Below are 144179 nucleotides of genomic sequence, written 5' to 3' on the forward strand. Positions count from 1 at the left end.
TGTATAAAATTCTAGCCTTTACATAGTTTTGTCATTGTAGGAAATACCTTTGGCCTTGACAGCTGAAAGTGGACAGACTTGCTATAATCATCTGTAACAGTTTTTGCAGAGATGCAGAGATAGTTATAATAGCTAGCACTTGTTCTTTGTGAGTAGTAGGCATCAGGAAACCAACATCTTTAATAAGAAACAGCAATTTGAACTTCTGACTGGGACTTCAGTTTGAAGTCTCTCTAATACTCTTAAAATGCATTTCAGTTTAGTAACCTCATTGAGCATCAGTTTTTGTTTGGATCTGAGAGAACCTTTTATTATCTGCTGTTTCTTATTTACAAAAATAGTACTTAAACATCAAAGGAACCTTTAAAAAATAAGCTTCTTGGAACACTTCAGTAAATGGCTACTAATTGCCCACCACTTACTTCATAAAACCCGTTTCTCTTTTATGGCTCTTCCTTGCAAAGCCCCAGTGAGACTGAGATAACTCCATATCTAGCATCCCTATATTTAAAGTATAAGATTGTGACCCTCAATGCATTTTTTCCCTTCTTTTCCCCATGTATTTCTAAGTCTCAGGTCTGCTTGTGAAACTTCAGAGCCAGGCCATTGCATTGTTCATCTGGAGAATTCCCACTGGTTTCCACAGTCAACCATGTCTATGGTTATAGTCTTATACTCCTGTCTGACAGGAACATCCACATGCTATCCACCTTTGCATGTCAACAGAGCCCCAAGCTGTGTTTCCACCTAACAGGAACACCAGTCCTTAACGGGAATCAAAAGTCAGGATGACCAAAAAAGCCCTGACCAGTCATGATCCATGTGTAGTGGGTTTTCTCTTTCCTTAGTGTAGACTGGAATATTGATTTCAAAGCCATACTGAGGTCAGGTCCCACTGTGTGCAAGAGAGCCAAGAGTCCAGGGTTCAATATTGGGACATTTCTTTGAATGTCTTGAAACACTGAATGCCTCCTCATTTTTTTTTCTGCCTTGACCCAGGCCACAAAATGGATGTTCTATACCAATTATTTGGGACATAACATTGCTGGGCAGCTGAGAAATGATGTAGCAGTAGATGACCCTCACCTCCTTCCTAAAGACAAATGACATTTTTACCCATATATTTTTGCAACTATACTGCCAGAATCTGGGAATACATTACACAAGCTCAAAACTTTAAAATTTTCATAAAAATCAGTATTGTCCAATTGCCTACCAAAAAAAGGCTTTATTATTCCTTATGAGAAATCTCTCTATTTGATCAGAAATATCTAATATTAATAAAACACTTGATTTTCCATTTCTTGATCATTCAGATCACCTGGAAAACTCATCAAGAAGTTTTGGTGCATTAAACACATATTCTAGCTGGGTAGTTAAACCACCACTGAGACATTTTTTAGGTTGGATGACTTTATTTGGTTTTGTAATCTTAACTCTTAAAAAAATCCTTATATGATGCTTTTCTTGCTTCTTTGGTTTTAAAACTTTCTCAGGCAGAGGTGGCTAAAACCTTCTACAATATATATCCAGTTTTGGGGGAGCCATTTCAATGCCAAGCTGCAAGTAAGGAGTGAATATTTATTTTTGGAGCAGATACATCACTGGAATTGCTCTCATCATTACAGCTAACAATCATCTAAGAAAAGAGAATTGTTGAAGCCAGGCGGGGTTACATGGCTTGGCAAATCGGACTTTAGAGTACTTAACTGTAGATCAGAAAAATTATCAGAACAAGTAGCAAAATTCCAGGTGTTGTGCAAATCCATGCTACCTAACAAAGTGTATTGACATTGTTTTAAAGCAGTAACTGTCTTCTGGACAGCTTTGTAATGGATTTGATGTGGAAGCTTTTTGCCTGCAATCGACAGAAAGTATAAAACTGCTTTAACACTATAACTCACACTCTTCTTAGCTCAGACAGTACAGAAATTCAGTGGTGCATGTGTATTTGTTCCAGATTAAATCTGTATTGTTAGTTGACCCAGTAATGCATCTAGCTGGCATTAATGGAAAGGAGCCTCAGCTGTTGAAGGGTTGATCCTTGCTAACTGTGTAACCATGTGGCATCTCATCATGCCACAGGAAATGCATTTGTTACTTTTTCCTTCACTGGTACCCAGTGCCTCTTCGCTCTAGGCTTTGGTATATGCATTTTATTTTCCATTAATAAATTAGATGGCTTGGAGTTTTTTTTTGCTTCAGTATTTTATGAAATTGCAAATTGTACCTGCTCTATACCAGAAGAAGATGAGTGAAAGGTCCTACTCTTTTTTTTTTTAGTGAGAACATTTTAGCTAAAAAAAAATAAACCAAAAACAAAACTAAAAGCAACAAAACAAAAACCAAAACCAAAACAAAAAAAAACCCCCAAAGCCAGAAGCCCCCCCAAAACCACACAAACAAACAAAAAACCAAAACCAACCAACAAACCAACAAACCAAAAAAACAAACCAGAAAAAGCTTAGCTGAGAAAGATTTTTAATCCTCCTTTGTTTATAACCAAGATCCTTCCTCATGTCTAAATCATTACTACAATTTCTACATAGACAGGTTTGGCTAGTACTGCAAGAAAATCAAGGGCTGGCCAGCCAGCATTTAGCAGTGTGTGTTTAGTTGTACACCTTAAAAACAGCATTTTGGTTCCTGGATGCAGTAGACTTCTAACATTAAATCTGGATGACTTTGAGAGGTTGACTTTATAATAACAGATACCATTAAGCATTATGTGATTAGTGTAATGCTATGGGTCTATTTGTTTACTGTTTTAAGAAAGCCTGTTAATCTCCTTTCATAGTTAAAATTCAGCCTCTTTGTATAGCAGCCTGTATTCTGACCATTTAAAAATGTTTAACTGAATTGCTGATGCAACACATGTACACAGTGACTTTCAATAAAGCAAACATTTATTGCATCTACTTATATACAAGGCCATGAACAAATAGTGCATTAATGTTCAGAGAGAGAGGACAGTGTTTGAAGCAGCGCTGGATGGACTTTCCTATTTTTTAAAAAAAACAACCAACCAAACAAAATAACCCAAGCAAAAACTTGTTATTGTGCTTGGTTAGATTCGTGTTTGAAAAAAAACCCAACCCATGTCAGACCTTTAGCATTTTTTGCAGTTATGCAGAAGGTGACCAAAATGATGCCCCTAACTATTATGATGAAATCTTCAAATTTTTAATCTCCATACACTGAAAATTCATCTAATGTTTCTGCTGTATTTAGGAAAGTCCTACTAAGGTTAATTTTAATAACCATTAATCCTGACATGCAAATGATGATTATTTCCCCTAATTCTTTAATTTGGCATTTAAACCATTTCACTTAAAAATCTTTGAAATAGTCTCAAACATGCCTAGACTGATGGGATGAATAAGTTTATGTCTAAGGAGGAAAAGAGATGCTACATATGTATATTAACACATGCCAAGGTGAACAGATAAGTAACCCCAAAGAATCTGTTATTAAAAATATTTTAATTTTACTCTGCAGTGAAATTCCACAAAGCCTCTTTCTTGTTCCTTTTGACCCATTTTCTGTGCCATTTACTGAAAAGTACCTAGGAGAATTGCCAACAACTCCTAACATCTCTGGACAGAATGGCCAGGGTATCACCACAGCCTTTGATGGTGGAATTTGAAAAGGTTTCTTCTGTGACAGGCTTTCAACTTTATGCAGAACAATTTTTTAGCTAAGGTATTTGTCAAAGTGTACTCTGCACGACTCAGCAGCAGATCTTCTCCTTCTCAGATTTTGGTTATATTAATATGAGGTTTATTTTTTATACAAACTTATACATATTTATGACTTAAGTTCCCTTGCATGCTGCTGGGCTTTCTCTAGTTCCTGTCTCTCCGGCTACACCAGCAAAGCTACATGGCATGTGCTACACAGGGATTCAGTACTGAGGTGGGCGGAAAAGGAATCAGTGACAGGAACAATAATTTTTGTTGATAATAGAGATAATTCTGTTATTCTGTCCTTAACTGGAGTTTCTTAGGGAGAGCTGTGCAAATTTTACAACGTTCAGATTCTGTAATACTAGAATGAAGTCATGGCTTGGAGCTCTTGGATTTGGTATAATGCTAGCCATGCAACCTTTATTAGTACACACGCTCATTACTCATGCAAGTAATTGCACTCACTTGAAAGAGGCTCTCTGTAGCACAGGAACCGGCCCCAAGTCACCAGCTCTTTGTTAGAGACAGCACCACAGAGTTAGCCAGGTTCTAAAGCAGCTGAGCAAACACACTCTAATACATGCAGGAGGAAGTACTGGTGCTCCAGCCAACCTTCTCAGTACCATGAGTGAAGGATTATTTTTGTTATTTTGTTATTTTTCCCAATAGTGAGAAGGGAATGGTACAGGAACCATTGGTGATTAGTTCAAGCATAGACTAAAACTACCCTGTGGGTTTTGCCTAGGTCCTTTAGGGAAGCAGAAGTGTCTTTTCCCTCTGCTCCCCACTGCACACCTTTTGAACTCATGGAGCAGTAAACCTCTAAGCAGAAACAGGTGTAGGTATCTCAAAGGCGGTTACATTTCTTGGGCTTCTAACAAAACTGATGACTGGGTAGAGGTGAAAGATTCATGTTTGTGCTACTGGAAAGATAAGCAACTTAAGCTCCCGTGGAGTTCTGAAGTGACTACAGCACATCCTGTGTGGTGGGGATCTTGAGTGGTCTTGGAGAGACAGAAGACGAAGATTCTGTAAAGTTGTGGGAGATGTTTTTAATGGGACAATAGACTTAATGTCTTACACTGCTCATTAATAATTTGGTTATCACCACCTAACTGGTTCCCAATAAATTTACTAATTTACTAAATATTATTAGTAATATTTGACTCTTCTATGAAGTTTTTCATCACAAAAGTCCAATGTCTTTTCACCATCGAGAGATATCAGTATTTCCTTTTTTAGTAACTGGAGAGTGTTACACAGCAGACAATTTTGGGCTGAGTATGAAATTATACAGAATTACCATGTCTAAGATTAGTGCCCAAGTAACTGATTATTCTGAATTTGCTAACAATGATTTAAAACCAGCCAAAATATTTTTCCAGGTTAAACATATTTATTTCTGCTACTAAAGCAGAGAGGGAAATAAAAAGTCAGTAACAAAACACTGAGAGTTCAGTATAAACTGTCAAACTCTTTGAAGGCAAGATATATGCTATAATTTTAATACTTAGTTATATTCTATTTTAAAATATATTCTGTGTAAATAGTAAGATCAGTAACAAACACAGATCTTCATAATTTGAGAAGTCTGAAAAGCCTTTTAGCTGTTCTTGATATCTTAGTTCTCCTGTGGGTGCTGTGTATGTACCCTATTTATGCCAGTGGCAGGCAGGAAGGGACTGGCAGCTGCCAGCTTTAGCACTGTCTGGCAAGGTCTGTGTAGCCCCCATTACCCAGCAGCTGTCCATATGTGCTGCTAAATACCCCGGCCTTCAGCTGGAAATATATTTTTGCCCAAATCTGCACTTCAAAAATCTTCCAAATTTTGACCTTTCATAGAGTCATTGAGGTTTTTAAATGACCTTCAAGATCATTAAGTCCAACCTTTGACCAAATATCAGCATGTAAACTAAACCATATCCTTTTAACAAACTGTGTTCAACTGAGTTTCACAGAGCTCAGTTTGAAAGGACAGAGCTTGAGGAAAAGATATGGGTAAATTTGAAAGTTGCTTACTGAGAGTATATGGAACAGCACACAATGACAATCAAAAGTGTACATTTAAAGAGCTACAGAAAAGAAAACCAACCAGAGGCTGATACCTTTCATAAATAGGATATTTTAAAACAACATCTTGAAAAAATGGGATACTTTTCTAGTGCAGCACATCGTGAACCAAAGGAACTTGTGACCAACTGATTTTGAGGTCAGGAATTTTACATGACTGAAAATAGTCATCTGTATAAACACTGAAAACATGTAGGACAATAAATAGCCCAGAAACTTGTAGGCTGCAAGCGTAAGCAAGTATATGTACTGTGCATGTACCAAATGTGTTCCTTGCCATTTTCTACCAAATGACAGTTTCCTTGTAGCCCTCAGTTGGGGTAGAAGATTGTGTGAACACCAATTCTTGTGAGCCATGGTCCAGACATAATTGCTTTTTATTTGACTATTTGCATAGACATTAAAACCAAAGAATAACTCCCCAAACTCCCAACAAAACCCTGAGTTATCTATTGGAAAATCTGAGAAATGCTGGTGCACACCTGAGCCACCCTGAAAACTGCTTGTACAGTCAAAAGACTGATTTCAGTTCTGTACAGAAATAAAAAAATGCTGGCTTTGACAGATATGCAAGAGGCCGTTGTAGTTCAGACTCTCAGCCTTCAGCTTGTGTTTAAAGGATAAGGTACCTGTTCTCAGCTGGTTTTGGAAGAATCTTTGCTGTGATTGTGTTCTGACACTTTCTACCAACAATCGACTCTTTAGAAAGGCAGCTTCTAACCCTCCAGTCACCAAACCCTTAACAGAGTTGATGAGCTTGCATAAAATGAAAGTTTACAGCTCCCAAGCCTGAGGACACAGCCTATTTACCAACAGCTGAATATTCTGTTGAATTTTAGGAGAGCACATGATATGAATTCATAGACATTACCATACACACAATACTTAAAACCAAGGACTTCCACTAGAAGCTGGACTTCTATTTTTTTTATTAAGTTGGACTTAATTTTTTTCTCCTGGATCTCTTTCCCAAAGGTGAGTTTTTATGTGCATTCTCTGGTACATAAAAGCAACCACACTGCAATCTTTCCTTACAGACAGGATTCAGTAGGGTCTCTCCTCTCCCTGGCTACCTATTTAAATTTGTAGGAACTTAGTATCTTTGAGCCTCATCTGACTCTGCTGTATTTGAAATTGGCCCACAGATTAACAAGTTACTGAGGGAATGATGCTTGGACAAGGAGACAGATGCATGTGTTCTAACATCCACACAAGGAAAGGATCATGTATTTCCTTTCAAGTCTTGGTAAGAAAAGCCTCCTCTGATACAAGGCTTTTAACTAGTGTCCTCAAATTCTCATCTTCCTCTGAGCACTGAGGAATTGGTAATCTAGGAGAGTAAAAAACATTCTACAAAGATGGTTTGGTCAAGTTACTTGGGTCTGGCAAATTAAGCACTCTGGCAGTTTGTTGTGTGGGCTGTCACTCTTGTTGAAATACCTATAAAACTTGCAGTCATTTCTGTTTAGATTCAGAGTAAGTATCTATGGTTTGCCTAAATATTTAAAGATCTGTAGAGCTGTACAAAACCAATCTTGTTCCCATTATTAATCCCAAATACAAAATTCAGAAAAAAACCACCTAACTGCCAAATTTCAAAGCCATCTTGTACTATGGACACATGAAAATGATGTGATAGGTGTGGCCAAAGTCACCACTCATCAGCTGAAGCCATTACCAAGTGTGTGTGTGTGCTCTTAATGTGCTTCAGTTGTGGATCCAATGACATTAACATGAAACACGCTGGAATCAAATTGAGCAAACTGAGTCCAGTCGCATAATGCTGCCATGCTTCCAGCCTCCAGCTGCAGCAGCCAAATTCTTCTGGTCATGTGCTCACAACTCATGCAATGTCTGAGGATTTTAGAGTACTTAGAAATGTCAGCTTCTGGGTAGAAAAATGTTTTTGATCTTTACAGTACAACTGGTGTTCTGCTGTGATATTTGTTCTGGTCGGCACAATTAGTCGTTAAATAAGTTTATTATTTACTCGTGACCCTTTGTCTGGCATCCAACATGTGAAAGTTACAGCTTTTGGATAGAACAGGGAACTGTAACTTGTTGAATTACATATTCTAGAGGGTACAGGTATTCCAGCAACTCTCCTGCCACATCTGATGTGGGGTTTTGCCTCAGCACCTGTGGATACTGATTCTTTCTCAGTTAAGCTTGTCAGGAAAATTAATCCACAAACACCAGCAGTTTATGTCTAAAAAGGAGACAGATGAGTGCTGTAACTTTATCCAAATAAAGGGAGACGTCATGGGGTATTCCCCATGGGGTTCTCTCAAAATTTTTAGGGGATGAAGCTCCTCCTTTTTATCCTAATTTCCCGGCTGCATTTTCCCTCTCCCTTTCCCCACTGGCTGAGGTACTTGAGAGGTACAGACTCCCTGAAACGCCTAAAGACCCCCTTCTAATGGGTTGTGCCTTTTTTTTTTAGGTTTTTTTTTTAGGGGAGGTGTGTTTGTGTGAGTAAAATGTTCTTTCCTGATATTTAAAAAACATCTAATGGGTCATGCCACTAGGTCGTCTTTTCAGCTGAGGGCATATAGCAAGGAGTGTTCATCAGAATTAAAATTCCGGTTAATCATCCAAAGAAGTTTGGTTCAACATCCCTCACTGAACGCGAATATCTCAGTACTTTCCGTGCCACACTAGTAACAAAGTAACACTGCACTGCATTTGCGCTTCGCCTTCTTCAGTGAGCCCTCAGCATCACGCTCAGCCTGCGGTCCTTTTGCTTCTCTCTGCCGATGCCGGAATGGTGCCAGCAGCAAGGGGAGCCAGGGGCAGCCCCCGAGGGGAGAACGGCCGATGGCCGGGGCAAGACACCGCCGCCCTCTCCCTGCTTTCAGCAGCCAGGACACCTCTTGGGCGGCGGAGACCCCGGGCACAGCGCAGGGACAGGCAGAACTGCGGCGCTGGGCCCGATGCGGCGGGAAGGAGCCGGGCCGGGGCCCCGTGGAGCGATCGGTATTCGGAGCCCATCTCGCCCGGGCGGCAGCCCCCGGCCCGCTCCGCACCTCTATCCCCTTCTACCTCCCCCGCTCCTCGAAGCCGGGCGGTGGCCACAGCCCCTTCCCCGCGGGACCCGCCCCTCCCCGGGGCGGAGCGCGGCCGCTGCCCCGCCTGCCCGTCCGCGGCGGCTGTCACGGGGCGAGCGGGCCGCACCGGGCTCCTGCGGGGCGGGGGCGGCGCTGCGCGGGGCCCCGCGGCTTCCCTTCGGCCTGGCCGCGGCCTCCCGGCGGCATCCGCGCTCTACCACCATGTTCAGGCGGATTCTGCAGCGGGTAAGGCAGCGAGACCCGCCCCAGCGGCGAGGGCGGCGTGTCGTGCCGGTGCCGCGCCGGTGCCGCTTCCTGGTGCCGGCCGGGCTCGGAGCTGCGCTCCCCGCGCCGGAGCCGGAGCCACCGACCCTGTCCGGCCCGTCCTGCGGTACAGTGTGCGGGTTAGGGCCGTCGCGGCCCCGGAGGCCGTGAGTTTGTCCGCCCCCGCCCTCTCGCCGTGGGACGGCCCGAGCCCCGACGGGACGGGACGGGCCGAGCCGGGCCCGCCGTCCCGGCTGGGGGCGGTGTCGTCGCCCGGGCTGGGCGGAGGTGCTGGCGGCGGGCGGTTCCTGCGGCCGGGCCTGTCGGAGGGGCGAGGGGCGGCCCTGCCCGGCGCGGCTCCTTTCCCTAGCGCGTCTCCGCCCGTCGCCGCGGCTGCGGCCGCCCGCGCATAGGGCAGGATAAAGGGAAGCCCGGCCTGGAGAGAGCCGCTGCCGGGACCTGCGGTGATTTCCTCAGGGCTGGCAGGCAGGCTCTTAACGCCGAGAGCCAGCCCGGCAGCCACCGTCCGGTTAGCTCCGATGTTGGGAATAGAAACCGGCTTTTCCGGCAGCTCCGCCGGGCTTGGAAAGCCAAGTTGTGACACTCGTTTATGAAGCCCTTCTCGCTTGGCCAGATCCCCGCGCCGGTGCTGGTCGCCTCGCAGTTGGCCTGCGGCTCGGCTGGGAGCTGCCAGGAGGCGCTGGCGCAGGGCGGGTGCCGGCGCGGTCCCGGCTCCGTGCGGCCGCACGGCGGGCGCTCGGCGCGGGGATGCACCGAAAAGGGTTGAGTCACGCCGGCGGTGGCAGGCAGCGCTCCAGATCCCGGACCGCGAGAGAGCGGTGTCGGTGTCACGCAGGAGGCACCCACGGATAGAGAGAAAACCCTCTGCTCTCCCCCTTTTATCTGCTGTTGCTTCTAAAGCGTGCTGTCTGTGACACCTCTGGGAACGGGTGTTTTATTGGAAATGCTGGCTTGCTCCCCATATCTGCCATGCAAAAAAGCGTTGCTACAAGAATTAGAGTTAGGGGAAATAAAGTAAGCATGCCACCAACTTTTTCAGTGTAAAACATACCTCGTTATTTTTTGGTCGTAGACCCTGAGCAGGTGAAGATCTCGGTCTGTTTGGAGCTTCGTGTTTACAAGGAACAATTTCCTTCCTGAAGCTTAATGGGAAGTCCTGCTAACAAGCAAGGAAACTTAGTACGGACCTAATTAAATATTGGCAGCAGTTTACTGGGTGTTTATTGATTCTGAGAAATACCAGGCCATCAAGGAAGGCTTCTATGAGAGAGGAAGAAGCTTCATACAGTGCCAAAGGATATTTGCCCTAAGTATGAATTCAGCTAAACATATCTTATGAAAATGTAAAGTCAGTCCAAAAGTTTTTGTGTGACAAACAGACACCTTTTCCTAAAAGATTGAACAAATAGTTATTTTCCAGTTGCTCCTGAAAATTACAGGATTACAGGAGAGCTTATTGTCAAGAAAGGTGAAACAGACTTCTTCCTGCCTTAAAATTAAATAGAGAAATGCCAAGATTTTTGAAGGTGTTAACCTTTTAATTGCTGAAAATAACTATGCTTTTAAAAATTCACCTCATGCTTAAAGGGGCTTTAGGCATTTTGTAAAAATTATTGCATGCAGTACCTAGTACATACATACCATTTGGACTTGCACTCTGGTTGGCAAACTGAAAAATGCTTCTGCTGTACTTGGTATTTAAAAGAACCTTAGCTTTATGTCAGATATTTTAATAAAGAAAATAGTTATTAATATTTTTTGTGTGTCTTGTGCAGTAATTTGAAGGATAAGGAACCTCCTCTTGACCCTCTTATTGTCCATCGTTTGTATAGCTGGCAAAAACTCCCTGCCTTTCTGTCACTGAAACATAGCTTCTTGCATATGTTTGTTATATGATTGTAGGTGATGCCACCCTTTCTAGATAGAGAGCTAGTCATTAATGGTGATACAACTTGAGTTATAAAATTATGTTTTTGAAAAAGGAGTTCTTTATTACATTCCTTTTTATTGTAACTCAGCTGGCTGACAAGCTGCAAAGGAGGAACACAACAACTACAAAGATATGATTTATAGTTTCTGATTCCTGAAGTTTCAAAACATCAGATGTTTTGTTTTTATACTGCTTTTTTACCTTGATCACCTTTTTATTTCTTCCACAGTTGTAATTTCTGTTTTTAGGAGCATCTTCTCTGTGACTTTGAATGACATATTTTCAAAGTAGAAGCTATTATATACTGAACATTACTTACTTAGTTTTTGAGGTTAGTATCTCCATGCTGTCATCAACTAGCTCCTCATTTTACATCCTTTCCCTACAAGCTTCTAAATTTTTTTATGAGTTTCTAAATTTTATGTGTGTTTTCAACATGACATCTCAGGGATCCACCAGTGTTGTATGTTTGTACCGTAAACCTTCCTTTTGTACGTTGTTGCCACTTCCTGGCTTCATGCACTGTTCATCATGCTGATCTAGAAAAAGGTAGTTTTTCCCAAAAGGCATCTGCATGGAATGTCCAAGACACAACTTTCCTGCTCAAATAGTTTCATTTTTGTCAGTGGATTCCTTGGAGAGCAGTCTTTTCTTTATTGTGTTCAACTTTGATGCCCTTTGTGGGCATTGTGTCGTCTCTCTGTTGTTAATCTACTTGTGGGACAGTGGCAGTTGCCTCTGGCCTGTTAAAGCAGAGCTCATTTCTTGTATTTGCAAGGAGGAGGCTTTTATTTTCAACTGGTAGAAAACTGATTACTTTGACCTCCTTCTGAGCCTTCTTCCCATTGCTCATGATTGTTTAGTGGACGACTCATCTATTGGACCAGTGTGACTGCTATTTATGTTAGTACATAACATTTGTAATATGTTAATAAATAAGTTAGTTATAGAAAATAATGTCTCCATTATTTATCTTTAACTGAATGTCTACAACTGTTAGCTACTGTGCTGTGTTTGGGTGCTCTCTGTACTCTTCTATTGCTTTCTGTTTCTAACTAATGCTTGAGTTTTTGGTCTTGAGATCTTGGTGTCTGGGGGAGAACAGGGCTTTGCAGGCATTTCTATAGCTCAGGTACTACAGTCACCTTTTCTCTTACTCCAGACTCATGCACAGAGATATTTACTTGTCTGAAATCATTGCATCTCATGCCTGACTTATAATTTTCTTTTCATGTATACATGTTCACATGTATAAGTGCAGGGCTCGCTTGATAGCATATTTACTTGGAAGGATGCTGAACTGCAGCTGTGCCCTCTCCTCAGGAGTCAAAGGGGGCATGTGTGCCTCCTCCTGGGCACAAAAGTGTGCTTGTGTGAAACTGATGGCATGATGGGAAAGAAAAGTTTTATGCCCTCTGAAGTCAGGAGTCATTTCATTTTACACAGTCATAAAGCAGTGTCACTCTGCTTTAAAGGTAAATGGTGTTACTGTTCTGTATGGCAAAATACACTGTTCCTGGCACTGAGACTTCTTTGGCAACAAGGGCTTTGGCCCTCTTACCTTCTCATTTTTGTGTCTTGTTTGTTGCTTCAGGAACTTTTCATGGTTACGTAGTACCCTGAGTAGCAGTATTTAAATCTGTGCTGAAAAAACTGTTAAATCTGTATTTTTTCATATTTTCTAAAGGCTTTACAAATTTTTTCAGTGGTTTTAATTTATTCTGAATTTAAAAGTGCAGAAAAGAGTGTTCTGACTGAAAGCAACGTAGCTATAGACAGATAAAAAGACTATGCAAAAATGGCTGTTAGTGGTCCGTATTTATACTCCCTTATCTTAGAGCATTAACTCAACTCATTCATTATATAATTTTCTATTCCTTTTCAGAAAACAAGCTGCAATCATTGTCATCCTTTTTGTTGTTAATGATGTTTCTTTATATTAGCTTGCAGTTTTGAGAAAACACAGAGAATGGCATTATGAAGTTTAGCATTTTACTTCTACAACTCTAGGGCTAGCAATAGAAACATATGCTTCTCTGCAAAGTAAACAAATGTAATTGACAGCTAGGAGAGAAGTATGCTGGATCAAAGACTAATTTTGCATTAGTCTTTCAACTCTGGCTATGCCTTCAGATGTTGAATGTTAATTTTGTAATTGTACATACACAGAAGCCTGTGTGGAAATTTTCTTTTTCTCTGGGATTAGTAAGTAATTTATTTGCTCCCCTGTATAGGCCATCTGAAAACAAAGAACATTCTGAGTCCTTTTGTAGATCACAAAGTCCAAATTGTTCAATATGTTGTGATTCCTTTTTTTTTTTTTAGTGGAATGTGATAGCACAGTGATACATGAGCATAGCATAACTGTGTGTGTGAACCGATTTGATAAGGCAGTGATAAATTAAAAAAAGACATTCCCTGTGCTCCATTCTTTATTTGGATGGTGAAGGATATTTAAATTACATTACAGACTTGAAAGATGAGTTAGTTTCATTTTTGATCTTGGCTTCCTTAACATTCTTCCAATTTTTTTATTTAATTTTTCTTGCTACTCTGTATATTTTGAAATTTATACTACGGACTATAACTAGAAAGTTACTTAATGTCCTCTTTCTTTCCTGCTTTTCTTTTCCTTGCGTGGCACTCACCAGAAAATGTTTCTAAATCTAGCTTGGAATTACGCTTTCTCTTTTCAAGAGCACACATTGATTTTTGAAAGGTTAAAAGGATTTTACCAGGTACTGTGTAATAATTTCTGTCATACAATGCATGCCGTAAGACATGCCATCCAGGGCATATTACTGTGATTATGGCATGTCTGGAGTGTTTCATAAAGTGAGTACTTTAAGCAAGCATGGAGTAATAACAGTGTACAGTGGAGCAATAACAGAAGAGCTTGCATCCTGGAGGTTGTAATAATCTCAAATTTGTAGTGCCAGAATTAGCAGAACTTAATGTGCAAATCTCATTGGAAAATGGAGTTGGCTCTGGGATGGGCAATTAACAGTGTACAGTAGTGTTGTATGAGGAGTTATGAGGTGAAGAAAATATTGTAGTTTGGGATGAAATGATTCATTAGGTATACTGAAAGTGTATGTTCAGATATTGCAAAAGTAGGGGTAGATGCTGACTGTCTAAAGAAACAGTTGGACCATCCCTTAGTGCCACTGAAATGTTATATGCAGTATTCTAACTTAGCTCTTTTCCTGGGAAACCTGGCTACAAGTTACCATTTGTTTTAGATACTATTGTTCTGATTGTCAATGGAGCACAATCCACATGTTCATTAATGGAGTTACTTTACTTGTATTTCAAAGCTTTCCTGTGGGATGTGTATTTCTGTGGGCAGCACTTCTTAGGCTACAGAACAATTGGGACAGGAAGGGAGCTCAGGATCTCCATAGTCTGAACAGTGAGCAGGGTCAACCTGGAGATCAAGAGCAAGTTGCTCAGGCCTATCTCATAGTGGAAAAGCTGTTCTTTACGTCTAGTAGGAATCTCTCATTTCAGTTTTTGTTTCTGGTCTTCCCACTGTGCACTGCTTAGACCAGCTTGACTTCCTCAGTTTGATGGCCTCTTTATGAGTGATGCTGTGGCTGAATTTTAGTACTCCCAAAGTTGTCTCTACTTCCAGGCTGAGCCAGCCATTCCCTCAGCTTCTCCCACAGGTTAGATGCTTCATCCCCACATGTGTTGGTGACCTTTTGCTAAAGTCACACTGGTTTCTCAGTGTTCTCCCTGGTCTGGGAGAGCAGTATCTTGACGTGGTCCAGTGGGGACTGTGGGCCAGTGGGGGGTGATCACATCCCTTGATCAGTTGGCTGGGCTCCTTGTTAGCAGAGTCCAGGCTTCTGGCAGCTGTCTCTGAAGACAGGGTACACTGCGGGCTCCTGCTCGGCTTGCTGGCTGACATGAGGCCTTGGTCCTTTACAGCAGAGAGACCTCTGTTACTGGCAGGAATTTTCCTTCCCTGGCACAGGACTCTGCATTTGTCCCTGTTGAATTGCATAGGGTTCCCCTTGGCCTGTTTCTCTTGGCATTTCTAGGTCTCTCTGCGGCAGCCCTGCCCTTGAATGTATCAGCTGGTCCTCCCAGTTTGATGTCGTGGAAACTTGAAGGGTGTACACCTGTGGTCCATGCTGGGATGTACCTTGTTTAGTGTCTGCATCAGTAACCCTGGGAAGAAGTACCAATGCCTTCACTTTGACATGTTTTGCACATGTATAGCATCTCTGCTTACCCCCTTTTTTGCCTCTCCTATTATTGATTTGCAGAGCTTGCGTTGCCTTGCCTGTTGCTTTTGTGTGCTGTACTAGAAGGAAATGGTGTTCATATTATCTTTTGATACAGCTTACGTGAAAAAGTCATGGAGTAGGAAAGCCAGAGTATGTTGATCACTTAACTGATGACCTCAAAGAAGGCTGGAGTGAGGAGAGATGGTTGTTTTCTCTTACTGTCACCAGCTCCCATAGCTTAGTGCTTCATTCCTCCTCACTTCCCTTTGGCCAGTCTTCAGAGCCTTTCCAAAACTGAAATGTATTTCAGTGGGAATTAAGTCCTCAATCAGTGAACCTGACCTGTTAGCAACATATTTTTTAGATTTGATAAATAGTAAAAGGCTGTTAGCTTTGTTGTCTGTTATCTTTTTTATCTATGAAAGTTGAAAATACAACTTTCTTTTTAAAACAAAGCAGGACATTATACTTAATATTCAAAGAACAGGAATAATGTCTGCTGTAGATATTTTATGAAGTTATAAAACTGATTTGTCTTAAAAAAAAAAGGATCTATTTGAGAAAGAAAATTCTCTAAATAAGATTTTTGAGGCACCAAGAACAAGAAACTAAAACTGCCCCTCTCTCTGTAGATTTCAATCTATATATTTAAATTCTTTATCCTCTTATGTTAAATCATAAAATCCTTTCTAGTGTTATAAATATTTTCAGATGGGCTAAAATACAGCAGTAACATTATCCCATTTGAGATTGTCATACTGGAACTAGATAATGAACTGCTTGTTTTTTGTTGAAACTAGGATTGCATGTACATATTGATAACTTTACCACAGCCTTGATTATTTTTTTTATTTTTTTCCAAGTCAAGGCAGCTTACCTGCTTGTGTGCCTGTTGAATTGACAGGGTTCTCAAACTTTCGTCTTTCATATGTTTAAGAGCTTGTCCAGAACATAGACAAGCTATCAAGAAAGTAGGATGATACTAGTTTACTACTAATGCAACTTTTTAGATTGTAATTTCTGCTGTTTTCCTGTAGGATATAGTGATCTAATTTAATATCACTGAGAGTGATATAAGGGCAGAGTTTAACCAAAGTTTTTGTTTTGTGGTGAGCATTCATGAGAGGAAGTGGTTTAAAATCCTGGCCTTTGCTTCTGGTATCTGCTTGGTCTTTCATGGATGGAGAGTGTTGGATAGAAGCTTTTGTTGAAGTGTTGTGCTGAAAATGATATAGTTGCTTGTCAGCCTGTTCACTTCTTATGGAGGAAAAATACCTTTGTATTCCAACAAGTAGAAGAGAGGCCTTTGCATAGAATATGTACTGTGCTTTATTAAATATTTATTAAGTATTTAAATGTGGACTCTCATTTTTGTCTTCCCCATCTATTTCAGACTCCAGGTAGAGGTGGGTCTCAGAGTTCAGATTCGGATTCATCTGCCACACCTGGAAATGCCGTAGACGTGAACAACGAAGGCTCTTCAGAGGTACTGTGCACCATACACAGGACCGGTGTCTTAAATCTTGGATGCTGTTTCTTTGATCTGTGGAGCCGTTGCAGTAACTTTTGATGCCCTTCCTAAATATCAACTGTACTAAACAAATACTTGCAAATGTCATATTCTAAAAATTGTTTGATATTTAAATAAAAAAAGGAAGACTAGGCCATGTTTATATGTAACTATTAATTAGGCTTATCTATCTAAGTGGTCACTAGCAATGCTTCCTGTAGTTCTAGAGATGAATTATTAAAATTGAGAGCAATGAGATGTAAGCTTAAGGCTCCTTGTTAATAAATGTTTCATGAGAGCTGCAAAAAACAAGGATTGACATTTTATCATGCTCATCCTCCAGTTTCACCTTGCTTCTGCTAAGATATAATGTGTACTGGAAGCCTCTTCCTTCTTGTGAAATACCAGATATATTTGGTTATATTTGATGTTGGAGTATAAATCCTATCAGTGTTTCATACTGAATACTGTTCCATACTTAATCAGCAGAATTAGTTCCTGGTGCAATCCTATATTGCAATGTCTTTGTTTTTCTACAGTGTTGCCTGACATTAAGTCTCAAAAGTGCAAACAGACTTCACTGGCTGTTGAAGCTCGTTTGTGCTAATGTAGCCTGATTACCTATCTTGAAAATATTTTGAGCTTAACATAAAAATACAGTGCAAGGTTAATTACCCCTATTACAACATTAAAGGGAGCAAAGTGCCCTTTCTTACACTGAATAAAATGTGTGATGATTCAAATACTCCTGTGTGTGATATGATAAAAGATAAGGTAAACTTTCACTGTGCTGTTTAAAATCCTGTCTGTGCCTCTGCTTGTTTCTTCTTTCTTGAAGCCTTATTGCCATCAATTTAATCAAACATTGCTGCATGTTATACGTCACACATTTTTGAGTCCAAATCTGTTTTGTGTGCATAATTAACAATCCCTGAAGCAAATAAGTATTCTTAAATTGTAGACTAAAATCTTATTACTTTTGCAGTTGATTAAGGCATAAAAACATGCAATGAGATGATTACTTCTTTCTAAAGTTTGGCTAAAGTGATACAGTTCTGTTAACAACATTGGTGCAACATTGCTGACTGTACAGCTTGTGGCTGCCATAAGGTATCTCAATACTAATGGAGCAGTGTTTTCTTGATGTGGGAGCTTTCAGTGTGGTGGTGTTAATACCTGCACTATTGCCCCACTGGCTGTTCTTTCTACCGAGTCAAAACTGGGTCAGACCAAAGGCTGCCTTGTCACTCTTGATATGCAAGTGTTACATTAAAAAGTGTCTTTTAGTTGTCCATAATGTCTATAATTTCTTGCACTGAGTATTGTCTTTAACATAGAATTTCAAAGTCTGTTTGAAACTGAGCTCTGAACTTGATGATGGGTTTTTAGATTCACATGTAATGCTACTCGAATCTGTTAGCCTTACTTTTCCCTCACAGTTTGCCTGAGGGCTTGTCTCTCCAGGAGCTTCTCTTCAGGAGCACCATAGTTGGTCTCTGCAGAATGTTTGCTGCTTGTTTTATGATGATATTCCTACCTGGTTCTCCATTGTTATGCAGTCAGAAGTCCATTAACTTGTTTTCACTCCAGTTTCTTGGCTAGATTTTTTAATTTGTATTGTTGTAAGATTCAAATGGAGAATAGTTATTAAATCTGTGCAGATTTTTATGTTTCCTTTCTCCTCAAGCCTGGTTGAAATAAATCCTGATTTTTAAGAATTGTAGTATGAAACAGAAGGAGTGAAATAGTCTGAATTCAGACTACTCAAACTGCTCAAGAAAAGGTAAAAATTTGCTCATGTCTTGTCTGTGACCATGTTGGCACTTCAGGTCACAGGTAGACCCATAATGAAATCTTATTCGCTGTGCAATCTGTCCATGGGGGAAACATTTGAGTCTCTCATACCTTTTCAGCTTAGGTCCCAGTGCAACTCTGTCTGCAGTACAGGGTTGCTAAATATTCCATTCTTGCAGTGAGTCTACCAGTGATGAGATGCTCTCCTTAGTGTAATGTAACTGCATTGACAGGTTTGCCTCAGCCTCTCCTGCTGCTGTTGCAAACTTGCTTATTAATTTATAGAGGCATTTCTGCAATCTCACTGCACCACTCCTCCCTCTTTCTCTGAAACATCCGAACACCCTTATGGGAAACCTTGCGATGGATGTGACATAATGCCTTGTAATGCTCCATTCACAATTTGTTATGCAGTTTGTTCCTCTGTCACATGAAGGGGGCACCAAGAGTGTAAGGAAAACACATAGTTGTATGCAGCACGGTCCTAGTTTTTAAGGCATGTTTTAGATTTATTTATTTTCATGTCCTCAATAGTTCTTCCTTCTTGCTTTCTTTATGGTATCGGTATGGTTTGTGAAAGTTCTTTCTCCAAAAGGAAAACAGACTTTACTTTTGGTGACTGTAGAGAGCTTTCAGTATAAGAATTCAAACTTTTGATTCCAGATCTGCATTTTTTTTTTCTATATTAGTTTCTTAAAATCAAATATACATTTCACAGGGCTTCATCTGTCCATTGTGTATGAAAGTGTGTGTAACTTCTACTGATCTGTCTGAACATTACCAGAGTGAGCACCCTGGGATAGAAGGAAGACAGGAGCTTCGTGACCTCCCAGCTATTAGTGTGGGTCTTGTTTATTTTGTTTAAATAGCTTTGGTGATGGGCTGCTTCAAATAACTACATATTTTTATGGTGTTAGCCTTTTATATTGTTTCTTTTTATTTCTTGCTTACACACAATGTGATTTCATATGCATGATTCCAAAGTATACACTCATCAGAAGAATTAATTCAGGTCTAGTTTTCTGTTTTGCAGTTGTCTGTCACATGAGACATTTTAAGTATTGGAAGACTTGCAGTCACTGATATATACTTTTTTTTTTTTAAACAGCTTTTGCTTGATTTTCTTATAAATAAGACTTTCCTTATTTGATTTTCTTCACATCAGACTTAGTATCGTGATAAGTATGGTGTTGGATCAGGTATATCCTTTGTGAAAAGAAATGTTTTGAGCTCTTAATAGCTAACTTTTTAAAAAAAGTGGATTTCTAGTGCAAGATAGATACCTTGGGTAAAAGAGAGCAGAGGGTGGTAATATAAAAACTCAGAAATATCTCTTTTAGAACATGTTTAAGACCTTATGTATTGCAGCAACTTTATAAAAATAATTAGAAAAACAAATTTTTAATAGATAATCTTACTGGATGTTTTTATCCCCCCAAGAAAATGCAAAGGCTGTTTCAGCTAATAGATGTAAATTGTAGTGCATTTCTAAATTTTTTCCAGTTGTGCAGTGTAAAACTGCATGTTTAAACCAAAATGTGTGGTTTTATGCTGCAGAACTAGAAGAATTTAGATTCTGGAAGTTAACAGCCTCCAGCTGCACAAGGCTGTCTGATTCTTTTTGCTACAAACTGTGACAGAGTAGATTTGACTTCTGGGGGTAGGCAGCTTGCTGTGCACTAAATGGGTTTGTATAGAGGTGAAGTTTTGCATTATTTCTGCCCATGTTACTTTTGTTGAGTTTTGAAGTCTTAAGTGTTTATTCTAGGATCTATGTGTGATGTGATTTTATTTGGTTTGTTGTTACATTTGCTAGGTAGTGCTTTTTTCCTTCCTTATACTTGGTGTGTATTTGCACTGTATTTTTGAAGGGAAAACTTTAAGTTATTGGATGTTATTCTCAAAAATGATGGAAGGAATCAATACCTTGATTTTTCTAGAGAAAACTTGAACTGTCATTTCCAGTGTGAAGTGTCACCTGCTAAAGTGAGTAGGATCTGTGGTAAGACTGAGATGTGCCGCCCTCTAGCAGTGGTGTGGGACCGACCTCCTCAGAGCCAGGGCAGCTTGAGTACGGCTTTTGATGGACTCCTCACTGCCTCTTGTTGAAGCAGAGGCTGTCAGTAGCGCTCTGTTGTGGTCAAGTCAAATTCTTATTTTCTTTATTATCTGATCACAATGCAAGTGCTGTACTTGAATAAGCTGTGGCATTCCTGATGTGCTGGTGTCAGTGGATCGTGGGATGTGAGCCATCAGAGGTGGTTTGATCACCTGAAGAAGTTATTGTTTTGTTTAAGCTGCTTGTGCTTAGCATATTTTATGGAGTTGACAGAAGGGTTCTTGCCCACTTTGACTTTTTGTTTTTCCACTGATTTTTTGTCAGTTCCTTGGTCAGTACTTTTCACTTGTCAAGAGCTGATTACAGCTTTTAACTTGATAAACCTATGTATTGACTGTAGTGCTTGAAATACAGATTCACTTGTTTCTAGCTGTTGTTGTTTCCTGCTGCTAAAGGAAGCTGTGTTTCTTTGTACTGTGGTTCAGTAAATATCTGTAAGACGTGAGAAACAAGGAAAGCAAATGTATGTGTGGGTTTTTTTTCAAGTTGATCTTTTATTATATGAGAATGCCTAGAAGCATTGAAAAAGTGGGGAATTCTGTTAATAACTATAGTCAATACTAATATAAAAAGTTTAAAATGTTTGACTACTGAGAAGTCAACAAGCAAGCTGATTGTTTGCTGATGGGAAAGAATAGTTTGCATTTGTAGTGAGCACATTGAAACAGAAACACTGTCACACCTCAACCTCTGCCGTTTCTGGGACAGCATTATAACACTGATCAAATGTTGTCATCTTACATAGCAGACATATGAAACATTGTTCATTTTGCCTTATTTAAATTGTTTATGTTTAGTGGTATTGCTTTTGGATAGTACTGTGGGTAATATATAGTCCTGGGAAGAGTTCAAATACCTTTTGTTGGAAACTGCTGAAGAAGCTTGTGAATTCAGGATTTTTGCTAGTGAATTCTCCTTAAAGAAGGAGAGAGGATGTGTGGCAAGGCCAGTATTTGGTTACACTTTTTGAGACCTGAAAAATTGTTACTTAGTTAACAAAAGCCTTAGTACCTTGCATTACATGTTAGATTTTATGTGTAGTTTCTTTGTTAACCCTTCTTCCACTGATACACCTATTAGCTGATTAAAATTTTAGCAAGTGCCCCTCTGTTCTCCTTGGTCTTCCTTCCTCTCTGTCCTCCTTGCAGTGAGAGTTGGTCTTAGTTTTTCAGTCACAAGCATTCACACCTGCAGTGTCCTATTGTGGGAAAGGTTTCTTGCCACTTGCCTACAGCCTGATTTATGGCCATCTTCTTGAACAGCTCTCTGCAGCCCTCTTTTTCAAACTGGGGGTTGAAACATATGATGACGGAGAAAGGTCATCATATGACCATATGACCAGTGAAAAGGTCAGTGTAATACTTCCCTTGCCCCTCAAGCTGTGATGAAGCCTTGCTTTAAAATACAATGGCCTATTCAGCTGCAGGAATAACCACCAAAATGTTGGCAAATATCTGTCCTTGTATAGCCAACTTAACCAAACAAATGCTGTATGGAAGTCACACACATCACCCAAACATTGTTTCCCAACTTCCATGTATACAGTGGTGTCACTAACAAAAGCTGTGTGGTGGTTTCTGTTTTGTTTCCTTATTTATTTATTTTTTTTTTTTTTTAAGGAATGATAGCTTTCTAAACTGTGTAACTGTGTCCTGCATTTCCTGATGTTCTCTGTTGGATGTTCAGAACACCTAAACAATGAGTCAGTATAGAGGCATAGTTTGAGACTTCCTGTCCTGTTTTTATCTGAGGCATCCAAAGCAACCACTGAATAGTACCCCTGCAGCATTTAGAATATAGCAGCTGTTAATATCTGTTGTTGTATCTACCACTGGGCTAAATCTAAGACAATTTTCAGACGGTTCTTTTGGGTAGTCTTCATAAATTTCCAGTTGTTTAGTAAGAATGTGTTTCTTGGCTGATACAAGGAAGATATGACCTTGATGTTTTCTGAATAGGTTTTTCGTAACAGATTTACAGAGACTGTAAACTGGCATAGTAGTTGTGCAAAAATGTGTGGTTATTAAATCAGTCTTTGAAAAGACCACATTCTTCATGTTTTTTTTCCTGACTTGTCTCCTATTGTAGAATCTTCTTGATTGAAGATTGAATTGATTGAATCTTCTGTTTTTATGCATGCCCTTGGAATGTTGCAGACTGATACTGCACAGAACATCGTGTCAGTGCTTTAAAGCTGATATTTTATTCTCTTTTTGTTGCTTCTCCAATTAGGTTGTGATGCCTGTTTTCACCTCAACAGTACTTGCCTGCTTTACACATGAACAAAAATTATTGATTGAGTTACATTATCATATTAACTTCCTTCAACATCTGAACAATATTAAGAGGATGAAGAATTAGAGATTCTGATTTGATTTGACTTGGCCATGGAATATGACTTTTCCTTAAGAAATAGAGATCCCACCAGATTAGAATTTCTAATTCATGACACTATTGTATTCTTGTAGGTTGTGACACAATTTTAGTCTTACTCATCAATAGCAGTAAAAAACAAAAGAGAACTGAAGTAGAAAGTTATGTTGGTTCTATTCTTCTTAGGAAGAGCCTAGCTTATTTTCTAGGAAGAAATCAATTCTAAATTCTGGTAGAAAATACTATATAAATACACCTTTGCTCTCTTTGTCCAGAAATTTAAATACTTGTAAAATTGAAATGGACTGCAGGTCTTAATTATATTCAACATGACCTTTTTACCTACTTTTCTAATGATTAAATAGAGATGTTATCTGAGAAACCCACTGTCATCTTACTGTTTACATAGACAGAGGAAAGGGCTTTAACTGGTGAAAGACATGAAAAATGTCAGCTGTATTTTCTTTTTAACAGTATATAAAAGGAGTGACCTAATTTATTTATTCTTTAACTTAAAGTATTTAATGATTTTTTAAATCAATATGTAAGCCTTCTGAAATAAATTGTGAAATGCCCTTGCTGTCTAGGCAGACCATTTAATCTGCTTCTGAGACCTTCCTGAGGATTCACTTAATTGCTTTGATATATATTTGGAAAATACAATCTAGAAGCTACTTGATACATCTTTTCAGCTCTGAAATATCACTTATGTTTGTCTCCACTGGCCCTAACATATAGTTTCTGATCTTCCGTCATGTAAAATGTTTCAGACTTTAAATCACTGTGTAACTGGAGAATATATGTATTTTAGCTTGGACTTACTGTTTGAGTGCTGGTGAAGATGTGTATCTTGTATTGAGGAAAATTGTGGAGGTTCACCTGCAGTGGAGAAGCATGAATGGTGAGCTTCCTAAACATGCTGGACTTTATTCACAGCATACAGCTTATTGTACCAATACAGCTGCGTGAGAGTTGCTAATGTAAGTCTGGATTCTGAGAGATGGGCAAACATAGGTCATGCCCAGAAGGTGTTACAGCCCTGGGCTTCAGACACTGCTATTGGCTTTTTGTTCATTCAGCTCACTGGAAACAGGCTATAGCTGGGGGTGCTGGCCTGGTATTTCTGGAAGGTCAGTGGTATAAATTAGATACTCAAATCTATTTAAACTTAAAGCCTAGCCATGTGAATGCCAAGCATGTGTCATGAAAGTTTTCCATATGGTTAAAGTGTCAGTTATCCTGAAATGATTCTATGGGGCAGAGTTTTTTTAGTGGGTTTTTTTTGTTGTTGTTTTTGTTTACCACAGTTCTTAAATATTTTCCGAGAATGGAGAACAGTAAAGCAGTGAATTTACATGGTTCTCTAAGCTTGACTCGCAATGTAAGTGCTGGAATAAAAATACAAGATGTTGCAGAAGCTTTGTATTAGTAAATGAAGTTCTGTGCTATATGAAGCTGTTAGTGCTATATGGCTCTCTACCACACACAGCTGTAGATCAGCAGCAATCATAGCATCCTAATGGGACCACTTATTCAATTCTATGCAGTATTAAAATGGGATTGAATACACTACCATCAGATACTGTGAGAAGGTGCTAAGGAAGCTGAGTTGCTACGGCTGTGACTTTAAAACTTATATAAGGTACCTTATTGGAGTCTAAGGACATGAGCACATCTGAATTCCATCCTGTAAAAACTGTTTGGTCCATGGGACTGTCCTTCATGAGGTGTCATCTGTCTGCCAGGTAACTCCTGTTTTAATTTGTGAAAAAGGAAGTTTGAGTAAAGTAAGCTGTGCCTCTCCCTTATTAACTAATTAAGGAAAGATTTAATATTAACGCTAAAAGACCATTTCATTAAAGCTCAGGGTAAAAGGAGGGCAGAGAAGAAGAGATATTAAATGCATCTATATGTAGGGTGTCTCAGGCTCCAGTTACTGGTGATGGAGTCCTGGGAGTTGTTATGCTGGCCCTACCTAAGGTTATACACATTTTTTCAGTCAGATGACTAGTTTCTTGCTCCATTAACTGTGTTGAATAGCTCTGCATTGGTAGTGATTGGGGAGTACATCTACATGTAAATGTTGGGTTTTTTTTAAACCTCAGTTGGGAGCCTTCAGCTGATGGAAAAAAATCATTAAAAGTAAGACAATATTCTGAAAAGGCTGAAATTTTCAAAATACTTCACAGCCAACCCTATCGCCCCTAGTCCTACAGAGTAATATAAGGAGAAGAGAGAAACCCAGAGACCATTCAGTCCTACACATTCATTTTCTGGTTACATAAACTATTTCTGCATTCAGTTTAAAATTGTGTGAGGTTTAGTAGGACTCTATGGTATCCTGCAGCTGGTCTGGTTGTGTCTGCCTGTGGGGCTGGGCCCTGCTTTTGCTGAGCAGTCTGTTTTAATGTTGTAGGCCAAAGTTCTTCCAATAGTTAATAGCTCTCTAAATTATTTTAGTACAAAAAAAACCCCAAACCCCACGCTAGTTTTTCTAGCAAGACTTTCCTTCTGGTGTTGCTTTTAGTATCCTGGCATAGTTCCCAAAGAATGCTGTCTTAATGATTCATACAAATATTAATGTTATCAGAAGGAAATTATTTACCTTGAATGGCTTTAAGGAGATAGAGCACTGAGAAGCTTAACTTTATCAAGCCTGAAAGTAAATCTCAACTATTAGAGGGGAAAAGTAGTTTTTTGTTCTTTGGGCTTATTTGTAAGTCTGTCTCAAGAAAGGTAAGTAAAAAAGCTTCTGGTGCTTTCATGGAGTCTGAAATCTTTGGTGAAATTTGGCATTTTAACTCAAGCTGAGTCAAGATGCTTTCTTACAACACTTTTTTTGTAGCAGTTTCTGTTCTGCTGTGAGTGAAAGCCATGTGTTTTAGAGTCTTGGCACTGAGGAAGGCCTGTCTCACTGCAAACAGCATGGTCCTCTGCTGATGCTTGATGCTTGGCATGGCTCATGGGCCTCCTGAAAGAGGAACATTTCCCTTGGGATCAGAAAACTGGGATTTGAAGTTCAGCGTCTCACTCATTTTCATTGGAATGCCTGGACTATTGGGTCAGGGACTATTTTGAGCTTTGTGTGCTGTCTCCTAGTTGGTTGTTTGTGCACGTATATTGGGGCTTGGTTTGAATGCCTTTTTGTTTTTTTACTGTTCTTTCTGTGTATTGCTTCAGAAATTTTGTGGTGATCTCAAGAACTCTTTCATGATGAAAACTAGTGCATATAGTTGTTGTGCTTTATTTTTTATTCTTTGCGAAACTGACAGGCATCTGCAAAAATCTTTGAATTCAATAAATTGTCATTTCTTGGTGAGAAGATATAAAAACAAACCCAAGTAATCATCATTTAACTTTTTCTAGGTTCTTTCCTTCCTGTGTAAAGTGAGATAAAGCCCAACTAGAAACATCAGCTAGGGAATCTTGAATTATGGTGCAGTACTGAAGGGGATATAAGTGATGTCTTCGCTTTAATAAGTGAAGAATGTGAAATACCTTTTGCTTCTCTGTGGCTGTGCTTTATGCAAAGTAATTCCTAAGTACTATGTTAAAAGGAAACCGACCAAAATTCAAGATACACTCATACTTCTCTAAAGGAGTTTCTTCTCTAAAGGAGTCTGTTAATTAAGGTATCCAGGTGCAGGCTTACCGGGAAGGATGCCTCAGCTCCTCCCCCAGGCTGTGATGACCAGTGTTACATCTCTTGGTTGTAGCTACACAATCTCTTTATCCAAGACAGGTGTGGTCCTGATGTAGGAATATGTTGGACCTGATACTGATTCCTGCAAACTGACAGAAATATTCACTAAATTTAAGCATCTCAGACCATCAGGTTTCTTCCCCTATTTTTGCATGTTTGTCTTTACAATAGTAAAATACACTTTAGAACATGTTTACAAAGTTCATCTCAAGATGATTTTTTTTATTTGATAAAATATTTGAGATTTTTTATTTGGCTGTATTTAATTTTAATTTTTTTTTTTAAGTGGTAAAATTAGTGACCCACCAACCCATTTTTCCAAACAAGATTGTCATTGGGGCTGATAGTTACAGATCTAAGAAACGTATACACTTCTGCCTGTTACTGTCTGCTGCCAGTAGGATCCTGATGATTCTGATTTTCCCGCTCTAAAGAGAACTGAATTAGTGCTGCTGACATCACAGTCGACACTGGATATTTTCGGTCTGGGAGGTGCAGCTGGTTCCTGGGTTCGTGCTGTTTGAGGCTCTGATGGATGAGTGGTAGTTGCCTGCATCTCTAGGAGCTGGTATTCCTGCCCACCTCTGTACAGGAAAGATGACATTTCCCATGGCAAGGGCGCCTTGTTGCTGGAGGGTGACGGCTCGCTCTGTTAGAGCCTGGATGTCAGACCTCTAGCAAAAGCTGCCTTAGATTAAGGGTGCGTGTGAGAGCTTATTCCAACAATGCCAGGTCCTCCAAAACTGAGGCCGGGCTTGATCATGACAGTGCTGGTGGAGAGCCTGGGACTGGTGGATGATGCACTCTTTATCTCTGCTTGTGTGAGATGAAAGCAGTTTCTAACAAGGAGAGAGGAGGTTTTGTCCATGTTTTCCCTCTCTGCCAGTGGCAGTATGCCTGCCTCCCCAGAGCTTCCATCCACCCTGCAGGCACATTCCCTTTGCTCAGCAGCTCTGTTCTGCCTCTGGCCCCTTGTCCTTGTGGACCTTGCCATCAAATCTGCCTGCCTGGGAAATCTTGGCTGGCTTTGCCCAATAATTGAGATGAATGATTGCTGTCCCCCTGGGCTAATTGCGCATGTAATCTATTCTTTCCTCTTCTCTAGGGCTCCTATTTGCACAGAATAAACCCCAAGCACAATAAAACCACAAAAAAACCCCAAGCAAAGAAACAGATTTTGCCGTTTAAATGAAAAGAGATGAAGGGCAAAAGGAAGGAGAGGCTAGAGCAATTTTTTACACTCATTCTTTCTAGATGCAGTTACTGGAACTATGAGGAACATATGCTTTTCTCTATGAACAGCAGACCTTCCCATCACTGGGAAACTAAACACAACACTGAGAACTGCTTAGTAGAGTTTCATCCCAAAAGGATCCTGTCATTGTCATTGTATGGAACTGACTGCTTTCTGTGTAAAGCTTACTAGGAAAAAAACCCAACCCTGTAGTTTATGACCCCCTATGGTTCATTGCCTTTTGCTGTGTGCCAGGAAATTCTGTCTGGTTCTTGCACTCAGACTCTCACTGGCATCCTATGCAAATTGTATCAGATAAATATTACTGGGAATCTAGTAGCTCAACAAATTTTCTGTATGCATACTTATATATTAATTAACTTGGTTTAATCTGAAGTGATACTGTGCTGATCAACTGTGCAAATAAATGGTTGTTAAGCTTAAATGCCTGTTTGCTGCTCAGAAAGAAGAGTACACTGTTTTGTTTGGTCTAGTTGTGACAAAACTAGTTTTCCATATGATATGTGGTGAACTTGACAAGTGACTGTATTTAGTCATTAACTTCTGAAACACTAAATAAGTAATAGAAGTTATGAAGGCTCTATTTAGAGCTTTGGCTACTTTTGAGTAGCTGAACATGGTAGTTTTCCTGGGTTAAAACCATGTAAATATTGTTCAATTCTTAGTGACTCATGAAACAAAATACTACGAATAACTAGTTAATAAATGAGTGCTATTTGTGGTTATCAACATACACATCAAATATGTTCACTTCGTGCCAATATTTAAAGTGTTGTGGCTTGTCTGTTAGCATCCAAATGCAAAGTTAAGAGCAGAAGTGTCAAAACTCTTCATAAATCATATGTGAACCTGTGCTAGGTGAAGTGTGATAATCCCATTTAGAGGAGTGCTCTCATCTTGGATACTGGACAGCCTTGGTTTAATGTTGGAGTACACTGCAGTTTGTAGTGGCATAAGAAAGTTAAGGATAACATATAAATGTAAAAATGCATATTTGAAATGAATTAAAGAGACAGGGGGCCTTAAAAAAATTAAAGACAGGCACCCCACTTACATGAGGTCCCTTTCACACTGCTTAGAAGTACAGGGAGTCTTTAATGTGAAAAGAGGTGTTCAGCTCTTACTCTGGAATGTCCCAGTGTTGCTCCTGTGTTGTATTTTGGGCTGAAGTGTAGATGGGAATTGAGCTCAGAGCTGGCATGATAATTACATGAGCGAGGAGCCGGTGTAAAGTCCAGCAGTCAACACCAGATGTAATAAGCTGAAAAATCAGGTGGATGGTGCTTCTGGTAAGTGGCAGCTTGGACACTCCACAAATGTTTAGAGAAACATGAGGAGGAACATAACACTGTTTCCATTTGTGGCCTAATGGGTAGAAAGAGGGCATTGATCTGCTAAATTTCCACTCTGGTAAGCTTGTATATATGCTGGATAGAAAATGGATGATTTCTGATTTTTAAGGCTGTAGAGATCTGATTTTCTTGATGTGGTATTTATCTGAATGGCATTTATCAATTAATTATATGGAAGGTAAAAAGTGATTCTTAGTTGTCTGGCCCATATTAAAATCCAATATGGAGATAAATGGTTTATGAATAACTGTGCTTTAGATTGGGTCTTTATATCTCATTTTTCAAGACCAAACTCCAGGTGCTACCTTCTATTTGGAATAAGAATGTGATTTTATGGAAAGTTATATTGAAAATTGTTTTATTGGGGGGGTGGGGGGAAGAAATTGCAGAACAGTCCTTTTTATTTTGCTAAATAAAATATTGTTGCTAGTATGTAATGGTGTTGGGGAAAAAAATCACTGAATAATAGAATATACCTTTTGTAAGCATTTTTTAACTTTTTAATTTCAAAAACTGTTATTAGAGCATGAAAGAATTAGTATGAGTCTTCAAAATTGCATTTACTAGTCCTTAAATGTGCAAACAAACTTCTGTGTAAAAATAAGATGGAGAAGAAATGTATCTCATATTTTTTTTGTTTGTTTTTCCTTTTTGTAATAGGGCTTTATTTGTCCTCTCTGTATGAAGTCTCATGGATCAGCAGAGGAGCTGTTCAAGCACTATGAAGCAGTTCACAATTCTGGCATTGATTCAACTCGTGGAGGGGAAGGTCATCTGTCACCGGAAAGGTGAAACAGTACCCATTTGTGCATGTGCTTTTGTGCCAGTGCTGCTTCTAGTTACACTCAAGGTTTTATTAATTTGAACTTATGCAGTCAAGTATTTATGTATGTCCCATTTGCAACTAGAACTAAAAGGCAGTTTGTAACTTATGTTGTCTGATACTGATCTGACAGTAGGTGAAAATCAGATACATGTGTTTATGGTACTATGCCGCCTGTTTCTGATTCAGCAGAAAGTGCAGCATTACAGACCAGAATGATTTTTACAAGTGTGGCAGAAAAAATACAGGTTTCTCCTAATTTCTGACATAGACCTGAAATATCATTATTTGAGAGTGGAGCGGACAACCCTAAAGATAGAGAGGAAACCAAATTTTGTCCCTAGTTAATTAGGATATTTTCTGGGTAATTACAATATCAGTATTTGCCTAAATAGCTTCCCTTACTCTATATTATAACCTACTCTATATTATAACCTAGTTATTTGCAAATCTGTGTGTGCCAGTAATTCTCCTTCTGTGTTTCAGAAACTCCATGCTGATCTTCAGAAATCTTAACTAGTTTATTTATTTATTTATTTATTTTTGTCAAATCTGTATTGTTAAATACATCCCTAGAGGGAATATCAGATTGTTTTATTTTTGAGAGGAGGGATATGTAGGAACTGATAGTGTGGAACTTTCTCTAGAAATGTTTAACTGAGTAGTCTGAGCTGCTTTGGGAAGGTTTTTCTTGGGGGTAAAATTTACATAAGTTTCCCCTTGCTTCCTGCTAGTTCTTTTTCTGCTCAGTGCTTGTTTTTCACTATTATAAATAGCAGTCCATGGTGCTGTTTTGTCACAGGCCCCCAGACTCCCCTGGTTTGTACACAGGAGAGTCAGAGTGAGCAGCACAGAGACACACTGCACATGACCCTATGGCTTCTGCTGATCCTGGGAAGTAAACAGTTCAAATGTTTTGTCACAAGCAGAAATGTGAACCAAAAAGACAAATAATTACATTGAAAGAAATACATATATTTATGTAGCTAACTCAAGAGAGAGTAGCTCTTTGGTGAGAAAAGAGTGTGGAATATAGCCTGTTTCAGTTGATACCCAAATACAGATATGCATCTCCCCAGTACTGAGTAAAGCTGGCAGGCCAGTAGGAACCAGCATTAGCAGAGATCTTGGATGACTCCTTCCTTGTGGATAGCTGCCTTCTTTCTCTCCTGCTACCTCAAAAGAAATCAAAGTTGGGCTTTATACAGGATAAAGTGATAGGGTACTAGTGAAGTCATATCAGGCTTAATATGTGCACATTTATTCAGTAATGAATATTTCTTCTTTTTATGCCTGATTTAAGTCTTTTTGAAGTAATTTAACTAAGACTTGAAGTGATACTTTTGTTAGATAGTAGCATTCATATGAGGGAAATATTGGTCATAACTGTATTGTTTATATACTCTCATTCAACATAAATATGTTTTTCCAAGCCTTGGCATTTCATATTAAAAAAATACTGCAGCCTGCAGCGTGGAGCTACTCCACTTGCTCTCCATGTATGAAGCTTATGTGCTTAGGACCAAGATTGGGAGGTGAAATTCCATATGTAGTCAATAGGAAAAGTTAAGTACTGGGAATTACACAGTTTCTTCTTCCTCCCACTCCCCAGTAAACTATAATAAATAAGTTCCGAGAGTAAATCATGTAACTACCCCCAGTGTGATTCAGCAAGGCCATCAGTAGTCAGTGCTAGGGTGGAGGCACTGGCATTGCAAGTGGGAAACCTAGTGGACTGTAATGAAGAGACACTAAGGGTTTTCCAGATGGTAGGCTCAGATGTGCTGAGAGGAGAAAGGGATTGTTGCAGCACTAGCAGAAAAGGAGATTTAGTGAGGATTAGGATGACAGGAAGAAAAGCAAAGTTACAGTGCCTGTAGTGATCCCTTACACCAATTCCCCCCATGCATTTTCCTCTGGTAAAACTAAATTTAGGTTTCATTTTACAATGGTCTAGCAAAATTTTGTTGAGCTATCAAGGCAACCAGTGTAGAAGGCTCCTTACATTACAAACTCATTCCTTTCTCCTCCCCTTCGCCTTATCATCTACTAAAAACTAGCTTAATACAAGTCAAACCATTCAATCTATTGTGAAGACCAGAGCATCTTAAATGCTTTGGTATTGCAGGTCTGGTATATGTTCTGCCCAGCTTCAATACAGTTAACTGTTCCACCTGCTTTTTAATGTATAATCTTAGATCTGAATCTTTTCTCTCTTATTTGTACTGATGAGAAAGGGGCTCGCTCTTCACCCACAACCAGTGTACAAGTTTTGGGATGCAGCTACACCTGCCTCAGTAAAGTTTTGCAAATCTCCAGTAAATGTATCACACTGGCAGAAAAATGTGTACATAAAAAAATTTACCTCTGAAAAAAGTAAATCAATATCCCATGTTTGTTTTGTCATTAAAATTGGTCTACCTTGGAGCTCTTCCTCCACTGGTTCAAACATGTTTCACTTGCTACTTGATGACCCTGACCTGATGTTAATATGCTAATGTAGATTGAATTTATTCCTTACCAGTTTAGATAAGGAATAACTTTCTTTGGTGGTTTCTTTTCTCCTAAGTATGAGATAATTTGATAGAACATCTGTGGAGGAGGGGATAAGGCATACCAGCAGCAATAAAACTGTATGATACAAAACAGAGATGATTTGTTGGCACCTCACATATATGCTCTTTGTAACCCTTAGTGTTGCCACTGTACAAACAAAGAATATTTTTGAATAATTTTAATTACCCTTGTATTCTTGGTTTGGAGTGGCTGTGTCTGATTAATGCAACATTATCCTTGTGTGTATAGTTGTGCAAATCTGTAAGGAGACCTGTGATTTTGAAGGGTGCTGTGTGAATCAATTACTAGCAGTTATAGCCTTGGATCTTGTGTTCTTGCATGGCTGGAGAATTGAGCATGAAATTTGAGAATTTAAAATTTTAAGGCTTTAAATATTCAGACCATTAAGTGAATGTGTCTGTGGGGCAAACCGAATCATTGTGTGGATGAAAAATTATGTAACTGCATATTTCAGGAGTAAGATAGCATGCTGTCGCTTAGCATTGTTTCTTTACATTATATGGGAAATGGAGAAGAAACATGTCCTTTTTGTACAAAGGCATGCAAAGCAGTTAAATGTTCTGATGCATAGCTTTGTCATTCTGAGCTCATGTGGTAGAGCTGACACATTGGTTTAGATTTGCAGTCTAAATTCTAAATTCTAGATTTTCATGAGAATTTTTTTCATATCTATTTCTTTACTTATCCACTTAATACGTTTAGCATTTTTCAAGTGATGTGCAAAGTGATTTTAATCTGGTTTGTTCCAAGTTTAAAAGAAATCTAAAACTAAAGATTTATAATTATGTAAGTTATATTTATGTACTACATGGCTATCAGTCCAATTACTTAACACACATTGCAACTTGTATGTAACTGACAAAATATAACCCCTGTGTATTCATTTTCTCCACTCTGTGGATATATTTATTCAGAGATGAAGTATCACTGCTCCGACAAGAAGTCCAAGACTTGCAAGCTTCACTGAAGGTTGGAAATGTATTTTACTTGCACTTGGTTCTTTGTTTCAAATTGAAATGTTCCACTGTCTTAAGCAACCAAATTTATAGTCTCTCTCCCCATCTCCTTTTTTTTTTTTTTTTTTTTTTTTTTTTTTTTTTTGTTATCATTTTACCCCTCAGGAGGAGAGATGGTATTCAGAAGAGCTGAAGAAAGAACTAGAGAAATTGCAGGGGCAGCGGCAGCAAGTAATTGCTTTAAAATACTTGAAGCAGGTTTATCGTCAGCATTGACATTGAAGATTAAAACCTTTTTTGTAAGGCACGTGGCCTGATTCAGTTAGTTCTGTAATTTAAATATTGATGTGTTCTTGAAAACAAAGCTAGTTATCTCTACATAACGTAACTATATATATATAAATGTAAAGAACGAAATCAGAATAGATAACGATTCTTCCATACTACTCACTACAAGTTCAGTTCAGACTTTTCCTTCTGTTGAGCTTATTCAGAATTCAGTTTATTAAACAAAATAAATTGAGTGTGGTGTTTCATCTTTTATGAGACAAGACTATGGAGTCTTTCTTGTAAGAACTTTCGAAAACAGCAGTGGTATTTCATAGATATCCAGCTGAGCTTAAAAAATAATGCAAGGCAAATTGTGATGTGTTGTGCCCTAAAGGAAACTCTGGCTTTTTTTTATTACTATGAGCTGCTTAGATGCGGGATAGTTACAAACCTCAGAAATTGCTTTCTGATAGAACTCCCTCTCAGGATGTACTTCTTGATGTCTGTAACCTCTGTTTTTAGGACAGATTTCTATCTTGAGGAAAGGGAGGGGGAGGGTATTCTTACTGGAACCTTATGAGTGAAAGCCTTTATAGTGTAGCAATATATGAAATGAAAAGTCATCTTGGCCTTTTCCAGTCTTCCAAATATAACTGTTTGAATTCAGGTATTTTTATACTACTGTGCAGTATTTGAGCACAGAAGTCTTTATTTCCCTGTCTTTTCCAAAAAATGGATGAACTTTGGAAGTAGTAGTTTTTATTCCTGTTGTCTAATGGTGCATTTATTCTGTTTTCTTAAGGATTGTAAATCTGATGGATTGACAACAGCTACGTCTACAGGTGGCTAACATTTTATTATATTAATTTCTGCACTGCTTTGGAATTTATTTTAGTTTAGCTTTTAGGTAAATTAGCACTTCTGGTAAATTAAAGAGCTAGAAAGCTGGAATAGTACAATTACTGGCAAAAAAAAGTTCATAGTAAGATCTACTAAGAGCTATTCATGTTAAGCAGTAGTCTGTGGGAAATATCCAGGGCTCAGGGTTTGGAATTTTTAGAAGCAAAACAGGAGTTCTTCTGAATCTGAAAGCAGTTCTCATGAGACATTTTGAACACTTTTTTAATAATTTCATATATTCAAGAAGTCAGATATATACTACAGCACTATACTATATAAAGTATAGCATTTTTCAGTGATGGCTTTATGTAGTGTTTTTCTGTGCTCATTGCTGGCAAAGAAAACAGTGTTTTTGTTTGTTTTTTTTTTTTTTTGTTTTTTGTTTTGAATTCCTGTAATTTTTGCTCTGTTTATCTCCATGAGGCATTCACAGAATAAAATTTTCCCTATTTGTACATAAGCTATCTAACTGATACTGAATAAAGTTTTTAATTGCGGTTCAGGGCTTGGAATTCAACATCATGTTGCAGTGATCTGAAGGGCTATTTGTGACCAATGAAAACCAATATGTACTTAATCCTACAACTAGGGACAGTGATGTCATGCTTGCAGATATTTAACTTCAGTAAAGTTTGCTAAGATGATTGGATGTTAAGGGATTTTGGATTACATATTCACCTCTTGTGGTTAGTTAGGGGCATGAGGAACTGTATTGTCCTAATTCTTCTAGAAAATAATACTGTTCTTTTTATGGAAATAGAATCATTAGAACGGCAACTAGAAGAGATCCAAGTAGAAAATTTTAACATTAAGCAAATGAAAGACTTATTTGAGCAAAAAGCAGCACAACTGGCCACTGAAATTGTGGGTAAGTGTATTAGCATGGAATCTGATTCTCTTCTTTACTTGTGCAATTTGTGAAAGGGATCATTTATTCATCTTCTTTCTTATTAGATCTTAAATCAAAGTATGATGAAGAAATCAGCCTTCGGGAAAGTGCAGAACAGAAAGTGACAAACCTGAGACAAGAACTGCAGAAAGAGAGAAGTACAGTAGAAGACTTAAAGACAGAGCTGGTATTCACATCACATTAATGTTTTCGTTGTTTTCAAGTCAAGGGAAGGGTTTATTTAAATGCTTGCAAACACAGTTTTAAAGCAGTCAAACTCTGTTGAACTTGAAGATGTCTGCTTGTGGGCTGAAAAAATTCAGAGTACCATTGTTTTTGATCCTCATTTTCAGTGTTTTTCCAGTGAGAAATTATATGTTGTTTCTGACATATATTGAAATTCACCCTGCATTACATTGTAGTCTTCCTACTTGATGCTCTACCCTTCAGCATTTCTGCAGTGTATTACATGTATAGATGTGCTGCACAGACCTAAACCTGGAGCATGCCATTGCTGACTTGCATGGCTATCTTTAGGTCACTCTTTTTCCATGAGGTGTTATGCTCTGACTATCCTTGGATTTTTAAGAAGTGCTCAGAGAGGTGTTTTGTGACACGGTGGCTGAAAAGTTGGCAACTGTCATCATCATGCCTATATTAATCTTGTCCCTCTTGTGCTTGGCTGACAACATCAATGTGTGTGTATTCCAGGATTTTGGCTGCTGATGACTTTTATATTCAGCCATGCCTCCAGGGAGCATTCCCTGTGACTCAGCAAGTTGGGCCACTTCTAAAGCAGTAGTGCAAGGAATTTACTAGTTTCTCCTACTCAGCTACTGCTTAGACTCTGGAGGAAAGCAGGATTTGTGTATCCCCCTTCTCCTCTGTAGCTGACTGCCCTCAAGGGCCTATTGGCCTTGCCCAGATGCTGAACCTATCCACTGCTCCCTGTTCAGTTGTTTCTTGTATTCCATTTTTCTTATCTTTTTTCTATTCCTTTTCTCTTCTAAAGATGCCAACACTCCTTTTCTCTGTTTTCTTTAGTGCTCCTAGTTGCCATCCCTCTCCTTTCCCTCCATACTGTTTCATGCTGAGGGGTGTTATGGTTCTTGAGATGCAATTAGCAACAGATTTTACCTGTGGGTTTGGTATGAGCCATATCTGATAGTATCTTCAAGACAGTGCCTCCAGCTGCCCTTTTGTTTTGTCTGTGGTGCTTTTCTGAAATAATTATTGAAGACAGGGACAGTATTCTGTACTGTCATCTACCTACATAAATGTTACAAAAATTAAATCTTTGAAACAATTTTCCATTTGTCAGATTTGGTTGAAATCAACAAGCTCAAGATTTAGCAGATAGAAACTGCAATCTAGCCCTTAAGTTCTGTTTTATTTGGGATTTATAAGCACTTCTCTGTGGTTCTGGGGATTTTTGGGGAGGTTTTTTATCTTTTTTTTTATCTTTTTTTTTTTTTTAGCCTAGCTCTAATGCTGTATATGTTACCTTGTCTATAAATTGATGATTTGATAGATTTTTAGAAATGACATTGACACTGGAAGCATGTCTGCCAATGTGGTGTTGCTCACTACTCACAACTTTTCAGCTACAAAGGCCTGGTGTGGAAGATGTGGCTGTCCTGAAAAAGGAGCTGGTCCAAGTTCAAACACTGATGGATAAAATGACCCTGGAACGTGAAAGAGAATCTGAAAAGCTGAAAGATGAGTGCAAGCACTTGCAGGCAGAGCAGGCTAACTCTGAGGTAATAGTCATGCATAAAGATGTGTATCCTAGCTTGGCTGTGATTATCATATGAAAATGGAAAATAATAATTAATCATATTGAAGAAACATCTTTCTTCATTGAATCTTCTCACTTCTCCAAAAGTTTTGGTTATTCTGCTCTTCTATCGGTTAAGACTTCCACTTCCATACAAGCAGAGAAAAAGGTGTGCAGCATCTCAGATTTGGATCTTTAGGAAGAACTTTACTCCTCAAACTGTTTCAAACAGCTTCTGGCTAAAACACAGTTCTGCTAAATGTTACTCATAAGAAAATAAGAACTGGAAGTCCTTCATTGACACATTGGCTGCAGTGCTTGACATAAATTTTTGGCAGTGTTTCATCTCAGCTTTGCTCTTCAAGACCACATCAAGGACAGAAATTTTAAAGTGGTTTTTACTTCGTCCTTGGCTGTTTTTACAGGCTGGCTGAGGATACATGTATTAATATTGGGTTTCAAAGTGAGTATCTTTAAAATAAGGTAAATGCTCAGTATGGGTAGAAAGAACAAAATCTTATTAGCCCTATAAGAGCATCCTCAAATACTGCAGGAGAGGGATGTGAAGGACAGTGTAGTCTACAATTGCCACCTAAATCTCTTGGGTGTTTATACCTTTTTTCAGAGCTGTGCCTGAAACTGGCATCTACATCTTTCAGATGAATATTCATACTGAGCGGCTCCTTTCATCTTGAGGTTTTCACTATAGTGGCTCCTGCATAGTAAATGTGTTACGAAAACAGCTGCACTGCTTTGGAGCTAAGCACTGGTATAAATCTCTGCTTATTGGGATTTGCTTCAGTATCTTATAAATCTTCATTAAATGCAGCACCTAGACTTGATCGTTAACTTGAGTGTCCAGAGAAATAAACAAAATTAGTAGCCTCAATTGAGGGTAAATTTAATAAAACCAGGACTTGAGTCCTGATTTTGTGAGTCCAGTTTTTTGAGTTTTTTTTTTCCCTCACACTAAGCAAAGGCATTAGAAACACTGGAATATTTATAAAACAAATCAGAGGAAGTGTTCCTACTACAGCTTTTGTGACTGCTTATTTCCATCTTTCATCCATATATTTTATTTTTCTGCTTTCTAATAGAGACATTTAAATTTGGGTTAAATTTTTTGGAAAGCATTTAATTTTTATAGCAAATTTCTGTCATATCTAGACAATTTCAAGATGTTATTAAATAAAAGCTTTCCTTTTTTTTTAATGGTTCATTATTCATACAGATGCATCAACAAGAAAATATTAGGACTGAATATTTACCTAGGATGTATTTCCCTGTTAAAAGAGAAATGCAGGATGGTCTTACTGAATTGTGAACAAGAAATGGATCATTATGCATTTGAATTATGATTCTAGTTGGAAAGGCTGCAGTGGTGTCCTTAGTTTTTGCACATTTTCTGCATTATATTCTCTCAGTATGAAATATCCATATTTTTTATCCATTGTTTTCTGATAACATCTTGGACTGTTTGGCCAAAGACTGATCTTAAGATGTGTTTTAACTAACAGCTCTGTTATGAAACAGCATTGTAAAGCACAGTGTTACAGAAAGTCAATTAACTATATGCAGTCATATACTGTGTTCTTATGTTCTCTTTGGTGTTTCTTTCTCTGTAGGAAGGTTGTAAATTGGATGGTCATTGTCTATTACTTCTGTTCTGCTTTTTTTTAAATTCAGTATTTATGCATTTGTGCTGAAATCTCTGCTTATGAGAAGAATATGAAAGAAAACTTCTTTATAAAGGTCACTGCTATATAGTGTATTTGAAATGAGTGCATTAATACATGACATGTTTTAGGGCAGCTGTGCCCTAAAGTGCTTTTTGTGTTTTCTTCCATTACTGTGTTCAAATACTGTGCAGTCATTGATATATTCTGTTCTGTACTGATCCTGTTTAATGGGGTAGTATTGTTCCTCTGATTATGCTGATCTGCAGGGTTGATGTGTCCAAAAGTCACACACCAAGTGTGCATCAAATGCCAGACTTGGCTTCTAGAGTCTTTTCCAGCACATTTCCCTTCCTAGAGTGTCCAAGATTTTGGCCATCTAACTGTAATGACTTGGAGAGATTTCACCTTTGGCTAGAACTGTGATAATTATCAATAAATAATATGTTTTGATTTTCATCAGTTTTGGGTTCAATCTGGCATTTGCTATTAGATTGGGTCAGATTTCCATCTTCCAAAATAGAACATAAATGAATCTCAGCTGGGAAATTGTGCTCAGTGATACTTCTGATGGTGCTCTGAGCTTAGTTTACAGGTGATTTTTTTCCTTAGGCTTTTTATTTGTATAGAAAATTTATATTTATTTTGCTACCAGACACCTTGCTTTTGTTGGATTATGCTTGCAAAACTTTGTTTTAAATGTGGAGTTTTCTGTTTGTCTTTTCAGGCTACCATTAACCAATTAAGAGCTGAACTTGCCAAAGGACCTCAGGAAGTAGCTGTGTATGTTCAGGAGCTGCAAAAACTTCAAAGTTCAGTCAAAGAGCTAGAACAGAAGAATCAGGTGAGAATGCTATTATTTCCTATGCTTCTCAGCTCACATTAAAATGGAAACACATTACATACTGCCTTTGGAAGCACTGAAGACTTAAATTCTCACAGAAGTTGAGACTTCCTTTGCCATTTTGTTTAACAATTGGACTGTTATAATGCACAAGCAAATACCATATTTTAATGATCATCATATTCTACAAGTGAAATTGTTTAGGTTGTTATGATTGCAAATTTTTAGTTGCTGCAGTTTATCTATCATTAAGCAGAATTGCCATCTCATCCTCTAAAAGTAGTACCCCTGGAAATAATACATTTTTCTAAAAATCATAATTTGAAAGATAATCTGAGCTCTCTTCCTTGGTTTTCCAGTTTCTTAGCTTTTAGATTGTACTTCTGTCATATTTTTCAGGCCATTTACTTGCATCACGAATGGAAGAAAATGGAAATTAATTCCAGAAATTTCTCAATATATATTCTTTGAGAGCTGTTATCAGAGTTCTTTGAGCTTGCTGCATTTTGTATTTGTGTTTAGAAATCATGTGTTGTGGGAGCAAAAATGGAAATAAAATACATGCATTTACAAAGAGCCTTGTCAGCCTTGGAAAATAGGAAAAGGCAGGGACCAAACAGAGTCTATTTAATGTAACCTAATATTAAAGCATTTGCAAAAAATGTAAGAAGGTGCAATTAAAATTTGGTAAATGAAACTGCCTTTAGCAGGATGACTCGTTGCCTCACTAAATTGGGTGTGGAACTGTGAAGGTAAGAATTGTCAAGCTATAATTTTCCACAGACCAGCAACAATGAATCAAACTTTTGGCAGAAGTGTTGCTATACAGTATAAAGCACTTTCCTGAATCTGCTGATATTTCATTAGCAATGTGGAGTGAAAGAGATTGATGCATAAGTTAGCCACACATTAAGAGAGAGTCCTCTGCTATGTCAGGATAATGCCAAACACCACATGAGGAACAGGAAGAGAAGTGGCAGTGAACTATGTTTCCTCTTTCAGTTTTAGTGACTTAAAGCACTTTACAGCCATCTCCTTATGCAGATTTTTGTAAGTTTTATAAGAATATTCCATAAGAATATATTCCATAAGACTAACATGCTAGCTAAGGAATTTTGGCCCTTGAGGAGTTGGACCTAGAACTGGAAAAGGTAAGACTAGCTTCCAGTGAGAGAAATTGCTTCCACTTTAAACAGTTTGTCATCCTTGCATCCTTGAAAAATCTGTCAGGGAGGAGCCATTATTTCATGATAGAACACATTGTATGTAGAATATAATACATTTGATATGAACATTGATTTATAATTCAGTTGCAAAGTGGGAAGATATTTCTGTGCACTGATGGGAAATTTTTCAAGTTCATGTACAACCTCAAGCAAGAAAGCTGTTTCTTACATTTTTCAGGGGGTTACTGAGAAGAACAGAGGTATATGTTAGTATATGTATAAGCATGAAGGATCAGTTCTTTGAGACCAACAGGAACTCTCTTTTTATTATTTTTAAAGAACAGTAATTATGGGGCTTGGCTTGCCTTGCAGAAGCCAGTAAGGGCCTGTAGCTCAGAATGTAGCTAGCATGGAAAACTTTTCAGCTTTTCTCCAAGCAATCACAGTTGTAATAAAGTTAATTTGAACATTCAGGGGAAGCAAATTATTTTCAGGATATGGAAATAGAGTTTATGTTGTGTTCTCAGTAAGAGGAAGTGAATTTATGTGAGAGTATGAAAAACAGTATTTCCACTTGAAACTGTGTGCTGTATGGGCTCCAGAATTGACATCTGTAATACAAGATACAGGTTAATATTTTCTTTAATGGTGTTTCTGAACACATTTTTCACTGATCAGCATCAACAGTTAGAAAGAAATTTGAATGATATGTTGAACAGCTGCAAGCAGAATTGTACTTGAATTGCTATGTAACTCTCTTCACAGAGTCTGACTGAGAAGCTTCTGAAGAAAGAACAGGACTACACCCAGCTAGAAGAAAAACACAATGAGGTATCTGTGAGTAAGAAGAATGTGCAGGCAAGTTTTCACCAGAAGGACCTGGACTGCCAACAGCTTCAGGCAAAGCTGTCTGTGTCTGAAGCCTCGATACAGAGATTACAGACAGAGCTAGGTGAGAAGGCAGAAGCAAGCCAGAAACTTAAAGAAGAGTTATCCGAAGTAGAGACCAAGTACCAGCATCTCAAGGCGGAATGTAAACAGCTCCAGCAGCAGAAGGAGGAAAAAGAGCAGCATGGCCTGCAACTCCAAAGTGAGCTCAGTCAGGTAAATTTCCTTAAGGCTCCTAGACCGTCCTCTTTGAATGGTTCTTTAAAACCATCTCATAAGTTTTAAAACACTGCATATGCATATTTCTTATGAACATGCATTTACATTTCCTTATTTGAAGGAGGGTAATTAACCAGTACTTGTGTTTTACTACACTATAGGAAGTTTGAGAAAAGTGAGTCTTGGTTTTACATTAGAGCTGAACAGTGCTTGATTTGCTTTAAGTCTGAGTAGTGAATATAGTAGGGAATACCTAGTGTGAAAAGACAGGTCAACATGAAATCTTGATATTGCTTCCTTAGTGTTTCTCCCCAGACAACTTAACTTTATGTTGCTGATAGCTGAGAAAGCACCCAGAGCATACATCCCCCCCACCAGAACCTATTATTCTGCTGAGTCAAATGACTTAGAGGACTTTGTTACAACATTGAACATTTTGAAACGTGAGGCTGGTTGAATTTAGTTTGTTTTTCTATTTTTTTTTTTTTTTTGAGAGTAATGTGTTAGACTGGAGAAATATTTGGGTGTCAGTAATCATGTCCAGTCTTAAGATGTAAAAAATTATATCTTTATTTGTTAGTATGACATACTTAATTTTAATCTTGCTAAAGTGTATTTATTTTATAGTGAGTGTTTCTGAGTTTTCAACCCTTTGTAAAATCTGAAACAGATCAAATTGCAAGCTCTTGTGTGTATAGCTTACCTTGGAAGAACTGTGACTTGGCTTAAACCACGTTTATGTGTGTATTACATGCCCAGAATGTCCGTCTCCCATTAGTCTTTTGTTAGGGTGAGAAGAGATATTATCTTAGTTATCTGTGTAGGAGTCTGCATTTTGTCAAACTGCCTTAGTCTGCCTGGGCAACAGAAGTATAGCCAAGAGGCTGAGCTGAAATCTGTCTTCAGCCTGAGAGGGGATTTTCAAGAAGGATTTTTGGGGTGGGAAAATGAAGGAGGAGGATGGTGAGTAAAGCATTGCTGAATGTATTCCTATTACTTCAGTGGAATTACCTTTTTATGCATGTAGTCCATTAGCTTACATTTAAAATATGAATTCTGTTTATGGAGGTATATGTACAGTTGTTCAATCAAATCTCAATTTTTAAGAATCCTTGTCATCTTCTCAAAATTCATTTGAATGGGTGCATCTCTGGTTAAGCTTGTACATTTTAGAATTTTGGCGATGTGGAAGAAGTGATCTTAATGGAAGAAACCTCAGTAATAGTGTTCCAGCACAACAGTAGGAGGAGGGTGTGGAAAAGAGAGTATGGACTCCTTCAGTTTTGAAGAAATGTTAATTGCTAATAAAATCTATTGAGAAAAATTGAATCTACTTGATTGTATCTTTTAAAGTCTAGATATTTTTTCATGATTTCTTTTGCATTCTGTAATATGGGTTAATCCTGGATTTTATGGTCCTGTTTACTTAAATGTCATCTTAAAGTTCTTAAAAAATACTTAACCATGCCTGTAATAAAAGTAACTAGTGTAAAATATTGTTTACTGATTTCCCTCTTTCCAAATATTTTCTCCTGGTATCAGCATAGCCATGAATAGTTAGTAGTTATCTTCTTGCACCCTTTCTTGAATAGATTTTTTTCCTACAGTTCTTTGTATTTTTGGTGAGGAGGAAATATTTATAATTTGGTGATCCTTCAAGAAAAGACAAATGTTCTTTGTTACTGGAGGAGAGATTATGGTCTCTTTCCTCACCCTGTCCTTCCTCTTCTCCTTCCTCTGTCCTAACTCTACAGTCACTGTTAGCAGTCAGCATCTTGGCCACATGTCAAACAGCTTTTCACTTATGATTTTTGTGGTTGTGGGCAGATAATTTAGCTTGACTTTTTAAGAAGGTAAGTCATGGCTACATTTATTTCCCTGTCTCCAAACCCTTTAAACTTTTGCATTGTGTGATAACTTGAGCTAAATTTTGACAGATGGCCCAAAGGACTTCAGTCCTAAAGTTAAATTCTTTGGGGAACAGACAGCAGGAGAGAGTCTTCACCTCCACTTAATGCCTGGGTGGAAAGTATAATGGTATCACTTTCCTTTTTCTGCTCTGCTAGGCAGCCAGTTGGTCAAACAGTGATTGGTTGCAATGACCAATAAAATTGGGCTGCCTTTTGCATAGATATTAGTAGGGATTTAAGGAAAGCAAGAGGGAAGGCTTAGGGGTATTGAAGGGAGGACCTGGAGTTAAAAGGTAAATGGTTCAAAGGCCTTGGACATAGATGCATAGGGGAGGAAGCTTCATTCATAGCTTTCCCACAACCTATGGAAAGTTCTTGCGGTGCTGCAAGGTCTTCATTCTCTGGTTATTGTGTCCTTGAATGTGTTCATGTAGAAGTAGGCAGGAGGCAACCCAGGACCTATTGTGGCAGTAGAGTAAGCTGATTTTATGAAAAGAGCTTTTTAGAACAATGAATTGTAAAAGGCAATCCTTGCACTTTGAAGACGGTGCAGTACTGCTTTTGATGACTGATAAAATCATGAAGCAGATTTGTGTCCAGCTGGAAGAGCACATCCACCTGCTTTCTCTTTGCTGCTGGAAAGTACTGGACTGTAAGCCACCAAAGTTGCTGTTCTGTTCAACCCTACACTGGCTGTTCATGTATCTCTTCTCTGCAGAGAATGAATGCCATTGATGTAGCCAGCTGAAGCTAAAAATTACACTCTTAGTATCCTAGCAGTGCAGAACAGTATATTGTGGGAGACAGTGGAGCAGATAAAGGCAGGGTGCTGCTGGATCTACAGGAGTCAGTCATTGAACTGGATAAGCCAAGATGGCTCAAAGCATCACTATTTTACATGACAGTCCTTATGCTTCTGAAGGATCACCCTCTTTCTGTTAAATCTCTGTAACTTGTTTTGAAGGGCTCCTGTAGATAAATGAGAATGTTTCTGGGACCTTCCGACCAACTATTTGAATATCTCTTTTTGCGTGTGCAGTTGATGCTGTCTTTTAACATGGTTTGTGTTTCTGAGATGTATGAGGTACATGCATGACTTCAGAAGGTCATGGACTTGTTTTGCTCTGGGTTATGAAAACTTCACATAAACACTGAACAAAATGAGTCTAAATCACTGTTGGCTAAGGAATGACTGAAAAAGTGGATGACTCTTTTTTGCAGTTGCACAGTAAACTCCTAGAAACAGAGCGCCAGTTAGGGGAAGCGCATGGGCGGCTCAAGGAACAGAGGCAGCTGTCCAGTGAGAAGCTGATGGACAAAGAGCAGCAGGTGGCTGACCTACAATTAAAACTTTCTCGTGCTGAAGAGCAGGTAGGAGTTTTTATGCAGATTCTATAGCTTGTTCTGGTTCTGGTGATAAGTCTGTACACACACTTGTGGTGCAGTTTATAAAATTCGTTCTTGTGGGAATTTATTTTGACTAATATTGTCAAGGACTTGCAGTAAAACTATCCAAATCTGCTTAGATGCTACTTCTCTTTACAGATGTACATGTGTTTGTCATGCTTAACAAATGAACAAAAGTGCATTTTGCACTTACGAGCTTTGTCTAAAGGTCTTGTGAAAAAATTACTTAGGTGCACATTTGCCCATATGGGTAGTTTCATTTTTTTTAAGATAAAGCCCTACATGAAGAAAAAGTGAACATGGCACAGCAGGTCATTGATAGTTAATAATCAGTGTGGGGTGGATGGGCAGAAAACACTTGTTTTATTAATTTTTCATTTGTTTTAATGAATATCTTGTGTATGTTGCTGATTTTCTGCTGGCTGTAGGGGGATTGGCCAAATATCTGAGTGGTATGTTGTCAAAGCTTTAAACTTTTCTGTAGCTAATTTGCAAAGCCTTGATTAGTATAGAAGTGGAGAGACTGCTAAACTGAGTTGCTACTAAAATAATGACTGACAGTTGCTACTGAAATTGCCAAAAAAAGTAATAATTATGTTGTTTTACAGGTATCTATATTATCAGTCATGTTACATCTTAACAACTATTGCAAAAAACATACTAAAAATCTCTTATGTTTTAGATTATGACAGCTAAATTACATGCATCTGATAATTGTTTCATAGTTCTTGCTTGTGATAGAGAATCTCACTGATTAATTGTAATGAATGCTTTGATTAGATTTTGATCTAGCATTACAGGTTTTTGTTTTTACAAGTTTTTAAATATCCATGTTTACACTAAAATCTTTTATAGTTAGAGTGAACATTGAGTACAATTGGCATACTGAGTGGTGCTTTTTTCCCACTCAGTAGTCTGGTTTGTTTGGTATTTGGTTTTGGGTTTTTTTTTCAGCTAAAGGAAAAAGCAGCAAATTCCACAGAATTGCAGCATCAATTGGAAAAGGCAAAGCAGCAGCACCAGGAGCAGCAGACACTTCAGCAAAATACGACAGCAAAACTACGAGAAGCCCAGGTAATGTAGTTGTGTATCTTCATGTGAAAGCGGGTTCCAGGTTTTCATTGTGCTAAATACTTTTTCTTTCTAAAAGTGACTTTCAGGAATTATGTTAGTTTCAATAAATTAACTTATAGATCTGGAATAGAATATACGGAAAGTGATAAATTTATCCAATATTTTATGCATTAGGCTCAACTTTTAAGGTCCTTATAATTAAACTATCATATTCTTGTCTAGAATGATCTGGAGCAAGTACTACGACAAATTGGAGATAAGGACCAAAAAATTCAAAATCTTGAGGCTTTGCTTCAAAAAAGTAAGGACAACATCTCTCTGCTAGAAAAGGAAAGGGAGGACTTATATGCAAAGATTCAAGCTGGTGAAGGAGAAACTGCAGTTCTTAACCAGCTACAAGAGAAAAACCATGCATTACAAATACAGGTAAGAACTTGGAGATCTGTTTCTTTTCATTCATTCTCGTTATTGAATCTTGTTTCCTTTTTTTTTTTCCTATCTCATCAGGTATGACTCTAATCTTTTCTATACTGTTCCATTTCTTTAAAACTTACTTTAAAGATCTTACTATAAATTTCACACAATTTGTGTTTTGGTGACTTCCATGCTACCAGCATAGGAATTCCTAGATACTTCATTTGTACATATGTTAGTAGTATGTACTTACAAATTGTTATATTATATAGCTATATAACTATATATATATTTTTGTATATATATATACTTGTAAAAAACGATATATATAGTTATATATAAATAAATATAATATATATATTTGTTTCACTCATTTTAAAAAGAGGTTTGATTTCTGTTTTCAACAGCAAACTTCAGTTTAGCCTGTATCTGTTATCTCCTTAGTATTTTGTTTCTGTTGCATTAAGGCCAAGTTGACAATTTCCTTTTGCTTCTATTTTCAGCTGGTAACCTATTTAAATCTGGTGTAGTGTACCATATAGCTTTATTGTAATAGTTCAGGAAAAGAAATGTGATAGCATTTGGTCTCCAGAGCCATAAAAAAACACACTAAATTTTTTTACTTCCTTGGACATGCTGTTCCAGCCTTCTAATGTTTTTATTTTTTGTTTTTTCTTTCCACTGCAGGTAACACAGCTGACAGAGAAGCTGAAGAATCAATCAGAAAGTCATAAACAAGCCCAAGAGAATTTGCATGAACAAGTGCAGGAACAAAAGGCACATCTAAGAGCTGCTCAAGATCGTGTGCTTTCCCTGGAAACAAATATCACTGAACTAACCAGTCAGTTAAATGAAAGTAAAGAAAAAGTGTCACAACTTGATGTGCAGGTAATGGATCTCTGTGTTTTATGGTGATGAAAAATTCTGGTTGTGATTCCCCATTTGGGAAATGGTGCATTTTTCTACAAGGAGATACATACACTTACACATGCATACTGCTGATTTTACTATTAAACTTACTGGTGGCTATCAAAAAATTTGAATGAGCTATGATAAAACAGATGTTTTAGTGAAATACAATTTGTCTTTCAGGTAAAAGCAAAGACTGAATTGCTACTTTCAGCAGAAGCATCGAAAGCTGCTCAGAGGGCAGATCTACAGAACCATCTGGACACTGCCCAGAATGCACTTCAAGATAAACAACAGGTATTAAGTGACACATAAAGTTTCGGTGTTACCTAAAAACTGCTTAAAAGACTAAGAATAGTCTTTTTACATACTCAGTAAACATGTGAATAAGCACTGGGAAATGATTGTTTAGGATATTTTAACCATTCATTCGTTTCCTTTTGCGGCTCCAGAGCAGATATATTTTGCAGTGTAAAGAATCTACTTGGGAATCCATTCCTTGCTATAGGGTTATCATTCAGAATCTAAGCTTTCCTTAGGTATTCTGTAGGTATTATTCAATTCCTGTATGTATGGTATGAAGAAAAGATTGTAGAATGCACTCAGTAGAAGCAAAAACTCAACTCCTATTGTTGACTCACATAAATTTACTATCAGCTGCCGGTATTCACAAATAAGTCTCTGTGTGCCAGCTGACATAACAATTCAAAAAGCTGGTGATAAAAATTAAATGTTTTTTAATTTGTTTTAGTCCTAGTGAAGCATTTTACTGTCTGTTGAATCAAATATTTGCATAGTTAAAATCAGTGCTGCTGTGGTCTTTGTGGAAACATCCAGCAGATGTTAATGTGGCATTTTGTAGCATGGGAATGTCATTATTTTCTGTAAACAGGAGACAACTTTTTGCAGCCATTACATAATTAATTGATAATTACATCAGCTTCTTGGAGAGCAGTGAACTTTGATGTAGCTGTCATCATAGTGGTTACTAGGTGAATGTGCTCATGTCTCTTGAAGAATTTATTTGTTCTGTGTTGAACAAAATGTTTTGAAATCATCTCTGGTATTTGGAGAACTGAGCACTTCCATTTTATTTGCTTTCCTCTTTGATGGTTGATTTTATGACAAAGACATAAAAAAATTTATCTAGGTTTTTAAACATTATTTTCTAGTTACTGCTGTACTAATTTGAGGATCTAGCCTTTATTACCTACAGTTCCTCTTCCATTTATGACTTGAAACACCTTTGTTAACATTTAGCCCAGAGCCTGTAAGGTTTGAGAGAATATTGAGGCTTTAAAATAATTTATTTCAGTGAAACAGAGGGAATTTGCACGTGTGTTTGTGTTTCCCCTTTCAATTTCCTGCTCCTGAGAATAAAAAATAAACCATTATTTTCCTTGTTAATTTAAACACATTAGATCATTTAAAGCATATATGACATTAGTAATTTTTGAAGTTATTTAAAAGGTAGCAACCTTTGTATTTTTTTGTCACCCAGGAGTTAAATAAGGTCAGTGCTCAGCTGGATCAGGTTACAGCTAAGCTGAATGACAAGCAGGAATACTGTACTCAGCTGGAAGCCAGTCTTAAAGAGTACAAAGAAAAATGCCTTTCTTTAGAACAGAAAACTGAAGAACTAGAGGCTCAGCTTAAGGTTTGTATTGAACACAGTATCTGAACTTACAGAAACTGATCTCTGCTGTTAGGCAGCATGTGGTAAAAGCTGTGCTCAAATTAGGGGGGAAGGATTATATCAATACCGCTTCTGTTGGTTTTCTTTCTCACTAATGTTTCCTAATTTATTCCTGTTCTTCCATATCACATTAAGATAGGCCTATGACCATACTGTCATTTTCCTGTGTGGGTGCTTCTACCAACCATTTTGCCATGTAGAAATTGTTATGTGAGGGAACATGAATATGTCCCAAAATGAGAGTTTTGAAGTTTGAACATAAACACTTTACAAGTAGTGGCAGGGAATATGTGTTACATTGGCTAGCCCTGCTTAACACCGCCTGTCTGGTTTAATTTATGTTTGAAGCCTTTCAGTAGGCTTTTTAGCAAGATTTATTTATCACTATTTCATCTCTTATCTTGATCTGGAGTTTTGCATTTCAGTTCTGAAATCAGTTTTTATTTTAAAGTCTGCATAATTCTGGTAGAAGGTTTGCAGAACTTTTTGGTGTTTTGATATAATAATATTTTCAGTTAAGGATGTTGATTAGTCCTAATGCTTGAGAGCTTTAAAATTTGGGCTTTGACCTTTGTTGACTATTTAAAAAAAATTCTTGGTAGTCAATATTCATAACACACCAAAGCATTTGATACAGGACTCATGGGAGCAATGCAGAACTGGTTTTGCAGTGTTGTCTGTCTGTTCTGAGGGAGGTTAGTAGTCTTTATGCTCAAGACTGAGTTGGGTGTTTTCCCTAGCTTTTGTGCTCTATAGGAGAGAAGAGAGATTGTTTTCCGTGTATGAAATTTTAAATCAAATGCTATTAAAAATTAAAGCTGTCATGTATTTAATTATCAACATAATTATTTTGTTCTTCCATCTCTTCTTTTGGACACTTGGGATTTTTTCTGCCTACTTTGATTTGTGTTTTTTCTTTCCATTCTTTTGCTGAAGTTTCACAAGTAGCCAATAGACACAAATACTTGGGAGAAATACAGAGCTTCCTTGTGTATAATTTTATGAGGTTCCTACTAGCTGAAGTGTGAAACTGAGCAGGGTTGTTGATGCTGTCAACAGGAATGCAATTCTATCTTGACATCATCACCATTCTTTGAGATTATTCCAGTTGAATGTGTGGCATTTAAAAAAAACCAAAAAAACCCAAAAGGCCCTCAGGAATTTTTTTTTAGAAACTTGACCACTTTGTTTTATGGCCTCTGTGTGAAAGCAGAAGTGCCTGTAAAACAGCCAGTATGTTGAAGAGTCTAAACGGTGCCCATTTGCTGAAGGCTTCTGTGTTCTTTATACTCCCTTTGAGTGAAAAAGTAACTATGGAAAAAAACAGAATAAAGCCCTCTTCCAAGCAAGCATAGAATTTCTTCACTGCTGTAGTTTGTGTCTTAGCTTTTGCTGTAAAGCTTTTTTTCTATTACTGTGCAGTAAAATGCTTGCTTGGCCTTTAATTTAAAGATTCTTTCAGAATGTTTTACAAAACCAAAATAGTTCAGTCTGGAGGAGCAGGTGATGAGCAGGAGCTAAGTAGTGAAAGATAAATCTCAAAGTAATTAAACAAGTAGAAGATGTGTGAGAGTTGTGACTGCTTTCTACAATTAATGCTACTCACAGACTACATGACTCTGCTTTTTATTGCTATTTTTATTTTGTTGGCTGTGTTCTGATGGCTCTATCTTTTTATTTTTCTCTCTCAGAAACTTGAAGGTGACATTCTTGATGCTAGAGCAAGTAAAGACCAAGCCCTTCAGGAGTTACAGCAACAGCGACATCAGTCTGAAGAATTAGACCTCCGGACAGCAGAACTGAATAAGCAACTTGAAGCAGCAAGAGAAGCGTATGCATTTCCTGTTTTACAATACTTTTCAAAGTCAGACATAAAACTGGGGCAGTCTGGACTAGAGTTGAAATTTTCTGCTTTTCTCCTGTGATTTCATAAAGTCATAAATAAGTGCTGAGTCCCCTATGGTGCAAGAACTGTGTTGTATCCCACTTGTCTTTCATTCCATCTGCCATGTTGTCTCACAGGAATCACTGACTGCTGTGATTCACTACACTTCTTTATTTGATTCACTGCTCTTGTCAGCTAAATATCTGAACAGTTTGATGTAGTGAGGTTCATATTTAAATATGCATAGCTCTGTAACCTTTTTCAAATACAAATTTGAAATTTATGCATAAGCAGCAAAGGAGTAGTTACTGTTCATTATAATTGAGGAAGAAAGAACCATCTCAAAACTAGTTTCTGAAGTTGCTGTTCCATCTTAACTGGAGAGATGTAATGCCCATGAATGAAAAGAGAAACATTAAGGATACAAGATGACCTGAGAAAAAGAACTTTAAAAAAGTTTTATCCTTTTGTATTTGCAGGATGTCTAATGCTCAATTGGATTTGCAGAAGAAATCTGAGGCTCTTGACCAAGCAAACCAACAAATTTTGAAGCAGGAGGCAGAAAAGGCCGGTCTCAAACAGAACCTTGAGAAATCAAATCAAGATGCAAGTAAACAGCTCAAAGAACTTGATTGTAAAATGCAAGCAGCCACATCAGAGCTGCAACAAGTGAAATTAGAGAAGGACGCTCTATTAAAGGACCTTACAGATACCAAAGATAAGCTCTCAAAAAGTTCTGAATCCTTCAAAAAAAGAAAGGAGGAATTAGAAAAAGAAATTAAAAAAGGAAAAGCAGCTATGGCAGAAATGGTTAGTAGGTTCTTTAATTAGGCATTAAGTTTGGTGTAAATACATTCTGATAAAATGATTTTACTTACTGTTTGAAAACAGTGTACATATGATGACACTGCATGAAAATTTATTACTGTAAGGAAGACCAAATTGTGATTTTTAGTAGTTCATACATGTTTCCCAACTTAAATTTTTGCCTGGATATTTACAGTAGTAAACATCAGTCATACCACATAACAGGATCCTTGCTTTTTGCTGCATGCCTTTAACGTGGTGAAGAAGCTAAATGGAGATGACAAGTGGTGAAACAATTTGATGGGAAATGTCCCCCTTTTAAAAAAATACATCAACCATATTATAACAACACAAAGTTTTAGAACCTTTGCTAAAATGCTGTTGCATTGAAGAAGTTATTTTTCTGAGGCCATTTTCATTTCCTTTCTGAAGTCTTCATATATAGAACTTCCTGTGCACTTGCCTGGACATGCTGGAAAGCTGCATACTGCAGGCAGAGAGAGTAACATCATCTGTCATTTGGGGAATGCCTAGCTTAAGGTATTATTGAATTTTAGAATGGTCTTACAAGTGACAGTATAATAAATGCTTGACCACCAGAGCAACCTATTATGGTAAAGAAAGTAAACTATTACTAGGGTTAAAATACACCTTTTTCTTACCTCTTTTGCCTTGGTGATATGATTTGGCACTATATGAATACAGTTGTTCTGACAGCCTTGTCTCAAATGTGGCAAGGAGTGTCTTTCTCATAGTCTTCTCATCTTACATGTCACCATTTTCCAGAACCCATTCAGACCTGCTTTTATTCTGATCTTAAAAAAAAAAGAAACCTGCTCCTAGTTATAAAGAACATTTGTATCTTACTCATTCACCTTTTGAAGAAAAGCTCTTTTGTTTGCTTTTCTTAATTACTGCTGTTTAAAGATCTGTTTCTCCTAATGACTTGAAGGATTTTCTCCCCAGTTTAGGACTTAAAGATAGTAGTCCAGATTCTGCTTCTAGTTCTGTAGTCTTTTGGAGGGTCTCCACTGGCTTAAATGCATAGTATTTGGGCTTAACATGTGGTTGCATATGCATGGAGGTCTGCAAATGTACTTGCTTGTGAGTTTTAGAACATGAGGAATGAACCTACTACTTCGTCAAGAAGGGGTGCCAAGCACAGCACAGGGAGACTCTCCCTAATCAGAAAAACTCTGGCACATGCCTGAGTTTATTAGTATAGGGCATCAAATGTGTGGCTTAGATTTGCCACATAAAGTTTTGAGAACTTTTGAGCTGAAAGTGTCTGCAGATGAGAAGGTATGATTTTTCATTGAATGTTTCTTAATTTAGAATGGATAAAATGTTAAAATGTTGCTTTTAAGGATATGTAACTCCTGCAAAAATACTCTGTATGTGGTCTGAGAAGCTAACAGGAATATTTCCTTGTCTTATGTTTTTTAGGAAAAATCTTGCCAAGAATTAAAACACCAACTTCAGATACAAACAGAGTCTGTAGCTAAAGAGAGGAATGAATTGAAAAATTCACTGGAGAAAAAGGAGGGGGTAAGTTGTCTGCTTATTTTCAAAAATCTAAAAACAAATAATAAAAAAATGTTTAAAAGATTGATTTTCAGTCCCAGACCTGCTGGGACTGATGAGAGATATAAAGAAGTTTCAATTCTCAAATTGTAAACTATCTTTGGCACTGAAATAAGGTGATACTAAAACTTTCCTAGAGGGTAATGTGAAGCTTTAAAATATAGGTTTTAGTCTTAGTTTTCTGTGCTCCACATACCGTAGCAGGGGATTTTAGTCCTTCAGGTTTTTTCATTAGTGAAACGGTTACTTGGTATTACTGTGCCCCCATTTTCTTTTGTACTTCCATACAATAAAAGTTGTTATTTCATATCCTTAGATCAATTTTATTCTCAGTCTTATTTAGCATGTTCTCAGTGTAGTTGACAGGACATTCTCAGATATCCTTCAAGGACTGAATTGCTTTTCCAAACTTGTGTAAGTCATTTTCTTGTGACTACATGAGGACCAAATGTACTTCTTTTTCAAAGATGAACATTCAGACCATGCAGTGTATCTGGCAGCCTGAAGGACATGTCTGCTTTCATGGATTTCTTTACCCAAGCCATCTTCTGTTCCCTAAAGGAATCAGGAAGGATTTGATCAGTGGACATAGTTTGATAGACTGTGATGGACACTTACTGTCTGAAAGGGGTTTGCAGGTGTAATGGTAATTGCTCTGTGACTATTGCTGCTGCTTCCCTGGCTCCTCACTCGTTCAGCTGAAGTGCTGTAGTGCTCAGTGGAAAGTGCAGAAGGATGAGCTTGGTGTGTGCTGCAGTTGGCAGCAGGAGAGCCCAAACCACTGCTGGTGTGAGAAAAGTTGCTGATCTTAATTTAGAATGGATAAAAAAAGACTGCTCTTGATCTCTAGGTAGTAAATTTGGAATAACAGATTATTTGAATGTGTTACAGTAGTTCTGAAAATCGATTTGCTAGTGTTCAACCACATATCTCTGAAACAGCAGTGGCACTGTGGGATGGTCTGATTCTGTGAACAGCATGTACAAATAGTGATTGAAGTTTAAATTATATACAGTTACTTAATATTTTTGAATACAGATTTCTAAGCAGTTGTCTATAGACCTTGATTCAGCAAGAGCACAAGTACTGGAAATCCAGGGTCTTCTGAAGGAAAAAGAAAAAAGCGAGCAACATCTCCAGGGAAAGCTGAGAGAGTTAAAGGAATCTTTTGAGCAGAAGAAAAAACATGGTGAGACACTGCAAGCTGAATTAAAAACTGCTCTTTTAGAAAAGGTAAGACTGTCCTTTCTTACTCTTATAAGAAAATGAATGTAAATTCCTCTGATAAATACTGAGGCTTTTATGTTAATAACTTTGTGATAAACTCTGTTTGCTGTAGTCTTGTTGGAAATGATTAGGTCAGGATGTGGAAGTAAGGTCTTCAAATGCTGTTGGAGATAGAAACAACAACATCAACAGCAGTAATGAAAAGAACTAGTGCTGAAATATGAATTCCATAGGAATTTGATTTTAATAAAGGGATAAAATAAGCTAGACTGAATGTGGGCTTTTTGCTTCAGGAGCAAAGCAAGACCTGCCATTTTCTTGTAAAGCAGTAGAATTTTGTGAGAGTATTTTTAGACAAACTCTGCAGCGTTTCAAAATGTCCATGGCAGTTTTAAACCAAGACTTCTCATATTATACCAAAAGAATTTATCTGACTAACAGTATGAAACTCATAAACCATAATGGAAAGAGTTCAAATGTCTAACGACATTAGGGAATGTTGTGCTGTGTGCCATGCACTGTTAAATATGGCTCCAGCTTTGGCTGCCCACTGCTACATGTCCATATTTGTGCTTTAGACAGCCTGTGGAAACCTTAGGTCTTGGTGTTGTGGTTTAACCCAGCGATCAACTCCGCACCACAGAGCTGCTCAGTGACTTGGGAAGACAAACACCATCACCCCAAACTCCCTTCCCTTTCTTCTTCTGCCATCTCCATATGCTAGGCATGATGTCATATGGTATGGAATATCCCTTTGGTCAGTGGAATCGGCTGTCCTGTCTGTGTCCTTTCTAAAATCTTGTGCATCTTCAGATTTCTTGCTGGTGGGGTGGTGTGAGAAGCAGAAAAGGCCTTGGCTCTGTGTGAGTGCTGCTAAACAGTAGCTGAAACGTCCTTTGACAACAACACTGTTCCCACCACAAATCCAAAAGACAACCCCCATACTAGCTACTATGAAGGAAATTCTACCTCAGCCAAAACCAACACACATGGAAACACTATTCCAATATTTAGTGTTTGTTCTTAATATAACACACTAATTCACTTAGTCTTTTGTCATGAATTAAATTTTGTTGTTAAATTAGTTATAAAATGTTCCTGTAAAATCACAAATACCAAATTACTGACCTGTTACTCCACAAGAAGAACAAAATTCTCTTCTTGCAGTAGAAATGCATTTTATTGAAATACTTAAGCTAACTTTACTGTCTGTAACTTTAACTGAAACTTTCTATGCTTATGTTTCAGGCAGAGCTGGAGAATAAACTACAACAGCAGTCTATTTTGTCAGCACAGGAGCTTAAAGCAGAGAAGGGCAAGCTTGCAGACTTACAGAAGGCCCATGATAAACATAAAGAAAACATGGAGAAGCTGCAGCTGGATCTTTATGGGAAAGAGTCTGAGCTGCTGGCAACCAGGCAAGACCTCAAGGTACTTGCAGTCATTTTAATGTCATGTGTGACTTAGTGGGATGTTTTCATTTTGAAGACCAAGAAACCATGCAAGAACTGTATAAGTGAAAAAAAAAAAAATCTCTTCTGCTATATATAGAATTTAGTGCTTTAGTTTAATCCCTTTCCCCAAGACAAAGGAAATTCTGAAACTAATTTAAAGGCAAACGTATTTACCAGTTTACCTGAAATATCCTTGAATTTCTGCAGCAGCAAAGTGAAAGGTGATTTGGTTTTATATTCATTAAAGAGTTATTTCTTTAATGTTGCTTTTTCTTGTTATATACTGTAGCTTTCAACTAATTTATATAGCATACCTAATTAGGGCAAGGTCTGACACCATGTGAGTAACTGCTGTCTTCCAGATGATTGAAGTAGAATATTCCTGGCTGATGGTAGATGTTAGGAGATGTTGAACTAATAGAAACAGTAGGCTTACAGACCTCCTTGGAATACAAGTGCCAGAATTTAGTCCTTGAAGTTTTTGCTATTCTTAAACTGAAGTTACCTGATTTTGTATTAGTGTGCAGTGCCTTCAAAGAGGTTTTGCTGAGAATTGAGCCAGTCAGGAAAGGTGTTTTTTAGCCCTTTTTTCTGCCCTTCTGCTTTGTGTCAGTACTAAGGCGGTGCTTCAGTTAGTCCCAGGACATACTGTGCCACAGAGACTGAACTCCAGGCTCAGGTTATTTTAAGAAACAGAGAAATACCTCCTTTACATATAGGCCACTGCAATTTTATTAGACTCGCTCCTCTGTAGTATTAAATTACCTGCCATGTTTTCCTGCAGGTTATTGAAGCTTTACTTTCTGTGCACCATGGTTGAATTGCTACATTAAATTATGGAGAATTTCCGCATGATTAACAAGCAGTGGTGGTTTAAGCATATTTTTTCTTTCAGTGTATTACTATTGCACATATACATCTGTGAGTTTATTTCCTGCAATACATTTAAATCACCATTTGGTAACGGAGTGACCTGTAGGAGCACTGCATGTGTTTGGTAACTTGGGTTTTTTTTTTGGTATAGTTTTCATTAAAGAATCACTTGTTGCAAAGTAGTTGTGAATAAGTATTGTTACTCAAGTACTTTGATGACCTCTGCTTCTGGCAAGTACAAAATAAGACAGTAAGTGTCTCAGATGTATTTAGACCCTATGGAGATGGTAGCAAGAGTGAGGGAGCACTCTGTGCAAAAAGGTCAAATAAGGTGATGGCAATGGGGAAACAAGATTTTTAAGGTTTGCAATCAGGTAACTTGATTTATGATGTTTCTGTGGAGCCTACAGAACCTGAAGAAGACTGGGGTCGTAGGTACTGACTGGTGTACCAATTTGGAAGGTGTTTACTTGATCTAAAAATTTTGTAAAAAAACATATGTTAATTAGGATTAGTGAGGTCTAATTGATGCCACTTTTTTTTTCTTCTTTTATTCTGTAAGAGGGAAAAGGTGGGGAGCTGAACTTTAATCATGGCTGTGCAACCTCAATACAACCAACAATAACTTGTCTAAGAAAACCACAAAAGAACAGAGCACATTCAGACAGCCTTGGAGTGACAATGTTAGTCTTAAGAGGTGAATATCAAAATGCCACTGAAGGCAGAAGAACTTTATAGTAGAATTTAACAGCCTATTCAAAATCAGTTGTCTGCATGATTTTTTTTGCCTTGGGCAAGTTAATACTTAATACTACTACTTAATAAAAGTAGCTCATTTGAGCCAGGGCTGTGTGTTTTGACTGAAGTTTGGAACCAAGGCTGATGGGCAGGCTGAGCTTTAGATTGATCTTAATCTTCTTAGTAGGCAGCCGTAGAAGTTTTAAAACTTGTCTGTATGTAGGGGTCAGCTTGGGGGTCTTTCAGTGCAGGATTTTTAGCAGAGATATGAACTCTGTGCCGAGCAGTGTTGAGCCAGGAGCCCAGCATTGTCCAGAACAGGCCTAGCCAGGCCATATCGTGACATCCTAGCAATGCTAGATTTAGAAGGGAAAACTTAAACGTCCTTAAACACAACTTAAACATGGTGCTGTGGCACCGTGCTGTTGGCGGGGCCAAGGTTCCAGGCGTAGGGATGGATCATGAAGGGCTGGTGAGGCGGCGTGGTTCCTGGGAGGGCACGGCGGGAGTTGGGCCGTGCTCTGAGCACCATCTGCTGGCACTGTCGGGAAAATCCCTGCTGGGATCCACGGCTCAGCTCTGGCTGAGCGGAGGTGGGCACTGAGGTGAGGATCGGGGCACTTTTGCGGTGGGAGAGCCGGCGCTGCCCGAGGCAGAGCCGCTGCCATCGGCACCGGCAGAGAGCCCGAGCCGGAGGGCTGCGCCCAGCTGCGAACCGTGAAGCTCCGAGTCCCGCAGAGGAAACTGGAGAAGTCTCGTCATAAAAAAAAAAAAAAAAAAAAAAAAAAGAATAAAGAATAAAATCAGAAGTGGGAATGGAGTTATAATTTTATGGATACTCTGCTGCAAATTTAGTTTGATTTAAAAATGTCTCTTAACGGTAACTTTCACACAAGCTTTTGTCTTTGTGACTGCAAAAAGAAATAGGGTAGAATTTCAGTGTTTGTTAAAGCTGTAGTTTTTGATAAAAAAAGGATATATATAATTAAAAAAAACCTAAATAATTTTTGTACATACACACATATTTATACAAATATCTGTGTGTGTGTGTGTATATTCACATAATTTCTTTTAGTGGGAAAAAGATATTATTTATATAGAAGAGTTAATAAAAATATACAAACTGTTATTTTTGCCTTGATTTTGACTTAGTGTGAGAATACTTTCTGTGAATGTGATCTCCTGAGCTCTGCCAAGTATTCTTGAGTTTTGGCATTTGTGCTTTTTGTAGTCAGTCCTGGTTTCTTCTGTGTTTTTGAAAGAACGTTTCTTTGTCTCCAATGTTGGCATTGCTGTCAGCATATATTCAGTGGATGTTCTGGAACAGAACTCACACTTGCCAGACCTCAGTTCTGAGAACCCCAAGTTAGATACAGTCAGTCAAACTCTTTTTCGTAGGGAGTGAAGAGAAATCAGGTTAGCATCTGTGAATAATTTAATGTTGATCCTTGTGGACTGGGATGAGGGAGCACAGAGTCAAATGTTTGTTTTTGCACTTCATGTGCAAAATGAATGAATCTAGGTCCTACCACTCTGCTAGGACCAGTTGTGATGCTGGTGCTATGATTTGCACTGGCACAGCCCAAGCTTTAATGAATCAAACTGTAATTTTTTAATATTTTTATTTATTTAAACTCTGTACCAGTCAACCTAGCATTTCTCTTTTATTTACACAAATAAGTACTGAATGACCTCTTTTGTTCTTGTCTCAGCCTCAGTATAGATGCAGTGAGATAACCTGTACAGTGCAGACACTATGAGGGGTGTGTTGAGAGCGAAGTACCCACTGTGTGTGGATGTCACTATCCACTTCATCAAATTTCATCATCTGGTGCTAGCAAGTTTGATGGAACCACATTTCTTCTGCTGGAAACAAATTTGAATAAAAGCTGTGGCTTTACTATATTCTTTCTAAAACTTCAGAGACTGTTGGGTTTTCCTGTGAAGATATTATATGATGATGCTGGACTTCCTATCCTTCCTCAACATTAGGAAAATATGGTATTCCACTGCACACAATGGAACAGAGGGAGATAATTTTGCTTTCTGAAATACTCACCCTACTGAAACCTCAAAACTGCAAAAGTGCCTCCCATTTTTTTTTTTTTAACAAAAAATTCTGAGTCAACACCTTTAAAAGTATTAAGTAGTAAACTCTAATATCTCAGAAAGCAAGTAATTTGTCTGAAAATTAATTTTAAAAGCTGGTGTGAATTTTTTAGAGTCATGGGGATTGTTGAAAATGCTGTTGAATCAGCAGTGTTCCATCACTGCTGTTTCAAATTAAGTCTGACTCTACAAGCAACAAAGGAGGGTCATGAGGCATCAGAAATGAATTAGCTTTTAAATCAACATGGGAGAGACTTAAGCATATGCATAATTGAATGAAATGAAAATTCTACTTATAGTTCCTTTTAAGACCACTAACCTTCAACAAGAGGTTTGAGTAATATTTAAGCAAGAACTTGAAGAAAAATGGAGCTTATCTTGAAAGAATTTAAATCTTTACTGCTTCAATGAAGGCAATACACTTATTACTAATAATGAATCTCAGCTCACCTTCTGTATCATAGCATCAAAAATTTCCATAAAATACCAGTATTTTGGGAAAGTGGAAGATGAGTTTTTTTTTCTTGTTTTCAAGTGGAACTAGTCTTTAACTAAGCTAGAATGTTTAAAATACCTTCAGAATATCAACTCAAAAAGTCCTCCAAAGTTTGACTTTGCTGTAAGCCAACAGAATGAGCTTTTGCTTTGGGTGCAAGTCTTGGTTTGTTTCTTGGGATTTTGTGACCTGTTTCAGAGAGATAAATCAAGGTTCTTTTTCTAGCTAATGGTGAGAGTTAGAAGCAAATAAAGTATCATCTCTGGATTTTAAATGAAAGTTTAAACTTAATGTTTACAATGCTTATGCAGCAGAAACTGTGAAACGTTTTATCCTGATATTAGCATTTTTATCTTAAACATTTCACTTCAGAATTTAAAAAAAATTTACAGTTGTCCTAGCACTAACATTATTAAGTCATTGGTGAAAAGTAGCATTGAATGATTTTTGAAATCTTCAAACTATAGCTTCACTGCTTCCTAAGTAACAGCTGTCTAGAGTTATAGAACACTTGATTTGCCTAGATAATAAAATTAATTTGTGTGAGCAAATTCAAGTGTATTCTCTTTTTGTCAGTTACCTTTTGTTTTCTGCCTTTCTGCATGTTTTCACCTTTTGTCTGTGTAATGATGCAAGCTGGAATATGTACAGTAGGATTTTGTTCCTGGAAATGATGCTGGCTTAGTTTCTTTTTACTTGGGATAACCTTGTAAACCAGAAGTTTTCGTAATGTTCTGTCAACACAGGAAGCTAAATGTTGCACTCTAGTTAGCAATTTTTCTACTTGGAAATGTTTAAGTGGCTGTTTAGTATCTGAAACTTTTATACTGACAGATAACTTGCAGAACTATCTTTTTAATTAGTCCACAGAAGAAAAACTTGCTCTAGCCCAAGAAGAATTAGTTTCCAGCAGGAATCGAATTGCTAGCAATAATCAACAGATTCAGGAACTGAAGAAAGCTAAGTCTACACTGGAGCAGGATGCATCAAAGAAAGAGCAGCAGCTGGGTGAGAAGACCAAAATGCTACAAGATCTTCAGAATGACAGGGTAAATGCTTCTGCTTTTTGAAATCTCAGCACAGGAGATTTCACATCCACCCCATGCAGGCACCCTTTATTATTTTCTATTACATCCCTAATATGAGAGCATAACAATGTTATAGCGCATAACAATGACAATTTTACTGAACCTCTGATGAAAAGACTTCAAAAAGAGACAATTGTAGTGACTTTGGTTCAGAATATGCTGTTAATTTGTTCTAGGCAAGTTTGTGGCTAGATAGGTGGGAAAACATTATTAGTTTTAAATCTGTAACTGCAATCATGCTGCTAATTGCTTTACAAACTGTGGATGGATATATGGCAGTTGTTTCCCCATAATTACAAAGCCACTGAGTAGTTTTTGGGCCCTAGATGTTTTTTAATTGGTTGGGTTTTGTATTTTGTGAACTTTGTAACTTTTCTAGCACTTCTGTTTCTCTTCAAGATTTTGAAAGACAAAGATTTGGCTAATGAAAAATGTAAAACGGCAGAGCTCCAGGAAATAAGGAGTAGACTTGAAAAAGAAGGTGCCAAGCTGGGTGAAGAGCTTAGAGTCTGCAAGCAAGAATTTGAGAAGGTACATTGAGACAAACTAAGTTTTCCTCATGTGTTTGGTTATCTGATGAGAAGTATGTGTCCACTCACTCAGTAGATGTTATCTGGAATGGCTTTGCAAAGATGGTTACTGTAAATATTGGTATTACAGGTAAGGGAACCAAAACCCAGATTTTTATTGAGCTTCCTCAGCAATGATATCTTGGTTGGTGATGATCCTTAAGCACCAGGCCTAGTGAACCAGGTGGGCTGCATAGCTTGTCTTAGCTTCAGGATGGGTTGTATGTCCTGGTTTTTCTTCAGTTCTACTGTATATTCACTCTGCATATCCCTGCTTGACTATTCTGAAATGAAAAGCTGTCCAAAAGAGTCACAATGGTGAAGTTTTCCAGATATTCTAGGCACATCTGGGACTTCTCAAGGATGCATGGTGGAGTTGAAACTCCCTTCGTGTTGTTTCTTAAAATGTCTTAAAAAGTCACAGCTGGGGAAGCCTCCTAAAAGGCAAATGTCAGGAGCCTCATAAAAGACAAACTCTCCTTCAAGATCATAATAATCAGTTGAGCTCTCTAAAGGATTAAAGTTGGGAGGCTTTAATGAAATAATTTTTAGTCTGCAGTAAAACTGCTTCTTGCCACACTCTACATATTCTGGTTTTTAATCTCTATAGCATTCCTAAAAGGCTGCAGTTTGTTTTCCATAATGTACTATTAGCAGTTATATTTGCATCTTAAACACACTTAGTTAAAATTGTTGCAAAAGTATAAATACAGGTACAATTCCCTATACACTAATAAAAAGAGAATAATATGATAACTTGTGACCTTCAGATGTTCTTTTGTTCTCCATTGTTTAGAAAATGGTCTATAATTTTTAGGTGTAAGTCTGCACTTTGTTTCTCTCGAGCACTCTGTGCTTGGGGAAAGGTATTTTAATTCTTGTTATCCCTGAAATCTCTAGCCTAAAGAAAAAAATTTATAAAAATGTAAAAGGTGTGCAAACCAATATCAGCTTAATAGTAATTTCTTCATCTCCCTACAAGCAATCAGACTGAAAGTCTCCTAAAGACTTAAATTCTGTTTCCCATTTCCTAGCAAGGAATGGATGTGTCTGTAGGGCATCCTCTTGTTCTGAAGATATGTTCTTTTCACTGTCTTTGCTTTGCTTTTAACCTGTATTGTGAATTTTGATTTATGGAAAATGGTCCATCCCTATTAATCTTTTAGTAGCTATATGCTTGGCTGTGTAATTTTAAGGAAAATGATTTCTATAAATTAAACTTACTATTCTGCTTGAGTTCAGTCACAGAAGAGCAAGTAAAGCCATTATTTATATCATCACACTTGCTTAAAACAGAGTAATTTTTTATACATTGAAGACTGATAGAAACTAACTTTCTTCCATCAGCATCGAGTTTTACATTTTCATTTATGTAGTTTTTAACCTCATTATTGCAGCCAGAGAACAATATGAAGTAAATTTTTGAACAGCACCTAGGAAATGACAATGGATGTGTCTTTTCAAGGAATGGTAGAAAACAATTCAATAGATCTTCCTCTGTACTTTAGCAGAAACATACATTAAAAGTATTTTTAAAATTTTAAAATTGAATGTTTATCATAATATAATCAGTGATCATGAAGATCACTGATACTTTGCTCTATAAAATCATCCTTTCTTCCAGTGATAAAACTAAAAATTATTGCTGTCCTCTCCTAGGAAAGGATTACAGTATTTTTGAATTTAAATCCATTTACACTTTCAGTACTGCTACTTTAACTTTGTATCCTAACAGGAGGTGACAAATCTCAAGGATGCAAACCAGCTATTGATTCAACAGAAATTAGAACTGCAAAGCAAAATAGATAATGCGAATTCAACTCTGGAACAGGAGAAACAAAAACATCAAGCTATCAAAGATCAGCTGAAAAAAAGAGAAGAGGAGCTGAAGAAAGAATGTGGTGAAATTGAAGCCAAACTGGTTAGTATGTTAAAGAGAATGAGACTGCTGTTTTGTGAACATGCCTTTGGATTCTTCCAGGGACAGAAAAGAAGCAATGGGTTGACTTTAGTTTCACTTTACATGAGTTTTAAATTACAAGATCAAAAATCTTTGAAGCCTTTAATGGTATAGGAAAATTGAGTGAGGCGACAGCCTTGTCTAGTAGAGCATGTTGATTAAAAGTGATTCTATTACAGTAAGATTCTTTGCCTCAGTTAAATGTAGGGAAGAGGGAAAGAATGTTTGGAAGCTTGTTTTTCATTTTTCCATTGTTTTTATAGCACACAGAGAAAAAAGACAAAGAAGAGGAAAAACGGAAACATGAGGAAAAGGAGACTAAGCTCACCATGCAGGTCACAGCCCTGAATGAAAACCTGGCTACCATGAAGAAAGAGTGGCAAAGCAGTCAAAGACGAGTGAGCGAGCTGGAGAAACAGACAGATGATTTACGTGGGGACAATGCTGTCTTGGAAGCAACAGTTCAGAATAATCAGGATGAGAGAAGAGCATTGCTGGAGAGGTAAGCTGTGGTCATGATGTTGTGGAAGTGTAGTTTGAGAAATTAAATGAACCAAGAATGAAAACTTGTTTAAGTTGATTTGGGATTCTATATTCATGCTTTATTTAAATCTGTATTTGTTCTTAGTGGCTATGGGTGCAGTTTCCAGAGTGCAACCTTCTGTCATCCCTGCCAAAGCACAGCAAGAGGTTTTGTGAACCAGCTGTGCTTTTTCTGATTGTTCTGTAGAAAATAAGGCAGGCTTATCAGGATCTTTACTTATCACCAAAGCCACAGCTCTGTGCTTGCTCTCAAAGATTTATGTCTACCACTAAGAGCCTTCTAAATCCACTGGGCTCCTCTGAGATTTCAGGTATATAGGCCGTGGCTTCTCATCTGTTGTGTCAACCTTGTGAGGCCTGGCAGAGAGAACGTTTCTTACCTGAACTAACTGTGCTTCTCCATCACTCTGAGGCTCCCATGCCTTGATTCAGTTCAGATACATGCCAGAAGCTTGGAAGAGACCCCTTAAGTAACACAGGGTTTACATAGGAGCTCCTAGGTGGGCCCACTTCTTTGTGTTAGGAGGCTGAATATGTAATTGGATTAGATAGACTAAAGTTCACAAAGGAGGCATTTTCTCCCTCCTGAAAACCTGCAGTCTCATTTTCTCCAGTCCTGCTGTTGTCTCTACAATATATTTAAGTCTTAGGTAAGCAGAGTGCTTTTCCTTCAGGCAGCAGGAGGCCTTGCAAGGCAGCGGGAGCTACCTGAATGCAGTGATTTCCAGGGTAGAAGAAACACCTGTGAAACAGGAAGCTTTCTTTATCCTTATTTCCTGATGTGTTTGGTGAAAGCAGAGGGGAAAACTTTTGTTGGTACTGTCAAGCTTGTTGATTGACTTTTGAGCAGTAAACCTTGAAAAAGCATGGGATCAGTTCAAGTGAGATCCTCTTTCTTTGGCAATCCCTTGCTGTACTGAGTTGAACTCATCCAGTAGCTGTTTACAGCTTGGCAGAAAAATACCCTTTGCAATTTGGTTTTGAGCAGTTAACTGAGTTTCAGCTGATGGGAGGTGGCCTTGATAGAATAAAAAGGCTTCTTTTCTGCTCTGTTGCCTGACCTGATCTGTGGTAGCTGGCTTGTGAGAGCGTCCTGTTGCACAGGGGTATTTATCAGGGCTTGCTGTTGAGGGACAGCATTCAGCACTGTCCCTGGTTTGTGGTGTAACTCCAGGTATTGATAAACTGCAGATACTTGGGAGCAATGACAGTATAATCTTTAACTGATTGTTAAACAGATACAACAGAATGTGTTCCTAATTAAGAACTTTTCAGAGCAAGGATTTTTTTGGCTGGATTTTAAGCAGGTAACTTCTCAGAGTGACAATCAGTCCAAGGGCATACAGTCTACATTGTCATAAATGCTTTGAGCTGACTAGTTATTATTTTACCTCAGGTGTATAAAAAGTGAGGGAGAAATTGAAAAGCTTCAAGCCAAACTTGTAGAAATGAAGAAAAAGCTGGACAATACAACTGCTGCAATGCAGGAACTTGGCCGAGAAAACCAGTCATTGCAGGTATAATTTGATTTGAAGCTGTTAAACCTCTTGATTCTCTGTCTGGGACCTTAGGAGAAATTCAAATTTGTGTCAGATTGGTGGTGGGTTGCCTTTCTAGATGAATTAAGGTGTTATGTTTGTGGTGTGTGAGGGTTATACTTCTGTGTGTTATTAAATCTGCTTATAGTTTTGAATCTTGGAAGGTTTCCTCTCTGAACAAACATAAGCCCTGAGTATCATGACAGAATTGGTGCTTTTATTTTGCAATGGGTAGTGCATGCTGTGGAAATAGAGGATATTAGATGGAATTAGACATGCATTTTTTAAAAGCCTGATGCTATTTTTTACATTTTCTGTATAGATCAAACACACACAAGCTCTCAACAGGAAGTGGGCAGAAGACAACGAGGTGCAGAATTGTATGGCCTGTGGAAAAGGCTTTTCGGTGACAGTAAGAAGGGTAGGTGTGTTCTACTCTGTGTCTGTGGCAATTATTTTTATTGTTTTCAAATTCTTCGATTGAGAAAATGGCCTGAATAGTGCTGTGATTCTCAGGACATCTCAGAATATTGTTATTGTTTGAAATGCCTTAACATATTAAAAATAAGGGCTGTGGAACTTACTTTATTCATGATTCTTTTTCCATTTGAACATCATCAGTTTTTATAAACAGTGTTAAAATGCTTCCATCCCTATTTTGCAAGCAGGCAAAACTACACTGCTGTAAGCTTATTTACAGAAAATGTATTTATAACCAATCTGAACTAGATTTATGGGTATAAAAGGAATGTAAATTGGTTGAAATTAAGTATGTGTGAAAAGATGAGGCATCACCATGATCTGGTGCTTTGTGACTTCACATTTATAAACATGGAACAGAAGAAACAATTGGATGTGTTTCAGGTCTGTAGTCAGACCTTGCTTGAAAAACTGGTGGTCAGCTAAGATGTTAGCTACAATTGGCAGGGTCTGCCCTTCATCCAGAGATGAGCACCCCTCCAACAAGTGATTTGGCAATGAAGTAGATGAGGGATATTTGTGAGGTTCATTTTTGCAGAGCTTCTTGATATAGTCTTAGGTGATTCTCCCTGGCCTGCACTATATTGGTGATGTTCTTTGGGTAATCTCTGAACAAAGGCTGCTGGATCCTTTGATTCAAGGATACTTCTCAATGTGAAAGCAGGTAATTACATATAAGAAAACCATTTTTATCTGACCAGAACGAGTTCAAGAGAAAATTTCAAGAGAAGGATGAACTTAACCCTCTGTTTTCTGAAACTGGTATATTCTCTTGACTCAGTGAAGCACTTCTGAATGGTTTACTCATATACCCTTTAGAAAGGATGCCAGTTAAAAATTAAGACTAATTTTTGAAACATGAGAGTTGATTTGGCTGAGAGTTGACTTGACATGATAGTGAGATCTCTATTGGTGATCACTCTCTGCCACTGATATTCAGCATGTATGTTTCTTCTTTTTTTGCAGCATCACTGTAGACAGTGTGGAAATATCTTTTGTGCCGAGTGCTCAGCAAAGAATGCCTTAACTCCTTCTTCCAAGAAGCCTGTCCGAGTGTGTGATACTTGCTTTAATGACTTGCAAGGATAACTGGCTATCGTGAGTGACAAAGAAATGTTACACTAAAATTTACTATTTCTGTTGATGCACTTCATTCAGCACTCAGACTACTATTCATTTTGGACAATGATTGTAACACTTGGCAAAATCTAGTATATTTTAAAATGTTTATTGAAACCAAGCAAAACTATTGTATTTTTTTGTGAGACATGGGCTCAGATCATCCATAGCTTACTAACATTAATCATGGAAAGAGCTTTTATGTCTAGATTAGAGATATCCAGTTATTTGTAAATAAAGTTTAAACAGAGGAGTAACAATGTATTTTTTTATCTTTTATTTTTTTGTTCAAGAGAAACAGCATTTATGTGATATTGAAGTTTATTCTTGTTTCCTTCAAAGAAAAAGGAAGATGCAAAAACTTGTGAGGATTTTATGTATCAAATGTTGCTGTAAAAACATAACTAATTGTTGCATTTGATTGCATATCTGATGGTCTTTATAAGCCATTTTGGTTTCTTTTTCTATCTCTCTTGTTCTTGCATTTTTCTCTCTAAAGTTTGAACTCCACAGTGAGGGTAATGGCTGGACTCAACTTCAACTCAGTTTTATTTGCCCACTTGTAGTGTCAGCAGCCAAGTCCTTATCCAATACAGCACTGGGGTGCTGGAACATCTTTACACATATGGTATTGCACAGTTGGTGTGCGAGTGCATCTGTCTCTTTGAGAGAGTATGTGTGATCAAATGAGGAGACAAAGTTTATCTGGCATTGTAGCAATATTATATGATGCATTACAATATTTCATCCCACAGTGATCTATTTCACTTTTACTAATTTGGTTGACACATTTTAATATTCAAGGCACCCTTACATGTGGGTTTTAAAAGGCAAATAATGCTGGTAGAAGCCTGTAGCACATCTCTGCCCCTGCCCATATCCTGGGAAGCACTGGGAGTTCACTGCTGTTCTAAGGGACATTCAGACCTTCAAGCCAGGTATCCAACTAAGAAAAAGTATTTTTTGAGACAGCTGTAGTTTTTCTGGCCTTTTTTTCTCTCCCTGCCTTCAGCTTTTGGTGGAAGAAGCTGAACTCCTGCTACACCTAACAAACCTCACTTCTCCATTACTCCATCTGACCCTCCATTGCTCTGAAGTGTTCTGTTAGTTATGTGATTTAGTCTGCTTAGAATGGAAGACTGTCTTTATTATAAGCCAAACAGCTCTAACTAAGAGGCCAATATATATTACTATAAATATTTATTCATATTTTCTGTACTGGGACAGAAAGTTTCTTGTACAGTTCATGTAGGCTCCAGACTTTTTTTTTTGTTGTGATTTTGTTTGCATCTCTCCATTTTTGCTGGCCTCTCTCTAACTTTTCTTCCCTTTCTATCTCGTATTTCAAAGATTATTTCTTCTAAGCAGGAATTATGCCTTCCAATATTTAGGAATTTTTTGTCTTAAACACCCTAATAAATTCTCCACCCCTCAAATGCTTCAGTATCTTACCGAATTTTTCCAGCTGTTCAGAGAAAAAGGTTGTGTCCTGAATTCCTCTACTTCTTTCCTGAGACAAGGAATCAAATTCTGTCACAATATGGTAGCTTAGTCATCATTAGGGAGATTTGTTTGCTTTTATCTAGTTACAGCTCTATATGTGAATGAAGAATTGTCTCCTTTATAAAAATGTCTTGTCTTGATTAACTGTCAAGTGAAAAAACTTCATCCCTCTACTCCAGAAGTAGTGATCTATGTTTCATATTCTCTTTTAACTAACCCAGGAAGTTCTACATTTGCATTGTCATGGAGTTTTCTTAAAATTCAGTTCTTATTTCCCAAAAGCCAACTAAATGATTTAACTTGTTCTTGTCACTGTAAAAGGCTTTGGGCTACAAATGTGGTTCATACAAAGCACTGACCTGCTTTTCTGGTTTGAACTTGAGAGTTACTTTCTCAAAAAAAAAACCAAAAACAACTGCTGCAACAATTCCATATGAACAGAGCCTCTGGACTCCCTGTTTCTCCTCATCAGTGTAACTGTTTGGAATGAGAATATTTTGAATAGAAAATATGAACAGAATCAATCTCTGCCTCTGGGATTTTTTTTTTCCTTTTTGTTTGTTTACTGAGAGAAACCAAAAAATTTGCTTCAGAGTCTTTCTATGTCTGACTTGAGAAATGTGGGAAAAGTAGAAATGTGACAGTCGTGCTCCAGCCTAGATGCATTCCATCCTTTTCTGTAATGTACAAGAGCCTTGTGCTGTTCTTAGAGTGAATGAAAACCACATAGAACAGGAGGGATTTTGTGTGGGGAGAAACTTCCCACAGCTGCCTAAGATTAAAACACATGAGGCAGAGGAAGATGGAGATCTTTCAGGGGAGCTAGGAAAGTGGTTAGAAGATTCAGTTGTGTTTAGGCCTTTTGGTTGGGAATATGTGAAAGCTCAGGAGAGACTTCTGCGTGGTAGGAGCTCTGGAAGGGTTGTTGTTAATTCAGCCTCTTGGGATGCTGCTGTGTAAAGACAAGCAGAGTCACCTTTTTTTTAGCAGGCTGCTAAAGCAGTGCAGTTGGTTGGCTGCAGACCACACCTTGGTGTGGAGCTCTTCAGCTTCAGGGGCAAAACCAGCTTGATTGTTGAAAGTTGCTTTTTGCTGGCCAGCAAAAATATAAGCAGCTTTTTGAGGGGATAGAAATGCTTTTTGAACACATTTGTAGAAAGAATCAGATTGTTAAAATCTGGAGGAACGGTGGGGTGGAAACTCATGCTTGAACTTTGATTCTGCAGCAACAGGTCATGATTTCTGCAGCTTTTCACTGGAGTGAATTTATGACTCCATTGCTGAGTCTTGGGCTCCTTCTTTTGTAATTCTTAGTGCTGGTCTGTATTTGTTGATGAATTTATGGTATACTGACTCTATAATACTTGGCTTCACTGCCAGGTTGGAAGCTGTGTTCAAGCTCAAGAAAATATACCATAATAAGGGAAACTGGAAGGTGAAAAGATGTGTATTTACAAATATGCTTGCAGAGTCTAAATGTTTTGATGGGCAAGTTTCAGTGGGAATGTGGGATTTTTGTTCCACTGCCTTAAAATCTAAGTAACAGGAAAACCAAGTAAAAAGCCTGGTGACTTTTACCACAGTAAAGGATTCCAGGCAAAACAGTTTAATTCCCTGATTTTTCAGACTGCAGACACAGGAGCAGAGGGGAAAAATTAATCAAATGGCAGAAGAGACTGAGTCTTGGAACTGGAGGATGAACAGCAGTGTGTTTTTACAGCCTCGAGAAATAGGCAGATTGCTCTGATTCACTGAGGAGTGGCCATTATAGAGGAAGAGGTGAAAATAGTGGCAAAACCAGCACTCAGACCAGTAGGTCTGTGGGATCCTCAAGCAGCCTTTGATTACTAGTCATTGCTGTGGCATCAGGAGTGGGACAGTGAAGTGTGGGCTTTGTTCTTCAAACTGTCCCATCTGCAGGATACTCCATCCACGTTCAGAATTCTGCTATGAGAGCAGAATGTGAGAGACCAGCTGCTTCATGGGCAGAGACAAGCTACAGAAGCTTTTGTGAATGTGTAAAGGATGGTCTTACAAAGGGTGGGGAGAGGTTCTTTTAACTTCCTGGAGACAGCACCTCTCTTTGAAAGACCCACAGTCCCTTGCAGTTTTGCTTCACAAGTGCCAAATCCTACTGTTCCATTCTGGCCTCATGTCAGCAGTACATCACGCTGGAGACAGGTAGCATCGCAGAGGTCAGTGGCAGGCTTTTGATCTTAGATAGCTCTGCTTCACTGTTATTTATTTCTTCTCCCCATGTACTCCCTAATGTAATCTTCCCCCTTCTGCAAAGGTTGAATGAAGAGGATAAAAGTAATGAGTCACAGTAGGAAAAGTTGCTGTCTGGAGATGAAGAGACAGAAGGAATTTTCTGCTGCAGCTTCCAACAGAGGCAAGAGGTTTAGAGGGATCTTATTTTTCAACTGGCTTCACTCTCTGGCACAAGAGTCCAAGGCTGTAAGGTGAAATGTGGGTTTTTGCCTCTGTTTTTGGAAGGTGTCAAGTAACAAAGTTGCCATGGAGTGTAGAGCACAAGGTACACAAGAACAATGAGTAACTACTTTTGTTGGCTTTGGGACATGAGGATTGTTTGTGAATACTCACTGGAAAAGCTTTCTTATTAGTGAAGCAAGAAGGGATTTGGGAGCAGAAGCATGAAGTAACCTCTCTGTGTTTGTATCACATGAACCATAACAATTGAGCTTCTCATGCTAGATGTAAGAGAAGTGACATTCATAAAAGGACCTAGAAAACTCAACTGCTTTTCTGGATTGTTAACTGTCAGTTGACCATGGAGTGGGAACAAAAGCTTGTGGCAAAACTTAAAAAAATGTATGGCCAGTACTCAGTGATGGACAGAAAAATGCTGGAGCTGAAGTTCAAATAGAATCTAAACTATGCCAAGAAGAATGATATCATGGTTTGAGCATGTTGAAACAGATAAATTACTCTTCCAATTACCACCCCTCCTGCTCTCATATTCTCAGAGAATTAGAAAACACTGTCATTTGCACTGTGCACTTTTTGCTGTCTAAGAGAATCTACAGTAAGTGGAATGGCATCATGTGCATTGCATGTGTTAGCTGTAGCCATTGGACAGCAGGTTTTTAATCAGCTGGATTTTTCACTGTATACATTTGGCCCTAAGGAGAATTGCACTCACGGTTCCTTTTACCAAAAACACAATCATCATCTCAGAGCACGTGTAACAAAAACCGTGTTAGTCACACGCATGTCTTTGTAGACTTTATTTTTAAGATTATAAAATAAGAAAAAAAAAGAATTTTATGTATTTACAAGGATCTTGCCAGTTGTCCATTTCTTTGAAGTCTTAACCTCAGCATTCCTTTTAGAATAAGTTTAAAATTATTATCCAAACACAGCCTCTCCAAAAGCACTAATTGATGTATTTTTCAAAACCAGCTACAATTGCATATAAGTCCTGCCACAGAAATGTGGTTTTTGAGGTATTTTTATTGTTTGTTTTTAAAGGGACACTGAATAAAAAAGTTTGCATGTTTAGAGAGAACATTAGACACCACTTAAGTTCACAATAATGAAGAGTGTAGGTACTAGGTAATGTAATAAACTCTGCCTGTTGTCTGTAGCTCCCCACATACTATGCTCTCACTATGCACAGGATAGAGAAGTGTCTGTGCATTTAGAGATTGATGAAGCCCTGCTACCCCTTTGGATCAATGTTAACTGAAAGCAGGAACCTGGAGGACATATTTTCCAATTTCCCTCCCCCTGTGACTGAAACTTAACACTAAAACCAAATTTGTCTGTATTTCCTGCTTTTTTTTGGGGTAAAGAGTGCTGGGAAAGGATGTTCATTGTTATATGTCAACAGGTCAGTGCTGGCAGGTCCACGCTACTGCTGTTGGCTTCATGGCAAAGTCCTCCATTGTATGATGCTGGAGCTTGATTCCTGGCACAAAAGGGATGTTTGAAAGAACATCTCACTGGGTTAGCAAATACCAGAAATTTTTTATAGTAATATGTCCAAAATGCTGCTTGTATAGAAATAGTCACTTTCGTAAGAAAAAAAAAGTCACACCCCCTGACTCCCCATTTGATGCCATTACATAAGATTTAATTTAAGCTACCTCTCAGTGTGAAATTCAAACGTTAGGTAAGTTTAATAAGATTTTCTCACCGTTATTTTATGTAAAAGTTATAGTGAATGCCAAAATTGCAGAAGTTTATCACCAAAAAGGAAAAAAGTTAAGTTTGTTTTTTTTTAAATGTGTATTTGACAATATCTAACAGTTTCAAGTTATTGTAAATTCTCTTAAATTCTTTTAACTTCTGTAGTTTCAACCTTGCAAACTCTAGCTGCTGGACAGGAAATAAATTATAACCACAAGCTTTCATAACTATGGTCTGCTGGGTTAAATGAATTTTGTATGGAGCTTTGTCGTTTGGATACAGATAGCCTCAGTCACCAAATGTACCATTCACTTCGTTGTGTTTATTTTTCTTCTTCTTCTTGAGACATGAACTTGATGAATGGTGTGTTCTGTAATGGATGAGTGCCACAAATTACATGGTCTCATTTGCCTCTTTTCTGACTTTTAATGATCAGTTTATTATTGCAGATGTGAATATTGTTCATACAGCTTAATTTCTGTATAATTGTATAAAATATAAATGGAAAAAATATAAGTTTTTACTTGTTATTTAGAAGTAATGTATTATAAAATACTTATGTTGCAGTTTTACTTACAGAGTACTGTACTTCTAAACTGGATCCTGCCATCTTGGTAGGTGTAGATAGATCTTTTGCATGAGTCTTAGTTTTAATTTCTTTTTAATTGAAATTTTATTCTCTTAAGTTCTGTTTTCAGTGTTTGTGTTTACTACTTGTGATCATGTAGTTGTGCCTTACATTGTAAAAGAGTTTAGTCCAGTGTGCACTGTAATTCTTAAACTCTGTGATCTGGAAGATGGCTATGGATTTGAATGGGAAGGTGACACCATGCATCAGTGGGTTCTGTATAAACTATGATGAATTGTTTCTGAAATGTCATTTTTGTTTTCTAATCTGTTAAAGGAATGATTATTAATAATAATAATAAAAAAAAATTAGACCTTTCTAATAGACCAGGTTATATCATTCAAAACTACCTTGCCCCATTTCAGACAGCAAAGCTACTTTGAAATGATGGATATGTAGTTTTACAAATGAATTGGCAGTTTGAATTGGGAAGTCAGATTCTGCCTCAACTGCTTCCTGAGGTGTCTTTCTCTGGATACCACAGAAAAACCTATTGAGCTCTCCATGAAGAGAGGCCCATGTGTAAATACTTCCTTCCCCTGGGCTGTCCTCTTTGGAGACATGCTGGTCTCCAGGAATGATTGCTTGTCTGGTAAAGTGAGTAGACCTGGCTAAAGATTGTTTTGGTAAACAGTATACAAAGTGAAATACCCTCTCCCTTCTGCCAGCACACAAAGCACAGACTTTAGTCTGTCAGGTGTGACGACTCTGGGCTTGAAATATCTTTGTCCTGTCAGCACTGGTTTCAGGATGCTGTGAGGTTTTGGTGAGCCCTCGGTGTGGTGTGGTGTGCAGCTGAGCATGGGATCGGTGGGATGGAGCACAGCTATGTCAGCCAAGCTTTGGTGAGGCATTGGCAGCTTGTGTGATGCTCTGGTACAGATCTGTCTGCACTCTGTTCTGCCCTCCTGCTTCACACATTCACCACTTGGCATGGAGCCTGATGGCTGTTCCTTTCCTAGAAAGCCGTGACAAAAACTTGCCCATGATAGACATGGGGGAAGAGCAGGAATTTGTCTATCACAGTGGCCAGGCTGTATCTGAAGAGCACTGGAACAGGTAAGTGCATACATATGTATAGATACATACACAGGCTTAGTATTAATGTAAAAACCATCTCGTGATATTATAGGTTAGTGGGTAGAGACACATAAATATCAGGAGCTATGGCTACACAATTCTAATTTAATGGAATTTATTAATACAGCTTGAATGATGCAATAATCCTTCTAAACTTCTCTGGTGAATGAGTCGTCCTTATCAAAACAGGGTTTTTTTTTTCATGTCATGCTTTCTAGGAAATGACAGGCTCTATTAAATTGTGGCAAAGTGGCAAGAGCCTTCCCTAGGTGAAACAAAGTGATACATCTGTTGCATGCTTCATTCCCCTCATCCAATTTATTCTCACTTGATGTCGTCTATGCGCCATACTTTTGTCAAGTCAGAAATCTGTTAGCTTCAGAGACCTAAGGCATTTTGAAACAAATAGCCATATTATCACCACAAGTCTTCCACTGGCTCTGTCAGTGCAGTGCTGACATTATTAAATTTCAGAGGATGCAGTAGGGAAGCAGAAAGCAGTGCTTTTCTTGGTTTGATGTTGTGTGGTGTAATTGGAGATTGCTGTTTCTATCTGTGACATCCATGTTTTCTGTAACAAGAAAAAGTGTTTGTAAACCAAGACAATCTAAAAAATTTCCAGTAAGTTAGATGCATAAACAGTTTATTTTATTTAGTTTTATTTAGCCTCTCTTTAGGCTTGTGCTCATAATTGCTGAAGGAAACATGAATTATCCCACAGCTGAGACTCTCCCAGTTATTCAGGCTGGAATATGCTGCTGGAATCTCTGTCTGGGGCCAGGGATTTCCAGTGAGTATTTCCATTATTGGTTGGAAGGTAGGATTTTAATGCTCTGCTTGCAATGGTGTAGTTTGTCGCAGGCTATTTCACCCCTTTCTGTGTAATGTTTAGTAATTAGCTTAATGCTGTCCTTGCAGTTTGGGCTCCTCATTTTTATTTTTAAGACAGCTCCAGTCCTATCAGCATCACAAGTTCTGTCCCCTTCCAAGATCTGCCATGTGCTGCCAACTGAATTTCAGTTTCTATTACCATGCTGACAGCATTCAGGTCTATGTTTTCTGTCATCCAAGAATGAGGATGGGGGTGATGGAGAGAGAATTTCAAATATATAACTTCCTTCTCTCTGCTAGTCCAGATAATCTGGTCACAGAAGTTGAGTTGTCTCTGAATTGCTATGATTAGACACTGGACTAAACCTAAAAGGATTTTTCCTTTGGACTAAAACCTTTAAAGGGCCATTTCAACCCAAACTATTCTATGATTCTATGACATTGAGAAAATGGCAGCTGTGATATGAAGGCAGTTTTGGAAATGGAAGGTCATATTTCAGTAACAGGAGAAAGTAATGACTTGAGTGGATAGCTATTCCAAGTACCAGCCAGTGACTTAAAAATGGAAAGAATCCACTCAATGTTTCTCTTAGAAAAAGTCTACCGCCATTTACTTGTAAGAATTTGTATTAGTGGTGGTCAAATTTCCGTGCATTAGGTATTAGAGACGGGAATTCAGCTTACATGAAAAGCAAAATACTGCACAGTGCCTGACACGCTTTCAGATGTTATATGCAGTGCTGTTACTAGAAATGTGTCATGGTGTGAAAATGAGGGGTAAATTTATATAGCAGTGGAATTAATCATACCATCTGTTCAGTCTGAAATTGCAAAATACATGTTGTGAATAGATGAGCATGAGACATTTTCTGATCTGAGTACTATTGCATGTGAGCTGGGTTTAGGGGGGGTTGTTTTGGTGTTGACTTCTTTGGAGGGGCTGACCATCTTCTGTGATTCAAGAAATGGATCTATTTTTTTTTTTTTTAGCAATCAGAATTGATAATGTTTTTCAACAAGACTATGACCTGCTATCAACCCTGATAGAAAGCTGGAACATGTTCAGCAGCAAAAATTCTGTAACAAATATCTGAGCCAGAGCGCTGGTGTGTTATTTTGTTTTGTTTTAGTTTTGGTCAAGTGTCACAACTGTAAGAGATTCTTATCACAGCATGACCACTTTTAGGCTGCCACTCTCCTTTAGGGGAAGCATAGTTGTGTAATCAGAGAAGAAAAAAAAAATGTGTTCCCTACCTTGGCAGTTTCTGTCTGAGCTTGTAGCAAGAAGACTGCTATGCACTGACGATACCTGTTCTCATGCTGAATTAGAAAAGCATTTCGCAGGCTGAAGACTGTGGAAAAATGTAAAAAAGTGATATAAATGCACCTCATACAATCGTCAGTCCAATTTTATATCACATTGATTATGGTAGAAGAAATGATATATGTAAGCATCTTTTCTATTTCTAAAAGGGCAGTTGCACCTCATAGGGTAAGTTGATTTTGTTGTGTAGGAAGCTTTCTTTTTTCAAAACTTTAATTCTACTTCCTTTTTCTTTTATTTTTAATTGTTTCATCATGGTGCAGCTAAGATGCTTTTGAGTCTGCCTGAGGATCATTAAGAAATATTTCCCTTCAAAGTGGCCTAAGTCATAAGTGAAGTTAGAGAAAAACAAGTATCAAAGATTAAAAAGAGAGGTCCCATTTTTATTTTATTTAAGTAAGTCCATATGATGGCTGGCACATGGCAAAGTGGCTGCACTCAGGCTGGTGTTGCCTTTGGGTTCTCCCTGGGCATGTGCCTGAGCTAGTGTTCCTGGGGATGCCCTGGTTGGCTGCTGCAGCCAGGCATGTTGCCTCTGTTTCCTACAAACTTTTGTTCTGAGAATGAATGTGAGCATCATGTAGTGCTTTACTCTGCAAGGGGACAAAGTGAAACCAATGTCATACATCTGGAATAAAAGCGGGGCTCAAGTTAGTGATTTTCTAATCAGAAAGTGTGTTGCTGCTTGCAACCTTCAGAGCTGGGTTCCTACTATTATATTTACATGCAAAGTTACATCTCTTGTACAAGGTCATGGTGTTTGCAGATAGTTCTGCATTTAGGGCACCTTCCTGTTGTTATGGACACACCATTTTATCTTCTATCCTTTCACTAATGCATAGAAGGTTTTGGACAAGAATTATCCTACATAATTATCAGCCTCCTGCCTGCTGCCAAAAGAGTATTTCTAGGATATTGCAACATATATTTTTTTTTCAAGTACTTGCATTGAGCTTTGTTTATTTTCAAAGTGATGTCAATCCTCAGCAAACTATCAGATGCAAAAGTACTTGCTAGATCAAAACCCAGGATTTAATTTTTGATTAATGTGATGGATCACATGACCTTTCTGAGAACATGCTTACTAATCTTTTAGTGCCACCAGTAATAAAAGTCTCTTTGAGACTGCAGATATATTGGCAACATTCACCAAGGTCACACATTCCAGACAATATTAAATATTTTTTTTTTCTCCTGCAAAGGGACATTTTCTGTTGACATTGGAATGTTTGCTTGTTGTTTTACACAGAATGTGGGAATCTGAACTGCAATCTCCCTATGGTAATTTTTCTCACTGTTTTTATTGTACCTCACCCCAAGGGGTCCTGTATTAGCATGGGGCTTCCAAGGTGTTATAAGACTACAAGTGAGTAACAGGGACTGCCATGGCTACAGCTGTAATAAAGCTGGTAAGAATATGTGGGAGAGAAGCAACAGGCACAAGGGTACAGGGAAAGGTCATACCCACTGGACAGAGCCTATGCTGGAATGCAGGAGACAGATTTTTCTATTATGATGATTGCAGCTGGATCATAAAGACTAGAAAGATCCTGGTTAGGAATCTCTAATGGGAAATGCTGGCTTGGGGAAAAAAAAAATTCAAAAAATTTATTTCCATCTCCATTATGGTTTTTATGGTCAATCTATTAGGCACAAACTGGAGGATGGCTGCACTGCCTTCTCCAGTACCCAGGAGCCGTTGGCCTTGCATTCAGCCTGGGCTTACGCAGGATGTGGTGCTGCCCTCCTCACCACCCTGCAGCCAAGAGGTGGCTGATACATTTGCTCTGTTTCTGTTGGTTTGGTAGGGAGTCTTACAACGCAGGCAGACAGTGCCTGGAACATGTTTAAAAAAAATTACCATTCTTTATGTTCATCCCCTTATCTTGTCTTTAGTAATTTGCCTTTTATTGCCTACCTTTATATCCTCTCAGCATTGATGCTGAATGCTAAATAGTGTGAATGTATTTCAAAGTTATCATACATTTTACAGACTCTAGGTTTATTTTCTATATCTGTTGCTTTCTCACAGAGCACTGTAGCTCCCTAAGGTTTTCCTCTCAGTCTTTAGGATTAGGATGACCCTGGAGCTCAGAGATTTGTATTTCTTTTCATTCTCTTTGATATAGGAGGCTCCTGTTATCTTGGCAGTGTTAGACTGAATCACTAAGGCTTGAAAAGACCTCCGTAGTCTTTGAGTCCAACCTCTGACTGAACACACCACCATGTCAGCTAGATCACAGCACTAAGCACCACCTCCAGTCATTTCTTGAACACTTTCAGGGGTGCTGACTCCACCACCTTCCTGGGCAGCCTGTTCTAATCCTTAACCACCCTTTCTGTGAAAAAATTCTGGGTGTCCAACCTAAACTCCTAGTGCAGCTTAAGGCCATTTCCTTTTGTCCCATTGCTGGTTGCCTGGGAGTAGAGGCTGCCCCCCACCTGGCTATAGCCTCATTTCAGGTGACTTTAGGGAGTGAAGATGTCACTCCTTTTCTCCAGGGTAAACACCCTCAGATTCCTCAGCCACTCCTTTTAGGAGTTACTCTTGAGACTCTTCCCTAGGTTCACTGCTTCTCTCTGGATACACTGCAATGTCCTTCTTGTAGTGAGTGGCCCACAGCTGGACACTGTCTGTGGTGTGGCCTGACCATGGCCAAGTGCAGATCTCTTCCCTAGTCCTGCTGGCCACATTATTGCTCATACAGGCCAGGATGCCATTGGGCTGCTTGGCCACCAGCGCACATGCTGGCTCATGTTCAGTTTGCTGCCAACCACCAGCTCCAGGTCCTTTTCCTCTGGGCAGCTTTCCAGCTGCTCTTCCCCAAGATCATAATGCTGCTTGGTGGTGTTGTGACTGAAGTGCAGCGCACAGCACTTCACCTTATTGAATCTCATGCAGTTGGCCTCAGCCCATCAATGCAGCCTGTCTAGATCCCTCTGCAGAGCCTTCCTACCTCCAGTGGATAAACACTCCCACCCAAATCAATGCCATCCATGAACTAAGGGTTCCCTCACTCTCCTCACACAGGTCCTTTCTAAAGGTGTTAAACAGGACCAGTACCAGTACTGAGCCCTGGGGAATGTCACTAGTGTTGGGGAACACCAACTACACGTGGCACCATTCACCCCTAAAGTGAGGTGTGAGAGTCTGCTGCTGAGACCAAGGCAAGGCCTGATGTTTCATGCCTGCTCCCTGACCCAAAACCTGATTTGGTGACTTCAGGAACCGTGTTTTGGCAGGGTAAGGCTGTTCATTCCCTGTGGTTCTCTTTCACTCCACACCCAGCTGCACAGCAGCAGGGATAGGAGGCGTATTCCCCAGTGACACATTTGGATGTCTGAGAGCAAGGAAGCACTTGTACGGTGGGTGATTCCATCCTCTCAAGAGCTGGTGGGGCTGTGAGTAGGAGCTATAGCAGGAGGTAAATCTCTTCTCCAGCTTCCTTGAGCATGGCTGCATTGTATGTGGGAGGACACCCAGGAGAACAATGCTGTGGTGCAGCTGAAAAAATGCTGCGTAACTAGTATGGAACTGAAAATGTTCTCGGGAAAGATGCCCAGGCTTTGATAGAGTGTATTAGGACAGTTAGGACAAGGGAATACTTGGCTTGTAGTCGGAGTCTTGATACCTCCTTTGGGGTGAATGGATAATATGTGACAGTCACTGGTGTGTGAGTCACTGCTGGCAGCAGGGGCTGTGAAGTCTGAGGCTCTGAAGAGGCTGTGAAGCTCTCACACAGGAGCAGAGCTGTGAAGCCAGGCAGCGCTGAGGCACCAGTGTTTGCACTCCAGGCATCTGGGGGTGGTTTGTGGGCAAACAGCAGCTTCTCCTTATGCTACCTCACACACAGTACACTGACATGGGGTTTATGAAGGCATTCAAGTGCATGCAGGGACATACCTGTAACTTGGATGGGTTCAACATTTTTCAATACAAGTCTGTCTAGTGGGATGGGCTGGTCTAGGACTGTGCAAAATCCCCCCTCTTTTATGAAGGACTGCAGCTCAGGAGTGAGGGAAGGAGAAACAGGGATTAAGCTGGTGTCTGAGCCTCCATATTTCTGGGAATAGAAAATGAAGTTGGTTAGCAGGATGTCTGCTATCTGCTCATGAAGTATAGGCGCTAAACAATTCTAAATTTGCTCTAAATGTGTTTTCTCTTATGAAAGCTACAGCGACAGCTTGTTTTCCTGAGGAATCTTATAAAAACTGGCTGGTACCTGGAGTTCACACTTCACATTAAAAAGTCACACTTCACATTAAAAAGCTACAAAAGAAGCACAATACAAGGCCACAGGAAGAAGACAGATATTCCAAAAGTATTTTTCCCCCCTTTCCTCCTTGCTTTAATAGCAGGTTTTTACCTCCATCCCTTGGGAGTAAGTTTCCTCATCTCCCCTCATGTATATGCACAAGACAGAATTCACGGAGCTCCAGATGAGTTGCAGCCCTTCACAGAAGTTTCATCAACACATGTACATGGGACAACCCTCAAAGAGATTTGCCTAAGAGTACCGGATCCCTTGAATTTCTGCTTCCTTCACCAAACCTATTGCTAAGGGATGGTGCTGCTAGTCTAAAACCTCTCACTGCATGCTTTCTCTATCTCCTTTCTCTCTAAAGCAGAACACCTGCTTCTTAAACAAACAAACAAACAACAAACCTAGGAGATTTATCACAGGTTCATTTAGACTCACTTTACATCAGTTTCATAAACTTAATTAGCTAAACGCACTCCTACACTGAAGCTTTAGGAATTTCAGGTCATCCAGTTTTTCTGTTGGTGTCTATATAAAGATATTTATCATCTATAGAACTCTGTAGCATCATTCATCATGAGACATTTTCTTAAAAGGAGTCATATCCCGATTTTAAACTTGGGGAAATCAAGACAAAGAGAGTTCAACAAGCAGCATAGACAATCTTCCATCATTTTAGCGTTTCCCTGTTTTTTTTTTTTATACTTTTTTCTTCTTTCCAATAATTCTGATATCTCTGGGATAAAAAAAAATTCAGGTTGCAGGGACTATTAGAAAAAGTCTTACATTCCTGAAACTTTTCTGAGCTTTATGAATCCAGCACATCACAACAACATCAGGAAGATATTAAGGTCTTGTAATGTAAATTCTGCCTGTAATAGTGTTCCTGTACCATACTGAGCCTAGAAGCAGGCTTTTGAATCAGTGTTATGGTTTGCTAGTTGCATAAGGAAGTATCAGCTCTTCTTCATGCTGATTAGTCATCTTGTATTTTTATCATTAGATCAATCTTCCAAAGTACATTCAAAATCCATCCAAAATCTAAAAAATATAACAACTGCAACCATATATATCTGTAGACATTATTACCTTTTTGTTACGTTTAATTTTGGTAATTAGTAGGAAATCATCAAATAAAAAGAGATAGACGTCAAGGAGTCTTGTGCTTTCTAAGAAGGAAAACAAAAAAAAAAATCAGTTTTATGGTGTGATTATTTGAAGGAATTGCTGCTTCTAAGATGAGGCACATCTATGAATCACTGCACCTTACAGAATGCTTTTAACAAAGAAGCCTTGTTTCCCGTATAGTTCATGACTACTCATCCTCTAGTCTGCGTTCTCAAATGCACTAAATCTTACATGTCAGTCATTTTGGCTACTAAATTTGTACCTTGTAGCAGCTACCTCATTCTGATAAAACTGCTACTTGCTTGCCAAGAAAAAGGACAATAAACAATCATACAGACTATTCATCCTATTGGCAGCTTGGCTGTATCTTAGTCTCCCTCTGATAAACTATACAGTTGCTTTTTCTTTCCTGCACCTGCCCAAATGCTGTTGCAGAGGTTCATTATGGACCTTCCATAACCATGTACAATTCTGTTAAGCCATCTCTGGACACCAGGAGATTCAGGGACATTACCTGCTAGCATCAGCCTCCCTTCATGAAGGAGAAGTCTGTTTGCTGAAGACAAAATGTTCTCACTGCTGTTTTCTCTTAAGTTTGGCTTCAAACACTTGACCCAAAAAGAGAGAGAGAGAGAAAACGGGGAATCAATCTTGCATAATGGATGATGAACTGGAAGGCAACCAGCAGCTAAACAAGATGAGCATATGTGTGTTCTTACCTCAGGCTAAGTACATCACACAGCTGATAACTGAGCATGCCTGTGTTTTTACAGCAGTGCTATCGCTTAAATGTGTTTATGCTTTTGAAATGTTAATCTGGGTTTTACTTTTCCAAATTGAGTTCAATAGTGTTTGCAGCCATGCATATGAACAGACATAATCCCTGAGATGAGACCCACTTGATGATATTACCATAGTGCTGCTTAAAGTCTGTCTGGGTAACAGGGTAACTACAGCAGAAATGTGCACACCCAGGTATGCTGTGTAATGTTTTGTAGTGTAATTTAAGTGTAAATGGAAGGTTCTTTGGCTCAGCTTGAGAAGTGAAAGAGGCAAATACTTTCTACTTTATTGAATGCTGGTAATACTTACATCTGTTCCATTTCATTCTGTCCCTTAAAAGCAAGTATGGTGGAGTCCTCCTGGACTGTGTATCACTGCCCTCTCTTGGAAGCTGACTGAGAGCAACCCATGCTGCCATCCAAGGCCCTGTGTATGTTCAGCTGCAGTGCCCAGGCTGCAGCTGCTCCTGTTAGAGCAGAGCCATCCCCACTAACTAGAATACAGACAACCAGCCAAATTTAGACCACACTATGAGGACAGATAGGAAACTAAAGCCTCCTCTAGGAAAAAAAAAAGAAAAAAAAAGAAAAAAAAAGAGCCCTTTAAAATCTGCTTACCTCTGGGACAAAGAACCTTTTGTCACGATCCCAGACCTGAGGCCAAATTATGACCTCTTGCAGCTGCCTGAACTTCTGAAAGTTGTCCAACCACTTGACTTTACCTTCCAGATCCCCTGAAATGTGTGAAACACCAGTTACTGCCAGGGCTGACAAAAGCAGTCCTGTTTCTAGAAGATGCTGAATACTGATTTTCTCCAGTGAAAGATGAAGTACTTCACATGTGAGGCCCCAGATGAAATCTTGATCTCATTGTAAAAAATGCATAAACTCTACTTAGATCAGCAGGGACAGAATTTCAATACATGCATTCAAAGATGCTTAAATTCACTGCTAAATGAAAAGGTTGTGTTTACTAATCTGTCTGGGGAACAGGAATTCATATAAAACTCAATTAAACTGCAATCTTAAAAATGTCTTCAAAAAAAGTCCTGTCATTCTAAACTGTCTGGTATAGTGAGAGAAAAATAATTTTCATTATATACAGCTTGATAAAAATACTGTTGAAATTAATGAGAATTAATTTCAGAGGAAGTGTTGCCAGAAGTGACTGAGGTGGGGGTCCTTCAAAATGTGAAAAAACGGGGACTGTGTCTTTGCTGATTCAAGGCCATTATGAGGAATGCTTTAATGGACCTGCAACTTAAATTTCAAGTCTTTGGGTGGAGTGATATTGCAGATAATGGTTTCAGACACACACCTCCCCACCAGAAGGGGAGTGCTTGGACTACAACTGTTCTTTATGTTACTGGTTCACTCATCAAAAAATGAAGGCAGATCTTTGTCAGGTGTCTGTGACTAAAGAGGGGTCACCCTTCTATCTTTGGTTTCCTTGATCCAGAAGTGTCTAATTTTTGGAAGGACCTATTTATTCTGCCAGTAATACTCTCCAGACATCCAATGGTCTTTTAGGGCCACACCTAAAACTGCTGTCCTTATATATGTTAAATATACAAATATTTAAAACAAAATGCAGGGGAAAAAATAATATTCAGACCATCCATTTGTTTTCTGCAATAGCTAGAGAAAATCTGTAACTGAGACAACTTTACATAGTAGGACTCTGTCATTAATGAAAGGTCAGGGACATAATATTCCCCTTGTGAGTGCAAATCTATCCTATTAAGGATCAGCCCTAAAAAAAATCCTCCTTAGACATAAATCCTTAGACTGAAAGACTTCTTTGTTTGAGATCTTTCTTGATATGTTCCAATTTGAGATCTGATTATAATTGTTTGCCTGTCACTGCAGATGATTCTGAGAAAATACAAGTGACTCACTTATTTGGGAGTCCTGTGACATTTCTCTGAGAGGCTTTGACAGCACAAGGTGGCCCAAATCATTCCCTACAGAATGAGGGTCAGGACTGTAGAAAGGCACACACATCTTTGTTACTTTTCTCAGGAGACACTTGACCAATTCACACTTCAAAAGACACGCACAAAAAAGCCATGTAACTTTCTAATTTGTAACTGCATACTTGACTTTTAACCTTTGTTACATACTTATAGATTTTTCCACCTTCTCTTTAAGTGACTGGATAAAACTTTTCTCTGTTTCATCAGTGCTCCTCTTCCAGATGTTGTTGAGGAGGAGGGGATACCGTGTCAGTCGATGCAGAGGAGCAACCAGCAGCTCTGGCAGATGCAACCTCTTGCACTGTTCATTTTGTTCACACCACTGTGAAGACAAAGAAAATCTGCCTTAGGCTTCAGCTTCCTTCTGGCTAGGAGGTAGCAAACAGTTTTCTGCATCATTAGCTGACTGTAATGAGACAGGGACTAATGAAAGATGAGTTTCTCACTCAGTGAAACAAGGGCAATATAAAGGATCTTGTCATAGTTTAACCCAGCAAGTATCTAAACAACACAGCCACTCGTTCATCCTTCACTCCTTCCTGTGGGATGGGGAAGAGAAATGGGAAATAAAGAGTAAAGTTTGGAGTTTGAGATAAAGGCAGAATAAAAACAGAAGGGGAAAACATAACAGGACATATAAAACAAGTGGTGCACAATGCTCACCACCCACTGGTCAATGCCCAGCCAGCCTTCCCTCTAGTTTATATACTGAGCATGACTCCATATGGTATGGAATACCCCTTGGGCCCGTTGGGGCCACCTGTTTTGGCTATGTCCCCTCCCAACTTCTTGTGCCCACCAGAGTCCTCGCTGGTGGAGGTGAGAGACAGAAAAGTCCTTAATTTAATGCAAACTGCTTAGCAACAAGTAAACATCAGTGGGTTATCAAAGTTACACTCATCTTAAATTCAAACCACAACACTATACCAGCTACTAGGAACAAAAATAACACTATCCCAGCCAAGCCAAGGACAGCTCTCTACAGGGGAAATTGCATTGTCCCTCCAGATTCACTTTCTGCATTGCTGCTTACCATTCCAGATGCTGTGGCCATGCTATCATATCAAATAGGGCTCCTATTTATCTGCTGTTTTAATTTCCTCAGGAAGACCTGAGAAAGTTAACCTGAGTTAGGTTTGAAAGCCACCTTATATTTTAGGGTCACTGCTACTTGTTAGAAAACATTTTTCCTAGGTGTGAATGTATGAAATCCTGGTCAGGGAGCAAGCAATGTGAAACTCCAAGGTCCAAGCTGCAGAGCTTGCCTGGCGCAAAAAGACGGCCTTCCAGTTTTGGGCTGCCTGTGAGAAAAGCCCACTACTTCGGATTTCTCTTTCTAAGCCTGTAATATTGAAGATTAATCTTAACTATTTAGGGGGCACACTGGTCTGCTAATGATGCCAGAAAGAGCAGAGCCTGAGATCCCCCCCACTGCACTGGTGGAGTTGGTGCTTCAGGCAGGTGCAGTGTCAGCAAATACAGAACCTGCTCTAGTGCTGCAACTTGATAAAGAGTCCACTGATAGCTCTTTACAGCCTTAGAGGGAGGTAAATTCTCCCTTACTGGTACTGTTTTGATGCTGCAGTAAAACATTTGAAATTGATTTTTGTGTCTTTTTTTCCCCTGTAATCATTTCACTTTGTTAAGGTGGAGTTCACTGAGTCAAGAGATTATGTGCAAAACATATGAAAGAGGCTAGTAGATTGTATTTTCTGCCTGCAAAAATGCAGCCTAGGTTTTCCCCCCTCTTATCTGTTCTAAATTACAAGTAGGGACTTTCACACATACACTCAGAAGGTTGACTTCCAGTCAGTGATAGGCTCTGCAGTTCAAAAAATCCATGTTAAATGCTATCTATACAGTTTTGCTTCTCACGAACATTCCTAATTTGCTGTTAAAATCCTGTCATAAGGTAGGAAGGCTGAAGACAGCAACAACAAGAAGAGCAATAACAACAACAAAAACATCACTTTACCTTCAGGTAGATGCCAAAATCTTCTCTCTGTCTCAGTTTTTCCAAGTAGAAGATAGCAGAAGTATAATTAAGGCAATAAATCTGGTGTGTCTGGCAGAGGTCACCCTGGAAAAACTGCAGAAAAGGTTTGGAGATTTATCAAGAAAGAAAAATATGACAAAGGAAGAAACAGGAGTTTTGGGTTTGTAAGGTTCATTTTATCTGAGATTTCTTTGTACCTAGGAAAATGGGGAAAGAGAAAATTAAAAAAGTCAAGGGCAGTTAAAACAGCAAGAAAACTGTAGTAAAAATGCCACAATACTTCAGTGATGCCTAGGAGTTTTAACAGCTCTGCAGAGGTGTGACACATTCTTAGACTTTGTTCTCATTAGAAATAAATTATGTGAAATTCATATGGAAGTTGAAGATGAAACTATTTCTGAAACAGCTTTGATGACTTCATGTAGCATTGTATTTTATTTCTGAGTGTGCTCTTTGAAATAACAGAGTAGCCTCATTTACATGGAGATGTTGAATGTCATGCATGATAAAAGGCAGCTTTGTCTGGGATTTTGCCTGTCTACACAAACATTATCAATAAGAACACCTGAAGTCAGTGGTCACAGTGGCAAGAAACCAAGCTCTAGCCTTAATTTCTCTGTTAAAAATCTCAAGACGGAGGTAGAGTCTTTTAGTATTTTCCAGAAGTTTTCTAATAGCCTCTACTGGTAGCGAAGGCTCTGATAAATCAGTTGCTTTTCTGTCTTCATTAATATTTCTAACTTTACAAGCACTGGGAAGCTGAGCAGGAATTAGAGCTCCTGTAGACTGCTGTTCAGACAACTGCCTTGTTTACCACACAGACTAACCAAAAGGGAAGCAGGGCTTGGCAGTGGTAGGACAACTGTGGCTGCATCTCTCTCTTGCTTAAGAGAGATCGGCCAAAGTGTAATTTCAGTTGCAATGAGCTCTTAATTAAGCAATTATAAACACTTGTGGGTCTGGTGCATGGAGTAAAGGAGGATCAGTGTGAAGGAGTGGAAGGAGGCAGTGATGGGGCTGGGATCTGGTCTCAGGGAACATCTTCCATAGAGTGGGAAGCTTGCTTCTGCCAGTGGAAAAGTCGCCTCAGAGTCTGGGCTGCTGTTCCCCAGGAGGAGAAAACCTTTCCACACTTGATTCTACATACAGAGCGCCTTTCCATGACTGCTTCAAACATGCCAATGAATAAAAATAAAATCATCCTTCTGATAGGAGCAACTTGAGGCTGAGACCAAATTGCCTGGACAGATGGCATGAATTTGACTGACCTGATTGCTCTGGAGCACCTGTGTGCCATGATGAACGGTCTGCTGCTTGTATTAAAAGCAAGAATACTGCTAATTAAGTTACCGCTCTGAGTATGGAGCTGAAATCCATGGGAGAGTCTGACTTGCTGACATGCTTCTTCACAGTTTCAAAAAACATTTTCAGAAAACTGAGACTTATCTAAGTAAGGAGGAAAAAAAAAAAAAGCATCATTAATCCGAAGCTAAGATTAAAGCAACTTTATTTCCCATCCCTGGCCTCTCTAAAGGCTCTAAGTGTAATGGGTGCCTATACTTATCTCTAACATTCCCAGAATTGTCTTCAGAATTATGCCCAGAATGCTTTAATTATTCAGAAGCTAAGACAAATATATACAAATACCATATGCACCATAAGTGACTATGTTGTAATAATGCCTGATGACAAAGGCTTTGGAACAAGATTAGCTAGTCCATTAAACTTGTCTTAGAGTAGCAGCTGTTTTTAACATTAAACATTAAAAATTTTAACATTAGAAATGACAATGGGTATCTGCTGAAAAACACTGCATATGACAGAGCTGTGACAGTTAAGGAAGCCTTCATGGTCATTTGAGGAAGACATCATCTTTCATGGTTTGAGTTCATTTCATACAATTGAAAGTGAAGGAAGTATCCATAAAATACCACAAAACCTCACATTTTCCCCATAAGTTAACATGTTTATATTGGATTCAAAAGTGCCTACCTTCTCAGATAGGACTGTAAGCCTGCTCCTAAGCCCACACTTTCATCCTGAACACAGTGTTTTCACAAGAATTCATGACTGGGCTAAGTTCTTGGCAAAATGTTAGGCCAGAAGGGCATATCAATCCCCTGTGATACTGCTACAGACTGCAGTAACTGCAGACTGCTTTGTTTGGTGTATTTATGGGGGCAAGGATGCTTATAGGATGATGCTTATTCTTTAATTTTGACCTTTACAGTGTTACAGCATGCATTTTTTCATGGATTCAGACTGCTGTCAAGAAGATATGCATACTGTAAAATGTATGAAAAAAGGCACCAACGGCATGAGCAGATTGTTTTTCCTACATTTAATCAATATTTAAAATATGCATAACAGATTATAATTTATTATTGTCATCAATAAGGACAATAAAATTAGAAAGCAAAACAAGACTTTTTTTAGGATAATTTTCTTAAGACATGAGCAAGCTCCACTCCAGCCAAGCTCAAAGCTAAGTGAAACACACACACACACACACACATATATATATATCTCCCACTTCCTTCTTTGAACAAGAACAAGAGAATCAAGAACCACACGCCTGCTGAACTCCAGTGGTTGCCTGCATGTACAGTCTTAGTCCACAATAAGCCAAAGATGAAACCTATCAGCTAAAAATCTTTTTCCTTGTATCTCCAAACCTACTGGTTGGTCATTTAGCAGCTCACCAGGTGTGAGGTCTGTGACTGAGCAGCAGTGCCCTGCTCCTGTGTTTGAGTTCTGGCGAATTGTCCCTACTTTGAAGACCTTTCCCAATTTTCTTGTTTTGGCTAAAAAGGGAGAAATTCAGAGTTAGGGCAAGGCAATTACAGTAAGGGAAGTAAATGGAACTCAGCAGCTAATTTAGGGCATGTGATGTGATTGTGAGTAGTTATTCAATTAAGGCAGCTGCAGAGTTCTTTCCAAAATTCACTTTGCAATGAAGGGTGAGGTGTCCTGTAAAAGGGCCCTCTAGCTAAGAAATTTTGTTTTTTTCCTAAAGCAATGTGAAAGCTATTTTTGACTTAGGGGTTTTTAACTTTCAGGAGCTGAAAATGGTCTCCCAGCAAATGGCCAAAAGCAGCAAAGAGCTGGAGCACATCACAGCCAAGCCTTGTGGCCTCCCTCCTTCTGGACAATGCAGAGTAAGTAGTACATGAACACAGAACATCCAGCCTCTGTGGGAGAGATCCTTACATTTGTGCCAAGGGAAACCTCAGCTGTAGAGAGGGGGGTCAGCATTTTGTTTGGACTTGCTCTTTTGGAGTGGCATAACAGGCAGCAAAGTCTTTGTGTCCGTCTGTTTGCAAAAAGGGACTTGTTATGTAGTTATTTTCCCATGCTTACTGTTTTGCTGCAAGGATTGTGTTGTAGTTTCTCCCCACAAATCCTTTTAAAAGGTTTCTGCTTATGAGAATTCCTCTCAAACTTGAGTTTTCTTCAGAAAGATCAGCCAAATGAGCTCTCTCCCATGTTTAAAATGCCATGTATCTTTGGCTGGTGATACAAGAGAATGATTTGTGCTGATGATATTTGACTCTCACTGATATCCCACAGAGAGAAGAAGAAAAGATGAATTATATGAACAAAGTTCCAAATGTAAGCATTGAAACTGAATACAAGCTTTTGGTTTGTTGTCTTCTTTTATTGGGCTGATTAATTTCTGATCTGAGAAACACTTCTCTTTTTCTACCTACCTTGTTTAACTCCTCTAAGTTTGCGAAAAGTCTCCACAAATCCACGTCCAAGAGAAATTCATTACTCTGGAGGTATTTTAGAGTGTTCATAAATACCTTTAAAACCAAAACAAATCCGTGTTAATTACTGTTTGTGCCAATTCAATAAATATTCCCCCCCCCCCGCCCCCCCCCCAAAAATAACCTTTTTACTGAAATTCTTATGAAAGGATTGTTTGGTTAGGGAGGGCAGAAGATGGCATTGTGAGAGAAGTTTCCTGATCTGCCTGAAGGTTAAATACTGAATTTTGTGCATAAGAGGGTATGAGTTATGTCTCTGGGGTTTCTCTGTGGTTACCATGGAGGCAGCTGTGTCCCTGCTGTGCCCTTGGGCAGAAGAGGGGCAAATGAGCCCCCTGCAGATCCCTGTGTGAAGGACTTAGTAACAGCAGAGTCACAGTTACACATTTCTGTGACCTTTCTAAATGTTTTCCTTCCTACCCCATGAATCTGCTGCTATCTAAATTGTTTAGAGTTACTATGAGGAAAAAAAGATATTCTTGGATTAAGGTAAGTAGAGGTCCTGTGGAGGTTTTTCATCTCTTTGGATTATTTTATTAACCTGCATTGAGTGAAAACTGCGTGTGTATTTATTGGCTGTTTAAGATTTTATATTTTTTAAGTTGATTGAGATGTACTGAATCTGACCTAAATCTGAAAAGGGCTTAAAATTTACAGGTTACTGAGTAGACTTTTTTTGTTTATGTGTATAAAGCGTTATGAAAAAAATCCCATCACCCAGGTCCAAGACTGAATAGCTAGTGAGAGTGTTTGCTTAGCCTTATGTAATTCTTTAGTTACCCTGACCAGGTTACCTGAGAGCTTAAATTTATGGTGGATTTATGGTGGTCTTAAAGCTCCCTGTGGAGATTCATTAAAATCAGTGGAATATTTCTATACTTGGAAGTAAACAGGTACCTTTAAAACTGGTAACCCAAATGCAATGGGTTCATTCTGTAGTGGGAGAATTTGGGAAGCCGGCATGGACTGAACAGTTCATCGTTCGTGGGCCATGCAGGGCTAGCTAAGGCTTGTCTATGGGTTCCTACATCAGACTCACAAGGAGCCACAGCTTTCTTCCCAGTATTCCACTTTTTAAACTTTCAAGATTTCTAAATAAAGTGTAGAGAAAGAAGAATGCTCTTCTACCTTGAACCAATAGCTGGTCCTGGTATCCTGTTTTCTGTCCCTCCCTGTTTTGTCCCACCAAGGAGGAATTCAGCCTACTCCTCTAGTACTTCCTTTACTTTGCAGTAGCTCTTGTTTTGTCCAGGCTAACTTTTCAGCTAAATGGAAAGTGCTTCACAAATCTCTTTTCTTTGACTTAATAAAAAATCAGAAATTGTCTATGCCAAGTAAGAGAAAAATGGTAGGACAATATTTATGGAAGCTTCCATTCTTTTAAATGGATACATTAACTTTTGATGTATGGTGAATATAAATAGTGCAGCTATTCTTCTAACAGTGTTTAATGTTCCTGTCCATATTTCAAGATCTTAAAATTCACTTTATTTGAGGTAATATAGAGTTTTTGGGTGAGGAGTTGTTTTAAGTATACTTGTTTTCATGGAACATTAAAACTACAGATTTTCTGAATTCTGAGGTTTTCATGCTCCAGTCAAGATAATCTAATCACAGCTCTCTCTGAAGTTAAATGACAAATATAGCGTTGCACACCAGCAACATTAGCAATTGGGATAGTCCAGTACAGAAATTACATTTGGAGCGTGGCTTCGGTACAGTGTTTGTGAGAGGACTAATGGAATATCAGTTGAATATCCTGGAAAGCTCTGCAGTCAGATGGTAATTGCAAAGCACTAGATTGCATCACTTGAAAGTGATGCTCAGAAGAAGAGATGGAGACAGAAAAGGGAGCTATGGAAACAGGATGAGCAGGCAAGGGGGGAGAAAAAACCAGGTGCTCATTCCCCCACGGACCTCTAATGAGAGGTTTCAGGTGGCTTTGTGTCCATCACAGCAGAACAAACAACGTTTCATTATTTTTGCGAAGTGAAATCTGACGTTACCATCTTGAGAACCAGCAAATGATCCAGAAAGTATGTGCATTCGCTTGTGAAAAGTTCCCACACTGCTGCTTCTTTTTTCACTTCTAACCGGCTGTTGGCATCTTTCTGCTCAGTTTGTTGCTCATTCATAAATTCGTGCCAAGATTTACTCTATTGATTGAAGAAGAAAGAAAACTGCCATTGGTTGCATCAGCTTCCTCAGACCTTATGAAAAGAATTTATGTCCTATTTACTGTGTAAAATCTACCATCTACCAGTATTAGCGATTTTTCTTCTGAAAGCTTGAAAGTTCCTTTAAATATTTTAAAACCTCCTCTAAAATACAATATGAACACACAGAATTTGAAAGTAACACAGCAGGATAGTCTATGTTTAGGTAAGTTGTATCAAAAATTAGTGGGCAGCTTGCAAATGCTAAGGAATTTGATCTGTTGTGCTGCTCTTGGGTGGATGGTATCTTATTTTCTGGATGATAAAATCAAGGTACCAAAGGACAAAGTCTTTATAGTCACTCTTTATAGTCACTTGGAAATTGTTTTGTTTAGTCCTATGGTGGCCACTATCACATTATGGATTTGTTCCAAAGTCAGATGTGTATGTATATATATATATATATATATATATATATATATATATATATATATGTTAGGCACTGACAGGAACCCTCAGCAACTGTGTGTGGGGAGCTGCAGATAGCAGCCTGATAACAGTTAGGTGGCTAGGGGCCAGAAGCCTTGTTTTTCTGGCAGACAGGCTTTGGTGCCTTTTCTGCAGCCAAACCTTGCTATTGGCACTGACCTCCATGTACTGCCTTTGAACACAGTGATGGGGGTGGCTGTATCCCATTTGACCTCTCTCTGATGCTATAGCTTCTTTTCCCAGACCTGTAGGTGCTGCTGAGAGGGTTGCCTTGATACCTTTTTCTGAATGTGGTACCTTCCTGATCTAGGGCAGCCTGGAACCCTGGCAAAATCCACAAGTTTTTGGGGGCCCTTGCGAACCTACTCTGACCCTCCATTTCAAATGAAAAAAATATACCATATACTTATGAATTAATTCAACAGAAAGGTCTCATATCCAGATTAATAAACTGAGAAATGTTAGCTTATAAAGAACACAAAATCCATCCTTCCATCCTTAAGTATCCTTGATACAGTATACTGGGTATTTTGATACCTTAAAGCAGAAGAATTCATCTGTGCAGCAGTCTATGATCTTAAGAGTTGAAAGACAATTTTCCAGTTCAGATGCTTGCTTCTGTTTGTCTTTACCCTGTTGAATGACAAAAAACCACCCTGACTCATACAGTGTTTTGAAGCCTGTTAAGAAATTTACCCAGCTCTGTAACCTTGCCCTAATCCGTAAGTAGTTTGCCCTTAAATGAGCGATTTCTTTATATTTCCAGGCTCTTCTACACAGAGACAAGGCAGTGATGGCAAGTTTCTTTGTAGCTGTGGGTGGGGTGTGTAAATGCATCAGGTTTGGACATGTAAGACCTTATTTACATAATACACAAGTCTTTGACAGGGAAATCATTGGCATGGCAACAGGCAATGAGCTGCCCTTGGAAGACAGAAAAAATGAAATGTTTTGCTTCCCTTAGCACTGTCAGAGATAGGGGACAACAGATTCATAGTTAAAATCCTGTCACAGGTATACAAATTTATGTGTTTGTTTATTTATTTATTTTAATTTTTTGAGCTACTTATGGAAAAAGCTCCTTGGTCATCTGCAGAGTAGTGCAGTGTAAAATGAGCTTTCAGAAAGCTAAAAGAGCAGCAGGAGTTTGTGTGAGAGACCATGAAATAAAAACAATTGCTTTTGTTTCAGCCTTGTTTATTCAGGCCTTGTAAAAAATTTAAACATTATTTATGAACTCTCATTTAGTGCTGTGGGCACAGAGTTATAAGGTGCTTGCCTAAGTTTTATCTGTTCTCTGGAACAGTATATTCCCACTTCATGGATTTCTATTGCCTGAACTTTAGGCACTGAACTCCAGCCAATTTTGAAATATGTGTTTGATTAAAATATTTGAAACTTAGGGTTTAAGTTCAGCTCCTAATTTTGAAAGATAGATTGAAATGGAGCAGAAAAAATTAATGCAGTTAATATATATGCACACTGAATCAGTGTACCAGCAAATGAATCTTCATGAATTAAACTTTATGACATTTATTAGTCTTAAAATCACTTTTGTCTAAATATCAAATGCTTTTTATTGCAGGTTTAAAATATTTTTCTGAATTAAAAAATCCTCAGGTTTAGATCATGTTCCTTCAAATGCTATGAAACTGCTATCAAATGAAGATGGAATTCTTGTACATATTAACCTGCGTACTTGCATTGGTTCTGTATGCACAAACTATTTGATAAAATGGAAAAAATACTGGGAAGGGACTGTTCTTAATCGCTTGCTTAGGGAGAAAAAGTTATCAAGACACTTATAAATAATTTTTTGAATGCTGAACAGTACACAGAAAGGAAATTCAGATACCTTAGTAAGAGAAAGTTTTCATCAATGGAAAAGACAAGAGTTGTATTAGACAAGGAAATTCCCTGAGTTGTGCTTTCAGTGGTGAGTGTGAGGGAACCCATGAGGACAGGAAAGGTCTAAGAAAGTGTCCTGGAATGCTACTTTATAGGTAAAGCTTAGATCTCTTCCATGTGAGTGGGAGTTCATCACATTCTCCAAAGCCCTAAGGCATGCAGAAAACACAGGATACACAATGGTCAAAGCAACGATGCAAGGGATTTGTCGACCTTATGCTGCCTTCACCAAGGGAGATGCACTGGGCCTGCTGCCACCCCTGAATGACAACCCATCCCACTCTGTCCTCCTGCTGCCAAGGACACCTCTCCTCCCACCACCCACAGGGATGGGGAGCAGTGGCTGTGTTTTCATGTGCATCACATGCAGTGGCTGCTCTGGAGCCACCCAATCTTCATTGCAGATCAATGTGCAAGCAGTCCCAGGGTGGGCTGAGAGCTCTGAGTTCAGCTCACCTGCTGCTGCCTTTCTCCAAGGGCAAGAAAGTCAAGAAGCTGTTTTCACCCAGGTAAGTTGTGGAATAAAGCAAGATCAGTGCAAGAAAAAATAAAATAGTACAAATACTCACAACTCCTCTTTTGGCAAATGGCCACTTTGACTTTTTGGACTCTAATGGGTAAAACAAATGTTATCAGTATGGAAACAGATAAAAGAAGAAAACTGTTATTTATATTATTTATATATACAGCTTACAGACTATACCCTACTTGGCTCATATTTAATACTTGAGTTTAAGTAGTTTGTAGGCACCAGACTTAAAACCCATTAAGCTTGTTGGGTTCCTCCCAGCAAGAATTATGACTCTTTGTGGTGGGACCTTGGATGGTCCCCTCCTACTTGTTGCAGGTGATCATTTTATGATTGCAGCTCTTTACCTGGGAAAGCCATCATACCTCAAGCCAGTTTTTAAAGATGTTGTTTTAAAGCAAGAATTAGTCTATGCCTTCTCACTATGATAACTTGGAGTTATGCAGGTATTTAAATCTCCAGTGAATAAACCAATCTACAGGCTCTAAGCCTCAGATCTGTCATGGGGCTGGCACAGTCAGGCGGACTGTAATTTGTATCCTTGGTGAGGCACAGGGGAAGCTGGGGATCTAGATTTAGGAATGCACTGGTGACTTGTGAGGAACGACTGTGTTCAGCAAGAAATCTGAAAAGGTTTTCTTTATGTGGCATCCATCTTCAGGTGTGTGACAGGGAATCACAGTCAAAACTTTGTGTTTCTGGATTTTGAAGGTCTCGGCCATTCTGGGAATGGCTGGCCTATTTGCTGTCATGAAAATGCTGGCTGTGACCTTGGCTGACTTGCTTTTTGAGAAAGTTTTGATCTCTGGCCACCAGGATCTCTGCCAATCACACCACACACTATACTATATTCTACAGTAGCTGTTTGTGGAAATTGCTTGCAGGTCTGCATTTCAGTTTTGGAATGTCTTGTGAGCAACCTCTAGCCATGAATTGGGTTTGCTTTCCTTGTGATCAGAACACTGCTGCAAAGGGCAGCATGGGCCACTTTTGTCTCTGCTTGAAGCTGTGGAGGTAGGAAATTGTACCTCATCTCTTCCAGATGGAGATCTTGGCCTGGGATCTGGTTGCTTCTAGCGTGTGGAGGAGCAATGTGATCTGTGTCCTATCCTCTCCTCTACTTGCATTTTACATCAACAGTAAAATACAGGGAAGGGGGGGAAAGGGGGAATTTTAGAATTGGCATTGCAGTCACTTTGGTGTGGGATCTCCCACAAAGGCTGTCACCTTCTCATTGTATCCATTCTCCCTCCCATCCCTCATGTTCCAGTCCCAGCTTTTGCTGGGCTCAGAGGAGCAAAGCCCATGCTGTGTCTGACCTGCACTGAGCAGGAAGGATGAGCAGGGCAGGTAGTCCATGGCACTGTCTGACACCAGGAGGTCTCCAGGGAACACCTCGAGTCCCGGCAGACTCACCACCAGGGAGCTACGCCTGCGCTCGGCTGATCTGTGGGATGCAACAACAACACTCGTCATCTCTGTCTGCTTGAGGCTGCAGGGGAAGCTTCTGGAGGGCTCCTTGCTGATATGGGGGGAATCAGCTAAAAAACCAAATCACATGAGCTGTGATATAATGTGTTAAAAGGACAAGTAGAGAATTTCAGTGATTGACAGCAAATACCTAATTGTCTTTCCAACTCCACATTGTTGCTGAGAGCAAGGTTCTTATGGTCATGGCTTGCCTCAGATAATAAGTAGATAATAAGAGCACTGAAATATTGAAAATTCCTGTTTTTTTCTGAGGTTAGACAAAAAGTGAGGGGGGATTTTAGAATTTGTGTTTTGGCGGTGGAATTTAAAGGAGCAATTAAATAGTGTTTTTAGCTGACATGTGACTTGTTACTTTTAACCTTCCTGTAATGCAGGTGATTTCAAGAAAAGACAGCATATTAGTGAAACAGTTAAAATGTTAGGTTTTAAATAAAATTATTTAACTTTTTGATAGTTTGTTCTATTTTCTTTCTAAGTATTTTTGGCATTTTTTCCTGCTATTTCAAATATTTTGAATGTAATTTGACTCAGCGGTCCTACTGATTGAAAACAAATGTCTCTTTCCAACTATTGTTGTTCCTAATGGAAAACATTTTCCAGGATCTAGGTCGAGTAAGAAAAGTGACACAGGCATTCTGTATCCAGCAGTGTGTTTGTGCCAGAGGCTTCTTGCATTCACATACAGAAACTGTTGGTTCACATTAAAAACATTTTTGTATTTTGCTAATAACTCACACTGATACCTTATGAATTGTTTTAGTATATGCTGCAGAGGGACTGCTGTCTGCAGCTGCTGTTGCCTTCAGTTGACTGATAGATGAATACTGCATTAGGGCTCAAAGGGTCAGTAATTCAGTAGCTGAGGGAGGAGGCACAAAATACATGTATATATATAAAAATTCTATTTTTCAGTCACCCCTTATTGCGCATGGTATTTTTGGTCAGTTAAGCATGATTCTTACTGAGATCTTTCTTTGTCCAGGCAGCTATCTTACTGTGAATATCTAGCCATTTGCCACCCTTGGTGTGAAACCTGGCAGGTATATTTTTTCTTTTAAGTGCATGAATAGTTACTTGACAGCTTATCAGCTGACAGATGAGCTCTGAGGTAGAGAACTGGGATTTGATATGTGTAGTAAGACATGGAGATTGTGCCTTTTTTATGACCTGACGGTGACATTGCTTGCAATTGCCTTTGCTAAACAATTGAATGGTCTAGATGAAAGCTGCTCCTAACAAGAGAAAGGTCTGTAGGCTATCAGGAGGGCAACTTTAACACTTGAACCATGGACATATCAGGGCTTAAAAACTCTGTCTTGAGGAGCTTACAATGTGCAATGCAGGAGTTCTTTGAAAGTTTTCCTGCTAGTTCTACTGAATGGAGAACATAGGATCTATTTATTTGGCTTTGGGGTTTACAATGAAACTCTGTGGTTTCTCATGAAATTGATCCCTCAGTATGTGGTTTGAGAGCTTTAATGAATGGGGGGGGGTCTATTTCTTGGCTGTCTGCAAGACCATACCTGTGCAAGGGAGAGGAGTTCCTCTCAGAAGTACCTTCCTGAGACATGCACTGAGTGCTACCCAATGCAAGTTTTCAGTGTTGGTAATGATTATAGTAAGATGCCACTGAAACCTCTAGTTATTACATAACACAATCTCTCGGACAGCTGGGCTATTCTACAAGTCAGGTGCTGCAATATAGTACAATGATAATCCTCAAAGGTGTTATTACTGCACTAGGAAATTTAGGAGATTTATTTAAGCTTGGCTTAACAGTAAGATTTTCCCAGTATATTATTGAATTTTAAAGCATCTAGCCTACTACTATTTTCACAATATATTTGAAGCTGCAGGCTAGTGGCTTATGAAGGCTAATAATGGAAGCACAGAGTCACTGTAACTGAGTTAAATGATATTATTTACGAGATCAAAAAGGCCTTAAACTCAGGCACACATATGGCTAAACAAGCTCTTCACATGTGAAATGTGAAGAGCATTCAAGAAAGTTCACAATGTGAAATGTGGGGGCATGGCAAGATCACTGGAGTCTCTGTCTACAGTATAGCTTTGCAATCTGATGAGCCTGGGCTGGTTAAAGGCTTACATGTCTAAATTATATACTCATGTTTCAGAGATGGAAGCACAGGTATCTGTGGTTTCCTGGCCTGTAGACATATTGAATACATCAGATGCTTCTGTTGTTTTTTTGTCTGGAGAAATTAAATTACTGGAGTGCTAGTCACTCAAGGAGGGTATTTGGACTCCATGATTCAAAAAGTTAGCATGGAAAATGGCCCATTGTCAAGAATAAAATGTTTATATGATTGCATAAGGAGTTAGGTTTAGTGTAATGGACTCCATCCTGTGCAATGGGCTCTAGGATGACCCTGCTTGAGCAGGGAGGTTGTAAGAGACAAGCCACTATGGTCCTTCCCAACCTTACCCACTCTGTGGTTCTGTGATTCTGTGACACTTTACAGCTGTGTGAAACATTAAAAGAGGACTGGGAATACTTCAAGATAGATGAGCCCAGCTCCTTCAAGGCATTGAATATGATCTGTCTTGGCAGTTACTGTGAAGGCTCTTCATCAGCTGATTTGCTGTAGGAAATAGTGAGATGCAGTTTTCCACCCAGCCTCTGATAATGCTGAATGGTGCAAGGAGAAAAGGAGATCAGAGTAAACCTGAGGTTTTTTTTTTACCAATGTTTTCTTGCATGACAATGCTGGTTTAGCATCTCACCTTCTCTGTTGCCACATATACCTCTGTGCTACCCCTCTTGCCCTTTTTGGTTATTTATTTTGGATGGTTCCTCATAAACATAATCAGTTCAGCAAATTGCCATGCTGACATGGATGTGCTGGCATTCCCTGCTGTTCAAAATTACTATGAGTGCATTAAGGAAGTTTTTTGAAAGTACAGCTTGGGAGAGGGGAGAAGAGATGTTCATTAAAACTGAAGGACAGAGGTATGATTTTACCCAGGACAGTATGTCAGTCAGTCTTGGAGAAGGGTTGCCAGATGTCCTAATGTGCTTCTAGATGGAGAGAATAATCTGACATGTCAACAGTTTTTGCTGGCTGTGATAAGAAGGGATTAGCTGTTAAGGAGTTAGACTAATCTTAATAAAGGAGGAGCTGAATACAGACTTAACCTAGACCTTGGACCAAATTAAATTTGACAAAAAATGTTTAAAGCAGAAACAGATGCATTTTTTAATATATTTTTGCACATATGTATCTAGATAGAATTCATAAAATTCATAATCCCACCCATCTTTTGACAATCTTTCCTGCTGGTGCCTATGGAAAAAATCTTGGATTGTTTCCTTGGGTTGTGTTTTCTTGATTTTAAAAGGTGTCTGGATAGAAATCCAAAGTCAATACCCTAGCTGGCATATAGTTACTTCCCTCTTGAAGCCACTATAGGCAAGCAGCACCAAGAGAAGGTGTGTGAAATGTTAGGTGTTCTCCTGTTAAACTGTCTGCATTCAGTATCTTCAATTTCTCCCCTGAAGTTTGCTGCACATCATGCAAATCTTCATGCTGACAGTGAGTTGTGTTTATGTATTCCTCTTTTGAGTTGGATCAGAGCAGAGCCTTCCCACAAAAGGTACAGATCTCTTGTTTTCACATCCAGATAAAAAGATCTTTCCCTCCCCTGCTTGCTCCAACTCCATTGTAATTTCAAAATGCTAGAGAGTGGGTTGGAAATTGCAACAGTTCAGAACATCTAGGAGGCCTCTTCTACAATGAACATGTAATTTCAAATGCATGCACACTTCTCTTGAATCTCATCTAGGGAGCTGCATTGTGTTAAGGACTCCTAGACTGTATCATCAGTCTGCTCCAAACCACCCATTCCCAAACATCCTTGAGGGGACCATTCAGTAAAGTGAGCACTACTCCATCAATGAGAAAGGGGTGGTTATTAATGGAGGTACTATCTCTGGCTTCCTTGTTGTGTGGGGAGAAAAGAAAACTTCCCTTTTCTGTAAACATTTGAACATCTTAAAGAAAGAAACATATCTTAATCCAAATAATTTCTAACAGAACTTTTACTTTCTGATAATTGTTTCGAAGGCCTTCACACAATTCACTGCACAGGTCTATGGTATGCAACACTCTTGTCTGCACTAATGTATAAAATCCACGTATTCTATGTACCCTTAGTACCCTATGTACCCTATGTAACCCTATAGGATTAACAATCCCCCTCTCCAGTAGCAGTCCTAGGCCTTCTTTGCTCATGTATAAGAACAATTTTGAGCTGTTATGCTAGCTCCTTTGCTCCCTTTTCCTTTCCACAAACTTCTGAATAATGTCACTCCAGATTATGAGATATTTCACATTCTTCAAGCTGAAATTTGGCACTGCTAAGCCAAACAACCGGACCTTTTGGCATTTAGTTCCTAGTGCAAAGCTCCCCGATAATCCGGATGAAATATTGCGTGAAATGTAGCTAAATGTGCCACAAAGGAGAGGGCCACCTTTGAAAGAAAATCTCATTAAAAAGTTTAGTGAGCTGGTGACAGGCATTTCACATGGCAAATCTACAAACTAAGGTTGAGTTATATGTACATGACTTAATGTTCAGTTTTGTCTTAGAATGAAGCAAATTCATTAAAAATGTAGGAGAGTCAAGCTTAGAATCAGATAAAATAAGTATGTGCATACCTTTGCATGGACAGTCCACTCTCCTGAAAGAAAGTGAGATATTCTTAGTTACTTGGTCAGCAAGCAAGCAAGCAATCAGATTTTTTGTGAAAAAGGAGCTCCTTTGTAAAGGGAAGTGTACTAATAATGGTGTAATAGGCTTGGGCATGGGCTAATTAATTTCACATTTGAGGAACAAGGAGAACTCATTTGATATTCAGAATGTTTTCTATATTTGAAGGGAGGAGAAAAATAGCTTTTGGTTTGTAGTGCAAAGCTAACCAGTTAGTGAAGAACTCTACACCTATTTGCCACCATCCACCCTCAGTAAATGTGTGCGTAGGCAGTTTGCATAAGGACAGAGCCAAGTGTGTGTGTGTGAATTCCACCGCCTCTGCCGTTAACAGTGGGAGGTCTTTGAGAGCAGATCTGGTAGCAAACATGGCTTGTACAAAAAGCCTCTCCTTTTGTCCTTGTGGAGAGCTGAATTGTAGTTTCCTGCCCTTGAAAGATGCAGGGTTTGCTCCTCCCTTGCTTATTTCTGTTTACTGATGTTGACGCTCACTGGACCAAGGTTTCTTTCTTTTCAGAAGAGATTGCACAATTGCTTCTTTGTTTATGGAGCTGGACATAAAAAGGGAGAAGTGCCAGTGAGCTAGGTAAGTGGAAATAAATAAAGGGAATGGTACCTCTTCCTTTGGTAGTAGCAGACCTTAAGTTTGACTCAACCAACTTGACTCTTGGTTTTATTATGGTTAGTAAAGCCATTCAGTAAAACAGAATATAGAACTTCCCTGTTTTAGGAATAATACTGCAGAAGGGTTAAAGAGTGGGTTGAAAGAAAATAGTCTTCTAAAATGCAGTCCTAAATAGGATAAATTACTTCATCTTGCTCTTCCATATCCCCACCAACAGTTGTACTGGTGAATGGACAGAGGTGGGAAAGAGTGGCCATGTACAGGAGTGGACTAAGATAATCTGGTCACCAAGGAACAAGGCTGGAACTGATGTCTATTGCTGATTTGAGAAGAAAAATCTCCTTTCCCATTAAGTGTAGAAGTTGGTCTGCTGTATTAAAGGATCACGGTCCAACTTGCAGTTCAGGTTAAGAACTGCGGTTTTATTTGTGCATTGGCCCATGATGGACCATCACTGAAAATGAAAGATGGAAAAAGAGGTTGCATCCTCCTATTCCTCTTACCTGGACACCTACCCAAAGTGTAGGGCTTGGGCGGAGCAGTCTCGTAGGAAGTGTAGCAGAGTTGGCTCTCCAAGAGTTTCTGGATGGTGCATTGGGACTGCCATTGCTGAGAGGATCCTCTTGGCTTGGAAGCTTTGACCTGGGTAGGTCAGACTCTGGAGCTGCTATAGTTCTCTCAGACTTGGCTTTGGATGACAATAATTTTGCATGGACACAAGAAGGCAGTGACAATGAAGAAATTGTAATGCACCGAGGTGGGCTCTTACAAATGTGATGGAGAGAGCCAGTGTATTCCTTCTGATTCCCCAGCTGAGCTGTGTCAGAACAGTCCTGAAATGACAGTGCTTGTGAGGCAGAGGCCATCCTTAGACGCCTTAAAGTTGGAGAGGTGGAAATTCTGGCGCGAGCATGACGATCGAACTGGAAAGGCGCATGGTGGAACCCAATGCACTCCTCTGTAGGAAGCCTCAGAAGTGAAGGCTCCGTGTAACCTTGTCTGAGAATGTAGTCCCCTGGAGGCAAGGTGGTGTCCACACAAACTGGTACTGCCTGCTTTTCAGAGGAACTGAAGACATCCTCTGGGCTGCTGCTTTTAGACAAAGCAGGATTTTCCTTATGGAGATCAGCTTCTCTGTCTGGAGGTTCCACACTGGTGCAGGTTTCTTTGACCAGGTCTGGAGAATAATCAGAGCTTGGTTGTTGCATTCTGAATTTGCAGCATGAAGATTTATGTCTATGCGTACCTAGGAAACATGATCAGAAAGAGTTCTTACAAACTTGCCATATGAATTTTCAAGTGGGAAAAGAAGCAAATGGAAAAAATATCCGATCAAAACAAGGCAGATACATGCACCTGTGCAGAAACAATTACCTTTGCATTGAATCCTGCTTAAATGCAGATTTCAACAGGTTCAGGACCCAATTTTGGCAAGCAGTTTAAACAGCTGCTAACTATGAGAATGCCAGCAGTGTCAACATCAGTCAGTAGAATTAATTGGATGGTAAAGAGCAACTGTGTTTAGAAGCTCTGCTCATCTGGTACTGCAGCCGCCTGATTTCTGGTTGCCACTCCCCCATCGATAAATGAGATTGTAGCACTGCTGTACGTGGGATAAAAATGAAGTCGCTTGTTCTCAGGACTTGTTGCAAAATTCTTTGTGTACAAATACTAATTTCCTGCTAAAGAAAAAATTGCTAGTCTTAAGAAAATACAAATTTAACAGTTAGGTAACGTATGTCTCATCACTCTTGTTTTCTTTTCAGCCTAAAGGTACTTTGTAGTAAACATTATGTATATGTTGCAATCAAATAATGAAGAAAATTATTTATATTAATAACTTTTTGGTTGATTAATCAGTAAATAATCTTATGTTCTTTTATTTATGAGGCTTTGTTTTATCATATTTTGATGTTAGTCTCTCTAAAACTGGACTGACATTTCAAGTAATAATGAAGATTATGAATTCAACCTCTTTAATTTAACTTCTTTACTACGAGGAATCTTAAATCTGTTCATGATTGTGAGCTTATTTGTGGAACTCTCATTTATTAGAATTAGTTTATCCAAACCTATGTTGACTTCTTTCTTGAATTATTGAATATTGCACATTTAGTATCTTTTTAAAATCTAATTATATAATTCCATCAGATTGATTTACAAAGTGATTAGAAAGAAGCTAATTTATCAAGTTTGCCAGTTCAAAGTATTGCTTTTCCAAAAACCTTCAGAAGGTGATCATTGAGAATATTACAGAAAGAAAAGCATATCTTTATGGTAGAAATAGCTTCTTTCACAACTGTAGAGAATAGCCACAAATATATTAGCATCTATTAATTTCTCTTTAATGGGAAAGAACTAATTAAAATATATACTTATTAAAAATCTCATTTAATATGTTGCAGAATGATAAAGAGAAATTACTACTATTTTCCCCTTTTGAATGAAGATATTGCATACCATTGCTCTGAGATTTGCTGTTATTGCTTTTTAATATTTCAAGACTTTTATTTTGTGATGTAATCATGTCTCACTGATTGTTGTTTGGCCAGGCATTCTTATTGCTTTTTCATAAATTATTTTTATTAATTTTTTAGTAACCCTCTCTCAGGCAGAATTTTACAACTTGGCATGCAGTTTCCAGATATTCATGTGAATAGTGATCTATTCCAGAAGTAGAAAAGTTTAAAGGCATCTTTTAATGGAAGCCTTATACTGAAAATAGGACCATTTTTTACTTTTCAGTTTAGCAAGCATTTTTTCAAAGAAACAAAAATTTACGTATTTCTTTCTGGGTATTTCTCTGTTACTTTCATGAGTAGAATCTCTCAGCAGTAAAATATTTGTAAAGAAAATAAACTGTTAAGAAAAGTGCAGAAATACACCCACACATGCAGAAAAATTACGTGATCAAACTTACCAAGACAGCCAATTGAAAATATCACCTCCTTTTAAATCAAATTTTCAACAAGTCCTTGATTAACTGATGCTGGTCTTAAAAGTAGAATTTTCTCTCTTAAAGCCTCCTTTCTGAATGCTGGTATAGAGAACAAGTTTTTTTGTGGATTTATTTCTAGGGGATTTGTTTATCAGGTCAGATGGAAGTGGATTCAGGATCAATGCACCTAAACAAAAGGTAACGTGATCCATACATTGCATTGCCTTTTATATTTCTGGACTTTTCACATTGAGGAAAATTTGGGATGACAGATCTCATGCAAGCATATAATAATTTGCAAGAGCAGTTTAAATGCTTCCACTCCTCAGAAATCTTTATTTTCCCCCCCCCCCCCCCTTGTCTTGACTCATTCAGCTGGATCTAACTATGCATTGTTCATCTTTCATGGAAGTATAATAGTGGTATGTCCCCTGGTTTATGTTATTTACAATTAGTTTTTAATTTTAACAAGTATGGTAAGTAGTTAAGTAATTTTGAACACAGAATTTAGTACCAGAATATTTGAAAATTCATCCAAATATTGATAATTCATTGTTTCCTTGTGCTGTAGAACTGACTGGAAAATATCAGAATTGATTAAAGCATTCTTTGGTTACATGAATTGAAAGTGAAACCTGGGAAAAGATGGTTTATTTGATAGATAACTTATGAGGAAACACGAATGTCTACAAATGTTCAGCTGTTGTGTAATTAAGGCACATTTTCAGAGGGCTTAGTGAACTTGCAAATGCTTGCTTCAAAATAAATGCAACCTTTGCAGTACAATGCTTTCATTTTCTGTAAAGGTTTTTTGTGTCAGAACTCATCCACAAATCAAATCAAGATACCCCTAAACTGGTGTAAGTGCCTTTCATTTTGCATAGCATTGGACATGGCCATGGATTGAGGGAGGATTATTCTGAGAGGAAGAAGTGAGAAAACAAACTCAGAGACTTTATGTGCAAAACCATGGCAGTATTACATCATCTTTTTTAGTATTTATCCAGTTTGGTTACTAGGAAAAAGAGATGTGCTCAAGCTGTCTGATAGTTGATAGCACAAATGTATTTGCTTTAAGAAGAATTTTTAGGAATGTAAATTTTTTTTCTCTCACCTTTGTCTTCTTTTTATTTTTTTGGGGGGGGGGGGTGAGGAAGTGTGTGCTTGGGTTTTTTTTGTTTGTTTTTGGGTTTTTTTGTTATTTTTCTTTAGTTTCTGTTTTGTTTTGACTCCTTATGCTGCTCTCAAGGTAATATTAGTTTCAGGACCAGATGAAATGGAACAGACCTTGTTGCCTGATGAAACATGCAAGTGTCTGCAGATTTTAAAGTGTTCAAAGCTGTCCCTTCCTACCCCTCAGGACAGACCTGGGCACACTGAGGTGGTGATTATCTCCAAGTAGTAGTACACTCTCAGGGGAAAGGGGTCAGACAGCCAGCATGCAAAGCCATTCCCTTTCCCAAAGAGGGAAAAACTACCTCTTAGCTGGGGAGAGTCAGCATGTGAAAATATGATCTATAGAAGAAAAACAAAACAGAGCCAAAAATGCTCCCTATTAGTTGCTATTAATAGAAAATCTTTCTAAAATATTATGAAATTTTCCATGGAAAGACAATTGACTTTGAAAGGATTTAGGAACATTTTCTCAGCTAATGATACTGGATAGAGTAAAGCCCACAAATTTACAGTGCAAAAGGTGCCTCATTTTCTGGAAGAGGAAAAATTAAAATTAAAGATTGGAACGAATATAGAAATAGCCCTTCCTGGACTGCAGGGCACCATATTTTTTTGCAAACTGATTTTAATTGATTAAGGTCTGAGCATTAGGAAAGCATGTAATTGAGGGTGAAAAAAAGCTTCTCTTTTGAAAGAAATAGTCTGTGCTTGCATAGTATAAACCAAGCTCACTGAACTTGAAACCAATTACAAACTAGATAGGATATAACTAAAAAAAAAAATAGACCAGTCCAGGGAGTAATGAAAGATGCTATTCACAATTCACTTATCTATTACTTTAAAGGCAGCTTGGTCACGGGGAAGTAGAATAAAGTGATAGAATTGGACTAATGTAGAGTCAAACAACAACAACGTTTCATGGTGTCTGTGTAATTATTGTCTAAGCAGCATAACTTCAAAGCAGAAGGGATGAGGCTTTTGAAAGGTTATCCTCAACAGAAAATCACAAACAAACAATTCCAAGGGAAATCAAATACAAAGGCTGACATTAACCACTAAACACCAGGAAATGCCACAGTTCAGTCTGACTGTGTCATTGTGCTGCTGCTTTTTCCTGTGCATTATCTCACAGTCTGATTACACAGATGCCTGAAGTCCCTCAAACAGAATCTATCAGATATAATGACCTCACACAGATATAAACCTATGTATGTGTTCAGTATTTCTCACCAATATGTCTGTAGCCAGTGACAAATTTGTGGTTATCACGTGGATCTAAGAATGCATTCAAATGATGACTTAGAGGACTCTGATAAAATAAAAAACATATCTCCATCATCTCAAGAGCCACAAATAACTCTTTAAGGGGGATCTCAGATCTGGAACAGAGCCTGAATGCTCATACAGAGGAGTAGAAAATAATATGTCTGGATGCTGCAATTTGACACATTGCTTTTCCTAGAAATATGAAATCCAAGCTGAATGTGATATGAAACCATGAAGTCCTGCCTCAAAAGGAGACCAGTAGCTGAGATTTCAGAGTTGGCCTCCAGCTGGGACCACTTGTAAGATTTACAGGTAATGTTCACCTGTGACACAGTCTCTCAAGTCTTGCAGCCATTGTTGACACCTTCTGCTATGCTGGTCTGTTGCTGGTACATTGAATTTTGGCAGGCTGCACAAAGTCCCCTAAGCTGAATCTCTCATCTTTCCTGTTTCTCTGGTAACAGAAATGTAACCTGAGCTACAAGACTCAGGTAACTATAGCAGAAACATTTTGAGTGTACATGTATCTATGTATGGAAGAAAAAACAAAACAAAAAAAAAGAGAAGATGAGAAAATTCCCGAAAAGGACAGCTCTCTGAGATACCAAAGGATCATCCCAGGGGTACGAAAGGGGCAAATGAAAATTAAGTCAGTTAACTTCCTGAGACAGAAGGGATAAATGTCATCTTCTTATGGACTTGCAGGTCAAGGGACAGATATGCCTCATTTCTAAAATGAGTTTTGGATCCAGACACAAAGTTCTGTTTACTTGCAGCCTTATACTGTTTCCTGACTAAAGAATGAAGCAGAACAGCTGCTGTGTTTTAATCAACAGTTGTAGTGTCCCAGTATGTGATGTGATTTCTAGCTCTGCTCTCTATCTATACCATCTAAGTTCTTTTAGGAGCCTAGAAACTGTCCATAGCACCATCCCAGTTGGGCTGTTTCCCTCTCTTCTCGTTCTAGTCAGATCAAAGTAGATGGGCTTTTCAGGGATTTGCATGAGATTCATGGAGTGTTACAAGCACTGGCATGGGGAAGGGGCTTTGTAAGATGTAGTGGTGTCAGTCACAAGCTTTCTGCTCTTGTTCTCCTTGGCCTTGTTTTTCATGGCTAGGTCTGAAGTGAAGCATGCTTGAGGAGCAGAGGGAGCTCAGGTATGTGCAACATCACCTAGGAGGGGGTGGGGGGAGCTGAGACGTTTTGTAGGGCAGCTGCAGTGAGAAGGCAGGGGAGATAACACTCGTAGACTGGGGACTACGAGAAACAGGAACTTGTAGCAGTAGTAGCTGTGGTAATCATCCATGTTCTGAAGCAAGTGACTGCAGGAAAATACATCCTTCAGCCATGTGCTCATTTTCTCTTTTTTTTCTGAATTTTCTTATTGTCAGTCTTTGATGTTTTATTGTCTTTGATGGAATGAGGGCTGGGCAGGTGTAGCAGCAGGCTTACAGGGCTGTGCAAAGTAATGCTTTCCTGAGCTGCATAAAACTGGATAGCTTCATCCAGTACTCCATGACTTCTCACCAAACACCTTGTCAAACTTAATATATTGTTTACCATCAATTTCTGCATATGGTACTGCAGCCAGATTTTACATTTTTGTAACTGGTTTCAGTGTAAACAGAAAGGAATAAATAGTCAAATGAAACTTTCCAAAGCAGTGTAGAAGTACCTTACTGAAATTTGGATGAAAACTTTCATTGGCACAATTCTTTCTGCCTTCCAGCTGTTGACAGCACAAAGCGCTAGATTAAAGAGTATTCCTGCCTGTGTGCTCAAAATAAAAAGTTGTATGAGAAAATAATCAATGTTTCATATGAAGGCAGGTGTTTGGTTCAATGGGGAACTTGTAAACCATGTTTGTAGTAATTTCTGGAATTTGGAGTTGGGTCAGTGTGCCCTACCTCCGTTTTTGTCATCTTTTCCCACTGCCACATAGGACTCTACATTTTCCTAGAAGACTGGTTTTGATGTCAATTGGTTTGCCAGCTCCGTTTCGAGCTTCCTCCTGTCAGAGAGACAGATTTAGAGAGAGTGGGTCATAGTTACTCTCATGAGAAAGAATGGTGGAGGTCTGGTTGATGCAAGCAGTATAAAAATACAGTCAAGGACTGGGACCATTCACAGATGGGATGGTGCAGATGAGAGATTTGCTCTGTCATGGATGGAGACAGCATGCAGAGGAGTATCAGAGCCAGAGGTACCATCCTTCATTGCTCCAAATCCTCCCCACAGTATTTGGTGGTAGAGATGCTCTCCAGCAGTTTTATTCTTGCTCCTAGACTGAATAGGGAATGCTCCTTCTCATAAGACATAGGACATTACTTCACCAGATACTTTTTTCAGCAGATCAGGAGTTAGGGGGTCTGGAGACAAGTAAGTTGCCTGGGAGGATACGGGAATTCGGCACACTCCTCAGCAGAGGATATACCAGGCCCAGGGGAGCTGTTTATACCTTGGTTTATCTTGGTAAGCCAGAGGGAAATGCTCTTTCAAATATATTAAAATTCATTAAAGCTTTAGAGAGGAAAACAGGGTCTGGATAACCAGATGTTTGGACTGCATAAACAGGGTAACTCTGGCAGTCGGTAATTAGCTGTTATAGGACAGGAACAGACAGTCTGATCACAATAGAAATAATAATGTGCTGATCTTTTCTGTTTTTCCATGTCCCACCCTTCTATGACTGTGTTCCCCAGAGATATCAAACCTTGACCATAGCAGTTAGAAATGTGGTTTAAACAGCTGTCATTTTGCATCCTGCTGGCTATTTAGCTCCCTTTCATCTTCTGTCCCAGATGCAGGACTCTTTTCATGAATGATGTACTTGCATAACCCCTCTGCTTGAAATACTGACTCTTTCCTGGACAAGTTCTTTCTCAGTGTTATGTAAGACAAGTAACCAACTGCTGTCCCAATAGTAGTTAAATGTATTGTCAAACATTTTTGTTTGTTGATGCTTGTTTATTGTTAAATACTGGCAGCTGGGCACCCATTGTCCTTGATGGTGTGGGTGAATCTCCACAGGCACAAACCATACATTTTCTCTTGTGTTTTCTTTTTCACTGGCAAGTTAAAACAATATAGAGCTATTTCAGACCCAAACCCTAAATAAAGGACTAAGAATTTTGCAACTAAATATTTCTAACTCTTGTAAGAAAAAGCATCTGAACTTCATCTCTGTAATGAAGTGAATGACTTGTCATAGAATAATACTATGGTCTGAATTGGCAGGGACCTCAAAGATCACCCCCTACCATGAGCAGGGACACATTCCACTAGACCAGGTTCCTCAGGATCCCATTCAGCCTGGCCTTGAACCCTCCCAGGAATTGGGCATTTACAGCTTCTCCAGGCCACCTGTTCCAGTCCCTCATCACCCTCCCAGTAAAGAATTTCTTCTTAGAAGCTAACCCTACTGTCTTTCAGTTTCAAACCATTCCCCTTTGTCCCATAGACTTCTAACCCTCGGGATTTACAGACAGAAGTAGGATAAAATACTAGTCTACTAGAAGTTTTACTAGAAGTTTACTACCATCAACCAAATCTGATTCAAAGGCCTCCAAAGGCATAGCTCATATACCAGGCTTTCCAGATAGGCTTTTCCAACACCTTCAAGGCTATGGCACAGTCAAGAGTCTGCCGGGGTCGGATGACAGCAGTTAGATTTCTCATGGATTTATAGTCCAAATCCATACTGCACCACCTTGATATTGATGGGTATTTCATGTGAGTTTTCTCCCTGCAGTGTGAAAGGGACATTTTAACACCTGTTTTTAGTAGGTTTTACTATGCTCATGTCCTGCGTGGCATCTGGATGAGCACTGCTAACTTGACAGTGCTGCCACTGAAGAGACCACCTCAATTACTTCTCTTTTACACTTAAGGATATTTAAATGAATGCATCTCTATTGTCTTCCTGGCTTTTGACCTCATCGTTTTTTCAGGATCTAGTATGAGGCCACTGAGCATTTCTGTGAACATATATGGAGTGGGTTCTTCAGACTAGGAGAGATTCAAACATGTTACCTTACTACAAATTTAGGAGTCCCAAAATCAAGTGAGACTTAGAGTGACAGAATGGAAGATATCCTGGGAAACAAAGCCTGATAATCTCTCCATGACTGTTATCTTTCTTACTTATATACAAGAGGGGTATCAGACTTAGGTGATCCTAGCACTTTTTGGGTTTAAAAAGGCATATGTCTTGCTTTTTAGTTTTGTAACAAAAGGGGAGGATAGAGAGCAGAAGAGAACAATAAGGAAAGGAAATGAAATTAATGAAGAAAGGAAAGGCCAGTAACAAATACAACAGGAGTAAGATGAGAGCCACCTTCCAACATCTTCTTGTCCAGCAGAAATCTTAATATGCCTTAATCTTAAAATTAAAATCTTAATATGATTGCCTAAAGCAGATTTTCCTTGTTACAAAAAAATAGTAGAAGATAAAATGTTCTTATAATGAGCAAAGGGTTAATATGTCAGTGGGAAGTTGTTGAAGACCTCAAAATCAAAGTGGTAATTCATATGATACATATTTAATTATTATTGTTTGATTTTAACTTTTTTTTTAATTGTTGCAGCAGCACTTTGACAAACCCTGCACATAATGCCTTGAGGAGAGGCTGCAGTGACTGAAGTCAGTGGAGCCCTGAGAGACAGCATCGTGCCTTTGTCAAGTACATTAAGCTAGATCATTTTTATGACTTTGGGTAGCAGCCATCATAAATGTCTGAAAATAGTCTTTATTGTGCTCAGTTAAATAACTAAGTTCAGTTCATTCATTTATCATACTAGATGAAGCTCTGTAACTTCCATTCTTTTGTGCTGGGAATGCAGGCACTGCAGACACTGACTTTCTGGGAGGTGGAACTGGCACACTTTTAGTCCACCACCATTTCATAATGCTCATATGAACTGTTGATGACGATGGAATTAATGAAACCACTTCTCACCAATCAATATTAGCACCTCAGGATATTTTCTAATTTACTGAAGGCTTGTCTGATGATCATGTTATCTACTCTGTTAAAGAAATCCATGGTCATGGTAGCATGGCAACCTTGAAAAACCTCAAGAAATTTACAACTTGCTTGGCACCGTACTAGGCAGTTAAGCTGTTAGTAACATTTTACTGATTTCAACAGGTCTGAAGGTAAAAGTATGTGGTGTCCTTAAAAAAATGTCATTTGAGTGGTGCCTAAAGTTTTGAGACCAAGTCTGAGCCTTAATTCAGTGCTTTCCTACCTAATGGACCTATAAACTTTGGCCCATGGAGAAACAAAACCTCCTGAAAACTTTGCATAAACAGTAAATTACAAAAGAGATACGCTTTCTTAAAAATGTGCTCTGTAAAAAAAATCTGGTTTTGTGGGCACCTTGGAAATATCTCACAGGACTTTGAGAGATCTGCAAACTTGAAGCTGAAAGTTCAAAGCTACAGGTTTAAAACATAAAGAATGTTGTTCAGTGAGCCATCACAGTAGGGACGACATTATTTAGTAATGACGAATAGAGAGCAAACTTTTTGTAATGGTTGCATCTCTAATATATACTAATTAACTATTTTCTTTTAATATCATTCTGCAAGGTCAAATGTTTGCTGCAGCAGAGTTTGCCACCTCTTATCTTGGCCTCTGTGTGTGTGCTGCTGTGCAATGATTTCTTCACAAGGAAAGCTAATGTCTGTGGAGCTACCAGAGGCCAGATTTTCTCTAAGCATTGATTTTGTACATTGTTCAAGTGCAAGAACCAAAATTGTCAGCATCAGGTGGATTTATTCCAAACTCCAAGAAGCAACAGCACTGTAGGAATTTTTCATTGCTTGGATGTGTGTGAAAGACATTTGCAATGTTTGATTAGTAGCCCAAGAGTAGGATAAAAATTTCTCTGGCTTCTCAAGAAATCCCATTTGTCATGGTATAACTGTAAAATTTGCTGCTTGCTGGCTAGGAAAAATTCGAAATGAAAATAATAATTTTTCTCTCTTTGTGAACTCTTAAACCATTTGTAAAATATTACATATGTATTCATATATTCACACACACCTTCCTGAAAGTTTTTGTCCTTGCTTATTTTCTGTACAGTGTTGTTTTTGATGTTGTTTAAATATCTGTGAGATATGAGCTATTCATGCTTTTTAGTCAACACAGGGTGGCAGTAAGACATTGTCTGGTGACATACAATAGCTTGGGTTGCTTGTTTTCCCTCCTGTTTACTTAGCCTTCAGATAACAAAAGCCATCCTGATGTATGAGCATTGAAAGCAAAAGAGGTTGTAATAACAACGATTTAAAAGGTGCACAGATAACGCAAATGCTGCAGATAAGGTCCCAACTGATTTGTTGCATTATAGTAAGCTGTATTGTATCATGCTGTGGACAGTTTCACAAAATGGTATATTGCTCTCTTTTTTTCTTTCTGTTGTTATTGTTTTCTTAGAATTCACACGTTAAATAAAGGCTGCTACCGCAAAGGTGGAAATTTACCTGTTTTTCGAGTTGTATTTTAAAAACAACCCAATTTGTTTGAGACTGTACATGTTGGAAGGGACAAAGCTTCCTACCTCAGTTGTTGGTTGTCTGGAAAACACTCCAGTATCATTGCATTGAGCAGTAGCTACAGCAATAAGCTCCTTTTCAAAATGAAGCGAGAGGGAGAAATAAAGAGCAATGTGCCAGAGTATTCCACAGGCAATATTAAGAGAGGTTTGTTCCTTGCCTTGGTTGGATATAGGTCATATGCTGACAATCCTGAGTGCAGAACAGCAAGTTGCCAATGTAGCTGCTGTTTCCTTTATTCTTGGTAGTCATATTCCAGCAGGCCCAAAGCAGATTCAAAGCATGGCTGGGATGCTGGATTTGCTAATATGATTAAAATTCATCCTTGTGGAACAAGTTATGGTATTTTAGGTCCATCCAACTCCCAGCTTCCCAGAACTCCATGAAGCATTTGTACATGATGTTTTTGACAGGATATTTGCCTGAAATGGAGTTCCGGCAGCATGACCCCAACCTCCCAGCAGCCGCTTTGTTTGTCTGTAGCCTCTGTACACACCAGTGTACTTGTTGAGAACAAAACAGAAATTATAGATGTTTCAGACAAGCTGATTGAATGGAAACTCTGCCTCCCTGTTTCACAAGTTATGCACGTGCGGTTTATTTTCCAAGAACTGCCTGGCAGAGATCATGTTATTTTGTTTTCCATCAGAATGATTCACTTATAGCTTCTAAAAGCCAATCCCACTGTTGATACTGTGAACTCCTGTGCATGTGAATCGCTCACACACAACTTGGAATATACATCCCTTTAGTACCTATCAAAAATCTATTAGCTGTCTGATTTAGAAAATAATAAATACCATTATAAATACTGTTAAATAGCAATGTAGACCTACTTCTTCTTCTGCTTACCCCTTACAGTTTTGCCCTTGAATACTTGCCAGCTGGAGATGAATTATGGACTTTGAGACTATACAAAATAATGCCGTTTTCAGGAAGGAAATTCCCAACTATATAATCTTGATTTTATGCTAAGGGCTTTCATAATGAAGAGTAGCCCCTACAGAGCACCTTTAAAGTGGTGTTTGCACTATTCTGAATGTGTGATTTATGCATGACCACGGGGTTTTGTATAATAAAATTATATGCTGTAAAATTTATCATTTTTTTGGCTATGTATGACTGCTCAAGATAATAAAATGGAATGTCATAGGGACTATTCTGAGAGTCTTCTTAGGATTCAGCTGTCCAAGGACTCCTAGCTAAATGTTTTGTGTGAGTTTCATGATTCTGCATCATAAAAATCAAAAAAGTGTTGAAATATTGTTATTATTATTATGTGCTGTGCAGGTGTCTTCATTTTATAGGACTAAGGATAACAATACTTTGCTGCTAAGTAATAATTATTTGCAGAAAATAGGGACATCTGCTTCAATATATACCTGCAGTTTCCTTGGGTGGAAATCCAACAAATCTGACACTACTCAAAATGTGACTCTTCATAACATAAAACAGGGACTCCACTGTAAAGGAATCTTCTCTGAAAATCTCTGGCTACTCCTGATGTCTTTCTAAGAGAATTTTAATATCTGGTAACGTTCCTTTGAAGTTTTTATATTAACTTTATTTTAACCATATATCACCAACCGTGCCATTGATTTAAGTTTGTAAGCTTGAAATAACAGTGCATTTTTGACACTCTCACATTACATTGGAATGGCTGAAACTCTGGTAAACAGAGCTATTACATTGAATGTCCATGGGAGGGACATGGGGGGGAAAAAAAAAGTCAGTAGCATGCTCCAAGAAAGAAATCTGAGGTCAGACAGTGTTCATGGGAGACAAACAACGTGGCCAGGATTATCCTGGCTAATTGTGGGTTACAAGATCTCTCATGAGAGTTTATCATGGCCAATTGCTGTATTAGCTTTCCTTTTCTACATCTGTTTGTGGGTGTGGACAGCACTCAGAAGTGACTCTTTCCTTGAAGGCTTTTTGTACAAGGAGCATGGATGAAGTGCTAGGACAGAGTGTCTGAATGCTGTGCTATTTGTTGGCTTGCTGGCCATGTTCACGTAGGCAGAAGCCAGGTTCTCTGCCTTTGGGCTTCTCCACACACTGCACAGTTCTCTGGCAAGAACCATGCTTTGTATGGACATGAGAAACAACATGATCTCTGCTGAGAAGCAGGATAACTTCAGGGTTAAAGATACCTTGAGGAATTTGAAAGCAAGGCTGTCTGCATAAACAAGGGCATCCTGTCTGTGAAGTGATTTTTACTTTCTGCTTCTAATTAATACACGCAGTCCCATCTTTTTCATACAAACACGTGATTTCCAGCTCTTTTCCCAATCCTACTAAAACTGGTACAACAACCAGTGGTTTCAGCTGGGTTAGGACTTGAGCATCTGTGATTGAGGCTTGCTGTGCAGTTTCAAGGCAAACCAGTCTGAAAAGCTTTATGTCTTAAATACTAGCAATTTCTGGGACTGTATAAAAATTATACCTCTTTCTTTTCTGAGTATGCAATTAAATAGTTTATGTGGTACAAAGTCTGGACTAGAGTATGCCTGTTATATTTACTTCGACATTCATTTCTTGTACACAGAGCCAGGACTTTTGCAGAAGGGAAAATTATGGACAGCAAGCAGCTGAATAGTAGTTTGATGATGATGCTTTTTGGGAAATAGCTACTATTCTGATTTATAATTCTATATTACAAAAAAGATCCAGGTGTTACGGATTCAAGCTTTAGTCAGAGGTTCTTCATGCCTTCATGCAGAGAAAAGAACAAAATTTTTAAATGTATCCTGGATGAAAATTGAAGAGATTGTGATGAGTTTTAATTCTCACAGTAGGTCAAGAAGCCAAATATAGCCCAAGCAAGTGGAGACAGATTTTGGAGCGGTGCAGATCCTGGTATTTAATCAATCCGGGATTACAAAAGAGACTTTGTAAGTGAATTGTAAAAATTTAGCATACTATGAGCTGCATGCTCTTCTTATATCATCAGTTGTTCATGAGCTCATTACTCATCCTTGAAGGCTGGACTAATTTTGTGAGCAGCAAAGTAAAGGAAATAATTTTTTTCTGATTTCATAGCAGAAAAATCTTAGATCCGCACTGAGTGCCATTTGTATCTTGTAATTGAGAGCCAGCTTGACTCTGGGCATAAAGTATGAGAATTAGACTCCTGTTTCTTTGATTTTAAGAATAAACTGTTTTAAGGTTAGATTGTGTCTTATTCTATGAAATCTTTGTTTCTATTCCTAAATGCAGAATTATTCTCGTGTGTTGGTAGTACTGTCTAGCAAATACCAGTTCAGAACCACAGAACAGACTCTCAGAGATTCACAAGTGTGGAATGTGAAATGGTGACACTTCCACCCTCTCTATCCCTTTTTGTTCCCTGGTCTGGTACCAACAGCTCTAGCTTAGAAATCAGTAATTGCTATACACAGAAGCAGAGATTCAGGTGTGCCCAACTGTTTGATATGGTGTTTGTCTGAGACAAAGTAAGTGAAACTTTGTATTTGATTTCATGTAAGGATCAAGAGTTGCATGAAAAGTCGGCCTGACACAGAGGGCAGAAGAAATTTGGTTTGGGGCCAGGCTAAAGAGACAATACTTCCTCAGCTTTTCTTGCCTTCGAGTCTTTGGAAGAAAATCAGGTATATGAGGAGAACAGTTTATTTGTGTCAGGGAGAGTAATTAATACTAGCCTTGACTAAGATCACAACTGATATTTTATATGTGGACCAATATTTTATATGAGATGCCCAAATCTGGGGCTAAAATTTCCATTCTACCAAACAAAACAGTCTATGATCTACTTCATTAAGCAGCTCATTCCTTGTTCAGGTTAGCATTTCTCCATATTTGGGTCCTTCACCAGAAATTATTGACTCCCATAGATTTATTTCCTGTCCATGTGCTAGCGGCCCCATACAATTTTTGGTTCTCTTTTTTTACTGGGCAGAAGTCATGAAGTTTGCTCTTTTGTAATGCAGCGTTGTTAAAGAGTTTTTTGTTGGCTTTACATAAAGGTCATGCCCATAAGTTGAAAGTTGTGGTTTTAAATAAACCAACAAAACAGAGGGAGAGGACTAAGGCATCCTAAAAACCACACCCACTCAAACTGGTAATTTTCCAGGTACACGTGGATTGTACATCCATACTAGAGAACTAAGAAACATGGGTCCTTGTCTCCCGTGCTACTGGTGTTCCAAATCTCTACCTTTAATTCTGGCCCATTTAAAAAAGTGATTAAAATAAGACATTAAAAAGCTGGCCAAAACAGAAGTTTTAAGTTTTCTAAAGCTTCAAAGATATTTTTGTATTATTAACACTTCAGTAGCGGTAGCACACAGAATTTTACAATTATTATTGGTATGTTATTTTAATTGGTATAAATATATATATATATATATATATATATAAAATAAATATGGGTATATTTATTATTATTATAGAGAGACCACAGAAACACCATATGAGTCCTTGTGATTACTCATAATGGGTCACTGCAACAAAACTTGCCTGGAGTAGGCTTCATCAGGCAACACGAATGAGTAGCTTTGTTGACAATTTTCTGAATATTGACATCCTGGTTCAAAAGTTCAGCTCTTTCTTGGCTGGAAGGAATGTCAAAAACCTTCCCTAGGGAAGTGATACTACTAGACATTGAGTTAAAAATACTTATTTATCATATTTGATACGTTAAAAACAAACAGAAAGTGTATCTATGCCAGATTTAAAGTGCAAGTTTCAAAGTAGTAATGAATGTGATTTCATGGATATATGATTGGCAGTTTCCTAACTCTACATCTTCACCATGCAGAAATGGGGTCTTCTGGATCTGTAACCAGTAATACTCCCCCTACCTTATACTGGTGATGTGAGCAGTAAACTGTGGGTTCCAGATCCACAGAGGAGACCCACCAATTTTAGAAAATGCAGCTGTTGTAGTCTCAAGCTTGTACGTCTGGATTGACAGAGTAGGGAAAGGGGTTTCTGCTCCCGAGCTTCCCGGTCTTTCCCCACCCTTTGGTACTCTGGATATGGTACAGTGGGGACTCCTGCAAATGCAGTCCACATGGGGTGCTGTGGCAGGGGAAAGGAGTGGCAGCCACTTGCTACCTTTATCTTCCAGGCACTGAATCTTGCTCTGCAACTGCAGGCACAAAGGACAGACTAATGGAAATCTTTTCCCCATACCGTTACTCATGCATTATGACATGATCACTTCTCCTTTGAAGAATTTCAGAGTGATTTGCTTACCAGTCTCTCTGCAAGAAGAGCTTTTCTTAAGACCAGGCTTTTTTGTAACCCTCTTTTGGATTCAACATCTTTACAATATCTAAAGGACAGACAGAGCAGTTAAGAATACATTTAATTCTGATTTTTTGTTTTTGGTTTGGGTGTGTGAACCCTCACAACTCCAGAACTTGTGTGATCTAATAGCAGCTGGAATATGCTTGTATGTGTCAACTCTGCCACAGAAACATTGGTCTGTATTTGCAAAAGCTGGGTAATGCTTGGAGGATGAGCTTAAAATGCTTGTGAGGTCAGAACCTGAAAAGAACCTTGTCCTAACAGCATATGAGGGATATATCCACATATAATTTAACAATAGCACTTTCTACAAAACCACTTTCTTCTGTTAAATAACGTTCTCCAGCATGATCTCATTAAAAGGATTAAGTATAATCTCAGAGTCTGTGATTGAATTTTCTTTAGGCATCTTTAAGTCACAGCAATGGCAGCATCAAAGAGACTGACTCAGACTCTTGGAACTGTGATATTTAATAAAGAAATGTCTTTAAATGCAACACTTCCTTCCTAAGAGACTTTGAGAGTTCAGGCCAGGAAGCACCTACCTTTCTTCCTTCAGTTTGGATGGGAATTCAATACAGATTCAAGGTGCAGGCAAACACGTCTGCAGCTGCCTGAAGATGGGATTGCTGTGCTCCGTGTGAAGCTTCAGGAGGGGACTGAAGGCACCCATGTGCTCAGGAAGACAACAGTTCTGCATTCACTACTCTGAACCACAGCTCCTGTGAAAGCATCTTGCCCTGTCTGAGCCTGGTGGTACAGCTGAGGACTGACTTCTCTGGGGGAGGAAGGGAAATAAAGGAAACAACAGTGAAAGAAGAAAGGCTGTTTTTGTCACGGTTTAGTGAGCTGAGCTGCCTCACTGAGACAGTGCTGAGTGCCAGAGCGTACTGAAAAGGAGAAGAGCTACCCAAAGTGGAGATTTGGGAGGCAGAGCCACACCCTTGGCAGCTGTAAACTGTAACGCTGGCAGCTGTCTTTCATTTTTGACTCTCTGCTTTGTCACCTCTCAGGTGGCTTCCTTCCCTGTTGTAGCACACTGTCTCATCTCAATTTGCTTTTTGCCTCCTCCTCTGTCTCCAGTCATGTTTCCTTACTGTCTCCTCCTCTCTGCCAGTTCCTGTGGCCCATACATGCCCACCCAAAAACACAGTGCCTTTGAGGATAGTTTAGCTTCTGAAGCTAGTCAGCTTCAGAAGAAATTATGGGAAATGGCAGGTGGATTTGGCGAGAACATTACCACTCTTCCAGCAACTCAAAGATATTTCTCTGCTGTGATCTACACTGGCCTGAATAACCTTTCCTGACTGTTGCTGTGCTGCACCACTTTAGATCTCCTGGTTGCTAAAGACCTCTTGCTCCTGATAGATGTGGGTTTCCGTAGTCGTGGTTACGTGAAGCTCAGCATTCAAATTCCTCCTGTTTGTGCAGTGGCCTGTGTCATGGCCACAGAATAATTGCAGGTGTGCCCTGTCTCCTCCCCAGGGGAATGCTTTGCTATAAAAAGTGCCAGCACTTTGACTTCCTCTGGGTCAGCTGTTTTGACACAAAGGCTGCAGTGATCTGGCAATCAGCTCACTGGGGCTGAAGCTTCAGGGGCAAAGGTCCCTATTCGGGGCTATTCGTAAGAATCCAGAATAAATAAGAAGTGAATAATGATTTCAGCTATGGGACCTTACATCAATTTCACAAAAGAGGATGAGCCAACAGAAACTAAATTTGCAATTACCCTTTAAATTTTAGTCTATATATTGGCATATCTCTTCTTGTTCATCACACACGTTTTTACTCATCATACACAGAAAAGTGAGCAGTGTTTCATGCTGCCAAATATTCTTCTGTATAGGATACCTCCTCAAATGCAGAATGTCTGGTGAAGAACAAAAGTTGCTCAGTGGCAGCAAATATGTGCCATAGGATGTACATCATAAGTACCCAGTGGTCAGTAGTTGTGACTTTCTCACTGCTCTGTACCCTTCAGTGAGGCACCCAGCCTGTCTTCATCTGAGCTCATCACATCATACCCCTAGAGCCAGTGTAACAAGGGTGATGATTAAAGGATGAAAAATATATGAAATGACATTATATTGCTTTTCCTCTCAAGGATTACAAAGCGTTCTTCACATTACCGCACATTCACCACTAAAAGCTGCACTTTCTAATGGCTCAGTTTAAAACCTTAAAGTACAACACGTGTGTGTGTGTACACAATGTGTGAGCTTTTACTGCAGTCACTGACTTTTGGGGAAGTTCTCTCTTGTTTTAATATGTAGCTTTGGAAATTTGCTTTCTCTGGAGTAAAATCTCCTAGAGAGTTAATTTTTATTGTAACAGTCCTCCCAGCATTAAAAACAGCAACAACCAAAACCAAAACATGGATCCAGCAACCTGACACTCCAACTAGGTTCAAAATTCAAGAACATGTCAGAAGCAGAGGTGATGTCACAGCACCACTGTAAGAGAAAAGTTACAAATCATTTGCAAAGCAGAGAAAACAAGCAGAAAACATGCTAATTTAAAAGAGTATCTTTGCTATGTCTAAAGTTTCAGGTCCATACAGTAGAAAGTGTCTTGGCAAGTGTTCTCAATCTTCAGGTATGTCTCTTCAAAGATACTCTGAAAGTTCTCTTTCATCTGCTAATTCAGAGTACATCTTTTTCATGGTAAAAAGATGACGTGTAATAAGCTCTCCCTCCCTCCCTCCCTACCTGCTGAATGGAAAAAGCCCTGTGTCTGTTGGATCAGAGCCCTTGGTCCAACACTAGGAAAATGCTGCACCATTTCTTTTGGTTTATGAAACACATCTGCTCAAATGCCTGGTTCAAGTTGTCTGAGACTGCCCCTTCCTTCTTTTTCTCTAGTAAAAATGTGTGAGTTAGGAAGAACATTGGGCATGAGAGTCACTTTTCCTTAGCTTATACATTTTCCTATGCTTCCATATGCTTACTTTCATATGATAAACATTGTCAAGTTTTAGTAGCTGCCTCCTAACAAAATAACTCTTTATGTGGGAGTGTACCAAAGCAGTCATTGTTTTATTTGCCTTTGAGCCCATGCTGTTCTCTATAAAACTCCAAACCAGGGTCAGAAACACAGCCATATAATGAGGTGAAAAGGCACTCAGTGCAAACAGAAAACCTTAAATAAATAGCATGTTTTCAACTCATAGACTGACCTATTTAATAGGTCTTGTGAAAACTGCCTGACAATAATATGTTATTATGACCTTGTAGAAGCCTTACCACATGAGGAAGGCAATATATGTTTAATATTTTATTTTAGTTATTAGTAATGAGATCCCATGGTAAGTATTGTCTTAGAGGCAGAAGACCAAAGAATGAAACAGATTAAGGCTGATGAGTAAGATGTCCAGTTTTCCAGTGTACTGAGGAGTGGTTTTAATGCATTTTCCCAGGTGCTAGTCTCTTGATGAATCTAATCTTTTTATAAACTTGCTCTAGACCTCCTGATTGCTCTGTAAAACCTTTCTCTGAAATTAGTCACTCTATTTCTTGGAATTCTGAGAGCCAGGCTGTGGCAATGTCTGGCAGCGCCGCGTGTGCCCGGATACTCCTCGCGGGGAGCTGCTGGCACCTGTGAACTCTTCCACTCGTGCTGCCACCTGTGCCCTTGAACTTGGTCTCTTCTGCCAAGTCACAAACATCCTTCACAATTATAGCCGTGCAGCTCCTCACACTCACATCACGGCCACCTCTTTCCAACTCAGGTTACAGTCAGTAAGGAGTCATGAAAGAATCTGAAGGAAGCCAATGGAAGATCCAGAGGAGATCACAAAATACTGGAAGATGTAGAGTTAGTTGGCAGCAGCGTGGTACTTTGCTGGGTGAGGAAATGAATGCTTATGCTCACATCCAGTGATGACAGACTGTTCTTCCTTTCCTGACCTGAGGGAACTGAGCTTCCGCCAGCTCAGGGGGAGCACAGGGACAAAAGGAGGTTCACAGGAAGGCATCTGAATCAGAAAAAGAAGAACCAGAAATCTGGGAGAGGGTGGGCATTTGTTCAGAAAATTTGGGAAAGGTGGCTTGAAGTTTACCATACTTTTATGTATCCCAGAATACTGAAAATTCCCTCACTGCTTATCTTTATTCCAAAACAGGAAAACTCTCACAAATGGGAAACAACGTATTAATCAGAAATAATTTTCTATCTATCATCTGATTTCCTTAATGTACCTTACCGTTTTTCTGCTTGAAAAAGTCAAGCTCAGCATGGGAGGGTCCAGAGGCTGCAATCAAATAGCCCTCATAAATCTAACAATTAGCACTCTTAAGCAGATCTAAAAAAATGAATTAATGAAGTAAAAGTCGTGGCTGTGATCTTGAACTGTATGTTTATGACCTCATGATTTGACTTGCCACATTCACCTGCAGTAACTCACAAATCCCAGACTATTTGGGGGGTTTATAAATATGGTGCTGGGGCAATGACTATCTCCCACTCCTTGTATGAATCCATACACTCACAGGAGAGAATGTAGAACACTATCCAGTCCTCTGCTCCTGTTGCTACCTACAGAACTAGCTGCTGCTACAGATTCCAGAGTTTTATGCAGCATTTTTAAGCACCAGATTCCAAGGTAAGTCCTGAAATACCATTCATCTTCCCCTTAACTGTACTATTTCATTGATTTATCTTTAAATACAGTTCATTCACTTGAACCTCTCTATTAATTCCATTGTTAACAATAATGGAGGCAAATATTGGCACAGACATCTACATCTACCAATGAAGTTCACATCATCTTTTTTGATTTTGATGGCACTTTTTCTTCCTTTTCCTTTTTTTAGTGGTATATTTGGATAACCTATATTTATTCTTTGAGCTGTGACAAATACCTGCCAGATAACAATGATAATTAATTAATAAGTATTATTAATCATGTAATTTGAGCATGCTCATTATAAATTAACAGCTATTTTGCTGGTAGAATGAGAAAGTGAAAACAGGGAAAAACCAGCAATGCATTCTAGTGATAGAGGAATATATTGAAAGGGTAGTTTGAAACCCACCATATTCATGGGAAAAGATGACTTTAAACTGGATTACAGGTAGTACAGCACAGTAGCAGGAAACACTGGAAAAAAGAGAAAAATTTTATGGACTCAGAATTGAAACTGGGTAGTATTCAAGGAATAAATGATTAGTCTGAACCTGAAACACTGATCTCAGAAGTCTGGAGGAAATGTTGGTCTCCATTTGCCTCTTGGGATCTCATACCTCCTAAGAGAGAGATCTTTAGTTCAGCAGTGAAATAAATTCTTATTGTCCAAATTAAGGACCAAATGAAAGGAAGTAAACTTGTCAAAAATCAGGAAATTTTATAACATTAGCTCAGTATGCATCGTAAATCTAATGTATCTAAGTGAAATAATTGAATTTATGTTTTAGCTGCACATAAACCCCTGTCTCTGGATAAGCGAAAGAAAAACTTGATCACATTTTCCAGAAGGGAACAGAAAAGATTACTTTGTTCCTTCTTCATGCACTTTTCAGCAGCCCAGACTGCTCTGGCATCATTTGAGATTGGGCTGAATGAGCTTATACTGTCAGTACCCAACTTACCAGTAGCCAAAATAATAGAGTTCATTACAAATACTTGTGCAGACTTTCCTGTGTTCCTGCAGGCTTAGTAAGGAAATTTTTCTTTTACACTAAAGAGAGTGCTTGGAGCCGAAGATAAACAGAAAAGGCACTCCTTTGTTGGAAATTAAAAGGAAGAGAGCTAGCTCAGAAAGATAAACTCTCATTGTTATTATATTGCCTTCTTCAAAAACTTATTAACTTAATAAATACTTGAGTGATGGGAGTAAATCTGTGTTTCCAGAGTATCTGCAGCTTATGAATCAGTGAGAATATTGCTTCCCCAGCTGTGATTTCATCAGAAGCAAAGCAGAGGTAAAAACACCTCACTGCAGATCCCCTGCTGATCCATTAGCAGCAAAAGCGCATTTACCTCACTCACTTCCAGCTTTCACATCTTTTCCCTGCCAAGTCTTTGTAGTGTTTTTCCACTGTCTGGTGAATAGAACCCAGATATTGATTGTGGCCATGCACATTGATGTCTGTCTCTCTGCCCATGGGGACTCCGTGCAGGTACAGCGTTCTTGGCTTATGCCTCGTGGCTGAGGCAAGATCATTCTTGCTGCTCTGCCTGGCTGGCTGAAGGAATAATGTCTGGAGCACCTTGCTTCTCTGGGAAGTCTGCTTCCAGCGCTCTCCCAGGAACTCTGCTCCACCCTGGAGACAGATTCCTCTTCTTTTGGGTTGTGGCCAGGGAAAGGAGGCAGGATGCACACCCAGCTCTGTGTGCAGTAACACTTAGAGATCTCACATGAGCATCCGGACCCTCTCGGACGGGCACTGCAGGGACAGAGGCTGATGTCTGCATTGCAGATCAGAGGCTGAGGCAGGTGTGAATCACCAGCTGTAAATCACCACTCCAAACTGGCTAGGAGCAGCTATAGCAAGAGCAGGCTCAGCTCTTGCAGGATTTCTGGCTGACAGAGGGCTACAGGACCTGAATTTCCTCCCACCTCACATATTGGGGGGCTCGATTTCTGTCTGTGCATTGCACATCGTGGCTTGTGTCCACTAAGCTGATGGCAGGGAAAGCATGCATGTCAAGGTGAAGGTGACAGAAGTAGGCTCAGTAAAGCTGAAAGCAGAAATGGATGAAGTTTTAGAAACAAAAACGAAAAATAACATAAAATCACCCAACCGCTGTTTTATGGACAGGCAATAACAAGGAAAGATGTTGTTCATAACAAACTATAAGCTGGCTTTCTCTTAGGCAGCACTTTACAGACATGCTCCCAAAGCTGTGAAACATTGCACATGAATATCCAAACCTGCAGCTTTGAGGTTTTTTACAAGTCTTCCCACCTTCAAACTTCAGTTCCTCTATCCCTCATTGCCACAGCTGCAGGATCCTATTGTGAAGGAGCACGCTGCATCTTTTTCATTTGCCTTCTCTCATAATTTCCTGCTTACTTCCTATCTTTGTTCATTTTCACAAAATGTCTTTCATCTGAATGGAAAGCTATGGACTAAGAACTACAAACTGTAGTTTTATTTGTAGCATTAATTCTCTTGTGGTAATGCTTACAGAAATAGTTATGAGAGGAGTGTATAAGTTGTAACAAGCCTTAAATAGAACATGAAAATTAAACCATATTGAAAGTATTCAGTAAGTGTGTTTAATTAAAATTTTTAAATAAATATAGCTGTTCTTGTAACCAAAAAAATTAAGATGTTTTCTTTCCCTGAGAGAACCTTTCAGTTAGTTTATTTTTCAAAGCTTATGTTTTATATTTCTAGTGTAGGGATGACGTTGGTTAATTTAATGAGTTTTTGTCTAAGTCTGGAATTGTTTAAGGAATTGAAAATATTTTTTTTTTTAAAGGAAGCTCTTGTCCTTACCATGAAGGGAGATGATTTTGTTCCTGACTTCATCCATTAAGTTCCATGAAATCAATCTGCCCATCATGGTCTGTCTTGTGCAGGTAAAGTAGAAATTCCCCATGTTGGCATTTATGTAAAGTGGGTCAAAATATTTTTGCTACATTGGCATCTTGGTTCCAGTGTGACATATGGTGGGGAGGGAAAGAAAAGATATCTTCAGATGTTACAGAGCAGAAAGGAAAAACTCCACATGAGAAAATCTTTAGACCGCTTGAAGAATACAAATGGCCAAGCTTGAGTGCCAGACTGTGTCTTTGTTTGACTGTGGATATAATCCAAAAACTGCCTGAGGCAGGAGGGCAATCCACTTACCAAGCAGAGAGAGGGAAGGCACTTCTAAGGCACATAGTTTTTCCCCCTTCAAGCAAGTGAAAATGTTTAAATTAGAGAAGGGTGAATCTGGTGATGTGAAGTTTTGCAAACTTCTCCAGCATATCTATTTCTTACTTCACAACCAAAGCCTGAGTTTCAAATTCTTCTATTGTATAATTTAAACTCAATGTTAATTCTACCTAGAAAAACAGGCTGTTTTTCTTTCTATTTTTTGAGAAGGGTGGAATCTATGCCATTATATACTCTAACTGAGACCAGCAAAAGTGAATGTCTGGTAGATGTCACAACTGTATTGAACATAGATTTCAGTTCCATTTTCTTTTCTTCCCTGTCCTTTTGAGATGAGATTCCCTATTGCTTGTTTTAGAGATGTAGCTTAGAATAAGAAACCCAGGATGAAGCTACATCTGTGTGACAGCAGTATAGAGTCAAACCACTGTGATGCCAGCTCAGACAGGTTCCTGTGTGTGTGTGAAGGCAGCTGTGGAAGTGTCTCTAGATACAGCAGTCCTGTAGGGGCTGGCTGAACCTCAGGGCTCGGCCTCGACTTGCTGACAGGAGGCCCATAGAGCCTACCAAAGTGCATTTCCAAGTCCTTTTACAACCTCAGCCACAACAAACATACCTAAGCCTGTTTCTCTGTGCCCTCGTGCTTCCCTGTGCTGAAGGAACCAGCTTGAGGGGAAGGAGAGTGGAAGAAAGAGGACTTCAATTTTACTTGTTTCTTTCTTTACCTTCCCAGTGTGTGCACCAGAAAGTGAGCCAGCCCACCCACTGCTACCTTGAGCTTCGCTCACAGTAAAAGCAAATGGGAAGTTTGTTTCCTTACTTATGCTAGAAAACCATTACTAAGATTTACTGGGCTCTGTGGAAGGTTTTCTTGAGTCAGGAAACACCCACATTCTTGACAGTAGTTTCTTCAACATTAATCACTGGGTTCAGTGTTCTAATAGCATTGCCCTGTTCTAATAGCATTGCCCAATGCTTAGAAAAAAATTGCCATGAACGTGGAACAGCTGGATGACAAAACATTTCAATGTTTGCTGAGTATATTTTATAAACTAACTTGGAAAATCCTGTTCATTGATTTGGGGGCATGTGGGGAGAATAGGAAGGGCAAAGTCAAGGAATGAACTGATCTCTGCATTAGGGGTTGTAGTTCCAGCTGCCAAAGCTGTAATGAGATACTTGAAAAGCAGTAATCAGTGGTGTCAATGCTAAAATTCATTTCAGTAGGGATGCATGGTAAAAGAATTTAGAAAGGATTAGAGTCCTACATTTCTCTGTTGTTTCTGATTGTCATGAGATAATTCAAAACTCATTTAGAATTGCTTTCCCAAAGGAAATATTATGTTTTTCTGACTAAAGTACTTGACATTTTGGTTGATGATGAAACATATGATCCCCAGGGCTGAACAGTCTTCTGTCTCAAACTTAGATTCCTGGATATTGATGTTTTCTCTCTGCTTTTCACTTTGCTCCCTTCATCCTTGGTATTATTTATACATATTATAAGTATTTATTTCATTTATGCCCTCACAGTAGCTTTCTTAAGACTCTGACCTGACCAAAAACCCCAGCTGGTCTGTAACATCGCCCCTGTTGTTCTCAGCAGTGAGCAGGCTGTGGATTTTACCCCAGCTCAGCCCTCTGCAGTACCTGCTGGCTCCCAGTGACACTGCAACCTGCCCTTCAGGGCCTGGGCTCCAGGTGGCCATTGCCTCTTCATTCTGTCCAGGAAGGTGGAAGCCGCTAAATATCTCCTTTTCACCCTAATCCTTATTTTAAGATGGTAAGGATTTTCAAGAGAATTAACAGTCTGGAATTCAGCTTGTAGTGGGTTTCAGAGCTGCTGTGTCTGGCAAGTCTGATCTACTTTGGATCATTTCCTATAGAAAGGTGATGAATAGTTCACTATTAGCCCTGAGGACTCAAAAAGCTCTCCATGTTTACAACGTGGCTGCATTTTGATGCAGAACATCTCAGTCTACCTCACTTCCTCTGGTCATACCAATTACCACTCCTTGCTGTTTGTGGCACCTGTGTTCCAAAATCTCTACTTTCAGAAATGAGTTAGGAGAGCTACACCATGAACCCACCAGGATGTGGAAGTTTTCCCCTGATTCAAGGCTATTCCTCCTCTTTGAGGCACTTCCAGATCTCTTTCCTAGGTAGGGAGACACTTCCATGGGTGAATGACTCAGTTCCAAGGAGCAGAGGGATGTCTGAGAGCATCCAGCCCAGCAGTGCATCCAGGACGTATAGAAAGGTCTGAAGCAGATCCACACAGACATGCTGGGGTGATCCAGTGTGTACCTGCTGCTGAGACAAGAGCTGTGCTCACCTCACAAACACTGCACTTGCCATTCCATTTCCAGTCTTGGCCCCTTCTTCTTTTTCATGAGCTGGTCTCTTAATGCATTGCCACAAAACCACTGTGCTGTGCTGTGGACTGACTGGTGCAAACCAGGCCCTGCTTTTTGTCTCACCTGCTGTGCATTTATCTCAGAGAGACAGAGCAGAGAGCTGGAGACTGCTAATGTGGTAAACCACTGCACTTAGCTCCTTCAGAACAAGAGCACTTTCTGCTCTTCAGGGTAGTTTATATTACTTTGAAAGGAATTAATAACCAAAGAAAGCACTGTAATACCAGAAAGGGAATGTCCACATTCTTACCTGTTTCAGGGAATGCATTTTACATTTTCTGTATGTATAAATCTTTCTGGTGTGAACCTTGCTTGCTTTGGATTTTAAGGAAAAGTGCCAGGGTCCTTTTCATTTAAGGGAATGTTAGCAAGTGCATCAGAAAGAGTCCTTTTTTGCAGTTATATTAGCTAAAAGAACCTTTTCCCTCATCCCCAAATTTATTTCTGTCTCTTATCTCCCTCCCATCCTCTTCCCCATCCTCACTTGCAAATTGAATTTCCTCCAAGCTTCTTTACATCTGAGAGCACTTCACCAAGCTCTGAACTCCTTGTAGTGAAAACCTCGAGTTCAAGGCTTCTTAGAAACATCCCTTGTTGCAGCCAAGAAAGGCTCCATTAATGAGGCATACATACTGATAAAGAACCTAAGACAAGAACTGATTTTCTGACTCCTTTTACTCTCTGAAGCCAAATGCACACAGGACTTTTTTATGTAGAAGGTATTTTTTACATTAATATCCCCAGCATGTAGAAAATTATTACCTCTTAAGGGTATAGGGAACTAACAGCCCTATACAGTGTTAGTGAGAGTCTCCTTTGACGAATTTGGAAATTGAGGAGATTCAGTAAAGGTGTAACACCATCCCAAAGGTCTTGGGGCTGTTTCAGTTTTTGTTACAACCTGTATATGATTCACTGTAGTCTGACTTTTCTCTCTCTAGACTACCTCAGTTTTTGAAAAATTTTTTTTTTCAAAACCACTCCACAATGTCATGCTGCTGGATGGGGTTTTGTTTTGGAGTATTTCTTATTTCTCCTCTTTGCTCATGAAGGGGGTCAGATATGATAAGTTTAGATATGATCAGATGTTTAAATCCAAGTAAATTTTTTTATTCTGTACAAATAGCATGCCAAGAAATATGGATTATATGTTTATTTACAAAACTGTGTCTGTGTGTGGACAAACATCTTTATGCACCCTTTGTGCATAGGAAGTCAACACAGTGAAAATACGCTGATATTGGTAACAGGAGGAAAGAAAAATTGTTTATGGGAAACTTAAATAAGGCAGTGAACAGCTGGATGTTCAGAAATTAAAACCTAATATACAATTCTATTTCCAAAATTATTACAGCTTTTCAGCTTCTCACCCTAGTTTCTGTTTGGGCTTTTTTTACATATACTCAAGTAAATATCTATATATTATATTTATGTATAATTTATATAGAATGTATAATCTATATAGAAATGTATATATGCATGTAATATATATTATGTATATATCAATATATCTATGTTTGCTATATATGAATATATGTAAAAGTATATAACAAGTAACAGTTTTTAGGTTTTCAGGCATGCATGATCTCAAAAAGAGTTATAAAGTATTTTCAAGCGTCCCAGGAATTTACATATAAAATTGCTTATTGTTTATTGTTTATGTAATAAATTTCAGTCATCACCTTTCCAGTGTCTGTTGGGGCAACTATTAAAATTGACAACCAGGAACTTATTTCATTACAATACATTGCAGTATATATACATCCTCCCTTAGCAGATAATAATATTCCAGTGTGAGTGTTTATCAAAATTCATCAGAATTCAAGTCGAATTGGGTGGTGCTACTAATGTGACTGAAAATTGTTATGACTTTGCAGATCATTCATACATCAGTCAACATTTGGACATTAACTATAACATGATGTTGTGTGTGATGTCTCAACAGAGACCTTTATAACATTGAATTGCTGGTGACCTGAGAGAGGTTGTCACCAGTAAATTCTTCAGGCTAGGAATTACCTTGGTTGTCTGAAAACAGAAAAACTCAATATCTGTGTATTGGGGGTAATGCTGTTGAGCACAGCGTGTGTTGAGCTGTGTAGTACCCCCAGCCTTAGCTGTGTCCTAGAACTTCTTTCCTGTTTCCACCTTAATGAAGAAAGAACCAAACAGAGCATATAAAACAGCCATGGCTGGTCACTTAGCTGTTCATGAGCAGCTGTTCTGCAGCTGCATTCACATAGGTCTTGGAAGATTTACTGGGAGAGGAATTCAGTAAGCAGAGTATAACAAATTCTGAAGTTGCCTTTCAGATATATCTGAATTTTTCCTGAGTTTTGTGATTCTTGGATTTAAAGGAAATAACTCTTTCTGTATACTTTCTTTGTTAGGAAAAAACAGTTTTTCCTATTTTCCTCCTATTTTCTAAGTTTCTAGGTTTTATATTGGTTATTGTGCAGTAATAGAAAAATAATTTATTTTCTAAGCTTTATCACAAATGACAAACATGGAAGCTTGAGTGATTGCAAATGATCATATTTATTTTTTCCACTCTGGTTATTCCTGATAACTGGAACATGTTTTTTTTTTTTCCTGATCAATGTGAATGACACCTCTCAGTTGCTTCTTTGTAACTCCTTTGCGCCATCATTCCATTTTCAACAAAGCTTGACTTTTGAGCTGAGATTGAAAAAGTTTAGATCAAAACAAGTATATCTGCTATCAGATAAATTCAAGAGGTTTTTATTTTCTACTTTGTTCAACACATTTCAAAACTGAATATCCTTTGCTTTGTAATTTTTTTCTGGAGTTATGCCAGCCTTCAAAGACCATTGTTTTGACTATGTGTTTGGTGTTTTACTCAATTGTACTTCCCAGATAGAAATAGGCTTTATTTATTTTTGGTTTAATTGTTCATACAGAGCAGCTCCCTATTAATGGAAAAGTGTTCAGAACACCTACCTTTCCTCTCCATGGAAAAAATAGCCTTTTTCATGTTCAAAAGGTGAATGTGAAGGCAAACCTACAAAAGAAAGTAGAAATCTGATTGCAGTGCCATGACGTCTATAACTTCTCAAATTAAAAAAAAATCCTGCTGGACTAGCCATACTTCCACACTGATTACTTATGTGGAATAATCTACATCCTTTTGGTGTAGGTAATTACATCTAATGTGGAATTGGATTACTGTCTTAAGGAATGAAAGAACCAATTCTCAAATTTGCCTCTGGAATGCTGGGCTAATATTAAGAGTAATACAAATGGTATTAAAATGTTCAATTGCAAGCCATAAAAATATTTATTTTTCTTGTATTTACTTAAAATATTTTTTTTTCTGTTGGTCTCAGTATGGGGGTAAATTCTGTAACAATTACTGAAGTCAATGACATATCGCACCTTCATCAAGCCAGGCAATTTTATTCATTTTAAATGGTGATGTCAAGTAATAAAAAATGAAACATATGATTTGTCAGCGAGTTACTTAACGCATCACTCTAAGTAGTCCCACAAATTCCTGAGGAGTCTGATTTTTACTGCATGTTAAACATTGAATTTGATGGAGTATTGAGTTTATATTGATTTATTTATCTTTTTTGTGATTTCTAGGTCTGTCAATCTGTGTCCATCAGGCCCTAAAAGCATTCCTCTTGCCAAGCCTGTCTGCCACCTGTAATACATAAGGATGAAAAGCCAAAGAGAAAGAATTCAGTCTCCTTTTGTTTTCCTGAGAGAGGTGTTTCAGAAGCAGTTCTTGGCAGCAAGGATAAGGAAGAATTTAGCACTAACCCTGATGTTTCCAAGGCTTCCAGAGGAACCCTCTCAAGGAGAAGCAGTTGTCTGATTCCAAGTTATTTGGATGACGCATATTGATGGGGGAAAATCTCCTTCTAGTCAAGGCTCCTCTTCACTCTAATAGAAGTTTTTAGGACTCTCTTGATGAGCAAATAGAGGGACTACTTAGAAGGGCCACCTTAATTTGGAAATGAAAGCAGCAGCTTGTCCTGTAACCTTGCTCTTAGGTTTTTCAGCATGTGTGGAGATCAACTTCAGTCTCCCTTTATGTGCTGTCAAACACTGATGCAAGTGAAATCACGATTCTTTTCTTGAGCCATCGCTCAGCATCATTTAAATCCCCGTTCACTCAATTACAGCTTAAAATTGCGGAGTTTCTCTTTTACTCTGTAAGAATGAGGAAAAAAGTGATTTTCCCTCTCTCACTCAGATCATATTTCTGTTGACCTAGAGGTGTAATCTGGGCTTTGGTAGAGGTAAGCTGTGCCTAGGACCATATTTCATGATGACTTCTGATGTTGAGTTCATTATGGATACACTTAGAATTCCAGTCCCTATATTCTTAAGTCAGTAAAATCCAGTGAACTGGAACATTTTGGGGAGTTTGCTTAGATATTCTAGCTTTGTCACCCTCATAGAGTTTTATGTGCCTTCAGAGCTCTGTTCTTTCTGTTGATTTACAAGGACATTTTTTTTTTTCCATGAAAAATATTTTATTCCTGCCCATTTCTCCAGCACCCCATGAGTCACATGGGGGATTCCCCATGAGGGAGAATGTCTGTCCTGCCACCTCTAAGCCAGCAGGGCACTGGTCTGTCTGAAATGTAAAGCTATATCCTATAAACACTATAAGGAGAAAGCCCTCCAAATGCCCCTATCCCCTACTAGAATTACTGAATTCCAATGAATATAACAATATCTGTTCATGGAAGGGGAGGGAGAAGGAAAATTTTTCCCTAAACCTTTAGACAGTCTTGCAATATTTAAGTTAATACTATGAAAAGATATCACAGCATACATAAAACATGAAATACCGAACAGCAAGACTTCTAATATTGCAGTAGCTTTGCAAAGACAGATGGTGTAGCACAGACAAGACACAATATTGCTTAGGCATTTGGTAGCTCACAGTTCTTCCCTAAACAACAGAGTTAGTTTAAAATCTACTAAAAACAAAGGAAATTCTGACTGTCTCCTGCCCAGGTTGGAAGTAATCAGCTGTTTCTTTTAAAAATGCCTTGTAGCTTATCCTGTGCAAGATATCTTAATGCCCTCATTTCACAAGAGTCAGACATCAGATTTGCCTCCAAACAAGTACCTTTTCCCAAGCAGTCAAGCAGTCCTCATGATCAGCATTTCAGATGCCTGAAGGAATTTAGTATCTGGATGGATCTTTTAAAAAAAAATCTTTTAAATAAAGCATATCAAACCATATGTTCAAGGCTACTTTAAGAAACCCCTCAAGAGAGCTAAGTCTAATGCTAACATATGAATATTTTCTACACAGGAGCATAATATGGCTGTGGCATTTAAAAAAAAAAATTGTTTTCCTTGTGGAATGGGGCAGTCTGTTCAAACCTTAGCCTTTTCCTTTGTCTTGCAGATAAAATGACTGTTCCTGAAATGTGGAAATATCCAAACATATTCCAGATGGATATTATAGCCTATATAAAACCTGTCAGCATTTATCCTGATGAATGTAAACAGTCAAGTGATAACTTTTTCCATTAACTCCATCTGAAAAAATGTAAACCAGTTTGTTGTATTTCTGTATTTTCCTTCCTGAGGAGTTGGTAGAGTTGTTCCTCTGCTTGCTTGTAGATTTTTTTAACAAATGGTTTTAATAAGAGAAGGTTGGGCCCGCAGTCTCATATCTCTTCAAACACAAGAGCACTCAGATATAGCTGGAAAGAATTTTCTAGAGAAGAATGATTAGGGATCAGTTCTGATAATACTCACTGTCATGGAACCTTCCTGGTCTATATGTGTTACATGGAAAAATTGTTCCTTAAAGGCAGCATCTTGGCTCTCTCTTCCCTCACTGCTGCCCACTCAGGGTGTAAATGTCTAGATGAGACACCAGTTCACTGATATCCTGCCAGAGGAAAAGACTTAGGGAAACAAGCTTTCAGCAATTCTGCATTTCTGAAGCACAAGGGAGAGATGGGGTTGCTGAGGTCTGGTTTAGAGGAGCGAGCTGTTAAGAGAGCAGCTGGGTCCCAGCTCCACAGCTAAAAGTGGTTCAGCAGAGCTCTGTGCCTTTCTGATGCGATTGCCCCTTGGGAGCTGTGCTGCTTAAGCTCCTGGTAGCTGGCTCTCTTCCACCTCTCTGTCAGTCTCAGATCTCGATCCAGTCCCTGTAAGGGCTTCTGGTGGTTTCAAAGTGTGCTTTTGGCAGTGGGTACAAGCAAAAGCAATTATTTTTTTCTAGAAAAAAATACTTGGGGACTAATGCTCAGCTGCTCTGAGTGGCAGCAGGCTTACAGCTTTGATGGCAGCATGTGTGTGCAGGTAGACAGCTGAGCCCTCAGTTAACATCAAGTTGGGAAAAAGCAGCAAACCTGCTGACATGTTGGCTGGTGGGAGAGCACTAAGGCCAAGTGTATGCTTGTGGATTCCTGATGAACAGTTTCCCTGCTGACATGACCAAGCCTCCTGAACCACAGTGCTCCTGCATTTGCTGCAAGGCACAGCAGCTCTCTCAGGAATGGATGTCTCATGTCCCCAGGGCACTGGGCATCTCTTGCTGGTCACCTCCTCAAAGGAGAGCCACATTACATTACAGAAACATAACACAGGAGAAACAAAGTTCTGCTGGTACTAGAATTGCAGGCTCACCTCTCTTTCATTCCTGTCTGGTTTAGACATTATGATCCCTCCATAGGCACTGAGCCTTTCCTACAGACATCAATTTACCACTTCCCATCACCTGCCTCCCTCTGGGCAAAGAGATAAGCCCACCACCAGCATGGTCAGCCCTCAGCCCAAGGCTGCATGCTTCCCTAGTGTGAAAATTTCAGGGAAGAGGGCAATTTAAGAAGACCTATTTGAATTTAAATATGCTTTTAATTATGTAATATGTTTTCATAAACTTCTTTAAATAGTCATAGTACTTTATTTTTTTTCCCCATTGTTATTGAACAATTACCCATACATTTGTTCATAAGTGGAAGTGTTATCCTTTCTATAATTAGAGAATGCTATAATTATAAAGGCCTCCAGTTCTAATCAGCCTTGGGCAACAACCTCCAAGATCAGCCCTTGCATATGCAGCTGTACAAAAACCTCAGCACTGCGATGCTCAGAGGCATCTTTTCTCCTCTTTAATAAAGCTGACTCATTTTGATTTTGTCATTCTCGGTAAGACAAGATCTGTTATGCATAGAATGTGGGTGAGGTGATCATGGGTTTATTTAGTGAAGCTCTGCACATCATCTCTGTTCCTACAGTTACATGATGCAAAAACTGACTGGGAGAGGGAAATGAGATCAGAGATATGTGGGTTCTGCTCTTAACTCTGCAACAAATTTATGGAATGATTTTGCACCCTCAGATCACCTCTATGGCACTAAGGATAAAGATTTTTATTGTTTTTATGAAATGCTTTGGTCACTTTGCCTGAAAATACATAACTTTTAATATTGGATATGGATTACTGAGGGAAAACAGGCCAATTAGTAGCAAGTCCTGGTATTAAAGCATGTTTGCTAACCTCAACAAGAAAAACAAAATATTAAGAAGATGAATGATCATATTTTTACTTGATGAGACTTTATATACTGTTTCCTTAAGTGCAGCTGAAATACTTATAACACTAAGTCAAATTTTACAATTTGTCTGATTTGTTGTAAGATATTAATAATTAAAATATATCCATCTTTGCCTTAAGATAGTAAGAAATTTCTTTTTCCTGATGAACTTTCCTGCCATTTATCAGTGTGAAACAATCTTAGGAAATGAAAGAAATAGACAATACTTCAAGAGGAAATAGAAACTTTCCAATGACTGAGAGAAAATTTTCTAATTAGATTCCCTTATCAGTCACTTCTAATGAATATGACACTGAAAAGATTGTTCTTTGTAATAACAGCATTAGAGAGAAATGAATGAAACCAATTTTTGTAAAGAAACACTAAAATACAATCTCTTCCTATTCCCTCTTGAGTACCCACGTGTCTCCTGATAGATGGGTGTATTTTACCAATAGCAAAATTAACTTAGGGAGCCTTTAAAACAAGAAGATTTTGGCTGGTGAGTTAGGCTGAAAGATTTCTGTCTCAATGCAATAACAGTATCCAGGCTGAAATCTTTATTGCCAGCTAAAAATCCACTCTCTTTAATGTGTGTGCTGAAGTTTGATTTCTGTCTGTCAGTGAAGTGAAAGGTAAAGGTGAAACCTATGACACCCTGGGTGGGGGAGGATGTGGGCATTGTATTGGGAGGCTTGCTGAGACTAAGTGAAAATATCTGAGGGTATGAGTGGGAGCAGTTTTCTTCTGTGTCTAACTCAGTCTTACACCAGCACCATGTGTGCTTAGAAATTGAGTCTAACCTAAAGTACATTATAAACGAGCAAAACAATAATTCTCGCATTTTTCCATAAAAGGTCAACAGAATAAATTTCTTGAAGTGTTTTCATACATTTAAGTCTGTAGATAACTCTTCCACAGGACTCTAGGAGTTTCTCTGTGATGAGGATTGCTTGTCAATGCATTCAGGAGTGAGCTGGCTCCTTTGCTTTTCTGCTCTCTGGTGTGTGACGCAGACACTGAGACACCAAAGAAAGTGTCTTCAACCAACCTTGCTGTATTTAGTACAGTGAACATATCTTAGATGAATGAGCACTTGGACTGCATTGTCCCTGAGATGGGTTTCTGTCAAGCACTGGGTGGGGAGATGGGACAATTTTTAGACTACCTGTGGCAAATACATATTGATAACACATAGGAAACATGCAGGTGCAACACTGAGTGACTTCTTTGGTAGCTGTGTGAAGTGGAAGTCCATTGATCAGCTGTTTAGGCTATTTAAACTTTCTGGAAACACTTGGAACAAGGAGTGGGCAGGAAAAGCTGATCCTGTAGTGAGGTGCTGCAGAGTGCTGACATCTCATAGACTGCGGGTGAGTCACCACGAGTTAAGATTCAGCTCATTTACCAGATGCATGCTTTCTCTCCCAACTACAATATTTTGTATTTTCAGCAATATTTTTCTTATATTCAGAAGAAATGTTATAAAAAACTTGTATTTAAAGTTTTCTTTAAAAACTCATCATTAAGAACGTCTCTCAATTTTGTTTTCTTTTCTATTCTTATTATAAGAAAAAACTTTGTTCTCTCTTTGTAGCAATGACCTCATGGCCCTGCTGTAAAAAGAAATAGTTTTAAAAACATTTATCTCTATATATGAAGGTTGACTTGAAACCACTGAAAAATGACCATATTGGAAATGTTGACCTTCATTTTAACAGAAGTAGTTGCTGATACTACCCTGAATAGGCACTGGAAAAATTCCCTCTTAGACCAGACATGAAAAGTATCTGAAGTTTACATATAGATACATCTTCAGGATTACCAGGAGTTTTTAAGTGGGCTTGCTTTGTTTTTCATAAGGTGTTTTTCATAAGGTGTTTTTCATAAGGTGGACAGAGCTACTTCAGTCGTGTGAACTAGAGTAATTTACTTCTAACCTTGGAAGATTTCAGTAATGTGCATTTCCACATCAAAGGCATAAGGAGATATGCATAAAGGCACAAAGGAGATATGGCCTTGCAGTTGTTTTTGTGGGTCATGCTAAAATAGGTAATTTCAGAAATAAGAAAACAAGAAAATGTGCAGCATTATTTTCCAGTGGCTTCAAGACAGGTAAACTAAATTCTAGTTACATAATTTCTCTAATGATGTTTATTCATTTCAAAACTTCTGACAGTGTAGGAAAATGGCTTAATCTTGCAACATATCCTGAAATCAACTGTTTTGTTTCAGAATAGTAAGGATAAAACTACTTAGGCCTAACAAAAAATCAACTGTCTTCCACATGTAAGTAAGCTTTCTCTGCCTTCATAGCCTCCTCTGGGCTGGAGAAGAGGCTCTTGGTACTTAAATGCTGCTGTGTCAGATCTTTGTATGAATAGACCAGCTCCTTGCATGCTCATAAGCTATTGGCACAAATTGTGGCTTGCTCTCATTATGTTTTCTGTGAAATGTGGCTCAAGAAGTGCGCAGTGGCAGAGTGCAGCAGTTTCCCTGAGTGAAGGCTGTAGAAAGTGCTTTTCTTGGGGGTTTACTGTTTGGTGATTCTTGAATGCACTGTATCTGAAATGGTGAACCAAAATCACTGCTGGTCAGAAATTCCACCTTGTGCATTTGCTGTTTGAGAATATTGATCACTTAGTGCTGATGTGGTCCATGGGCATGGCTTTATTTCAGCTTTGGGAAACAAAAATCTTGATATCCAGCTGCTCATGTCTCCAGCAACCAGCCTCTGCTCTAATGAATTATTATCCTCAGATCATTTGCAGCAGTGCCTGATTTCTTTCTAGGAAAAGGTCCAAGGAAGCATTTTTAAAAGCTTACAATTTGCTGTGGTCATTAAGTAGTATGTGGCTTTGGAACAATTTACACACAAAAAAAATACAAGTTTTTTAAAAAGCCACTGGCTGTTGTAATGGCTTTTCATCCACTGCTGTTAAAAACACTTTCTTAGATTCTTTTTGAGAGAAATTCAAGTAGGAAAGAACTATTATGAGCATTTATTTTATCAAATAACTTGGAGCAGAGGCACAGACATTTTTCACAAAAGTATTCAGTTTTCTTTTAGCTTGAAATTTGCACATAATTCACACAGTGGAACTTTTTACGGCTGATTTGTTTTTCTCAATACAGCTGCAAGAAGTGAGCTTCTTACATAAAAACTGAGAAGGAGATTTAAGTGGGTAATGGAATAGATGCTTTTCCAGAGGTTAAAATATTGAACTGGGTGGGATTGTCCACTACCTGTGTTATGGATGCTTACATTAGAATTGGCCAAGTCACACTTTTCTGCCCTTGAATTTGGCACGATTGTGAAGTGCCAGAAGAGTGTTTCTTACAAGCTGTGTTTATGATGGCCTGTATTTTTCCAAAATCTCCTCAAATCTTCCTGGCATTTCTCTAATGTCAACAATAAGTCACAACTGTCATATAAATTTGCACATGGCCTGTCTTATCATGTAACTATCGCCTTGCCAGTATTGTTGAGTGTCAAAGGAAAACAAAGCCAAGCTCCTAACCTGCCTCCTTTGACACTGGACCCTATTCATGTCTCTGAGCCCAAATGGAAGGCGACAAGCACTTCCTCACAACACGCTGGCTGTATGAACAAGTGTTGATAGCACGGGTTGAAAGACACAGCCTGGTGCCACCATGACCAGCTGTTTCTTCACTAGTTACCATTGTGCTGCCTCTCTTCAGGTTGGCAAGTGTCTTTCTAAGTAGCCTCACATTTTGTCTCCAGGGTACTCTATCTTTGGTGCTGCTTGCCAGTACAATAGATGAGCCTCTTTCCCAATGCTGAATGTGATGCTTTTGTGTAGACTTAATCTTTGGTGAAGCAGGTTCATCCCTGCTGCTTACAAAATTTGCAGAACTCAGTGCCAAGAAGTGCATCTGCTGTTGGCCCTGTCACTTTGCTCTACTGAAACAGCATTCATTTTGTTTCTGGGCTCTGCTGTCCTGATTTACTAGATGCAGTTTGAGGAGAATAGCTTATTTTTATGCTTTGTCATTTTTATGCTTTTTTAACTTACTTAGCTTGTTGAATTTTCACTACACAAAAAACCAGCTTGATGTCCTGATACAGAATCCTTCCTAACACAGCATTTTATCCCCAGCCTTGGGCAAAGCAGCATGTCCTTTGCATGCAGTGACATGGACAGGGGTCAAGCTCTGATTTTTGCTATTGCCTTTCCTATATTCACCTTTGGCACCTGGGTCTGCTGTGCCTTGTATGGCAAATGTGTTCCTGAAACCAGCCCCAAATATCTTTGTTTCCTTATGGATTCAAGCTATGTACAAATCCTTTTTGATCCTGTGGGATTGGGGTAGTGGGTATTAGACTCCTGGAAAATATAATCTGCACAAGCTCAGACAGGAGATACCATTGTAATATGTGCAGAAACCCGATGCCTTGTATCAAGTCCATTCCTGGTAGAACATCTGGCAAATCTGATTTTGTGCCTATCATGAAGCAACTTCTAAAAGTTACCATACACGTGGGGTGAACCCTTTCCTTTGTATTCAATGCAAATTTGCATTAGACATAGTAACCAAGTGAACTGATTACTTAATTACCACAGTTGTATTTAATTCTCCCAACATTTGCAATCCATAATTTTCCTGTCAAAGGTTTATTGCACTACCTTTCCACTGGCATGAAACATGCTAAAGATCCATTTGTAGGCACCTTTAGAAGCTCTTACAAGATAAGAGTTCGGCATAGCTCTTTCTAATTCAAAGTTTAACCTTTTTCCAAGCACTAGCTGGCTGAGAGCTCTCCCTTTAACATATTCAGTGCTAACAAACCATCAAGAAATGCTGAGGCTGATGTCAAATGCTATGAAGCAGAGGTGATAATGAGAGGAGAGGATATTTTTTGTGGTGAGCTCCTCCTAACCTAGGCTCTGAGTTTCAGTTATAAACAAGGATATCCATGTGTTGGCTGAGCTTCAGTCTTTGCCAAGGACAGTAATCTGAGAGCAGCAGATTACTGTCCTAAAATAACAGAAGTCAAAGAGGGAAAAGGTTGCTTGTCAAGTCCAAACACTGCAGAGTTGTCTCCCACTCCATGCTGTCTGGTGCTTTGTGCAGACTGCTTTTTAAAGCCTCTGGCTCTTGCTAAGTCTCTTGAGAGACAAATCTTTGCTTTAAAAACCTCAGCTGACAACCATCCTGAAGTATGACTCCTTGCTTAGCTGTTATAATACTTCCCCTCTCTTCTGCTGTAAATGTTTGAAAGGAAAGTGCATCACATTGAAGGTTTAAGAAGGAAGTGGGATAAACTGCTCCTCGCAGTGGAACAGGCACCATTTTTGCAACATTTATTGAAGACCTGGAATTTAATGGAATTTTATGTCTCCTCCCTCACAGTGCAACTGAAGGAAAATTTTGCTTTGCTGATTCCTATGACCACAGTATCCCTGAGCAACAGCAGAGCATGATGCAAAACTAGCAGGTCTCCTGAGATACCCTTCTGAAATAACTGCAGCAGAACTGCTCATTTGCTTGGTTTCTGAGATGACCAGACTTTGGGTTTTTTTTACTGTGTCTGGCAGCAATAAAAGAAAGCCTGCATCAGCTCCTGCT

At 38.8% G+C, this 144179-nt stretch overlaps 2 protein-coding genes across 4 annotated transcripts; one reads left to right on the forward strand and one right to left on the reverse strand.

Annotated features, from left to right (window-relative positions):
* Positions 1 to 8897: 8897 nt before the first annotated feature.
* On the forward strand, positions 8898 to 90964 carry LOC131593014 (early endosome antigen 1-like). 3 transcript variants are annotated; one of them, XM_058865150.1, is made up of 30 exons: positions 8898 to 9049; positions 16647 to 16739; positions 30020 to 30147; positions 33674 to 33728; positions 33881 to 33946; positions 34788 to 34827; positions 35646 to 35753; positions 35840 to 35961; positions 37379 to 37534; positions 39955 to 40071; positions 42003 to 42341; positions 45476 to 45625; positions 46616 to 46735; positions 46958 to 47161; positions 47837 to 48037; positions 48242 to 48355; positions 49560 to 49715; positions 51446 to 51585; positions 52119 to 52449; positions 53893 to 53994; positions 55069 to 55263; positions 56506 to 56688; positions 61791 to 61976; positions 62415 to 62546; positions 64320 to 64505; positions 64808 to 65046; positions 66484 to 66604; positions 66948 to 67046; positions 68072 to 68203; positions 90946 to 90964. In XM_058865150.1, exons 1-29 carry the CDS (start codon positions 9026 to 9028, stop codon positions 68192 to 68194), a joined length of 4230 nt encoding a protein of 1409 aa, XP_058721133.1. In that variant the 5' UTR covers positions 8898 to 9025; the 3' UTR covers positions 68195 to 68203; positions 90946 to 90964. The 3 variants fall into 3 exon arrangements, with proteins under 3 accessions (XP_058721133.1, XP_058721132.1, XP_058721131.1); XM_058865149.1 differs by lacking the exon at positions 90946 to 90964 and adding an exon at positions 72021 to 74825; XM_058865148.1 differs by lacking the exon at positions 90946 to 90964 and having other exon boundaries at positions 68072 to 74825.
* LOC131572565 (pleckstrin homology domain-containing family G member 7-like) lies at positions 76051 to 104793 on the reverse strand. Its single transcript, XM_058825815.1, has 16 exons — positions 104089 to 104793; positions 102909 to 102931; positions 98058 to 98185; positions 96779 to 96819; positions 94839 to 94934; positions 93663 to 93812; positions 91597 to 91692; positions 89237 to 89332; positions 87866 to 87979; positions 86038 to 86212; positions 84533 to 84648; positions 83647 to 83740; positions 83094 to 83173; positions 81647 to 81806; positions 77673 to 77770; positions 76051 to 76158 (listed from the first exon to the last, which is right to left on the reverse strand). The coding sequence occupies exons 1-16, from the start codon at positions 104791 to 104793 to the stop codon at positions 76051 to 76053; spliced, it is 2280 nt and encodes a 759-aa protein (XP_058681798.1).
* Positions 104794 to 144179: the final 39386 nt, after the last annotated feature.

This window comes from Poecile atricapillus, chromosome Z, assembly GCF_030490865.1.
Source record: "Poecile atricapillus isolate bPoeAtr1 chromosome Z, bPoeAtr1.hap1, whole genome shotgun sequence".
NCBI lineage: Eukaryota > Metazoa > Chordata > Aves > Passeriformes > Paridae > Poecile > Poecile atricapillus.

What these genes read in the sequence shown, in the direction of transcription:
- LOC131593014 (XM_058865150.1), top strand. Translation starts at nt 9,026, where the DNA reads ATGTTCAGGCGGATTCTGCAGCGG. An exon ending in AACTAGAGGCTCAGCTTAAG is followed by an intron (nt 49,716 to 51,445) that starts GTTTGTATTGAA and finishes TTTCTCTCTCAG; the next exon opens with AAACTTGAAGGTGACATTCT. An exon ending in AAACTGCTCTTTTAGAAAAG is followed by an intron (nt 55,264 to 56,505) that starts GTAAGACTGTCC and finishes CTTATGTTTCAG; the next exon opens with GCAGAGCTGGAGAATAAACT.
- LOC131572565 (XM_058825815.1), bottom strand. Translation starts at nt 104,793, where the DNA reads ATGCAACAACCAAGCTCTGATTATTCTCCAGACCTGGTCAAAGAAACC. An exon ending in CACTTTGGGTAGGTGTCCAG is followed by an intron (nt 102,932 to 104,088) that starts GTAAGAGGAATA and finishes ACTTTCTTTCAG; the next exon opens with GAGAGTGGACTGTCCATGCA. An exon ending in GAAGGTGGAAAAATCTATAA is followed by an intron (nt 84,649 to 86,037) that starts GTATGTAACAAA and finishes CACACATTTCAG; the next exon opens with GGGATCTGGAAGGTAAAGTC.